The following is a 119,283-nucleotide window of genomic DNA, read 5'->3' on the forward strand; positions in this document are numbered from 1 at the left end:
AGCTGGAGCAGGGGCGCGGCCCGGTGCTGAGGGGCTGCCCCCGCCCCCCCAGCCGGGGTCCTCATCCCGCCTCGGGCCTCCTGGGGTTCCCGGGGATGCCCCTGCTCACGTCCCCAGCCCCCTGCCCCGTGACGGGCGGCGCCGGGAGGGCCCGTGGGGGCAGAGGCCGGGGAGGCCCCGCCCTTGGAGGCGCCCCGCGTTGCCGAGGCCGCCGAGTCCCGACGCCATCGCGGGCACCCCAGCCGAGCAGCGGCGGCCCGGGGCCACCAGCCCCGAGGGGCGGAACGGAGCCGGGGACGCGCCCGGCATCTCTCCCCGCCGACGACCCCGCGCCCCCAGCTCGCCTCCCAGGCCCTCCTGGGGAGGTGCGGGGCGTCGGAGGGCCTCGGCCCTGGTGCTCGGCCCGCCTGGCGGGCTGCGAGCCAGCTCCCCTCGGGCAGGCAGCTCACATGGAGCCCCGTGGCGTGCCCGCCGAGCCGCCCGCCCCCACCGCGGCCCCAGACCTGGGCCTGGGCTTCTGCTGGCAGAGCCCAGCCCCTGCAGCCTTGAGGACAGTGGCCACACTGTCACACCCCTCACCTGCAACTCACAGGGTCGGAATGGAGGCCAAATCTTGATCTTAGTGGCTTAGGGGAAGAAGCCAGAAGCCCGTGGTTAGGGATACCGGGCCCTATGATGGAGCTGGAGGCCGGGAGCCCACTGCCCTCCTTGGTATACCCTATGGGCCTCAGTTTTCTTATATTGTTCTCTTTTATAGATGAGGAAACTGAGGTACACAGGCTCCCCCCAGCAGTGTCCCCACGCTCCACAGCCCCACATCTGCCAAGATGGTACTGCTGCCTTGCACCAAGCTACCCAATGCTTGCTCTCTCCTCAGCCCTGTAGCTCTCATCCCATCTCCAGCAGGAAACTAGCAACAGAAGGAAGAAGACCAAAGGCCCCAGAACCAGGATCCGGAGTCCTCCAGCTGATTTATCTCAAGAATCCCTGGGCCACGTCTGAAGAAACAGGCCAGGCTTCCTTGCATGTCCCCACACCCACCTGAGGATGGCTTGAAGAGCAGGGACCTGAGCCTGGCGCCACCAGCTTCTCCAGGAGCCCCCAGAGCCTGGAGGGAAGACGTAGCTCCTGTGCCAGAGCAGCTGTGGGAGCATCCTTTCATCCCAGCCACAAGAAGGCCACAACCTCTTCAGAGGATGGAAGATACTTCTGGTCCTGTCAGGAGGCCCAGTTATGGTCTTCTCATCCATGCAGAAGTGGGAACCGAGGAAGGTTGTGGGACACTGGTTGTCAGGGCTTTCTAAGAGCCAAAATGAGGAGGTCTTGCAAGCCAGCCAGGGGGCCCCAACCAAGGCCCACACCAGGTGGGCAGCGAGTCCTGGACCGAGGCCCAGCCGCACAGGGCCTCGGATTCCTCAGAGCATGCCCGCACGCATAGGGAAAGAATCACCTGGACCTTGTTCAAGCATTTGCCCTGGCCCTACCACCTCGGGCCTGAGGGACAGGATTTGGGCAGTTTGGCCCAGGAGCCCACGTCTCTGAAGGCAGCTCATGTCGACATGGGTATGTGCCTCCCTTTACAAGGCTGTCTGGCTCGGAGAAGGAAAACCAATTAGGTCTCCCCACTTGTGGAGACTGGTGAGCCACTTTGAAGCCACCTCTGCCCCTCCCCACTCCAGAACACAAGGCCGGAAACAAGCCCCATGGGGTTTGCCCATCACAGGTAGAGGCAGCTAAGCACCACGGGGAGAGCAGGAACCTCTCAGGAAGGACTGGGGCCTGCCCACCGGCCCCATCCTGGGGGTCCCGCCTGCTGGGGGCCCTGCTTACCAGCTGGAAGCCACCCTGCAACACCCCACATTTGGGCCACCCGAAGGAAGGATGCAGGTTGGGGTTTGCATTAACCATGTGGAAGCTAGGGTCTCCTAACAGACATCTTGGGGACTGAGAGACACTTCTTTCCTGGTCTCAGTTTCCTCCCAGGTGGTGGGTCCCAGGGAATAGCCATCCAGCCCAGGGAAGCTTCAGCCAGCTGGAATTCTTCAGGAAATGTGAGACCAGCTCTCGGCCCTGACTCTAATTGATCTCACCTCACGAGGTGTGCGACAAGCTGCCCAATCTGGTTTCCCCTGCAAGTCCACCATCCCCTAGGACCAGCTGTCTCTCTAAACTTGGAAATTTCAGACATTAGAAAGGTAAAAAGATGCGTTAATACGTGGCAGGTATGAGCTCCAGTGTGGTTTCAAGGGTAACCTTATGGTACAAGGCTTAATACTGCTTTGCCCGGCTCTCTGGAACTGGAAGGTCCAAGGTAAGTCGAAGGGCAATCTCACCTCTCCCCACCCAGGTGGGCAACCTGCAGAAGGGGTCTCTGGGGTCAGATTAGTGCTGTGCCCTTGGGCAGGCCCCTAACCTCTCTGAGCCTTAGGAGCCATGCACCACTGCCCATCCTTCACTGGGGACACTATCAAAGTCATACCCACACGCTCTCCTGACACTTCTCGATTAGTCCTCCAAGGACCTGATTCCATCTCACTCTCCACAAGTCTGGGGAGCCTCTGGTGCTCAGATCTGATCCACAGACCACTCAGTCTCAGCAAGAAGTTCTCAGGCTCACAGGCAGCCCTCGCAGGTAATCTTGGGTGCCTGTCTCTGGCCTTTGCTGCTCCCTCAGGACCTATGTTCTCACCAAAGTCCCCACCTCTCAGGGTTGAGATCACCTCTCCATACTCCTGGAGTACAGATCTGCAAGTAATCTCTCAGCCAGGGACAGAACCTAAGGTGCCCTGTGCAAAATGAAAATGCAGCATCCTTGCTTGAAAGTTTTTAAGAATTTTAAGACAAAAAACTAGGAGCAGAGCATGAAGTCAAGGGGGCCCTTCCAAACCTGGGGCACAGGCTAAGGATAGGCTGCACACTACGGGGTACTGAACAGTCTCAAGTCCCCTTGATACCGCCCCTTCCAGTCCTCCAGTCCAGAAATTGTAGCATCCTGTTGAAAGGATGAATGAGCCAAGAAGTAAAGTGGACTCTCCCTCAGCAAGGTCCACTCCTGGCTCCTGGCACATACAGGAGCTGGTGATTGGCATCTGTCCAGCTATTCAGTTCTCCCTCCCTGAACTCACCCTCCTTGGGACTCTCAGGATCCCCCAGCAGTGCCCTGCCACACATCACGATCTCTGATCTTCATCTGGTACTAATCTAAATCCTCATTTCTTACTCAAGGGCATTATGAATTCACAAGGACAAGGATTCCGTTTTATTCTCCTGACTTCTCAACCTGTAACACCCAGCGTGGAGTGGGATGTCTGCTAAGACAGGGGTCCTCAGAAACACAGTGTGCTGGCAGCCTACCATGTGCTTGGGTCCCAGTCCTCCTCATCACAGTGGACAGCAGTGAGGGACAGAAAGGCAAAGGGGCGACCTAAGGCCTGACATGTCCTTCAGTGGAGTGATGTGTCCTTCAGTGGTGTGCTTAGGAGGTATTGTCTCAGGGGTGAGGCAGACTAGCCCTAGAGGCAGCTCTGGATCTGTCCTAACACACTTTAAAAGCAAGACCCCAAAGGATCTACCTGATTCCAAGTAACTGTATGCCAAAATGAAAACCAACACTTTTTACATGAATAAAACAATCTAGCACTCAACAGTGTAAAATGTGTCGAGCATTGCAATAAAAATCAACCTATACTCAATGAAAATATCCTTCATGAATTAAGTAAAAATACTTGTTTAGACAAGCAAAAGCTGACAGAATATATTGTCAGCAGACCTGCACGTATGAAAATTTAAAGTTCTAAAGACAGAAGGAAAATATCAAAATGTGGATCTACACAAAGAAATGAAGAGTGCTGGAAAGAATAAAGATGTAGGTAAAAGAAGACACTCTTTCCCCTTATGTTTCATCTCTTAAAAAGAAAACAATTTAAAATAAAAATATTTATGCATATGTAAAAATAGGATGTATGCCAACAATAGCACAAAGAACAGGAGGAGTAAAGTGCACATTTGTCAGGTTCTTCTACATTAGGTAGATTGCAGTTTTATACATATATACACATATGTATAATATGCTGTGCGTATATATATATATATACACATATATATCCACCCATTGATATCTATATCTATATCCATCCCTATAGCAACCACTAAAAAAGAGGCACAACAATAAGCCAATAAAAAGTGCACAAACAAAAAGAACATAGTAAAGAAGGAAAAAGAAATAAGAAACAGATGAGACAAATGGAAAACCAGAAAGATGGTAGATTTAAATTCAACCATGTTGATAATTACACTAAACATACTTGATCTAAAATACTCCAAATAAAAGGCAAAGATTTGCAGATTGGATAAAAAGCAAAACCCTACTATATGCTGTCTATAAAAAAGAAATGAAAAATCCAAAAACAAAACAACTGTCCCTTAAATATAAAGACATAGATAGGTTAAAAATAAAAAAGATGGAAAAAAAATAGTCCCACAAATCAAAGAAAGGTAGAGTGGCTATATCAAAGTAGATTTCATGACAAAAGTTTACCAGAGACCAAGAGTATTTCATAATGATAAAAAAGATCAGTTCATCAGGAGAACTTAGCAATCTTAAATGTGTACCTAACAACAAAGCTTCAAATTTCATGAAGTAAAGCTGATAGGACTAAAAGGAGAAATAGCCAATCCACAATTCTAGATCTCAGTACTCCTCTCTCACTGATATGAGACAGAAACTCAGTGAGGATACAGAAGACTTGACTAACATTACTAAGCAACTTGGACTGACCTGTGTAGAACACTTTACCAACAACTGCACTTTCCCAGCACTCACAAAAACATTCATCAAGAAAGGCCATTAGCTGAGCCATAGGAAGAGTTTTGGTAAAATTTAAACGATTTCAGTTATACAAGGTACAGTTTCTTGCCAAAACAGAACTGCAGTAGAAATTAGTAACAAACTTCTGTGGAAAGTCCCCCAAATAATTTGGAAATTAAATACCTTTTTACTGAACTTTTACTGGTTTAGCTTTTAAAAGTCTCACTCACACTGCTGAAGAAAAAGTCAAAAGAAATGGCAAGGGCAAAAGCAGCAGCACCCTCCAAGAGGCATTTACAGTTGTCCAGTTGTGATGATGGTGTTAGCAGTGAAGGCAGTAAGAAGGGATCCATTTCTGAATGGTGCCTAAGATTTGCTAATGGATTGGATATTGGGATTACAGAGGGAAGGAGGATTCCCAGATTCTTGACTTGTGTAAAAGGTTTAGAGCCACCATTTATGAGATGTGAAGCATTGGGAAGGGAAGGATTTAAGGGGGAGGTTCTAAGTTTGGGGCATGTAAAAAAGGTGCTTATTAGACACAAACGTGGAGAGAAGTCAAACAGCGTGCTAGAATCTGGCTTGTGGTAGGTGGGCTACATATACTTTAGGGTTCTATCAGCACACAAATGTTAGATTGAATGGGATAACCAAGAGACTAAGTGCAGAGAAAGATCCAGAAAGGAACCTTGGGGTACTCCAAGCACAGAAGTTGAGAGACGAGCCAGTGGGATGAAGAGCAGTGAGGCGCAAGTGGAGCCCAAAATGAGAGATTTATGAGGAAGGGGTGACCAACTTACCAAGAATTAGAAGCTGACTGCCAGGGTCAGCAGTCACCAGGGTTAAGGCCCCAGTGGGTAACTGACAGGAAGGGAGGAAGTACAAACAGGTACAGATTCCCTTTTGGGTTTATGGAATGGTTGCACAACTCTGAGAATACACGAAAAGCATGGAATTGTACAACCGGCAAGTTGTGTGCCATGTGGATTATATCTCTAAAGCTGTTTTTAAAAACTCACCATTTTTTCAGTGCATGGAATGCTGGAAAGAATAACCTTGAGCAAAGCGTTATGGGCCGGGGGTGGGGGGAGGTGGCAGCAGCAAGAGTCTGACTGGAAGGGTTCAAAGAACCAAGAGGAGAGAGAACAAAGACATCTCTTTAAGGTAGGGGAATCAAGTCTCGTTTTGTTTGCCATTAGGAATGATCTAGCAGTGAAGCAAAGATGGATGGTGCAAGAGAAAGCAGGGAATGAGCAGTCCTCATGGCTGCCTCACTCACAGCCATAAAGCCTCAAGGTGTGAGTAAAGGAACTGACCTCGGAATCACACAACCAGGAGCAAGGGCAGGGCATGCGGGTTCAGATGAAGTGGGAGGAGGAAGTGGGAGCCTGCAGCAGTTTCAATGGCTTCACTTCATTCCATTATTTGAGAGCATGATGACCAGCCAAGTGAGGGAAGCCATGAATTGGGAAATAAAGCATAATTAGCAGGCAGTCCTGGAGCCACTTGTGGTCATGAGTTTATTTATTCATTTATTTTTGCGGTCATGAGTTTAAACCAAGGACAGTCACAATTCTATTTTTTCAGTTGCATCTGGCAGTGCAGGTACACAGCATGTGCAGAGTTGCATGTCACCCAGGCTGAGTCTGTTGAGAAAGCTGCATTCAGGAGAAGAAAGAGAAACATGGGACACGGTTTATATTGCTGAACACCAATATGCCACTTTATTATTTGGATTTTTTTCCCATCTGTCACATACCTGTCAATGTTTACACAATGAGGAAATCAACCAGCAGTGGAAGCAATCGACCAATCAGCTGATAATTCTGTACCCTCTTAACACATCAATTCTTACTTGGTAGGGATAGCTTTATTCTGATTCAGTCTCACAGCTCTTCTTAAAATCGGTGTCAAGATTGTCACATCTTTAAATACAGATAGAATTGCCAGAAGTACATAATTTTATATATATATATGTATATATATATATGTGTATATATATATAATATATGTACACACACGTACAGAAAAATACAAGACTAATTGTTTTTCCACAATATTGAATTTACACACTACTATAACTCTATGCAACTTCTGAAGACAGGTTAAGGGGTACAAGAAACTTTAGAGCTAGTAAATAGTTTGGTCCAATATTATCTTAATGTAATGGTTATTTGCTCCCTCCCTTTTATGTGACGACATACTATGACATACAACACATGCACAATCATTCACTTATGAACAAATGAGTAAGACGCCACTCAGACTAACATCTGTATACCCAGAGGGCCAACCAACCACACACAACTAATAAGGCTATAATACAGCTATGCAGCATAGACGGTCAACACTGCTGATCCTAGAGTGAGCACCATATATACATCTGAATATAAAAAACCATTGGAAAACAAACACGTATGGGTTAGTTAAAAGGTGCCATTCCAAGGCTATACATTATCACAGGAAGAAGTATTTACATTACTTGGAAAACAGCTGCAACAAAGAGTTTATTGCCAATGCCCTTTATAAACTTCTCTCCTACGTTTAATACAGATGTTACGCTCACTATCTATGTGAACCACACATCTTATTTCTGGCCCTTTATAAGATCCCTGCTCAAGAATTTCAAGCAAATATGTTCTATGGCTTCACCCACACATCTTTTCTGGTAGCTTTCAATCATAAATATCACAATGAACTAGAGCTGTAGCTTAAAACATATCTAGCCTAGGTCTAGAAAGTAAAATAAGTATTTTAAGTATCATCTTAGTTTAGTAAGTATATTGTGAAATTCAGAGTTCAGAGTAAAATGTATGAACCCTAAGGAGCAGAGTCAGTGTGTACTTGGAGAAACCATGACCAATGGAATGCAGTCCTTTGGTGCTCTGCCCACTCAGAGACATGAGTGTGGGAAAGCTCCCCTCCCCTAACCCCAGCCCAGCCACATCCTATCACCAGTGTGGAAAAGCACTGCTTTGAAGACCCCCAGGGCACAGCATAAACAAGTAGCATCTGGCCCCTTCTAAAATTAGCAATCTGCCAATATACTGCGTCTTACAAGATAAAATGCCATGAAAGATGATTATCTGGTCAAAAGTAGTCTTTGTACAGGAACAGTTTAAAGCAAGAGGTCTTTATTATTTTGGCAGGACGGCAAAGTGAAAAACACTTCCAGAAAAACAAAAACAAAAACAAAAACAAAACAAAAAAGCAGGCTTTGTGCATTTCGTTTGCTGTGTGAATTTTACTCTTTTGTGTGTTTAATCAGCCAATTTTCATAGCTTATTGAGCTAAAGGATATAGAAGAATGGAAAAAAACAAGAGAGTCGATCTAATTACCAAACTCCTAAAAAATCCCAGGTTTTTTTTTTTTTTTTTTACTTCATAGGGTTTTGACTTTGCCAACCTCTGTGTGCACCTCTGCTCCCGTATCAGGCCGTACAGCTTCCTCTATCTCCATGGTTTTAAAGGAAACCCTAGGGTGTGCCCTTTAGGAAAGAATGGACACTGAGCATCTTTTCTGTCAGACAGACTATACACTCTGTAAGTAGAGTTAAGACACCATCAGTTCACTTGATCACATTACAAAGTAAGATTGTCTGCTTGTAATTTACCACTACAGGGGAAGCTGCCTTATAAATCTAAGTACTTTATCTCACCTAGTACAAAACAAGAAAATCTTTTTCAGTTAAATTTTAAGAGCCCAAACTTGTTTTCACACTATAGCTTAAGACAAACAGGTGTGGGTATGTTGAAATCGTGGTTTTAAGGTTCTCAGTGCAGACGCTCACTGTACTGGCTCCGCACAGGCCTCGGAGGGTGGGGCACGCACACGCTCACAGGCACCAGGCCTGTCGGCATCACGTTATTGCTTTGGTTCTGTCTCAGACACCACGGAGTGTGCCTCCGAGCACGGAGTTTCTGTTATCACAGAAGGTCAGGACAGGAATTTAGAGTTTTCACAAGGAAACAAAAGCATTTTTTTCTCTATGTTAAGTGCAGAACATCACACATTTCTAAGTGCTCCATTTATATTAGGTTCCAAATATACATTTTAATTTAATCCTGATCATCCACATTAAAATTATAAATGTAAAAATTACACAATAGACTTTTCGGCTGGAAAAGAAAAGTAGTATCTAGCAGCATGCACAAAGACCATGCATTGTCACATCGTCAGGCGGACCAACGAAAAGGTAATAAATAACTGCTCCTAACGCCCACTTTAAAAGAGTAAAACCAAAAGAGAGCAGTGAAGTGAGCCGGTCTTCACCACTCAGAGCAGGAAGCGCGCCAGTGGCCAGTGGGAGCCGAGGTCAGATGACATGGCAGCAGCTGGCCTGGCTGGAGGCGCACAGCAGCCCGTCCTTAGGGTTCCGCTGGATGTTCACAGAGATGGTCTTTTCGCACAGAGGTAGCTGTAGCACGTTATTTTTCAGGTTCTTGCTCTTTATCCGTTCTAACTCGGTGGAGCTGTCCGCCACGTGGTCAGAGAAGAACTTGATGCCACCCACTCCGGGGGCCTGGCCTGCGCTCCCCGTGGAGCTGATGCACATCTTCCACGTGGACTTCTCCTGGACCTTGACGCTGGAGAAGGACAGGCCACCCTGCGGATCGATAATGTACTTGGCGCCACCGTGCAGCTGGGAGCCCAGGCAGAGGCTCATGAGCTTGAGGCTCTGCACCAGCTCCCCAGGCCCGGGGCCGGCACAGCGGCGGGTGCTCCCCGACGTGCCGGTGGGCTTGCCACCGGAGCCGCCCGCGGGGCTGCCCCCGCCCGCACTCTTCTCGCCCGGGCTGGCCTGGTCCGCACTGCCGCCGCCCGCGCTCGGCTTGCCCTGGCCGCCGCCGTCACCCTCGCTGCCCGGGGGGCCCTCGCTGCTATCCCGCCGGTGCCACGAGTAAGTGAAGCCACTGTCCTTGTCCAGCCGCCGCCGGCTCTCCGAGTCGTCGTCGCTAGTCTCCGAGCTGCTGCAGCTGGAGCCGCGGCCCTGGCTTTTCCTGCGGTGATAGCGCTTGTGCACAGTGCCCGGGGAGGCGATGTTCATCTTGAGCCGGCTCAGCTTGGGAGGCAGGTTCTCATCCATGTCGAACTCGTCGTCGGACTCCCCCTCCTCGAAGATCTGGTTGAGGACTGGAGCGCTCTTCCTCGACGTCAGCCGGTTGGTCACCGAGGGCTTCCGGCGCAGGACCACTTGGGTAGAGAGGGACATGGGCTTCTTGTCCTCTTCATCTTCCTCTTCGTCCTCCTCCACCCGGAATAGGCACTTGCGCCCACTGGCCGTGGGTTTCAGGCTCGCAGGTGACACTGTAGACAGCGCCGGGCCAGCCAGCTCCGGGAGCTCATCCTTCTTAGCCGCATCACACAGGCCTTTGCTCCGGTGGCCATTGAGGACATTGTCAGCGGCCCGTGCAGGAGACTGAGGGACAGTCGCATGGGACAGAGGAGTGGCTGTGAGATCATCCTCAAGGTCCTGAGGAACATCAATTTTGGTTGGCCACGACTGCCTGTGTAACAGATTGGAAAAAGAAAACCACGTAATATGCAGACTTTACTCAAACTATATCACATAAAACTTACTGGGGCAAAATCCATGGACTAAAAAAAGAAATACATAAAAAAAGAAAAGAAAAGAGAGAAACCACAGCCTTGCAAACCCATTCACCATCCTATGAAGGACACCAGCAGGGCAAATGTGCTTCTGAAACACGGCTCGGTCTGTGGCTTACCAGCCAAAGGAGAACTTCATCAGAGCCACCAGGAAAAGGAGGCCAAGAGCTACTCCATCTTTGCCATACTAGTCTCACACCACAAGAAAAGCAGTTTAAAAAAGCACAAGGGAGATCACCAAAGCAAAAACACCAAACACCACATGTTTCATTCCTTTGGATCTTAGATCACCACCTTTGAAGGGCAATGGTTTGCTAATAAAATTCACCTGAAAGAATCAAATACAATTCACCTGAAATTCCCAGTCTTCCAAGTATGACAGGATGGTATAAAAGTTTGGTGTTTATAAAAATAAATGGAAATAATTCAGTGGATTAAACACAAGAATACTGCAAAGAAAAGTCCATGGACGCTGCCACACATACATCTCTCCTTCACCAATTATAAAACACACAACACTAAATATAAATACATGTATTTTTAAATGTCCACACAAGTATAGTAAGTAGCAAATCCACAATTATTTAAACTTTGATTTTATTCCCCAATCTAGAGTCACCCAAGTAACAAGAACACTGTCTGGCAGCCAAAGAAAAAAACTTTTGAAACAGGTCTCCAGCCTGTTTTGGAATTCTCAACTGTGCTCTGTCCGGGGAATAGCAGATGCCAGAGATCTTTAAAACAGTAACTTCTACACTACAACACTTTCGTTTCACTCCAATTATCTTATCCTAGAAATAAAACTCAATTAAATCTACAGCTTTAAAAAAAACTCATAGGAATTTACGACAGACATTTTCCCCCAACTCAGAGCCATTTCCTCTTTGTCAGTGGAGTGGGGTCCATTTGTGCTTGTCATTGCTTTGGTAGTTTATAACAACCGAGTGTTGGATAACATCTTTGAGGTCACTAAGTGCCTTTGGACTAGTCCTCTTTCCCCCACCAACGCAAATGCTCAAAACCCTGGCCAGGCCTGCAGCTCTGGGGAACTGCACACCCTGGCCCTCACGCACACAAACACCCTGGAGCCCTGGGCTGGGAGGCCACCTGCCGACCGGGTCCCACCCAGCAGAGTGGCAGCTGGCGCCATCCAGGATGAGGGATCCACACGTGGTGGAGGATCTTCTCTCCTCGCCTCCCACCCCACTTGAAAAGAAAGCCAAAAGCGTTCTCAGAACCCACTCCCCAAAACAGGATGGGTGGGTGCTGCCACTGGGGTAGTTCCACCACTGGCCACTTCTGAACCAACAGGTCTGAAGTACATCAAATGGTTCAACAGCTCACATTAACCAAGCACACATCTGAGCTCAATGCTGTGCTAAACTAAGTAAGTCATCTTTATTGCCAGAACACTGTGAGCAAACTATGGCTTATGTTAACACAAGAGAGGAGAGACTGCTAAACAAGAATTAGAAATGAGAAATGAGTCACATGGACTCACAAGGCCTGAGGGCCTACCGGAGCCAGCACCACCACGGGAACCGACAGGGATGGACGTGCTTCATCCCCCCACCCCTCCACAGGTGGGGGCCATTATTATCCCCGTCACAGATGAACAAGAATGCAGACAGGGTAAGAAACCTGCCCAAGGTGGCGCAGGCTTGCGGACAACATGTAGCCTGGGGTTCCAAGGCTACTCTACCCACCCCCCACCCCCAACCCCCGCCCCGCTGGAGCTTCTGAGTGGCTGCTGCGGTCTGGTCTCCGTGCTCCTCCTCACTTCCCGAGCTCTGAGAGGATGCTGGCACTGAGCCCTCCCTTGCTGGGGTCTACTCCTTGGAGGACCTCCAGAGGCCTCTTCTAATACTCAGACCACACCACACTTCCAGCCCACACTGGCAGGACCCGAAGGAGGCACTCTCTGTGCACTTGGGGCTCCCTGGCTCACCCTGCCTACCCCAACCTCCGGAACAGCTATGCCCGTTCAAATACCTGTCTCTTGACTCAGTCTAGGGTCCGGAGCCCCAGGCCACTCTGACCTGAAGGCATGTCCAGCGACAGAATCAAGTCAGGTCTGGGGTTTTAACCATAAAGTCACAGTGACAGTAAAAATAAGGCAAGGAAGTAGAAGCATGACCTGCCTTGGGCTGGGGAGGAGGCGAGGTCCACACAGCCCCTCCACTCCAGCATCCCCAAGAGGATGAAAGGAAAACTTGAGGGAAGGCTCTGATATTTCTTTAGAGCCTCTGTTGGCTTTGTGACTCTAAGAATAAGGTAAAAGCAACTTAACTCATTCACATATGTGATCAACTTTCCTGTGTCGCTGAAAACGGTTCAAATCCAAAGAGTCCGTTCTGTAAGGCTGGGGTGACCCCAGACGTGGTGGCCCGACGCGTGGTTAACCTGCTCTTTTCCATCAGGGAGTTCAGGTCAGGACTAGGATGACCTTACCACTCAGTCACTGTCCTGGACTGTCTCCTGCCCAAGTCCTTGGCTTCCTGGGACCCAGTCCTTTCCACACAGATAGCAGACAGTGTGCCTACGTTTCATTACAGAAGCCTCCATCCAAGATATAAACGAAGGTACTGAGTCCAGTTCTAAACTTCTAAATCTTTATTCTTTGGTCACCCAGAAATGTTTTCTTCTCTCGTCTCTGTTGCTGCATCCCAAGTAACAACATACACATAGCAAGCTGACTGCAAGTAATTTAAATCCAATGGCTTTCTGCCTATTGTAAATAATTATTATTACATATTCACACACACATATTTGTATATGGATGTATGAGTAGAGAATTATTCAGAACTGGGAGCAACCTTCTGTTTTTCAATCACTACACTTCCATGGATTATTCTATCTGGAGAGGGAAAGATAAATTCTACATAGCTTTCATAGTGGTCATGTAAAAATGTGACCTTCCTAGCCTTGATTTTAAATGGAAAGCTAGTACAGCAGAAGAAAAAGCAAAGCGGGAGGGGGGAGGGGAGAAGGGGGAAGAGGGGAAAAAACAGGGGAGAGCACAGTCACAACTTTACCAAAGACACCAGTGGTGGTGAAATACTCCTAACAGTGACCGCAAACACGTGGAGCGCAACTCAGGAGGCAGATTGTGGCATTACTCTCATTTCACAGACCAGGAAGCTGAGTCAAAAAGAGGTGACGTGACCTCCAAAGGTCAAGCAGCCAATAAATCAACTAGCTGATATGTCAAATCACTGAAATCCTGAGATAACATCACAGCACAGAAACACCCTAAGTATTCTTAAAAATTATTTGAAATAATGGAGGGAAAACTTGGCTTTGTTGCTGGAATGAAAACAAAATGAAAAGAAAATAACACATTAATACATATCAGATCTGGAACAGTTTAATGAAAGTAGTTGACAGACACTCTGCTTGAGGCTGCTTCTCCAAACGTGTTCTCCTGAGCAGGCCAACAGCCACAGCTCCTCTGCTGCGGCCCCAGGAGGGAAGGTGGCCTTGATGATGGGGGAACAAGACTCCCACATGGAGAGCCCAGGCATGGCCCCGCCAGTGAGGCTGTCACCATGGTTTATACTCGTGCCCCAAAGAGTTAGGAAGCATAGGGGTTCTCTATTTCAAAACATTAACTTACTAAAATCAGTGAAGATTTTGTTCTCACCTAAACTGGGCCTTGATATTGCTAGGACTTGCAGATCTGGTTTGTATTTCCTTCTCTTGCTTTTCCCTCAGGATCCTTTCAGCAAGCAAGAAGTAAGTGGCCGTGATGTGGTTATACCTATTGGTTTCCAGGGCTCTGAGGAAAATAAGGGAGAATAAATAAAAGCCACATTAGCACGTTTGCTTTTTCACAAGCAGAACTCAATTTTTTTTGTTGTTTGAAGTACAAGCAAATGAAATTCAATAACCTGGAATCTTTAAAATGATGAAAAAACAAGAAGAAAAAAATAAACCTAGTAGTTAGACTGCTCTTGAAATTCTAAGAAACTACATAGAAACATTCAGTTGGTAAGAAAAATCCAAATGCTGATGGCAGCTGAGCTGGATGTCAGTTTTCAATGCATAAAAAAAGGTGATGAAGCTTTCCAAGAATGTATGCATTATATAAACTCTAATCTGTGTCAAAGTGTTCATTTCCATTAAATTGGCTTACTGGCTTCCATCAGAAGTATGAAATGAGCTGCATGAATATGCACTGAAATACTAGTATCAATCAGAAAAACAAGGGTACGTTTTTATTTTTACACTTTCTGCATTTAATGAATTATTAATGTAACTGAGAGCCTGTCATTAGCCTCTTCTCTGAATAAAATCAATGTATCCATTCATCCATTTCTAAAGAGTGCTCAGGGTGCCTAGTCTGAGCAGGCACCCCGCAGGCCAGAAGCTGGCAGCATCCCGCCCACAGGGCACCCAGCCGCCTCCTCTCCTGCGGCTGGGCCCAGCCTGCCAACTGCCGAAGGGCCCAGAAATACAGAACTGCACTTTGCAAAAACCTTCCATGGTTCGTGAAAATACACAAGCAACACTCAGGAAACCAGCAATACAAGGATTGCTTTTCACAAAAGGAACAAGGGGTCACAGCTCATGGGGGCAGGGCAGACTGAGATGCAAGACTCTGAAGTCAGAGCCCAAGATGAAATTCGGGACTCAGAATGACTTCTTAGATGCTTTCCTAAGTGGAATACCAGATAAGGTCAATGGCTTATTTCAAGGGGACTAAGAAACGTGTCTTTGAGTGGAGGAATCACGCCTAGAAGGAGGAGCTGGTCACAGACACAAGCCACAGACAAGACCTGAGAGCAGCTAGGGGCAGAGTAAGCTCGGGCCTCCCAGCCCCTGCTCCCTGTGCACCTGTCCATGGTGGACAGGCAAAGCGGGTTGCCAGAACCAATGAGACTATCCCTCCCTGCGGATTCATCATTGAATTTACAAGAATCAAATAGTTCTAAAATGGTACCACTGCATATATTTATTTAAGCTAAGAACACTGAGCCAATTCAGGGAGATACAAATAGCCTTCTATACACTCAAAATGAAAAATCACTTTCTACACATTCCTAAAGTGAGTGCCCTTGGCAGGAATAGCAAGTGTCCTGCTCTTCCTGTTCATTTAGGTCATTAAGTATGAAAATTCATAATGCAGCTGGAAATCTGTAGAAATTTGTACTTCAATCAGAATTCTGAATCTGAGTTTTGGGGGTTTTTTTCCCCCCTCCCCGAGTAGATCCTCTTTCCATCATACCCGACTATTTCATTCAATAGGGTAAGTAACTTCTGACTTTTCATTTGTGGAAATACTTTGTAATTTTCTAGACAGGACAAATCATTATTAAATTAAATAAATAAATAAATCATTATTAAGACAGAAATAAATCATTATTAAAACAAAGCAACCCGGTGCATGGAGCCTGCTTCTCCCTCTGCCTGTGTCTCTGCCTCTCTCGCTCTCTCTGTGTGACTATCATAAATAAATAAAAAAAAAAAATTAAAAAACAAAAACAAAAACAAAAAAAAAACAAAGCAACAGAATCTTTATACTGTTTTAAACGACTTATTTAACAACTCTGTATCTTGTGGGTTACAGACTGCTGCACCAAGGGCTCTGAAGGGCCAGAAAGTAAACATTCTAGGCTTTGTGGGTCATGTGGTCTTATAGCTACCCTGATATTGCAGCACAATGTGGCCAATGACAATATCCAAGCCATGGAGGCATGACTGTGGCCCACTAAAATTTTCCTTACAACAATGTGTAACAGGCCCCATATGTCGCCCTCTGATTTAGAGGACTGTGCTCCTTCCCACGTTTCCAGATTGCTGTGGGAAGCAAAGAGAGACATGACAATGGAGAAGATGCCGCTATGAAAAATAAATGTACTAAGATACAAAAGAAGCTATTCCGATCCACCCCTAGAGTAAGGGACAGAGGCCACAGCATTGGCTGACGCCACCCAGCAATGGTAGAACCTACTCACTAATATGAAAATAAAAACAACCGAACAATGAAGTCTGAAACTATAAGACAGGCACTGGGCCAGGCACTCTAGAAACAAATGACATAGCCCCTGCCAATTGAGAACGCTCCCCATTACAGTGTCCACAGGCCCTAACAAGTTAAAATGAGAGATCATTCCAAGAACCCTAAACCCATGGCCCCATGCTGATAAGTGCTGACATACTCTACAATGGCGTCTCGGTCCGCTATGTCCCCCAGCACCATGCGCTGAATGATGCTGTTGTGTTCTTCCTCCGAGAGGTTTTTGTATGACACAAGGGGGATGTTATACTTTGTGGCCGGTGAAGGGTCCACTCCCTGAAGCCATGGATGATTTTCAATCTCTTCTAAGGAGGCCCTTCTTTTGGGATCTCTCTGTAGCATCCGTGTGATCAGGCTGGAAAGGAAGGCAAGTCCACCGTTAGAGCAAACTATTGGCAGGGGTTAGTAACAGTGGATTATTTTATTAATCAGAATTGTTTCCTACACTTATACCATCAATTTCATTAGGTTCACTAGTGGTGATGGTGGCAAGGCAGATGGGAATAAAGAAAATTTAGTACCATCAGATTCATAAATAGAAAATCACAACTGCTGGATATACTGATAAGCCAAACAGATTCGCATCTAGAATTAACTCTAGATATCAACATGTGCCCTTGAATTAACTGTGGCTTAGTGGCATACCAGAACCGGCTATCATGATCAGCAATGACATAAAGAATACAGTGCATGCGCCAACTTCTGCTTCAGGAAGCATAAATGACCCTGATGAAAACCATCAAAATGCCACAGGCTTTTAAACATATATTTTATTTAAATGCATTGTGCTGGCATAGTAACAAATACATACATACTTAAGGATGGAAGGAAAAAAGGCAGGAAGGCAGGCAGGAAGGCAGGCTCAACAGATAAAAATGTAGTCAAAGCAGGACTTTTAGGAGGCAAATGACAAAGCTAGCCTTTGACCTGATTGCTTCTGCTTTGGTTTTGAAAGCCACACCGAGTGCACAAAATAGAATACAATGTGTAGGGCCTACTGAGGGCAAAAAGTACAACTAGAGCCCTTGTAAAGTGCTGGAATCCCAGCTTCAGTGTAACGGTGACTGAAAAATGAGAAACAAATCTACTGCTAAGATATCAAGAAGGAAACCTGCTTGCCTCAACACTGGCTGTGGAGGTGGGGCAGGGAAATCTCTTCTACGAATTTCTAGCGACAGGTCCTCACACAAGTCTGTGGTCCAAATTAATGGACCTGTGGTCCAAATTAATCTGCATGGTATGCATAGAGAAGAGGTTAATTTAAGGTGGTTTTAAGCTGAAGGTGCTCCTGAGTAACTACAATAGAGAAGGAAATGCAAACCCTTTCCATAGGATGTAACTTAAAAGAATTCCCTACATAATATTACAAGAAATATGACCTCACAATCAAAAAATACAAAGGAAACAAGTACCTTTAACAAGAACTAAAAAAAACATGATAGCAAAATCAGAATGCAAAGTCTACAAATACCGAAATTTTCAGACACAGAATAATATAACTGTGTTGAAAAATATATATATATGTATATAACTGTGTTGAATATGTTTAAGACATAGACAAGCCTGAAATACAAAAGACTTAAAAAAAAAAGCAATGGACAATTTTTAAAAAATAGACATAAAGAGAATTAATGAATTGGAAGATAGAACCAAGGAGTAACCCTACATTGGTGGACTAAGAAAAGGCAAGGTGTGGACAGAGTGAAAATACAAGGGAATGGGCAAGAAACTGCATTTGAAAAGATAATGGCTAAGGATTTTCCCAACTCACGAAAGAACACAAATCCTGACCCAAAAAGCCTAACACATCCTAAGCAGAATGAATAGAAGCTCTTAGAGCAGCCTGAGAAGAGACAGATCACCTGTGCACAAACAGCTGACTTCCCAAAAGCAACAAGACATATCAGAGATGTGTCTTCAATAACCTGAGAGAAAACAATGGTCCACCTAGAATTCCACACTCCGTCAAACTGTCTTTCAAGGGCACATGTAACATTAAGAGATTTTCAATGAAAAATTGAGAAAGTTGATCACCAACAAATGCTCATCAAAGAAATTCTAAAGGGTATAATTTTAGCAAAAGAATTTGATCCCAAATGGAAAGATATATACCAAGTTCTTACCAAACATCTGGGTAATTCTAAATTTTTTTTTTTACTATACAGAATAATAATATTCATAATTTGTGGAGTTAAAAAACATCAAATGGTAAAGTGTTTTAAGGATTCTGTGTTGTTTAGGAAGAGATAAGGATTAATTATCGACTTTATTAAATTAAGCATACAGATATGTGTATTAAAACAGGATAATAACTAAAAACAACTGGCTGTAACTCCCAAGCTAGTGAAAAAAGAAAAACTTGCATCAACCCCAAAAAAGGAACAGACATAAAGATACAAAGAAAAAAAAGTAGGACAAATATGAAGCATACAGAAAGAGCATAAATATGTCAAAAGGTGAAGACAATAAATATGAATGGGATAAACTCTGATGAAAAGACAGAAATTCTCAGAAAGGATTAAACTCCAGCTCCCAGCTGTTAAAAAGATGTACTTAAAACCAAGACGATGAAAGGTTTAAAGTAAATGAATGGAAAACTATATAGCACATAAATGCTGACCAAAATAAGACTGATGTGGCTAACTAAAACTAGATAACACAGAATGACTTTAAGGCATAAAGTATCATTAGAGATAAATAGTAATGTACAAGTTCAATTCACCAGTAAAGTACAATTTGTACCTAACAGCACTGCCTCAAAACGCTCAAAGCAAAAACTGACAGACCTCTAAGAATAAAACAATAAATCCATCATCATAGTGGAAGAGTATCTCAGTTTTGAATCAAGTAATCAAAAAACTTAGAAAAAAAAAACTTAGAAAAGATGTAAGTGATTTAAAATAGCATAATTAACAAGCTCAACCAACCTTAAGGATGTATATAGAACTCTGACCCTGACAACTGGAATACATTCTTTTCCAAAACAAAAAGATCATTTACAAAAATCGACACCATGCTAGGCACTAAGCAAGCCTCAACAATTTGAAAAAAAAAAAAAAAACTAGTACTATAATAGACTATATTCTTGACCACAATGCAATTAAGTTAAAAATGAATAACAAAAAAGTAATTAGAAAAAATTGGAAATGTAAAACACCCCTCTAAAAATTTAGAGGTGAAATAAACCATTTGAAGCTAAAAAATAATCAGAACTAAATAATAACAGGGCTATAAATCAAAACTAGTAAGATATCACAAAAATGGTACAAGGAGGCAATTTATAACCTTAACTATGTCATTAGAAAATGAAAATTTGTGAGCTAAGTATCCAACATAAAAAAAAAAGAGAATTTACCCATGAAGGAGGTAGAAGGAAGTAATAGATGAAATTCAAAACATAAAACAAAAAATACAAGTCAATTAATAAAGATAAAAGGCAGTTCCTTGAAAAAGACTAATAAAATTAACAAACCTCAGGCAAGAACTGATCAAGACCAAAACAAGAGAAGGCAAAAACTGTTAATATTGGAATGATAAAGGGCAACATCTCCACTGATCTATATATTTTACAAATATAACCAGAGAACGTAAATACTTGAGGCCAATACATCTGAAAATTTAGATAAAATGGGCAAGCTCCTTAAAAAAAGTTCACAAAATTGACATAGGAAAAAGTAGAAAACTGAATAGTCCTACAATTATTAAAAATAATTCCTCTAGAAGAGAGAGAAGGCTTCTAAGATATTACAACTGTTCTATTTCTAATGCTGGACAACAGGTTCTACCATTCTCACATCTACAATCTCATATCATCTCACATACAGGAGAAGCCTGTATATGAATCCAGAGAGTTTGAATAGGTAGGTTCTTAATCATCTACCACATGGGCCTAAGATGGGGTTCCATTTAGAGAAAAGATTTCTCAAACCATAAGATTTCCTTCTTACAAGTTGATGAGAAAAATTCAAATCTTTGTTACAGAAAATCCTTTAATCTCAGCTGAACTTACTCAAAAAAAATCACCCATTAAAAAAAAAAAAATATATATATATATATATCACCCATAATGTCAATGAAATACTGAACTTCTAACAGTACTTTTATTCCATTACTGTACTTCTCACTATACATATCACAGAACTATAAAGTACTTTAAATTCCAAATGATCAAATTAAGTGTACTTTTGGTTGCTGGCTTCTCACAGTCACATTAACCAATTGGGGAGAGCAGTGCATGAATAAAATTAAGGAACACATTATGTAAAACTTAAAAATGGTGTGTTGGTGGTCTATCTCAGGCAAAGAAATCTCTTAACTTTTCTCTGGAATTTAAAATAATTCCAGGTGGTCTTGCTTTTTGGTAATATCTTCATTTCAAGCATCTAACTACCATTCCTAGAGGCTGAAGAGGCATATAATGGGTTTCTTGAAAACAAGCATATTTAAGAAATAGACTAATACATTTTGCACTCCAATATTAGATTTCAAATCATATTCCGGGTTAACCTCTCAAAACACAGTTAATAAAAAATTATCAGTTCAAAACTTAAACAAACCCAGCAGATGCTTATATGCTGAAGTTACCTCAAAGTTTTTTTTGATGTTATTGGAATAAAACAAAACTTCTGGGGTGCCTGCATGGCTCAATCAGTTAGGCATCTAACTCTTGATTTCGGGTCAGGTCATGATCTCAGGGACATGAGACTGAGCCCCAAGTAGGGCTCCACACTCAGGGCCGGGTCTGCTTGAAATTCCCTCTTCCTCCCTTTCCCTTTGCCTCTCCTCCTCCCCTTGCTCATGCTATCTATCAATCAATCAATCAATCAATCAATCAAAATCTTTAAAGAAATAAATAAAACTTCTGGTTTTATTATGAGTGCTTAAGTTTCCATATTCTTGTTCTGTTTTTACTTACTCTTTACACTCTTTGGACACATGGGATGGTACTGTATATTTGCAATCCATGATCATTGTCAATGTTTCACTGTCATTGGCCTCTTGAAAGGGTGGCTGTCCACACACCAACATGAAAAGGATCACTCCCAGACTCCATATATCTACAAATCAAAGACATACTGTTAAATATTGGGTAAGTCAGAAAACCAAAAGCACTAAGAGCAAAAAGAGACTAACAATATTACTTTATTAGAATAGTGAAAAGCAATTATATCTCAAAGAAAAACATCTAAGAAGAAAAGTTAAGTCTCAATAAGGCAGGGAAGGTATCTGTCTTGTTCACTGTTTTTATATTCACTTCAGCCACATAGTGAATAGTCAATAAATGTTCAGCGAAGAGACAAATCAATTCATTAATGAAAGAACATCATGTGGAAAGTGCCTATCAAGGTTCCCAAACCACTGGACAACAGATGGCTGGCTGTCTTTCTCATATTGCTATTTACCAAAGAAAAAACTAAGATATATTAATACTCTGAGACATGAAAAAGATTTTTGCTTAACATCACAATTATCTCAGGTGTTCTTTACCTCAGTCCTGGTAAGATAACCAGACAATGTAAGTCACAGTCATTTTATAGTTAAGAAAATTAAAATTCAGAGAGAAGAAATATTTCTGTGCTATCAAAGAAATAGACAGGTTATACATCACTTCAGAGGACAGAACTAGGTCTGAAGGTGTAAGTAACAAGGAGACACACTTTGGTTTAAAAACAGCAGAAGCAAAAAAAAAAAATAAATAAAAAAAAAAAAAAAAAAAAAAAAAAAAAAAAACAGCAGAAGCTCGTTAATAAAACACTGGAAGAGACAGTAGGTTTTGTATTTCAGCAAAGGCGAGGCTGTCTAATATTCTGCACAAGACATTCCTGTAGTGATTGTAAGACTGGACTAGTTGACATCTGAGGACACTCTCAACCTTCCTAACTCCTAGGAGTGAGACTAACTCCTACAAGATCAAATAACGCCCATTAGACAAAAATCTCACCAATCAGTTGGGACAATGATGCTTTTTCAAATGAAAAAAGGATGAATTCATTTAGGAAGGGTACCACAAATCATTCATTCATCCCAGAAACTAAAGTATAGGCATGATTACATAAGCATCATGATACATAAGAGATGAATTCAAGAAGCTTTCGACCACAAAAAGAAGAGAATGCAAACCACAAGGACTTTGACACATCTGTTAATACTCAGCTGCTGTTTCCATTTAAGCTTAAACACCCAAATAATGTAGGATCCATATTATTTTCCAGCAGAATTACAACCTGTCAATAAAATATCCTCTTTGGTCCAAACTAAACAAATAGAGCAAGAAGGGCAGAAACCCAACAGTTATACACACTGATTTTTTTTTGTATGTACAATAAATTTTACTAAGGATGCTTCAATGAAAATTAGTGAAGCAGATGGAAAAATCTATTAAACTTAAACACTACATATGTAAGCATGAAAGGGACTTAAAGATCATTCAGTCCAAACCCCTGGCTCTTCAGTGTCTCCAGGAGGTCTGCCTAGCATTGCTTGTTGGCTGCATACATTATGTGACCTAGAGCCCCAGGACAGCAAGCTGGCTCAGGACTCCACTCTACTCACTGACCCACGTTTCTTTACCTTGATCTTGGAATGCAGATGGCCATCCCCATACAAAGTCAAACAATCTGAGTAATGGTGGCTAGCTGCATCTACTATTTAAATATCCAGTGGGTGGGGATCCCTAGGTGGCTCAGCGGTTTAGCGCCTGCCTTCGGCCCAGGGTGTGATCCTGGAATCCCGGGATTGAGTCCCACATTGGGCTCCCTGCATGGAGCCTCTCTCTGCTCTGTGCCTCTGCCTCTGTGTGTGTGTGTGTGTGTGTGTGTGTCTGTCATGAATGAATGAATGAATGAATGAATGAATAAATAAATAATAAAAATCTTTTAAAAAAATATCCAGTGAGAAGAATTTATAACACAAATACTAGTTGTAACTTGTTGGGAATTTCAACGGAAATCTATATAGTTGTTTAACTTAAACCCTCTTTGAACAACCTGAACCTATTATTGGTCACCCGCCCCAACTTGCAAGCCACTACTATGAACAAGTGACAATTATAATCATTCTCACTGTAATACATGTGTCCCTCATTTTACAAAGCAGTTATATTTTTAGAAATTCACTATAAAGTGAACTCATCTTTTCACTAATGTTCTTTATAGAAGGAAAACACACATTTTTATTTTTGGTTGATTTATATTATTTTGTGCTATTCTGATTATTTTTAGCTATCTCATCCCCGAAGAAGGGAAGATATTTTAAGTGGCTTGCAATAAAAACACATAAACATAAAAATCAGGGTAGTTAAAATAAAAACTGCCTTCTCTCTTCCATTGTTCAAATATTGACAATGTCTAAAGCTACTACTATAACCAAGTCCAACCATTAATACACATGTATTTGAGATACAATCAGTTCATATCTTTCCATACAAATCCTACAAAAAAATTTTTTTATAAAATGAATTTGGTTACATTATTTCTTCCACCATTTCATGGTTTAACTGGATAAGTCAGCCTGGTTATTTCAGTTTTTTCTTTATACTAAATTGGAGATGATATCTGGTACTGCAATTATACAAAGCTAATGTTCTAAAAGTGTAACAGATAACATAAACATCAACTAATAATTACCTCGAATTCTTATCTGGTTAAAGAAAACTTTCATTTTCTGTTAAATCCCAACCTCAAACAGCAACAAGGAAGTTCAATTATTTGGAAATGTTCTCTTCAGGATCATTTGCCCAAGCAAACTCACACACCACTTGTTAGGAAGTGGTGCATGGTTAGAAGAGTAAAAGGAGAAAAACAACATAAATATATATACTGTTTCTAGTCAGGGTTCAAATAATTTCCAAACACAGAAACGCTTAAAATTTGAGAAATTTAGAAATATGATTCTGTGCCTGATACTTTACATTGCTATGTGACATGATATGAAGCATCTAGAATAGAGAAGAGCAGCAGTGTGACTAAGGGAGCCATTTTAGAAAGGGCAAATGACCTCTCACTGAGACAACGCGACTATTCAAGGGGCTGCTTATTCCATTTATTTATTTTCCAGACTTAATTTCTCTTCTTATTCTACTTTTTAGTATTTGAATGATTTTACGTGTCCACCCTAAAGGCCAAAGGAAAGAGAAAAAAAAAATCATCAAAGTGGTATGACTTTAACCAAGTACTTAAATGTGTCCCCCATCATTAAATGGGAATAGTAACAGTAATGCATTGCCTCTTAATGCTGCTGAGGGCATTAAAGAGATGAAAGTCAAGTCCATGCTGGGTATTCGGGCCAGAGCCCAGCACACAGAAAGCATCCTAAGGAGGCTGCACTGTCCTGCCCTCATGCATCTGTGCCGGGTGGGCACTGTTTCTGAGCACTGCAGACCCAGAGATGAATGGGGACACACCTGCCTTTCCAGGGCTCTCAATTCACTGTGAGAGACAAGCAGCAGGTAAGCTCAAGAAGGCACAAAGCCAACACAGACAAGAAAAACTAGTGGACGTGGGGGGAGAGGAACAGGAAAGGTCTCTCAGTAATGCAGCTACAAAAGATGACAATTCATGATCCGGGGTTCCCAGGACAAGACATCTGATATTACAGGACTAACAAAGGCATCAGGACAGATTATCTATCATATTCTCCTCAAACGAGGGAGGGAGTTGGTAGTTGTCTTAATAAAATTTTATTTTTGTGATTATTTTAAAATACCTTTTTCCATTAAAAAAAAAAAAAAAACTTGCTTACAAAACTAAACACTCCCAAGGTACAGATCATACACTCAGCTTGGGATCCACCAAGTCTATAACTGGGGGTAGAGGATGGACAGGGTGAAAGTGAGAGAAAGAGCACAGAATAGGGACTTTACATTATTTCTATTTTTAAAAATGTTAATGGAATTGTCTACTCAAAGGTACACATGTTAACAAATATTAACCATCTGGAAAATCAAATTTTAATGTTGATACTCCTATCTATGCATATGTTTTCATTTCAGACCCAGCTGTAGGTCCTTGGTTAATAAAACTGGAAAAAGAAAACACCACTTAATAAATGCAGTTCCTTTGGTTAAAAAAAACACTTCCAACTCATGGAATTGTGGGAAGGGGTGGAAAGATAATGAGGTCTTTGTTAGTAAAAAGACTGGAAGTTACTGGTCCCCTTCCTGGCAGCTCTCAAGTTAGCTGGAAATAAGATCACAAAAATAAGCACTGACATCTCCTTCACCAGCTAACATTCAGCAGGTCAACTTGTCATAATACAATTTAATTATGCCATTTCTAGGGTTGGAGGTGGAGTTTATACACAAAGGTCATTTTAGGCAGGCTGACAAAAGATCAAAAATGAAAACAAAACAATAAAAGAACATGCTAATGATTAATTTGAAAAAAAACTACTGCCAAATGGTGGGGCAGGGGTTAGGTGGAGGATGATATAATTGAGAGGTTTTCTTAAAAATCATTTCTGAAGTGAATTATCTAGAGAGCAAAAGTGCGAGCAGGGATTAGAAATAAAAATGGGAAGACCAGAAGAAAAGTTTCACGTGGAAACCTCTATTTCTTCCTTCTGGCTTTCTTTTATCAGTATAGCCATCAACCATAACAGAAGCTACCGAATGTTCTAAAATCACTACAGATGAAGCAGGGACCAGCACCTTTTACAACACCACTTAAAACAGGCAGGATTTATGCAATCACTTTTCAGTTCCAACTGTGGTTACTGGCCACTGACATATGACCCAAAACTAATGTAAAAGGCAATGCTTTCTTAGTGCTGTTACACAAACACATAGGTCTCAGGATATTTGTAACTCATATGGATATTCAGAAACCCTAGGTCTACTAATGTGAATTCCTCCCTACACAGTAAGAACTACTTATCTATATTCAACATCACCTAGAACTCTGATTACTGAAGATTCTTGTTCCCAACAAGATCAGTGGTTGGTTCTGAGGGACCAGACTAGAGACCATTCTCCAAGTGGTCTTCTGAACTAACAGGGTTAAGAGTGGGGCAGAAGAGGAATGAAACATTTGATTAAGTCCATGTTTTAGAGTACTTATTATTATTTCTGGTTTTACCAATACTCTGGTTAGAAGCAAAGGTTTATCAAAGTAATAACCATTTCTTCTCTTAAGAAGAAAGTTAGGGGGCAGCCCCAGTGGCTCAGCGGTTTAGCACCGCCTTCAGCCCAGGGCGTGATCCCGGAGACCCAGGATGGAGTCCCACATCGGGCTCCCTGCATGGAGCCTGCTTCTCCCTCTGCCTGTGTCTCTGCCTCTCTCTCCTTCTGTGTCTCTCATGAATAAATAAATGAAGAAGAAGAAAAGAAAGAAGAAGAAGAAAGAAGAAAGAAGAAGAGGAGGAAGAAGAAAGTTAGAATGCATGCCATCATTCATACCTACTTCAAAACACTTCTTTCCCACACCTGAATTCATCTAAATGCCCCCTGAGGGCTTCAAAAATCAATGCTGTCCACACTAAGTTTATCACCTTTTACCCAAATCTATTCATCTCATCTAGGTTCTAGTGTGGTCTTATGGCACCTCCACCTATCCAGTCAAAACCTGGGAGGCACCCAGACTCTGTACCACAGAGTCCTCTGACTTCCTTCTGGAAGTCAGGAAGATCCTGCCAACTCCTGCACATGCCCACAATCCTCCAAGGCTCCTCCTACCACTGACGCTCGACTCTCCCTGAGATCTGCCCAATTGCCCTCCAACCTGGCAACCGAGGCATCACCACAGTGAGCTGTAATTAGATGTTTTCCTCTATTACTCAGAGCTCCTGGAAAGCAGAACCCGTCCCCTACACCCTCAGAAATTTGCTGAATGTCAGAGTGAACCTGAAGCTGAAGAGAAAGGAGTACTTTGGCAAATACTGCTTGGGTCGGGCCCTGCAAAAGGCAGTTGCTCCTGCAGGAGCAGTCACTAGTTATTACTGTCTTTCAGATAAAAGCTAAGAGGGAAAGGAGCTGGAGTACCCGGGGTGGGGGGAGGTGAGGATCAGTGAAGAGAAGCTGCAGTTCGTTTCAGTTAGGGGTTTGACGCCTTGTGCAAACTTGTTTTTTCAATTCAAAAGAAAACAGGAAAAAGTTCAAGAAGTCCAGAGGTTATCAATCATACACTGTGGGATTGCACATGGTCATAAATCCAAACCAGACAAGCAGCAGATACCCTTCCAACTCAGCATTCCTTCAGAAATTGCTTTACAAATCTGATTTTAGTGAACTTTATAGATGAAGAGCAAAAAAAATAGGCCAGGCTAAAATCATGTGATTTCCTTCAGTATGGCCTAATGAAAAGAGCAGGCCTGGGCTAAAGCATCAGAGAGACCTGGGATCAAATCCTACCTCGGCCATGTAATTAGTTATGTGTTCTTAGCCAAGTGATATCTGCCTTCTGTGCCTCAGTTTTCTCTTCTACAAAAGGTGGACACCCCCAGTCATCTGGTAATTTCTGAGAGGGTGTCTGGGGCAAAGAGCCCTACATGTATCACTACAGAATGTACAAGGATGGAGAAAATCCTTACCTCTAAGTATAGGAGACAGGTAGGGAAAAGCAAAAAGAATTTAATACTTTTTATTCCACCTACTTCTGTACTATTTAAATTATCTTACAAGAGCATTCATTTATTGCTTGTTTAAAAAGTAATTAAAATTAGGTGTGCTTAACAGAACATTATGAAGTGTACGTACTTCAGTGGGATAAGCAAAAACATCTTTAGAGCAATGTAAAGGTAATTTAACAAAACAAAACTAAACAAAAAAGCCTACTCATTGAGATAGTGATTCTCAACCTGTGGCCTGGGGACACTTGGTTCTGCAAGTTTTCCTTAATGAATTCATAGACCAATCCTTCCACAGCATAAATAGTTACAGTAGGAATTATTTTAGTTTGAATTTTAGCACAATTATCTTCTTTCAAGGACCAAAAAACCTCTCAAATAATATACACTGGGTCTTGTGAGGCCAGAGAAGGGGCCACATCAGTGCTGCTGCCATTTCACCCTCTACTTCCATGTGTGCTGGAGCATAGCACTCCCAAGGGTTCACAAGGGGAAGAGGACACCAAAGCCAGAGCCACCACAGTGCAACCCACCTCAGGGGCATTCCCAAATCTCCACCTAGCCAAAACAGTTCCTCAAGGCATTTCTAAATACCTGGGTGAGGCAGGAATTCGTTACAAATTCACAGCTTCCCAAAATTATACCTTTAAAAAAAATACCTTGTGAAGACTAAATACTTCCTTTTACACTAAGCTTATGGGAAAAAAATCTTTGGCTTTTGTCTAATTTCATCATAACACTAGCCACAAAGTCTAAACTGTTCATATTTTAGAAATACTTTTAAAATGTGGAAAACAGGGCCATGAGCATGGCAACACGCACACCTTCTTCTATAATAAATTTCAACATGGATGCTCTTCAGAAAGGGGAGCTGCTGCTGTGGATACACAGTGACTGCAGACTTAGTTTTCAGAAGTGATTTCACATGTCAACTTCTTTATTAACGAGATTATGAATGATGCAAATTTCACAAGTCTAACTTTGATCTAGAAAGTAGGAATGCTTAGATCTAGAATCAAATCTAAAAATGTCCAATTCTATTTGTCTAGTCAAACAATATAAACCATGCACACTAAAGAATTGTATGATTAGCATTTTATAAATGTGAAGTCTGCTTGATGCTTTATTCTAATAGGCAGTGGAATATGCTGATGTTTTCTTAAATTTATTCTAAGAACGCTGAGCCTTTTGCGTAAGGCTGAGGTATGCTAACATAAGAAAAATATAAAAGCCATTAAAATATCAGTTAATAAAAATCACCTGCATAGGGACGCTGGGTGGCTCAGTGGTTGAGCATCTGCCTTCGGCCCAGGCATGATCCTCGGATCCGGACTGAGTCCCTCATCGGGCTCCAGTCCCACATCAGGCTCCCCTTGGGAGTCTCTGCCTATGTCTCTGCCTCTCTGTCTCCCATGAATAAATAATTTTTTTTAAAAAATCACCTGCATATACCAACTCCCACCGGTTCTCTTTCAAAAGGCACACCATATTTAATGCATGTGGGGGATACAAAATCAAATGAAGTTTATCCTTTAACAGAACACGTTACCCTAGATTGTCCAAAATGTTTAAACTTGTCAAAAGACTTTAACTTTCTCATTGAGGACAAAGAGGAGAAACACTTTAAAATAGTGTATTTGCTGTAATAAGATTCAAAATTCAAACTAATTGGTTCTTGAAATGTTTGATTTTGGTTTGTTTTCCATGCATAACACCTAAACAGGCATGTGGCTGAAAGTGTATAAAACTTATTTTCCTACCTTAAAAAAAAGTCAGCATGTTTTTTCTTCCTAGGAATTACAATAAACATACAATCCGGTTAGTTCCACATAGGATTATGACTATTCCTTCATATTAAAACTTTAGCTAGAAAGCTCTCTCAAATATAACCATGCATTTCCCAGTGTTTAACATTTATTTTTTTTCAGATTATGAAAAATACATGTTTAGGGGCAGAAGATTCTATCAGCAGCCTGTGGGAGTCCCTCGCACACTCATCAACACCACAGACATTCTTTAATATTAGCCTATTAGACAGGTAAAGATACGATAATTTGTTTTAATTTGTACTGTGTTTTCTTTTATTATCCTGATTATTTTCCCCTCATATCCAGCCATTCTGAGGATGTAGTTCTCATTTGCATTCTCCCTATGACTAATGATGTGGAGCATCTATATGTGCTTATTTGCTATATTATGTCTTCTTTGGTGAATTATGTGTTCACATCCTTCATTCATTTTAATATTGGGTTGCCTTTTACTTTATTGAGTTTTGAGAGTTTTTTATATACAATCTCTAGCAATAAAGAAAAACAGCTTTATAAAATGGTCATATTGACTGCATTTACATTATTTCCTGAAAAACAGCTTCAAAAGCTTTTTTAAAAAAATACTGAAGTACAGCTGACATAGTGTTATATTAGTTTCAAGTGTACAACATAGCGATTTGACAATTCTACACATTATTCAGTGCTCATGATAAATGTCACCTTATGTTATTACAATATTACTTGTACTTTCCACTTCCATGACTTACTTAAATCTGTACCTCTTAATCCCCTTTATCTATTTTACCCCTCCCCCCACCCCCCAAACCCTCTGGCAACCATGCATTTGTTCTCTGTACTTAAGAATCTGATTTTTTAATTTTTGTTTTTTAGATTCCTTTGTAAGTGAAAACATATGGCATTTGACTCTGACTTACTTAGCATAATACCCTCTTGGTCCATCCATGTTGTTACAAATGGCAAGATCTCATCCTTTTCTATGGCTGAAGGGTACTCCACTGTGTGTGTGTGTGTTTGTACACACTATATTGCCTTTATCCATTCATCTATCAATGGTTGCTTAGGTTGCTTCCATACCTTCGCTATTGTAAATAATGCTGCAATAAACATAAGGGTGCATAAATCTTTTCAAATTACTATTTTTGTTTTCTTTGGGTAAATATCCAGTAGTGGAATTACTAGACTATACAGTATTTCTATTTTTAATTTTTTGAGAAAATACCATACTGTTTTCCACAGCAGTTGTACCAATAGTGCACAGGGGTTCCCTTTTCTCCACATCCTCACCAACACTTATTTCTTCTCTTTTTGATCTAGCCATTTTGATTGGTATGAAGTGATCTCCTACTATGGTTTCAATATACATTTCACTGATGATTAATGATGCTAAGCATCTTTCATGTGTCTGTTGGCCATCTGTATGCCTTCTTGGAGAAAATGTCTGTTCCTCTGCCCCATTTTTTAATTGGACTATTTGTGTTTTTTGGTGCTGAGTTATAGAAGTTCTTTATATATTTTGGATTTTAATCCCTTAGTGGATTTATCATTTGCATGTATCTTCTAACCTTTGGGAATTCTTTACATATTCTCTATCAGATATGTGATTTGCAAGTATTTTCTCCCTGCCGATGGCTTTACAGCATCTTTCAAGAAGCAGGAGCTGATTTTTACACAATCCAATTTATCATATTTTTCTTTTATAGATCATGCTTTTGATATATCTAAAATAGTTTTAAAAAATAAAGTAAAATAGCTTTGCCTAAGTCAAAGCTGCAAAGACCTTCTATATTTTCTTCGTTTTACAGTTTTATATTTCACATTTAAGTCTATGATACACGTTGAGTTTAAGTCATGTAAGAAACAGATCAAGGTTCATTTTTTGCATACAGATATCTAATAGTTCCAGCAACACTGTTGAAAAAACTACTTACTCTTTCGCCACTGAATTGCTTTAGTATTTCCTCTGAAAATCAGTTGACCATATATGTATGGATTTATTTATGGACTCTCTTCTATTCCACTGATCTATATGTATGCCTTTTCATTAATATCATAGTCTTGATTATTGTAGCTTTATACTAAGTCCTGAATACTCCATTTACTTTTAATGTTAGACTTTTCCATATTTATTGGTTTTTTATGTAATTTTTTAATGAACTCTTTTTTCATTTGTCTTTAGATTTCCTCATTGATTTGTAAAAGCTCTTTCTACAGTAAGAATAGTAATCATCTATATTACAAATAATTTCCTTGGTTTCCATTATAATTTCTAAAAAATATGTGCACTATATCCATAAACTATTATCATACCTATCACCTTTTCCTTATGATTCCTGTTTAGAAAGGCCAAGATCTTATGAATATTACTGGGGGGGGGGGGCTTAATTCTTTATATACAAATCCCTAATTCACCTAGAATTTATGTTGACACATAACATAGATAGGGATATATCATGCCTTCTTCCTTAAATGTTTAATTATTTCCAGTATAATTTATTAATTCCTCCTCTGATGCTTTCTAATAATGAGGAAGTGAAAACTATTTAGAGCCTGTTTTCCCATATCACTTAAAATTACTAAAGAACCATGCTAACACAGTGCTGTCCTTGGGGGCACTGGTCCTTACTCTAAAGGGCTACAAAAGCAGACACTGAATGAATTTTCATAAATATGTGGCATCACTGTTTGCCAGGCACTGTGGTAGGCGCTGAGATGTAATCATAATGAGACCTTAGGGCTTGGCAATGAAGGGAAAACGTCCAGGAGAGATGGCACTACTAACCTTTGTGTCCCTTGCCACAATTCATCTCTGTTCCTTCATTTGCAGAGAAAGTAACAACCATCTGGCTTATAAAAAGATGGCTCCGTCTTACCCTTCATCCAAGATACCCGTTAGAGCTGCTTCCATAACAAGTATGTACTTTGCCCTGCCTCCAAGAGCCCATAACCAGTCCACATGGCCTGGACTCCATGTGGTGAACAAACATCCATATTTGGCTTTTTCTCCTCCCTCCTCCTTTTATTGAGAAATAACTGACATACACCTGTATAACTTTAAGGTATACAGAATGATAATTTGGTTTATACATATTGTGAAATGATTACAACAAATTTAGTCAACAACCATTATCTCATATAGATACAATAAAAAGAAAAATTTCTCCTTATGATGAGAATTCTTAGGATCTGTTCTCTTAACTCTCCTATATACCATACAACAGCGTTAACTACTGTCATTATGCTGTTCATTACATTTCCCGTATTTATTTATCTTGTAACTGAAAGTTTCTATTTTTTTAATAAATTTATTTTTTATTGGTGTTCAATTTGTCAACATAACACCCAGTGCTCATCCCGTCAAGTGCCCCCCTCAGTACCCGCCACCCAGTCACCCCCACCTGCCCGCCCACCTCCCCTAGTTCGTTTCCCAGAGTTAGCAGTCTCTCATGTTCTGTCTCCCTTTCTGATATTTCCCACTTATTTTTTCTCCTTTCCCCTTAATTCCCTTTCACTATTTTTTATATTCCCCAAATGAATGAGAACATATAATATTTGCCCTTCTCCGATTAACTTATTTCACTCAGCATAATACCCTCCAGTTCCATCCACGTCGAAGCAAATGGTGGGTATTCGTCGTTTCTAATGGCTGAGGAATATTCCATTGTATACATAGACCACATCTTCTTTATCCATTCATCTTTCGATGGACACCAAGTCTCCTTCCACAGTTTGGCTATTGTGGACATTGCTGCTAGAAACATCGGGGTGCAGGTGTCCCGGCATTTCATTGCATCTGTATCTTTGGGGTAAATCCCCAGCAGTGCAATTGCTGGGTCGTAGGGTAGGTCTATTTTTAACTCTTTGAGGAACCTCCACACAGTTTTCCAGAGTGGCTGCACCAGTTCACATTCCCACCAACAGTGCAAAGTTTGTATTTTTTGAACACCTTACTCCAATTCCCCCTTCCCCCATCCCTCACCTCTGATAACCACAAATCTGACCTCTTTTTCTGACTATGCTGTTTGTTTTGGTTTGGTTTTAGACTCCACATATGAATAAGATCATACAATATTTATCTTTCTGCCTTATTCCACTTAGCATAATACCTTCATGGTCCATATTGTCACAAGTGGTAGGATTCCTAATTTTTATAGGTGAATAATATCCTATTGTTTGTGTGTGTGTGTGTGTGTGTGTGTATATGTATATACACACACACACACACACACACACACACACACAACTTCTTCATTCATTTATCCACTGATGGACACTAACAGTTGTTTCAATGTTTCAATGTCTTGGCTACTGTAAATAATGCTGTTCTGAACATGGAGGTGTAGGTATCTTTTTGAATTAGTATTTTTCCTTTCATTGGATGTATTCCTAGTTTACATTCTAACTAACAGGGCACAGGGGTTCCCTTTTTCTCCATATCCACGCCAGCATTTGTGATAACAAATGTCTTTTTGATGATGGCCTTTCTAACAGGTATAAGGGGTATCTCCTTACATTGTGGTGTTAATTTGTATTTCTCAAATGATTAGTGACGCTGAACATCTTTTCATGTACATCTTCTCTGGAAAAACGTCTATTTAGGTTCTTTACCCATTTTTAATTAGATTATTTGGTTTTGCCACTACTGAGTTGTAGGAGTTCTTTATACATTTTGGATATTAATTACTTATCAGATACATGGTTTGCAAATATTTCTTCCCATTCCATAGGTTGTTTTTCACTTTGTTGATGATTTCTTTTCCTGTGCAGAAGCTTTTTTCTTTGATGTAGTCCCAGTTGTTTTTTATTTTATTGCTTGTCCTTTAGGTGTCATATCCAAAGAAATCATTACCAAGACCCATGTCAAGGTTTTTCCTGTTTTCTTCTAAGAGTTTCATGGCTTCAGGTCTTACATTAAGTTTTTAATCCATTTCAAGTTAATTTTTGTGAGTGGTGTAGGAGGGGTCAAGTTTCATTCTTCTACATGTGAACATCCAATTTTCTTCAATTTATTGAAGACAGTATCTTCTCTTCAATGAGGATTCCAGGCTCCCTTATCAAATATTAGTGAATGTAAATGCTTGAGTTTTTTTCTGGGCTCTTGATCCTGTTCCATTGGTCCATTTGTCTGTTTTTATGCCCAAACCACTCTTCTACAGGACTAGAGCTTTATAGCAGAGCTTGAAATCAGAAAGTATGCTTCCTGCTTTCTTCTTTCTCAGGATGGCTTTGGCTATTTTGGGTCTACTGTGGTTCCATATAAATTTTAGGAATGCTTTTTGCTATTTCTGTTAAAAAAAAATCTTTGGAATCTTGATAGAAATGGCAATGAATCTACAGATGGCTTTTGGTAATATTGACGTTTTAACAATATTAAATTCTTCCAATCCATGAACACAGGCTTCTTTCCATTTATTTATTTATTTGTTGTACCTTTGATATCTTTCACCAATGTCTTATAGTTTTCAAAGTAGAGCTCGCTTTCAAAATAGATAGGCTATATGTTTCTAAGACTTTTTCCATTTCTTTTAGGTTGTCTAGTTTGTCAGCATATAGCTGTTCTAGTATATTGTGTTTCCATTTTCCTATGTCTTGAGAAACTTTCACTTCCCCTTTAATTTCTTCTTTGATCCACTGATTGTTCAGGAATATCATGTTTTTGAGTTTTCAGTTATGATTTCATTGTTCTTTCTCATCTTTGCTATCAGTGGGCCAACCTCTAAAAAGTCCCTAATGTTACCTACTTATGGGAAGGCTCAAAATACTAATTTACTGAACTTGCTAGAATTTTATGTAAAATTAACTAAATAAGGATCCAAGTGAGACCCTGAATGAAAACTACAAACAAAATACATGAACTTTTACATGGGCTTAGGACAGCCCATTTCAGCATTCCAGGAGCATTTGCTTGCTTCATGGTGCTCTGCTATGGAACAACTCAAGAACTCATCTAAAGAAAGTGATCAATAAATATTTCTCTAAGAGGCACTGATAGCTAAGGATGCTGAAATTTGTTGCTCTTACATGAAGTAACTCAAGAATGAAGCCTTAGAAAACTTCGTCAACATGGAAAGCCATCCCCTTTCATCTCCTGACACCAGCCAGAAGGGTCAAAAGTCAGAAACAGAACACAACTTCTCTAACTACTTTTGCCTCGGTTTACTAATGAATTCATTTTGATACCGAAGCTGGACAGTAAATCCAAAAATTTTTTATCAAGCTTTTTATTGACAACTTGATAATATGGCTATCCTTGGACAGATAACAACATATCCTACCCACAAACTGATGACTGAGAACAAAATTAGGATTAATCTAAAACCACCAGGATGTAATATATTTAGCAGACTGAAGATCGTGCTGTCACAACCAGAAACAAAATGATAACTTGCTGAAACCTTGTTTTCAGGGCTTTGGAAGCAAAAGAAATAAATGAACTAAAATACCAGAATAGGGATGAGCCCTTTCTAAGAGCTAGGCAGAAATCCAAACAAGAATCATGTGACCTTGGGACTTTCAATGGATCACAAAAGTTCCTAAAAAGATTAAACAAAATCAACTTATACTATACCTAAAAGAAAATTTTCTGTATGTCAACTTTTTAGAAACCTGAAAAATAGGTAAATTTAGGAAAAATATCACTAATCTGAAGCAAGAATATAAACTTGTAGTGGACTGATATTTAAAATCTCATCTATCGGGGCACCTGAGTGGCTCAGTGGTTGAGCCTCTGCCTTTGGCTCAGGTAGTAATCCAGGGGTCCTGGGATCCAGTCCAGCATCAGGCTCCCCACAGGGAGCCTGCTTCTCTGCCTCTCTCTGCCTCTCTCATGAATGAATAAATAAAATCCTTAAAAATATATAAAAAATAAAAATAAATACAATTTTTGTATCAACCAATTGGTATTTTATACATTAGTTTCCTAAGAATTTGTTAAGCCAGTTTCAGTCCTCTAGAAACTACTTACCACTGAGTACAAAACTGAGAATCACACCTTGGAAGATGGGGATCACACCATCTGAGAAGCTTCCTTGCCATCTACTGAAGCTCCTAATTCATGTTAAGTCTCTTTAAACTGTAACAAGGACCTCCTAATGTCAGTGAATAGTCAATACATACAAACTGTTAATAACACAAAATGGGCTTACAAAAAAAAAAGAAAACCCACATATCAAACACACCAAATATCTACAAATTAATTCTCTCTTTTTTTTTAAGATTTTATTATTTACTTGACAGAGAAAGAGCACAATCAAGGGGAGTGGGAGAGGATGAAGCAGGCCGAATTACACTTTGCAAACACCAAACAGGGAACCCAATGCGGGGCTCAAACCCAGGATGCTGGGATCACAACCCAAGCCAAAGGCAGACACCTAATCAATTTAGCCACTTAGGCGCCCCTAATTCTCTGACTTTAAAAAACAAAAAACAAAAACATACCATATCCCCAATGACTTGATCTTCCTTTTGGAAGAAGCCCTGTCTAGAAGCTTACTTTTAATTTTCTATTACAAACTTCCAAGTTATAACTAGGAAATTTAAAACACAGTAAGGAAAATAAGAGATCTAAATAAGAGATCTAAATGTATAAAACAAAAAGTCAAGTAGCCAAAGGCACAAAAATAAGGACACTATTCTTCACCTATAATTTATGCTCCAAAACTTATTTCAAAACTGCCCATGTTCATCCTTCCTCTCAAAGTTGTGGGCACACTTTCTACTCAGCCCAGCAAGCCTGCAAGATCAGATCCAAAAAAGGGGCTTCAGAGTGGTCATATGTTATAACATGCCTGAAACTGCAGCTCTGCCTCTCCATGAAGAGAGGAACCACGGCTTCCATCAGACTCACAGTGAGTCCAGGACACATTAATATTTATCCAGAAAGCAGTGAAAAGGAGCGCCAATGTGAGCAAGGACATCAGGAGGGACCATGGGGTCAAAATTACACTTTGCAAACAAGTTTAAAAGAATGTACATTTTCATTTCTTTAGTTCATCTCTGCAATATTTACTCATTTAAACAAACATTAAGACCTTGTGGTGTTTACCAGGTGATAGGGATGGGACTTAGATAAATACATAAACACACAGTTCTTTCCCTCAAAGACCTTACTATTGAGCAAGGGGCACAAGTGAGCCAACTGAAATGAGCAAGATCTGGTGTCATCCCATCCAATTCCAAAGGGAAAAGGCCATCAGGGCATGTGTCCCTTACATCATCCTGTTTTCAGCCATCTACAACCCCTCCCTTATTTCTATCTAGTATACCTACTCTGTGCCTGGCTGAATCCTAGGTGCAATTTAGATGTATCTACAAAGAGCATCTCACTCCACAAAGTCTTGTTCTCCTATTCACTGGACAGTGCCACAGATGCTGAGTCCTACAATGTTTTCCCTAGGTTCCAAGGTTTAAGATAATTAAATTAAAATTTTATAATATTAAATTAGGCACTGCTCTACACTATACTAGATATGATTTTAAAGACATCACTGTAATGCTAATCAATAAAAACTAGGTAAGATAAGTCAATGCTTTTCAAAGAAAAAGTAGGTTAGATAGAAAATGGGTTATAAAGAATGACTGGAAGAAGACATTTAAAAACAGCAAAGACATGTATTTGGAACCACAGTTGGAAGGAAGTACCAGTTCCATAGTACATCTCTGCTAATTAGCTTGGCTTAGCTCTATGGTGCCCTGTTCTATGTCTGCTCTCCATCTTTCTCCACCAAAGTCTGTATCAACATGTGAGGATCTGACTGAGAGAAGCCACAGCCCTTGAAAGAAAAAAAACACACTACTATGTATGTTAATGTGCCCGTGAAAGCATTTCCCAGGCAGCTGCTCCGGGAGTCATGACAACTCCAGGACCACACAGGCAACTTCCCGACGTGGAGGGACAGTTTCCCCAGAAACGGAGACATGTCACTAACAAGTCCCAAAAGGCCATCTCAGGGCAAGAACAAGAGCGCAATTGAGAACAGCACCTGTATATCAATACAGTTTTCATCAGTTCTTAAAAACACTACAGTGACTTTGCTCAACATTTGAGTTGTTTGTCCAGCAATGTATATTGTGACTAACAAGATTCCAAGTTTATTGTGTTGAAAGTTTGTGCTAACTACTGATTTTTTGTTTTGCAAACTAGTCTTTCTTCAACAGGTTTACGCTTCTGCACACACACACACACACACACACACACACACCCCCAAACAGATCTGATGTTTTCAACTCCCTAAAGGTTTCCTGTGCTATAACCTGAATAGAAGTAGATTCAGTTTCTGTATTTCTGTGTTAAGACGGCTATTTTAAGTGTTTTATAAAGTTCTTCTAAAGTTCCAAGAAACCAACCAGTTACCAAATAAATATTTTCATTTGTTTTTATCTAACTTTAATTTTAAAAAAAAGAAATCGCTACTTTAGAAGCTAACCTATTTCCTACATTCTGAAAGTTAAATACAACAACAAACATGTGTGAGAAAAACACAAGAGCAAAGTTCTTGGGCCTGCCCCACCCTCCTGGTTCTTTCACAGCAGCCAACATTTCAGAAACTCCCCTGAGGACAAATTTCCAAACACAAAGCAAGCACCTTGAAAGGAAAATGAGACCATGATCTTTAAATACCCTTTGGCACCGCAGAAACCTGATATAGTGTGACCACCCCCAAAAGGGTCACTGACAGTTGTATCTGATTGAAGACTGACTTTGTGTCTGGTGTTGAGCTAAGTACTTCCATGTTGTCATTCATCGAACTCCTTCAACAATCCTAAAGGCAGGAACTATTACTATCCTCATTTCAGATGGAGGTAACAGAGACCACAGAAGTGAGTCACGTGGGGAAGATGCGGCGCTGAGGCCCTCCACCTCTGGAGGAGAGGGCTGGGCCTGGCCAAGAGGGTCGCAGTGGGCAAGAGTGGCCTAAGCAGAGGGAAGGGGACAGAAGAGCCCAGAGACATGACTGGACATGGAATGTGACTAACATCAAGAAGGTAGTGCTGTTAGAGCTGAGCAAGCAACTGAAAAAAGACTGGGAGGAAAAAGTGAGCGAGGAAATAAGGAAGCCAATCTTGAGGGCCATGCTGGCCTCTGTGAGGACTCGGGTGTTGACAGGTGAAGGAAATGTAAGTCTTTAAAGTGTTCTGAGCAGTGGAGAGATATGCATATAAATTTTAAAAGGAACTGATAAGCGTATTTTTCTCTTAAGAGTGGTGACTATCTAAAATTGCCACCTCCTAAGGAATTCCCCCTCTCTTCCAGCTGTTCCACAGGATAATTCCTTACCTACTCTTGCCCAAAGCCCCAGGACTTCCTGTCATCTGCAACTGTCAATATCTGAAAACAAGCAGCATGGTACAAATGACAGGAAACCTGCCTCTAAACTCACTTCCTTATCTTCTTTCAAAAATGCACAGTTATGTCAGTCAGCCCAATTTCCACTTCCTCACATGAAGTACCAAAGACTCAGAGCTTGGGCGCTAATCTGAAAGTATATGAATAGTAACTTCCAGTTTTTATTCTAGTGGAACCTAGGTAAATCAGTCCTGTACATCTTTGTCTTTCCACACAGGCTTTGAGAGGACAAACCCAAGTCTAGTGAGCGGCAGCAAAACCCCTTAGAAAAGTGTGAAGGTGCTATAAATCTTCTGAAGAAAATGGTTTTGGGGGCACCTGGGTGGCTCAGTTAGGCACCTGCCTTCAGCTCAGGTCATGATCTCAGGGTCCTGTGATCGAGACCCACACTGGGGTCCCTGTTCAGCAGAAAGTCTGCTTCTCCTTCTCACTACCACCAACCCCACTTGTAATCATCCTCCCTCTCTAATAAAGAAAAAAAGAAAGAGAGAGAGAGAGAGAGAGAGAGAAAGAAAATAAATTATTTTGAATGAGGCGGTAAGGCAACCTTCTGACCTGCACAAGGCCACGGGACACCCTGACAAACAGCTCCAGGCATGGCAGTGGAAAGCAAATAAGCAGGATAGTCTCCAGGCTCCTAACAGGAAAAGCAAGGAGTGTCTGTCTAGAGTGAAGTTCCAGGTGTTGGAATAACATCAGAAAAAATTTCCTAAGGATCTAAAATTTGGTTTTCACTTACTTATCCCTAAATAAACACAGGGTGTGATTAAAATAGGGGAGAGGAAGTGGAGAGAAATTTAAGCTCAATTATTAACATCAAAAAAGGGTCTATGTTCTTTTTCAATTTTTGAAACTAAAGAGGTTTAACCATTTTCATCTGAACATTTATTCTTTAAAGAATATTATAAAATGTAAGGAATCTATTTTTCACTAAATAACCAAAATCATTTGATTCTAGGATTTTAAATCACAGGTAGGCAAGGCTGAATGCACATCAGAATCTCACAGAAGCTTTTGGACGAGGGCCTTGCCCAAGACTATCTAAATCACAATATCTTGGGTAAGGCCCAGGCCAGGTTTGCTTTTTTTTTTTTTTTTTTAATCTGCTCCAGATGAAACTTACAGGTGGTAAGTAACCATCAATTTAGATCTTTTTTTTTTTTTAATTTTTATTTATGATAGTCACAGAGAGAGAGAGGCAGAGACACAGGCAGAGGGAGGAGTAGGCTCCATGCACCGGGAGCCCGACATGGGATTCGATCCCAGGTCTCCAGGATCGCGCCCTGGGCCAAAGGCAGGCGCCAAACCGCTGCGCCACCCAGGGATCCCCTTTTTTTTTTTTTTTAATATTTTATTTATTTATTCATGAGAGGCACAGAGAGAGAGAGGCAAAGACACAGGCAGAGAGAGAGAAGCAGGCTCCATGCAGGTAGCCCGACACGGGACTCAATCCCTGGTCTCCAGGATCACACCCTGGGCCAAAGGCAGGCGCCAAACAGCTGAGCCACCCAGGCATCCCCATCAATTTAGATCTTTACCATACCACCAGTAGAGTAAATTATACTTTTCAAAGTAGTGTCAACATATATTTCATTTGATCTGAATCTTAAAACACAGTGAGAACCATAAGCATCAGAGCTAAAAATGTAGGAGGGAAAACATTAAAAGCACATAAGGCATTTTTATCTCATTTTTCAGGTCTCTCACTTAAAAAAATCAATGGTTGAGTTAGCCTAAGAAACCCATTTGTATGGCACCTATAGCTTACCCATAACATTTCATGGTCAAGAATCTTTATTACAAATATTAATTCTATAGTAGTTTATTTATAAAACTCAAAAGATTTTACTCAAAGCACAGAACTTTTGCTGTTTCCTAAATATATAATTACACAACATTCACACTGTAAAGCCAGTACATTGTGCATACAGAGCTAATACCATGAAATGCTTCTGTTTACACAGGGTTCAGGCCAGATCAATTTTTAACTGATTTCTGAAATAACTGGCATTTCTCACAATGTGAGATTCTTCCTTTTGGTTTTATATGACAAGTGATGATGTCACACTCTGTAAAAGGTATCTTTCAGAGTATGTGACCATGCACTTGGCAGCTAGATTGTGGAAGGTCCGTGCCACATGTTTATGGACACGTTTTTCAGTTCTGTACACTTGGATGCCACATGTGTTTGCCTGGGCTACGGATGCAGTGCAGCTCATGTTAGACACGTACCATGCAGGCAGGTGTTATGTTTACCTTTTTAAATAAAGCAAACAAGATAATACTTTAAGCAGACCAAACTTCCTTATGCACAAAAAAAAGGCTTAAAAATATATAATCCCAACCCCCAACTTGGACCTAAAACTATGACACAAGCCAAGGTCTTTTAATCTAGAACCCATCAGGACCCACAGTCTGAATGGCAAACTGTGGAAGAGTAAATAATATAAAATTAACCAGAACCTGACTCTGGGAAGAGAAGGTTCAAGTCAGAAAACACAGTAACATTACTAAGACATCTGCCTCTAATAAATGGTAACTTTGAGCAGGGAAATAAAGCTGTACCCACAGAGATTTGGAGAAAACTGCAGAAACAAGCACATTAATAGATTTTCTGGGAAAAATTGGAAACAAAAGCAAGGAGTTATCAATTCATAAGAAACTGTAATAGCAAATTTAGATAAACCAAAGAGAATTTCTGATTTATGTCCTTTTGGACTATTTTACAAATGTATTATGGCCGAGGTTGCACAATCTGTACAAGAAGGAGTAATCCTTTTAAAAGTTTTCAAAGAGAAAATATTTAAACATATTATACACATAATACTACAATCACAGTTCTGGTGGCTGCCTATTTCCTACATTCCCTAAGAGACTCCTTTGTAAGAGGAAGCATGCCGAGATATTTCTTCATCATGCTAAAGCAGAGCAAGGAACAGACTGCCTTAAGGAATTCAATGTGGCTTCTAGTTAAACCACAACTCTTGGGTTGAATATGCCAAGATTTCCAAAAACTGGCAAATTACACAAACTATAAGTTACACACAAATTAACAATAAAAAATGTCTCAATTTATGTTTTACCAATCTACTTTTTCACAAGACAAGGCAATGCCTTTCAGATAGACCAGCTAGTCATTTTTAAATTCATACTGTATTTTGAGATGCTCTTCACATGTAGTAGTTAGGTCAAATAATGGAATAAAGATGCTTAAGAACACAATTTTAAGATATGTCCACATTCTTCAACAGCTCTTAAAGCATTACTGAACCAGAAAAAAGTATTTAAGTAATAAAAGCAAATTATAAATCTATAACTAAAAGGAAAATAAAAGCAAACTACATTTAGTTCTTGTTTGGAGGGCAGAAGGAATGATATGGATATTAACTCTGAGTATTAAGGGAAGACACTAGTGCATCCTATAACAAAATGACAAAATAGAATCCACGGCAACAATGCACAGTCTCATATTGATAAAAGGTATAGCACATCATGTTAAATAAAAGTGTATATACCTCAGCTTAAAATAACATATAATAAGCAAAAGTTGATTAAAATACAAAATTCATATTAGAGTAGAAAATTAACATAATTCCCTTAGAAAATAACATCAGAATGAAAACATGACACAAAGGAACAAAATACATAATTAACAACCTTAATTATGTATATGTATAAAAACTTTGTACATGCTTTAAATACAAATATTTTAAGGGAATAGTCACCAAAAATCACTACATATTAAACCACCCAGAAAATCTAAAAACACTTTCCAAAACAAAAACCAGATTATAGTGTACATTACTGACTGAAATGTACTAAAATTAGAAGTTAAAAACCAAATAGGAAAAATCAATCTATCCAGTTTTAATTTAAAAAGAAAAAAAGAACCTTGGAGTTAAACAAGAAACAAAACAGTAAAGATAAATTTCAGCAATGACAGCAGAGTGAAATCCCCAGGATGTTACCAGAGATTGCAGGAGAGGGCAACATACAGCTTTAAATACTGGAAATCATAACAATAAAGAAAAAAGCTTTCAATTCAAGACGGTAAAAAAAAAGAAAAGGGAAACTGAAGGATCCTGGAAAAAATTAGTAACAATGAAAGAAAAAATAATGACATAGAGAATAGAAGTGCAGTTAATCCATAAAATCAAAGTCTGATTCTTTGAAAATAATAGACAATCCTGAACCAAGTGTCAATGTTAGGGATTAGTGCACTCTAAGACACATAAAATTGAACCAAAGTTCCCTAATTCAGCAACATCTGATAATTTAGTAATAGATCAGTATTAATCCTTGTCCCTACTAATGCTACTACATATTTGTGAAAAATCACTGACTGATTCTGGCATAATAAATTAACACTACATTAGCACAAAGACTACTGTCCACTTGTTTTTTAAAGGAATTCTGTATTTATCTCAACTACACAATTACACAAAATTGAAAGAAATACAGAGTTACCCATAAACTCCACCCAATTCATACTTTACCAACCATTTATCGAACTGGTAAGCATCCTTCCAGACACTTTCCTTTTCCCTTTTTAAAAGTGTTATTAGGCAATATTTGTAAGGGAAAAAAAGAACATTAGAGTGCATACCTATGTACCTACCACCCAAGTCAGGAAATAAATAACACTAATACAAATGAAACCCTCCCTCTAGATATGCCTGCCCTTCTGAAGTAACTATTTTGACCTCATGCATTCTTCAGTACTTTACTACATGTCCATTTACCCCTAAACAATATAACACTGTTTATTTGTTTCAAACTTTTATATAAGTGTTTAATACTATAAGTACTCTCTTACCAATTTCCTTTTCTTAAACATTCTGTTTGTGAACTCCAGCCATGATGACATACAAAGTTCATTAATTTTCACCAATTTCATTGTATGAATATCAAACAAGTATTCCCCTACTGATGAATACACAATAATGCTGTTAAAAACATTCTTTTGAGTGACGCCTGGGTGGCTCAGCAGTTGGGCATCTGCTTTCGGCGCCGGGGGGAATCCTGGAGACCCAGGATTGAGTCCCACATTGGGCTCCTTGCATGGAGCCTGCTTCTCCCTCTGCCTGTGTCTCTACCCCCGCCCCCCCGTGTGTCTCATGAGTAAATAAATAAAATCTTAAAAAAAAAAATTCTTTGAGGGAAGCCTGGGTGGCTCAGTGGTTGAGCATCCACCTTTGGCTCAGGTCATGATCCCAGTGTCCTGTGATCAAGTCCTGCATCGGGTTCCCCACAGGGGGCCTGCTTCTCCCTCTGCCTCTCTCTCTCTCTCATGAATAAACAAAATCTTAAAAAAAAATTATTTGAAAATCTGTGTACATGAGTGAGAGCATCTCTAGGGTGTGTACACAGGAAGAGAACTGCTGGGTCTCAGGGTTGTGTAAATCTTTAACTTTAGTAGACACTGACAAACTGTCTTCTGTATACTACAAGAGTTCCCGATGATCTATAGTCTTTTTTTTTTTAATTTTTATTTATTTATGATAGTCACACAGAGAGAGAGAGAGAGAGGCAGAGACATAGGCAGAGGGAGAAGCGGGCTCCATGCACCGGGAGCCCGATGTGGGATTCGATCCCTGGTCTCCAGGATCGCACCCTGGGCCAAAGGCAGGCGCCAAACCGCTGCACCACCCAGGGATTCCCCCGATGATCTATATAGTCTTACCTACACTTGGATTTGTCTGACTTTAGTTCTTCCCAACGTGAAAAGTATGAAACAGTATCTGATCTTGGTTTTATCTACCCTGATTATTAGTGAAGTCGAACATCATTTTCACCTTCAGACATTTGTTTCCTCTTCTGTTAATTCTTGGCTTCCTTTTCTGATTAGACCTGCTCCACTCATCAAAAATCTCTGACTCAAATATTCTAATGAAATGTTTTAGTGAAGCCTTGTTATTTATAGTAGGCAGGAACCATTCAATAACTCTTTCTTTTCCAGAACAGTCTAACATGAAAAGCAGTGTCTTGGTTTACAGAATATTCAATATAAAAATCATCACTCTTCAATGTGCTCTTCAACGTGTGTCTTTCATCTTCTGTAACATGCACTTCAAATGATGAGAAGCCAAATGGAAGAGTGCTATCTATGAAGATATCACATACATGTAGTATTAAGACACACTGTTCCAAGATTAAACTAAAAGTTATAGAAGCTGACCACACCTTCAACTTAACAAATCCTTAAAAATTATTAATAAATTCCTATATGACCTTCAAAACAGATACAATCCCAAGGGACAAAGCTGACACAAGCTGAAAAGCAGTAAACACTTCCACCCCAAGTAGATAATTCATGACAAGACAGAACACAATCATGTGTTGGACTGAAGATGGGGTAGTTGGGAATGCCAGGGGCTACCAAGATTCTGGAATCCACCATTCAGCAGGTGTCTGTATGTCTTGTACAATGAGATAGACAGTAAACATGATAACCTGGGATGTGATACCTCTATCTGATCCAATTCTATTCCATGGATGAGGAAATAAAGCAGAAATCAAGTGTACTCTTCAAGGTCACAATTAATAAATGATTCCCATGACCAAATTCTTCATAATGAACTGTAATATTCATAGTACCCTTCCAATATGAGTCTCAATGACTGTTAAAGGATATGCATAGGAAAAAGCTGATGAGGGGTGCTACCAGAAGAATCTAAGAAAATAGGAAATGTTCTCAGACCTGCAAAAGAATTATAATAAGTACATGATGGTTACCTTAAATGATAACTTACTCACTTTTCTCTGTGCTGACAAATATATTTTAGACATTTGCCATCTAAAGAGTAAAACAAACTGAGTGCCAGCTGTAGGCATATATGGTATTCATGAAACCCAATCTGTTAATTAAGATGCATTTAAGAAAGTCCCTTAAAAAATTATTTTCAGATAAACAACAACCAATTTGACCAACTATGCTCTAGCTGGTGGAATTCAAGTGGGCAAATACTGGAAGAAGGTTACCTACCTACTGCAGGTGCATCATACTCATCACCAAGCAGAATTTCTGGAGCAGAATATGCAAGAGATCCACAGCTTGTGGTGAGCTTCTTCCCTGGTTGAAATTTGTTGCTGAAACCAAAGTCTGTCAATTTTACAAGACCTTGTTTTTCAAAGAAGACCACATTCTCTGGTTTTAAGTCTCTGTGAACTACATGGAGTTTATGGCAATAAGATATAGCATGAACAATCTGAGCAAAGTACTTCTTAGCCAAATCTTCATTAAGTCCCTCTTCGTGTTTCATTATGTAATCGAACATATCTCCTCCATCCCCAAGTTCTAGAATAAGATATAGTTTGGTCTGAGTGTCAATAACTTCATAAAGGCGTACAATGTTGGGATGCTGCACTAGTTTCATGCATCTCACTTCTTGGAAAAGATGGCCAGTAGCTAAAGTGTCCAATTTTGTCTTGTCAATAACTTTTACTGCTACTTTTTCACCTGTAAAGACATGCCTGGCAAGTTTAACCACTGCAAAATGACCTCGACCCAAGGTTTTATCCAGATCATATAATCCAGCAATCTTTCCATCATATCCTCGCTTGAATCCTGCCATGCTGGTCCAACAGAAGGAAACAGATCTAGACTGTTTGAAATAGATCTTCTCATATAAGAGTATCTGGTGAAAATAAGGAATTCATTTTCAATGTCGTCATGAACATCTACAAAACAAGAGGAGAAATAAAATTAAGGTTCTGTAGCTTTTTCTTTTATAGCTTTCTCTTTTTTAAGAGAAGCCTGCAGTAAACAGAGACATAAAATGAGTAAGGGCCATTATAAGAACCTATTTATATATTTTGGGTTTATGTTACAAAGGTTGAGAATTTAAATGCCATATTAAATTTTGCAAGCTGAAAAAAATTAGTTGAAACAAGTTTTTGGTGATGTCAAATAAAAAAGCTGGCAAGTCTGATAAACTACGTTTAAAAAAATTTTTTCCAAAAGTAATTTCAATTAGTGTCTTAAAAAGTAAGTCAAGAATTGGCAAAAAGGGAAAAACAGAATAAACATTTGGACAGAAACCCAACAACTTTTTCCTGTTATTCCAAAGCTAGCACTATTTCCTTTAAGTACAAAGTCCTTTAATGAAGCCTCCTCTAACTCTCCCAGCTGAAATTACCTTCCCTACTCCACATCTCCCCAGCAGTTCAGGACATCCGTGTGGTCTTATTCCATAGGTTTTTGTATATACCATCCCCATCTTAAGACTGCGAGGGTCCTGAGGACTCTAAAATTCTATTTTTTTTCCTTCTACCCTCCCCTGAAGAGTGTTTTAGATATAACAAGTAATCAACAGTTTATTAAATTTTGAAATTCAACCTCTTTTTATTTTTATTTATTTTTATTTTTTTTTTATTTTATTTATTTATGATAGTCACAGAGAGAGAGAGAGAGGCAGAGACACAGGCAGAGGGAGAAGCAGGCTCCATGCACCGGGAGCCTGATGTGGGATTCGATCCCGGGTCTCCAGAATCGTGCCCTGGGCCAAAGGCAGGCGCCAAACCACTGCGCCACCCAGGGATCCCTTCAACCTCTTTTTAAAATGCTTACAGGGGAATTTTTTGCTCTTGTGTCACTAGTGCCTAGAACAATATCTGACACACAGTAGTTGCTTAATAAATGTTTGCAGACTGGTACTCAATCTTTGTACTTATCAGTTATGCTTATCTGTATTACAGTTTTCCAACTCTCAAACATAACCCACCATGATCTGACTAAATTTCAAACACAAGCATGCATGCATTCTTAAACCACTTTAAAGACCATTTGGTTTTAAAGACCATATCTCATATAGCATTTAAAATTCTAAACCTTTATAAACTCTAAATACAGAAACAGACTTTTATAAATGACCCTCAGAAAAACAAATGTAGGGATCCCTGGGTGGCGCAGTGGTTTGGCGCCTGCCTTTGGCCCAGGGCGCGATCCTGGAGACCCGTGATCGAATCCCACATCCGGCTCCCAGTGCATGGAGCCTGCTTCTCCCTCTGCCTGTGTCTCTGCCTCTCTCTCTCTCTCTGTGTGTGTGACTATCATAAATAAATAAAAATTAAAAAAAAAAAAAAAGAAAAACAAATGTATAAAATTATACAAATTTTAAATTTAAGACATCACTTTAAATTTCACAAATTCAACTCTCGCTATTACTTTTTCTGACCCAAATTTAGTAGAATTATAGCAAAATTCAAAGAGGAATACAGCCACTTCCCAAGACTAGCTTTGTCCTATGAGTGTATACCCTCCCCTCCATGAAACATTTTCTAATATATTTTTCCAGTTGTTTTATTAAGTACTTTTTATCTACTGCCACTTAGATGAAAAATACCCCCCAAAAGTAAATTGTACATAAAATGAGGAGTGTTTTAAATTTTAAAGCACATGCATTACATTTCGTTAGATCTCATTTTTGCTTAAAGGAACAGAAGAAAAACTGACATTTATTAAAAGCCTACTATATGTATTTGTGCAAAATGAATCAAAGTGCTACAACTAAGATTCAAACTGAATTTTTATTTCAAAGCCCATCTTCTTTATAAATATTTAACCACTCTAAATGATGTTACATTTAGGATAATATCTGGAGAGTTAAAGTACCAACAATAAAAGAGGCATAAAGTTATTCTCACATGCAAATTAAAATGATCTCAAACACATATCTGGGGTCACCTCAAAATACATACATATATATATATATATACACACACACACACACACACAGAGCACGTGCACACATGTGTGCGCGTGCTTAAAGAGCCAACGTTAGTATGTTTATTAATTTTTTTACATTTTAGTAATTACTGTAAATATAAACTACCATTCACTAAGTATAATATGCCATTTATATACCAAGTGCTTTATATTATCCTCATTTAATCCTTACAATTGCCCTCAGAGATAAGGATTATTAGCCCCATTTTAGGGCAAAGAAATGGTTAAGTCACTTGGCGCTGGCTAACAGGGCAGAGTGTAAAAGATATAGGATTTAAACCTAGGGCTACCTAACCTCAAAATCTGTGCTTTTAACAACTATGCTATACTGTTTCTGCAAACCAATTTCAAAACCAAACTAAATTAATCCTGTTTCTCAAAGATTTTTAAAACAAGAAACCAGTACTATGTACAGGTATTGGAGAAAAAGCAAATTTCTTCCATACTGTGTATTATCTATCTTGTCATCTGAGCTAATAATTTTTAATGGGATTAACAGGAAAATCAGAGTGGCAAGATATTGCTTTATTTGAAGAATAGTTCCCCAAAAGAAAATTTAATTCAGGCATATTTTATTTTCAAAAATAGAAACTCTAAGCTAATTCCAGGGAGCAGAAAACTATCTTTAAATCTTAATTTTGATTAATTATAAGGGCAGTGATTAGTTTCAAAATTCTACCTGAGTCTATGTTTCTGTTGTACAAGCTTGCAAACGCAACTTAAGCTTTCAGAACAATTTCAAGCCACCCCCAAGTATTAAAATATTTTGTTTTTTTCATCTATCGCTTTAGTTTAGACAGATTTTTATAAAGTGGCATATAAATCAGATTTTAGAAATAAATCTCAATTTAATTAAATTAATTAGGTTTTGAATCCACTAGCAAGTTGATGGGAAAGAATCAAAGGAGGTCTCTTCACAATGAGACTACCCTAGAGTCAAATAATAATCACTTTCACTATCAAGAAATTTACTCTTTTTGTACTTTGTTTTGTACACATATCCCTTTCCAGGGTCTATGAAACTATAATTATACACTAAAAACAGGACATTATGATTAACTGAAGGTGAGAAGGAAAAAGATCCTTGTTACTGAACATCTTTTCAAGTAAGAGTCCACTAAGCAATCCTACCATCAAGTGCATTTTGTGTTAGCATATGAAATAACTAAATTTTTTTATCTTTGAGGATCTTCAGTCACTTTAAACAACAATGTCAAATTCTAAGATGTGGCTTACATAAAGTACAGGTGACTCTGCAATGGCTCCAGCACATACCCTGCAAACCACATACTGAATAATCCTTGTTACCACTGTGTTTTGTTAGTTGCTTCTTTTTCCTAAAAGAAAATACAGGAGGAGATTTTAGTTTAGTTCTATTCAACTGCTTAAAGTCAAAATATACACCCTAAGGCTGGATCCAGACAAACATATAAAAATGGTAAATTTGTCCTTAATGACCCAGTCTCCTCTCCCATCATCTTTCTTCCTCTGTGAATTACAACCCACTCAAACAATCGTGAGTGAACAGGAATTTCACAGTGAACAGATACACAGAGATTGTTCCAGGTGGCCCAGTCAGACCATTCCACTAGGTGGAGGAGGAAACAATAATCATGAACAACAGTGAATTGACCGTTTTCTAAATGCTTTCTGGGTAATAGACACCAAATCCACATTTTGTGGACCATCACTAGGAGCCTGCAAGCTAGGCACAATGGGGCTCGACTTGCCAGATCAGCAGCAGTGGGCAACTCCAATCCTGCCTAGCCTAGTTTCCAAGCCTAGCGTGCCTGTAGGAACCCTTGACAGCTCGTGAAACACTCACTCCCACAGCCAAGGAGGGCAACCTTTACAACACACAACCTTCTAGCAAGTCAGCAGAAATCAATCATAAGGGCCAGCATCTGAGAACACATAAAGCAGAAGATTCCAATTCAATAGTAAAAAAAGAAACTATCACTACAAACAGAGAATGTGAACAGATCACTGATATATAAGTCTGGCATGGTGAGAATACTGTGAGAATAAAGGCTTTATGGTCCTTTCCACAACACTGAAATGTCCCACAAATACTGAAAGGCCTAAACATTCACACTAGGCCGAGGCAATTTACACAACACACTAAAGGTGAGCATCCAGGTAATCATTAAGCTCACAAACAGGGCCAGGTCATGGGCACAGGCCCACATCTAGAGACAGGTGAACCCTGGACGCTTACCTACTCGTTCAGTAGCAAGTGGGATATGGTAGCTCCTGACATTAGCCTTGCTTGCTTCTCTCCTTCTACCACTCAGTCTCTAGGCAAGGCAGTGTGGTAGTCCGGTGCGGGTGAGCACTGGCTCTGAGCACCAGTGACTGGATATGAATCCCACTCCACCTATCACTAGCCACGGGACCTCAGCAAAACTCGACTCTACGATCCGTTTCCTCATTAGAAAATGTTAGTAGTAAGGATACAACTTCATAGGTCGTGGTGAAAATTAAATGAGCTAGTATAAGTGTTTAGAATTAAGCCGGGCAGAGAATAAACAGTAAACACTGGTTACCACCATCATTGTTAAAATGATGGCATTCTCTCTCATGCAGGTAGAAACTCTTCCACCCTACTTCAAGAGAATGAATTTACTGATCTGTTCAGTTTCCTAAAATGTATTAAATTGAAAATGACTGAGGTATGACTGTTACATAAAGAAAATACTATCTCTAGTTGGGCATCAAAGCATGATGATTTTTCTTTCCTTTTTTTTTTTTTTTTTTTTTAAGATTTTATTTATTCATGAGAGACACAGAGAGAGAGAGGCAGAGACACAGGCAGAGGGAGAAGCAGGCTCCATGCAGGGAGCCCCATGTGGGACTCGATTCTCCCTGGACTCCAGGATCACGCCCTGAGCCGAAGGCAGGGACCAAACCGCTGAGCCACCCAGGAATCCCCCTGATGATTTTTCAATAAAACATCCCACAAAAGCTAAGTATTTGCCTTTTAAAATTATATCAAGATGACCTTCTTTCAAATCTACCTTTTTAAAAAGAACTAAATGTTCCTTCACATTTTTTCCTTCTAAAAGTAATACATTCTTACAGAAAATCCGGAAAATACAGACTAGAAGTAGAAAGAATAAAAAGGCATCCATAGCCCTACCACTGATGATAAAAACTATCAGTATTTTGGCGATCTTTCTGCAAATATTTACATACAGCTTCTTCTTTATTCTGTTTTACAAAGATGTGATCATTCTATTTATAACTTTATCTACATTCTATAGATAACTTTAACTTTTTGACATAAAAGTTATGTCATAAAAGTCATAAAAGTGACATAAAAAGTCACTTCTAGTCTTTTTTTGCCTGATGTATTACTTTCATTCGTTTTAGTATTTTATTTCTATGATGGAGTTATGAAAGAAATACCTGTACAATATAGGAAAATATACAATTAGAACATATAAACTGGCAAAAAGAGAGAAATTTTTTTCAAAACATCAATTTTTCTACTCTCTGGGACAATCTCTGTTAACAGTTTGGTACACAGCCTTTCCAATTATTTTCTACATGTAATATATGCTCAGACACAACTTTTTAAATAAAATGTAATATATGCAAACATAGGAACAGAAAGAGAAACAGGTCTATAACATTTTAAAAGTAATTCTCTCTACAAAACAAGTCGATACGAATTCACTTTAGAAAATTTGGAAAATGTAGAAAAGCACAATCTGGGGGTAGGGATAGAGAAATCACCTGTAATTTCATCTAAGCTAACCTCTCTTCAGCTATGAATACATATCCTTTATACCTACATTTCTTTACAAAGCTAAGATACTGAATATGAAGTTTGATACTACTTTTTCCTCTACTTTATATAATGAACATTTTCCCATGCACTTGCTTGCATATCAGTATTTTTAATGGCTACATAACAAATATGACATCTTTTAAAACAGCAAAACCACTAAATTAGGCTATTCTAAAGTAGTCACACAAGCACATAACTAGGCTGGACCTAAATGAAACCAGCCAACTAGTCAAAAGTGTTTATAATATGGAAATTCATGTTTGAGAAACAACTCCCAGTATATGTTGCAAGAATATACTGATATCCTCCCAACTAAAGAGAAGCAAACTGAAGTGTACGGGTGTGGCTGGAGAAGAGGAAGGAAGAGTGGGTGGCCCTACACACATTTTGCAAGCTGCTGAAAACATTTGTAGAACCAGCCTCTGTTAAATCTACTGTCAATTTGAAATTCACCCTGTTATTCTTCTCGAAATTCACTTTCAGATTTTCACTGACATCACCACCACTGCAGTGTAGTCTGTGTATCAAACAAATGTCTCCTACTCACATCTTTGGGGAGGACAAAACAGAATACTGAACAAAGGTAGCTCTGCATGCCCAATCCACAGCATGAGAAAGTAGAGGAATGGAACAAAAAGGGCCATGTGTTTTCCTACATTTTATTTGGGATATTATAAATTTCCTCCTAAAATCAGACCACCAATATTTAAAATATGTAAAACCTCTCCCAAAATTAAGTGCTTTTAAAAAAAAATCTGTGCTAATGAATGCTCTCGAGGACTTTTTGCAAAGACACACTAAAACTGCATTTAAGCTTCTTACATATGGAAATATTCTGGTTATCTTTTACAAATACCAAAAATGCAAACTGTAATTTTTACTCATGGAAAATGCTAAACTGCATGCTGATAGAAAAACTAAGTGGAGGAATTAACACTGTCTCAGTGAATACTACCACCCCGATCTTACTGCTGAAATTTCAGATACCATAACAAAAATGGCATAGGATGAAAGGAAGACAGTAGACTAAATCCTCTGAGAATATCAACAACCTCCTGGTCAAGCAAAATAAACACAATCCTACATGCAGTTGCCACTGCTGTTCCCTTTATCCAAAATAAACAATATTCTACATTTCTAGAATAGCACTCCTCTTCCTGGGAGTTACCAATATAAGCCATAAATCAAAGATGAAGAAACCACAAATAGGCCAAGAGGTCCTAAGTTATGGAAGGATCAGAGTTTTTCACTGGATTGGCTGGATATTACAGTGTAGTTATCATATACTATTATGTGGTTATCAGGCTGCACTCACTGGATGGATTCAAGATTGGAAATTACAAATTAAAAGGTTAAATTCTTAAAAAAAAAAAAAGATTTATCTACTCATGAGAGACAGAGAGAGAGAGAGAGAGAGAGAGAGGCAGAGACACAAGCAGAGGGAAAAGCAGGTTCCATGCAGGGAGCCCGAGGCGGGACTCGATCCAGATTCTAGGATCATGCCCTGAGCTGAATGAAGGCAGACGCTCAACAATGAGCCACTCAGGCATCCTGGTTAAATGATTTCTTATGAGAAATGTCCAAATAGGCAAAATTGTACCTCCAAATGTCTAGGAAAGTATTTTCCAAGGGAAGGTAACTTCCTACTCAAGTATATTCTGCAAGTACTCTTCCAAGCACTCAATTTTAATGGACGGGGAGCAACCAAAGTGACCAGGAATGGCAGGCTGAAAGGACTGTTCGGCTCTTCAGACAGCGACTGGGTCACAGATGTAGATCAATCTCATGAAGCGTTGGTTTACATAATCCTTATTTTCTCTAAGTGAAACTAGCAATGGTCCAGGATATATCAAGGAATTTTAATGTATCCAGGAGTCAGGCGATTTATTAACTGATGTAGAGTAGTACTAATTATTTGTAAAGAGAAAGAGGTTAACATCCAAACCACACAATCAGGACCAGCAGTGCAGATGATAAGTTTAAATTCCTAAACAGAATCTGCCTCTTGTTAAAATGATAAAAAATGCTAAATGTGTCACCATTTCTGATGACAGCCTGGTATAACACACGCATGTAATAATGACTTGAGCAAAAGCAGGTATGTAAAAGTTACTCCAAAATAAATAAAGCTAATCCACAATTACTCTTTGTTGCCAGGAAGACAAGAGAAATTGGAAGTTTGGAGAATTCAAAAACTTAATAATCTAAATCTTTTTTATTTATTTATTTATTTATTTATTTATTTATTTATTTATTTATTTATTTATTTAATAAATTTATTTTTTATTGGTGTTCAATTTACCAACATACGGAATAACACCCAGTGCTCATCCCGTCAAGTGCCCCCCAATAATCTAAATCTTTCTTCCAAACTTTTATTAAAATGCTATCAGTACTCATTTTCACTCCCCGTCTTTTCTTTCCCTGCTGATTTGTGATGAAGATGGTCATTTAAAAATGGTCAAAAAAGAATACTGGAACAGAAGAAAAATAATAAATCTATAAACAAAAATACGATACTTAACATTACATTGACTTTGACTTAAAAGGCTACATCATTTGAGATTCTCATATTGTTAAGACTAAAATTATCTGATTTCTAAAAATTTCTGAAATTTCTGAAAAGCAATGTGGCAATATATACATCAAGAGCCTTAAAATACTCACCTTGATTTAATAATCTCATTACTAGATTTGTATCTTGAAGAAATAAAGTTGTTGAAAATTTTTACACTCAACAATGTTCAGTGATATCTATATGTACAAAAAAATAGAAATAATCTAAAGGTCTGCAAAAGAAAACAATTAAATCACAGTACACCTAACATTAACACTATGCAGTCATATTTTGAGGCTATTTAATCTCCTGGGGAAATTCTCACAATAAAATGTTAAGTTAAAAAATTCATATACCAAATTTCATGGCATGATCTCAATTTTTAAAAAAGCATTTAATTTGTCTGCATATATATTTTAAAAATACCAAAATGTTAAGTTGGTAAGATTATAGATTTTTTTTTTTCTCTTTATGCTTTCCTGTTCTTTTCAAATTTTTTGGCAGTGAATGTGTGCTGCTTTTACAATCTAAAACAGTTTATTAAAATTTTGACTCTTTTGTGTGTAATTTTCAATTTTCTGAGATCTATGAAAAGACTAATTTCCCTAAAAATATATTATCTAAAACCTATTTATGTCATCTTAATAAACAAGACACATTCAAGGAAATATTTTGCTTCCCATGAGGGACAAGGTATGCAATATTCCTTCAGACTGAGGAAGGAACAGGATCACCAAGTCTATTTTCATTAGCAAATATGTGAGCCTTAATTGTGTAGAAACACAACAGTCTCTGTCCTTTATAACCTTACAAATGTTATCTACATATAAAAAAAATAAACAACTACACAGGTTAGCCTGGGTGAGGAGTGCCAAAGGAAGAGCAGAGGACACTAACAAGGCAGGATCCCCAAGAACAGGACAGCCCACAGACCAGAGCTTAGCCTTCAAGAGGGAGCAGTGGAACACCATACCTGAAAGTGGGGAGACAGAGGCAGCAGAGCATGCACATGGCTGGCTGGCTTTGGAAAGGAGAATATCAGTTTGGGTGAATTTATGATTTGGGGTAGACATGAGATAAGTTAGTACGGTTAAGAAGTTTGATCCTGAAAAATACCTAATGGCTTACCATCTAGGCAACTATGATGAACTCTTACTTTCTCAAAACTAATGGAAAACTTGCCATACTCAATAATTCACCACGAATCTATCCTTGAATTATACTTAAGTTCAATTAAGTGTCATTAGAGAGTTAAAAATGCACAGAAGCAGCTTCTAATCACAGAGCTGATAAGAGGTCTCAAAGAAAAAAAACTTTTTAGGTAGTAACATAAATGCAACATAGAAATAAAGTCATTAGAGAATTTAAACCAATTTTAAAAAGTTCACTGTCCACTTTAAAGTTCCATAAAACACCAATTTTGTTTTGACTTAGATTAGACCTTTCTCATTATCACCCATGCTACTTTCCTAAAAACCTACTACAGACGTAAATAGGTTTATATAGAAATTAAGTCCAGTCTCCTAACAAAACTAGGTGACTGTCTCATTTCAAATTTTAAAAATGTCTTTCACTGCCACAACTGTTTACTTTAGAATTTCAGTTTTGTTTTAATGCAGGTCTCAAAAAGAGTGAACAAAGTAACAACTGGGAATCCATGTCCATACTGAACTCTATATTTGTTTAATCATTTATTCCCCCCAACCAGCAATACAATGGAAATATACCCACTTCACAGATGAGAAAGCAGGGACAAAGAGGACTTTGTCCCAGTCCTACACCCAGCTAAGAGCTGCCTGGTTTGGACTCCAGGTCCCACCGACTCCTGGGCCCTCCATTATTTCCTGCAACAATACACCTCCCTTTACCTAGGCCTGTCTTCTTTCCCAGGGAAAGAACAGCAATAAAATAAATCAATTTGGACATTTCTCACGTTCTTCCAGTGATGATATGCTATGCTAGTCACCTAGTCCAGCAATCGATTAAATGGAGGAAATTCCCTGGCACCACCACTCACTTAATAAACATTATTAACAAACAACTCAATTAAAGACTTTTTGAAACTACTTTTTAAAAAAAGAAATTACAGGCAAATAACTATTCAAAAGACAGATATTTACTGATCATGTAAAAATGGAATGGCACCTTAAAAATAACTTCACCTTAGTGTTTACATACAATTTTGTGATGACAAAAACAGCCAGTAGCACAGAACAGCCAACGCCAAGCAAGTAATTCAGATAAATTTAGGGAGGTTCTATTTTCTGCATAAAAACTGTACCCTTTCCCCAACTGCAATTCTAATACACTTTGCAAATTACATTCTCTCCATTTGTTTCTGAAAAAGCCTTTTCCTTTACAGGAAGATTAGCAAATACACATAAAATAGGAGCACAAAGGACAAAATCAAGCCCTGAAACTAAGACTGTATGAATATTCTCATTCCAAATTTCTTTAGTAGCACTCATAATACTCTACACCAATAAAAAGAGAATTGTTTCACTTGCAGAAAATGAGGTAAAACAGAAAGCTAAACTTTACTTTTAAATTTAATCGCTCTGCTTTTGTCCACTAAATAGAAGGCTATTGAGGATTATGACTATTTTTAAAAAAGATCCATGAATACAGTACGTTCTAGCTTCATACTGTCTCCATGAATATTTGTTAGTACACGGTCCTAAATCTGAAATGAACTTTACATAAATAATTATACTATAAAACTTACATTATCTAAAATACAATTTCTCTAATAAAGAAAAAACAACATGGGTGAATATGTATTAAATCCAGTTCAATTTATGATTTGAACATTTTCCCCTAGCTACGCCATATAAAGACAATATAATGCCCTAAGAGGTGTGTACATAGAGGAGAGGAAATATTGGAGAAGAGCTGGGAGAGCGTGCTAAGATTCAGCATTTCATTTCAAACTACCACATGGTCAACCTTTCTTATTACCCTCACCATAGAGGTGCACTTTAAAAATGATCAAAGTTCATTTATTCAGCAGACATGAACAGCAGCATCAGAGTGCAGTAGAAAGAGTACCACAGGGCCTGGAGCCCAGCAAGTTACTCAACTTCTACAAAGAGGCACATCTTAATCTATAAAACAAAGATAATCACCACCTTAGATAGTTATTATGAAGGCAAGTGGGATAATACATATTAGCAAGATGTGAGTAGGCTCAAAATCATCTACCGTTTTCCCCCGAAATTTTCAGAACTGGCCTTCCTTCCAGGAGAGTCTGATATTTGAGAGGAGTTATATACTTAGTTTTCTACCTTATTTTGATATCTGCTAATAGGCCCATCAAGCTGCCCCTAAATGCCTCTACAAGACATACTAGGAAGATTCCTGCCACAAGATCTGTACAATCTCTTACAGAGACAGATATGCTAAAGGAGTTGCTCTTTCTCCAAAACCTACCTTAGGGGAGTTCATAGGAGGTTATCTCGAAGAAATTCATTTTGTTTGAGCTAAGAATTGAAATTGACAATGATGGGGAAGACGCTTTTCAGCACACAGACCTGAGAGAGCTTAGTATGACTGGGATGATAATACAGAGCACAGGAGACGAGATCAAACAGGTAGGCAGGGACCACATACCCAAGGGGCCTTGTATTCCAAACAAACCAGCTGCGGTTCCTTAGGTCTGGTGAGCCCTTACCAGAGGGCTTCAGGGCCCAGCTAAAAGTTCACCTCCAGGAGGTGTCCTTCCCCACCCACACACATCCCTGCACACCAGCTCCCATACCTTCTCACAGCACCATTCCTTTCCCATCAGGGCCCTTATCACAACTGCAGTTAATATAATTACATGAGTAATAATCTGTGTCCCCACTCAAATAAATGATAACTTCAGTCTGTGTAAAGCCCATGTCCATTTTATTCTGCTCTGTATCCCAGGACCTGCCATATATCTATATATTTTGAGTATAGTATCTACTCAAAATATATAGATACACATTATTAAATAAACAAACAAAAGCTGGCACTAAGAAGCCGAAGAAGGGCACGCCTGGGTAGCTCAGTCGGGTTACGCGGGTTAAGCATCTACCTTCAGCTCAGGTCAGGAGCCCAGGGTCCTGGGATCGAGCCCCACATCAGGCTCCCTGCCTCCCTGCTTGGCAGGGAGTCTGCTTCTCCCTCTCCGGGAGTCTGCTTCTCCCTCTCCGTCTCCCCACCCCTCACCTCCCTCATGCTCTCGCACTCTCTCTCTCTCTCTCTCTCTCTCTCTCAAATAAATAAACAAATAAAATCTAAAAAAAAGAAAAAAAATAAAAAAAAAAAAGGCAGCAGCAGCCAAGGAAGAATCCTGAGCAGACAAATGGCAAGCAGAGATGACAGTTACACAAACCACTCTAACAGCAAAGTGAAGACCAGCCTGGCAGGGTAAGACTAGAGCTGGGGTACAGATAAAGAGACTACTGAAAATATCCCACTTAATGACCTAAATCACTTAGGCAGCCAGTATGTGGACAGTGATGATGAGAGGTAACGGACCAGACATGTTTAGGAAGTAGAATCTCAGACCTCAATGCCTGGGGGGCAAAGCAAAGAGGGAAATCCAGAATGATTCTAGCAGAGAGTGGTAGCAAGTGGTGCCATTCACTCAGACCAGAAATACAAAGGACAGGGACAAACATTATTGAGCATCTACTACATGCTAGGATCAAGTGAAAGATTGGCTTCTAGTTCCAAAATTCTATGATTGATAAACAGTTTAAATTTAGCCCACCTGTATTAAAATGGGCACAGTTTCTATTAATAGGCTGGTTAAATCAACAAAATAAGTTTAGATTTTTGAAGTTTCTTCATGAAGACACCACTTGGGTATACTAACTATGCATGAGGCCATCACACTGGTCGGGGGATGTTTAAATCAAGGAATTGGTCTCTGCCTTCAAAGAGCTGACAGTCTTTAAAGTTTGAGAAAAATAACTGCATTTCAACAAATGAGCAACTAATGCCCAGTGGGGTTATGATCTGACCATTTATAAGACCTGTAACCCACACTACTGGAGCACAGACTTCATAACCTACATTACATTTCCAGGCCAATATATGCACTTGAGGGGGTATGTATTTAAATAGACAGACCCAATCCTGCTTTGAGCCTGGAAGATACTGCAGAACTTAAAACATCACAGCACATAGCCTGTGACTGACTTTGAAGTAATTACTGAGTGCTACATCGCAGCACTTTGGAAGGTATCATAAAACAAGTAAGGAGAGAGAAAGACGCCTGATTTGTCATGGAAGAGGCTACCTGAGCAGAAGCCAAATGCTGGAGGTGCCAAAGCAGAGTCTCAGGAGGCTCTGGAAGCAGCAGAGAAATAAACGTTCAGGAAAGGTACAGCAGGGATCCTCTTTAGACAGGCTCCTCCCCTGCCACCAGCAAGAAATGGCTTCCCATGGGATATAAGGCCTCAACCCAAAGCAGACTTACAGAAAAAGGTATGAGGAAACCATCCAGTGTGAATAATCTAGCTCCAGATCATCCAGAGCAGCCAATATATGAAAAGAGCTCTTGTGAGGCTATTAAGTCTGAGAAATTTTACACTAGCTCTTTGCAAACAAAAACAAGATACCAAAACACTTCCCTCTCCATGCCCAGAGCTCCTGCCACTCCTCTCTCTTCCTGTTCATATTCTTTAAAAAAAAGAACAGCTGCACTGTCTTTACCTCCTCAACTCCCTTTCACCCACTTGGATCTAAGTTCTTCCTCCACTACTTAACCTTGTCTTCTCATCTTCCCTGAACTCTCTGAGCACTTTCCCCTTCTCTCTGCCTGGGAACCCTATCTGTATTAAGACCAGTCCATTGTCACCTCCTCCGTGAAGCATTCGCAAGTCAGATTGCTCCTTGCCACCATCTTTGTACTTCTGCGGGGTTTTGCCTATGCCTTACCACAGCATTCACTGGATCCTATCATCACTGCTTACTTCAGTGCCCCAATAGCCTGTGAGCTCCTAAAGGCAGTAATTGGTTTTTATTCATTTTTCTATTGCTACTCTTGAATCCAGGGTCCCAAAAACGGACACACAAAGGTACCATGAATAAAGGATAACAGGCTAAGTTTATCTTCAAAACTGCTAGAATCTACTCAAGTAACTTCACTGACATTGCTCTAAGAATTTACCTGCACACACATACACTGAGAAGTACCTAAATTATGAATAATAGTTTTATTGGCTAACAATTCTATCTTCTGATTGTTAAGCAAACAGCGTGCATGCCGTTAAAAGAGGTCTTTAGAGTACCTCAACTATGTTTTTAAAATTCTGGCTGTGTAGAAAGTTCACTTGTGCTCTTTTCTTCCTGGGCCTAGTGGGGGAAGACATCACAGGGAAGACATCACACCTTCTTTATACCAGTACTTAGAACGATGACTGCTCAATTATCTCCAAAAATAAATAACTTTTTTCCATTTAGTTTCACTTTCTATATGACAGAAACACCCATGGTAAGGTTTAGATGAACATTATTTCCTGTGGCCAGTAAAAATGTCATGAGAGCCCTTCAACTTCAATAAAGACATATAAAAGCCTTCATTTGAGGATTATGGGATTAAATTTGAACATAAAGTCCCAATTTATATTTCTGTTCTAGAAAAATAAAAATTAGGATAACTTCTGAATTCTTGTATGTTTACTGCAGCAATACTGAAAACTTTAAGTAGTAAAGTATTAATGGGGCGAGAGCCATTTCTGTGCATAAAACGAAAACTGATTGTACAGATTTAAAAAATAGAAAGGTCACACTCAAAATTCCCTGCCTGGAAAATCTTGAAGATGTAAGAAAAGTTAGTCCTGGGCACTTAATTTTTCAGCTACTACACTGCTTCAATATGTGCCCTTGGGAATGTCATGTAATTTCTCTCATTTCTAGTTCTGTAAAATGGGAATGTCATCTGTTTTCCTAGTAGGGACAATAAGATAGTTGGAGAAAAGAATCAATACGTATTTTTTTTTTAAGGAAACTTGTCTAATTAGTATGCTTAAATCACCACTTGTACAATACATTCTTCCTCAGGAATCCAATTCCAAAAGAAATATTTAAGCAGACATAGAAGACAGATTTCCTTAGGGGAATGATTTGATAAATATGGAAAGTCTTGTAATTATAAATTTAAAAACTGATTACATAAAACTTGACAGCTCCTAGCTTTAAAGTACACTAATAAACATTCTGATAAATTAGGTTGAGACACAGTGTCCCAACCCTGAACAAGGAACCCAAACTGAGGCAACTGATAGTTGACAGAAATTTGGTGAAAATTCAGCAGGACAGTCAACATTTGCAGTTCCATCAGTGGTAAACCACGCTTCCCCTTCAAAACTGATAAAATGTGAAACGCAATAAATCAGCTTTATCACCCATTCCTAAGGCTTTGAGAATGCACTCAATTTTTAAAAACATAAAAAAGTTAACCTGACAGTTTGAAAGGTCCTCTATCCTCAGACCTCTGTAGATTTAAGAATCCTCCTGCCAAATTCTCCCAAACACTGAGATGGAACCAATCCTCCCAAGAAGCAGTGGATCATCCCCGATTCAAGCGTCAGGAAGAGCACAGCTCCAGGACCCCCCCGCCCCCCCAGGTTGAGACTGTCACTTTCCTAGATCCCGAGTCCAAGTTAACGACAGGCTTTTGCAAAATGGTTCAGAAAGCAATCAACAGGCGATGACTCTGTAAAAGAACGGAGGTTTCCTGACGTGCAGGGAAAAACAACAACAAAACGGCAGGTCTCCCCCGGGAACGGCAGCGCTCCTCCTTCCCAGCCCGGTGCCCTTTCTCTACAGACAAGAGCCCCATTCTATTGTAAGGCTGCGGCTTCCCCGAGAAAGCCTGGCTGCGGCCAGATCTCCAGGTTGCTCTGGAGAAGGAAACACATCCCGGCGCACACCCCACGAGGGCACCGGGCGCGGGGAGCCGCGGGGAGCCGCGGGGGGCCCGGCCGGGCGCGGGGCCCGCTCGGGGCGGGGCGGGGCGCGGGGCGCGGGGCGCGGGGTGCGGGGCGCGGGCGCCTCCCGAGGTGCCGCAATCCGGCCGCGGCCGCAAGGGCAGGGCCTCCGGGAGCCCGCGGCCGCCGCAGTGCCAGTGCCAGTGCCAGTGCCAGTGCCGGCCCCGCGCCCCGCCGCCGCCCCGCCGCCAGGCCGCACGCCGCCGCCGCCCCAGCCCGCGTCCTCCGGGCCCAAGGCGCTGCGGCCGGCACGGGCAGCGGGGCGCGGGGCGCGGGGCGCGGGGAGCGCGGAGCGGCGAGCGCGCAACTTACTTTCCGCCCGCGGCGGGCGCCCGGGCCCGCACCCCCAGCCCGCAACGCCGCAGGCTACCCGGCGGCGGAGGCCGGCCCGCACCCGGCCCGCGGCCGCCGCGCCCCGCCGCGCCCCGCGCTCGCCCCTACCTCCGCCAGCAGGCGGGCGTCCGTCCGCAGCAGCCGCGGCGCCGACGACTCCCTCCCGGCCGCCGAACCCCCGCACCCAGCGCTAATCATAATACCGAACGGGCGGCCGGCCGCGGGCGGGGGGGGCGAGGTGCGCCTGCGCGGGGCTCGCGTCACTGTGACGCAGAGCGGGGCGGGCCCGCGGGGGGGGCGGGGCCGGGAGCACCTGCGGGCGCGGGCGCGGGCGCGGGCGCGGGCGCGGGCGCGGGCGCGGGCGCGGGCGCGGGCGCGGGCGCGGGCGCGGGCGCGGGCGCGGGCGCGAGCGCGGGCTGCGGAGGGCGTCGTGGCGGCGTCGGGGCAGGCGGGCTCCGCGGCGGTGGGCTGGCGGCGGGAAGCGGCCGAGGCGCCCGAGGAGAGGGCCCGCGGAAGGAGGAAGCGCAAGGGACACGGGGCAGTGGCCGGGAAGAGTGGCGCGAGCTACCGGGTAACCGGAGAGCTGGGACGGCCTGCACCTGACCTGCCTGCGTCCTGGGGGCTGGCGGGGAGGGCAGCTCGCGCTTTGCCCTTCCGGGGGTGCCCGCGTCTCCCGCCGAGTTTAAGCAAGGAGAGGGAAAAGAGTGAATATACGTTCATGTATACACATACATATATAAATATATGCATATGCTCTTTTTCTCTACAGTTTTATTTCTTGGGAACCCAATTTGAAGGAATTTCATTGATTTTGTTGCTATTTAAACAAAAGGAGAAAAGCCCACCATCTGAATGCGGCGCTGGCCTTAAAGGTCACCGGGAGACACTAGCCCGGCCCCATCAGTTAGCGGCCTCTCCTGGAAACCACCTGGAAAGGCAAAAGGTCATGGAAAGTGTTAAAACAGACCAAGTCCAGGATTCAAACAGCAGACGTTAATCGTGGTTTAGCTAGAGAGTTCAGCGGCATGGTCACCAGGCCAAGTGGCTCAGGAAGGGAGCTTAGCCAAGGCCAGAAGAGGGGTGCTGGGCTCCTGACTCCCACCCTCGAAAGCTTGTCTTTCAGTAGGTGGAAGATGGGCTCTCTGAGGCTTCCTGAAAGGGAGAGCCAACAAGCCAGATGCCAGGTTTCTCCGACCTGCTTTTCCCTTTCTGTTTCTCCTTTCTTTCCACCCTTCAAATAAAAAATGCCTAGTGAAGAAGGACACAAGAAAAAAAATAAATATACAAATAAAAGCTGCTCAGATGCTCCAAATTTGATTAAGTTGACTTGGTGCAGAAGAGAAATCTAGGTGGCTTTAGCAAGTGTGTCTTTGCTGACCTGCAAATGTCAGGGGTTTTGTTTTGTTTTGTTTTGTTTTGTTTTCAGACCATCTCCACAGCATCAATTTTGCATGTCTGAAGATGATTGAAAAGTAAGTGGATTGTGGGGAGATGCAAGCCCTTAGGGTGAGAACAAGGTTTTCTATTAAAGGGGGACTCCCAGTCAGCCTAATGCTCTAGGATGGGGTGATGATGGATCATTGGCCGGGAAAACCCTGGGACTCTAGGCCTCAGGCTAGGCCTCTGTCCCTTAAGGATGAGTCAAAGCCCCAACTCTGGGATCACTCTGATTGAGAAAGACCATAAAGGAAAAATCTCACTTTGACACTGACATTCTAACTCTAGGCGTATGTTACGCAGTAGCTCCTTTGTGGAATTCAGTCAGTCCTTCACTACTGGAAAGTTGGAAGACCATGCACTTTTCCCCTCAGGGAGATATCACTATTTAGGGAACCCTGTAAAAGAAAAACAAACAAACAAAAAAAGACCCACTCTAATGGTCTCCCAAGGGAATCCAGTGGTTGACGACCTCTGCCACCAGACCTGTAGCCCTGAGAGTAACAGTAACCACAAAGCAATGGCCATAATAAATAAGCCCTTGGAAAACAGTATTTATATTGTTGCTGTGTGTGACTCAGGTTTCAACTAAAATCTATAAGGTAACAAGGACATAAGAATAGCAAAACAATAAATGAAAAGGAACAGAATAATAGATTGATTCAAATAAAGTCAGGGATACAGCCGGATAGTAAATCATTCATTCATCCCCAGTGTTTCTTGGGAAGCTATAGTGCTGCTGGCAAGAACATGACCCATTTTCAGTTCCACACCATAGATGTAGTAACATGATCTTATTATGCTTAGGCAATATTTAAGAATATTCAAGTGCAAATTAATATATTATTACTTAACTTTGAATATAAGCAAATATGTTTATTGTTAATGAAGAACCCTCCTCCAATCTGCCTGGAGGCTTTCTCCAACACAGACTGCTTTTTTTAATGTTAGGTCTTTTTATGGACCTGTAAGAAGCTTTAATTAGATATACAGCACTCTACAAAACGACAAGATGGAGCATGCAGGTTTGTATTACAGTTTCTGTGATTCAAATCTCAAATATAACATAATGCCACCAATTTAAGGAAGAAGTTGTTTATCAGAAGGCAACCAGGGCAATGCTACAAATTAGATCAAGATGTGAAAAGCAAGCAGATTCTTGAAAGAATTGCAATTTTCATCTTGGGACCCCCCATCACCACACACACACACACACACATACACACAAGCATCATATTATCTTCTCTAGATATTGTTCATTTTCATAATTTGAAAAAATTAAACTATATTTAAAACAATAGGTATTGAGTAACCATGTACAGTTCAATTTTGAGTTATAACATGTATTTAAGTAAGATTTTGCTTTACATATTTAATTAGTCATTTTGTACATTGATAGTTGTGCATTTCTAAATCCTGGCTTCATCCCAGTAGGACCAAAAAATAATGATACTTCATTGGAAAGGCCTACAGAGTTCCTCAAAGACTTTCTCATACTACCCCATTGGCATCAGTTAGCATGTTTCTCTTATCTCAGATATCAGTGAAGGCCACCGTATGTGTGTGTGTGTGTGTGTGTGTGTGTGTAATGTATTTTTGATAGTTGCAAACAAAGATTGAAAATGCCAGCCCTTGACTCTGTTCATTTGCAACATGTGAGCTAAGAGACATGACAGTCATTGCCTGGCATCAAATCCTGCCCCATCACTTAATTCTCTATGGCTTTGGGCAGGTTCCTTAACCTTCTGTTTGTTTTCTTCTCTGTAACATGAGGATGGTAGTGATAATGATATCTTTCTTATAAAGATGGTATAAAGAAATGGTTCTCAAAGTGTGCTCTCTTGACCAACAATATCAGCTTCTTCTGGGAACTGAATCAAAATTCAAATTCTCAGTCTCCATTCCAGATGTACTAAATTGAAAACTGTAGTTTCTGTTTCAAGAACACTTTTGGGTGATTCTGATGCAAGTTAGAGTTTGAGAACCACTGTTGATGGGATTAAATGAGTTTATTTTAAGTATTAAAACAGTGCCTGGTACACAGTAAGTGGTATATTAATGGATATGTTTAAATGAATACAATATGATGTTGCCAAGATTTGCAAAGTTTAATTCAGGCCAAAAGAAGCATGTGCATGTTCTCCAACAAGTAAATCCCATCTTAATCCCATGTCCAAAACTTTAACATGGCCTGCCAAACCATTCCTGATACGGCCCCATCGCCCCTTCTTGCTCTTTCCATTCTCCGTGTGTGCCACATCTCCAACCTCCCCAGTTCTCAAAGGGAACTGCTTTTTCACACCTTTAAGACTTTGCCGATTCTATTCCCTCTGCCTGGAAATGTCTCCCACCCCTTTTCTCCACTTCCCACACTTGCAATCTCCTGAATTCCTGCTTGTGCTTCAAAACCTAACTGCAGTGTCCAACCTCGTCTGTGGTACCCCAACCCAAACCCAGTCAGAGTCAAGGATTCTCTGGACCCATACCTCTCTGCACATCCCACTTAGAGCATTTATCATTAGGTGTTATAATTGTTTACTTCCCATTCTCTGCCTTTGGATCTTTAACTCCTGGAAAATAAGGATTTTATTTCATTTAAAATTCTATTCATGCCACTGGGCTCTGACGTTTTAAGAGAGCAGCCCAAGGGTTTACACCACAGACTTGGGGTATTTTTCCCCCCACAAAGGTCTTTTAAGAATTTTAATTAGTTGTGAACATTTTAAAATTGGGAGATTTAATTTTTATGTTTAACCTTTTAATGAGGTCTAATATGTATATTGTAAGGTTCACCCAGAATACATGATAATTCAGTGATTTTTAGTAAGCTTATAAAGTCGTGCAATCATCCCCTTAATCCACTTTTAGAGTATTTCCATCTCTCCCTAAAAGTCTTCTCATGTGCATATACAATCACTCTCCAATTTCAAGTCCTCCATGACCAATAATTTGTTTTCCATCTCTGTAGGTTTGCCTTTCTAGAAATGTTATATAAATAGAATCATACAATATGTAGTCTTTGGTGTCTGGCTTCTTTCATTTAGCATAAGATTTATCCATGCTGTAGTTCATGTAGTTGTATCTGTTCATTCCTTTGTATTGCTGAATAGTATTCCATTATATACATAAACTACATTTTATTTATTTCCAGATGTTTGCTATTGTGGATAATGCTGCTATGAATAATTATATAAACTCTAAATGGCAATGTTTTCATTTTGGGGGGTATATTGCTGGGTAGAATTATTGGGTCATGTCATGACTCTTTAACATTTTAAGGAACTGAAAAATTACTTTCTAAAGCGACTTACTATTTTATATTCCCATCATCAATATATGAGGGCTCTAGTTTCACCATACCCTTAGCAACACTTGGCATTATTTGACTTTTAGGTTATCAATATTCTAATAAAAGTATAGAGGTATTTCACTGTGATTTTAATTTGCATTTCTCTGATCAACAGTGTTGATCATCTTTTCATGTGCTAAATTTTTAGTTTTCATATATCTTCTTTGGTGAAAGATCTATTCAAATCTTTTGCCCATTTTTAATTGGGTTATTTGTCTTAATGAGTTTTAAGACTTTTTTATATATTTCAGATACAAGTCCTTAATTAGATATATGACTTGCAAATATTTTCTCCCAGGCTGTGGTTTGTCTTCTCATATTTTTAATGATATCTTTAGATGTGCCAAAGTTTTAGATTTTGATGAATCCCAATTTATCAAATTTTTCTTTTATAAATCATATTTTGGATGTCATATCTAAGAAATTTTTGCCTAAGCCAAAGTCAAAAGATTTTTTTGAGTTTTTTTTCAAGTTTATAGTTTTCAATTTAACATTTTAGTCTATAATACAATTTGAGTTAATTGTTATATGTGATATAAAGTGTCTACATGTTTTATCAATTAATTCATTTTTTGCATATGGATAGTCAATTACCCCTGAACCATTTGTCAAAGAGTATCATTTCCCAATTGAATTGCCTTGTCACCGTCACTGAAAATCTATTTACCATAAATGTAAGGGTTTTCTGGACTTCCTATTCATTTCTATTGATTCTACATATCTATCCTTAAACCACTGTGACATAATCTTGACTACTGTTGTTTTATAGTAAGTTTTGAAAATGGGACAGAATAAGTCCTCCAACTATGTTGTTATTTTTCAAAATTGTTTTGCTATTCTAGGTATGTTGCAATGCCATGTAAACTCTAGGATCAGCTTGTCAATTTCTACCAAAACAGTGTTTTTGAAGAATGGTATTTTTTTTTTTTTGGAGTTGCATGTATAGGCCAATTTGGGGAGAATTGCCACCTTAACAATAAAGAGTCTTCACAGTTCATGAACATGATATAGCTCCCCATTTATTTAGATCTTTTAAAATTTCTGTCAGCAATGTTTTGTAGTTTTTAGTTGTACACATCTTTTGTTACCCTTATTTCTAAGTACTTTTCTTTTTAGTGCTATTGTGAATTGCATTATTTTCTTTATTTCTAGGTTGTTCATTATCAGAATATAAAAATACTGATTTTTATATCCTTTGACATTCTCATTTTTTAGTTCTTCTTGGTGTTTTCAGATTAAATAGTATTTAATCATATTATCTGCAAAATCATATTTTCTGCAAATGAAGACATTTTGTTTCTTCTTTTTCCAGTCTGAATGCCTTTAATTTCTTTTTCTTGTCTTCTTGACAGCCTATAACTTATAGTATGATATAGAATAGAAGTGGTTAGTTCTTTGGGGTGTCTGCCTAGCTCCATCACTGGAGCATGCAACTTTGATCTCAGGTTTGTAAGTTTCAATCCCATATTGTATAGAAATTACATAAAAATATTTTTTTTAAAGTGGTAAGGATCCCTGGGTGGCTCAGCAGTTTAGCTCCTGCCTTTAGCCAGGGCATGAACCTGGAGTCCTGGGATTGAGTCCCACATCAGGCTCCCTGCATGGAGCCTTATTCTCCCTCTGCCTGTGTCTCTGCCTCTCTCTCTCTCTCTCTCTCTCTCTCTCCATCTCTCATGAATAAATAAAATCCAACACTCTTTAAAAAAATAAAAAAGTGGTAAAAGTAGATATTCTTCCTTTGTTCTCAAAAAACGCATTTAGTCTTCCACTATTAAGTAAGATATTTGCTATAGGTTTTTCTTAGGTGCTTTTTATATATTAGAATAAATTCCCTGTTATTCAGAGTTTGTTGAGAGTTTCATCATGAATGAGTGTTGGATTTTGTCAAATGCTTTTTCTGCATGTATTGACATGATCATGTAGGTTTTGTCTATTACATTAATATGACACATTGTATTAATTAATTCTCTTTTTTTTAAAGATTATTTACTTATTCATAGAGACACAGAGAGAATGAGAGGCAGAGACACAGGCAGAGGGAGAAGCAGGCTCCATGCAGAGAGCCCGACGCGGGACTTGATCCAAGGGTTTCCAGGATCATGCCCTGAGCTGCAGGCGGTGCTAAACTGCTGTGCCACTGGGGCTGCCCGCATTAATTAATTTTCATATGCCAAATCAACCTTGCATCCCCAAAATAAATTCCACTTTGGTCATTGTAACATGCTGCTGGATTTGATTTCCTTATTTATATTCATGTGGCTCCAATAAAAAATTTTAAAAAATATTCATGTGGCATAGTATGAGGACTTTGGCCTCAATGAGCTTGGAAGTGGATTCTTTTCCAAAGCCTCTAGTTAAGAGCCTGGTCCAGCTAACACCTTCATTTGAGGTTTGTAAGACCCTGAGCAGAGGGTATGTTGCATCTGCCTGGACTTTGGATCTACAAGAACTGTGAGTTAGCAAACATATGTTGATTGAGCTGATAAGTTTGTGATAATTTGTTACAAAGCAATAGAAAACTAATATGCCAACTTTTTCCAGTTTTACTCTGCCATAGCTAGAAGTCCAGCCCCAAGCAGAGTTAATTTTGAAAAATAAAATCAAGATTTCTGGCCCCTCTTGAAAAATAGGAAGATCTTGCAACTTGGGGTTTGAATCCATCAAATGTCAAACCAGCTGCTACACCTGAGCAATGGCTCACCCCACCCTCTTTGTTAGCCAGGGCCTAGGTCTTCCTTCATCTGCTGTGGTCCTTCAGCCCTGGCCTACATCTCTAATTATAGGCCTGGCCCTGGGACATATGAACCTATAACACCTGATCAGCACATGCTCAACTTATTGAGCCCAAGTGCTCAATAAGTATTTGTCAAATAAGTGAACCAAGCAACAGAACCAGTGATACGAGGGAATATTACATAAGAGTGCACAAATGGACATTTGGGATGACCGAGGTTGATGGCAGTATACCTTTCAGTTCATTCCAGGAGGAGTTCTGACTGTGGCCCACAGAGCCTGTCTGCCTGAAAGATATTTCTTGGAAGTTCTATGGATTTTCATATGCATCTCAGTGGTCCTAAGTGTGTCATATGACCAGCCCTAGTTCCAAAGGAGGCTAGGAATGTGGTTTTTAGCTCCTCACATACTACCCCCACCCCCACCCCCACAAGGAAATCAGGTTCTGACAGAAAAGAGAAAGGAGAGGATAGATATTGAGTTCGTGACCAGCAGTTTCAATACCTAGATCATGAAAAAGGAAAAAAATAAAACTACTATCGGAACAACTCAGGTTTTCTAATATGAGACTTATTAGCCTTGAGGAAATCAAAATTGTCAGTGATAGAATTATCTACTTCCATTCCTTGAATTAGTTATCATTTGCCCTTCAGCTATGGACAGTCCAGAAAAATGACCAGTAAGAATAGAAACAATGTGCTTTCTCATGGAGGATAGTATTTTTTTTTTTATTACCTCTGTGTACAGACACAGAATGGATGGCCCTAGTCCTGGTAGGTAGTAAGGCCTTAGGACCCCTACTAGACCAGGCCCTAACTTTCAATTGCTGGATGCTAAGGAGGTCATGGGCAGGTGGGGTGGGTCCTCAGAGAGGAGCCGAGATGGCCAAGGCAACAGAACTGTGAGGCTCCAGGCAGTGGCTGCCTATCAGTCAATTCAGAATAAGCTCAGTGTTTCAGTGTCTGGAGTGCTGGCTGTGTGTTAGTGCTTCTCTTTATCATAACCCTGTGAAGGTTGAGTGGTTTCTGTGAAACTGTAGCCACAAGGTATCCTGGCATCATATGGATCACTACAGCTTGAATGAGGTCTGTCTTGATGAAGGTGAGACTGCTTTGGCCCCATGCAGACAGGAGATGGGGCATTTGGCAGCATGGACACTTGGCAGCAGAGATCCTGCAGCTGGAGATGGCATCTGATAACTGAACGGAGCTGAGCCATCAGGGTATGGATGCCAAAACAGCTGATACTCATTTCCTTAGAGCAGCTATACTCATTTCCAATTCACAGTTCAACTATCCCACCCTGCTTCAGAATCAAGGAATAGTAGACATTATGTAAAAATTAAAAAGTAGGGGTGCCTGAGTGGCTCAATCAGTTAAGCATCTGACTCTTGATTTTGGCTTAGGTCATGATCTCATAGTTCATGAGATTGGGCCCCTGAGTTGGGTTCCACGCTCAGTGGGGAGTCCGCTTGAAGATCCTCTCTCTGTCCCCCACCCATGCATGTGTTCTCTCTCTCTCTCTCTCTCTCTCTCTCTCCCTCTCCCTCTCCTCTCTCTCTCTCTCTCTCTCGAAATAAGTAAGTAGATCTTTAAAACAATAATAAAAATAAAAACACAAAAAATCAAGATAGAGAATATTGATTCAGGCCTCAAGACTACTCTCCCAGACCTAGTAACCCTATATTCACCCTCAGCCCCCACTCCTGCCTGCTTGAACTATGGAACCTAGCAAAACTAAGTGCTCACTTTCCTGGCCACCCTTGCAAGTAGGGATGTCCATCTAATTCAGTCTGGCCAATGAGATCTTTTAGAATTCAGCTGAGTGGGAGGAGGGTATGGTGGTTTGGGGAAAGCTTTTGCTTCTCTGATACAAAGGGACAGCTGCAGCTGGCTCTGGCCTTCCCCTTTCTTCCTGCCCCAGTTGGGCATGATGCCTGGAGTAGGAGCTGCCATTTTGCAACCAGGAAGGAGAGGCCAAGAGAATCACAGCAATGCTGGCTCTGGATCTCATGAGCTGCTGAACAAATGCTAACAGCTGCCTGCTCCAGACTTTGTGTTCTGTGAAAAAATTGAAAATGCTATTTGTTCATTATGCTTACTTAGAGCTGAAAGCCTTCCTGACTGATACAACTAGTATAAACCATTATTTGTCATAAGTGATAAAATGGTAGTGGAGATGAGGGTATAAAGATTTCGAATTCATCAGAAAGAAGCTGTAGAGGGGCACCTGGGTGGTTCAGTCAGTTAGGCATCTGTCTTCAGCTCATGTCATGATCCCAGATCCTGGGATCAAGCCCCATGTCAGGCTCCCTGCTCAGCAGCTTTTCCCTCTCCCTTTGGCCTTCCCCCAACTCACACATACACTCTCTCTGTGTTTCTCTTACTCTCAAATGAATAAATAAAATCTAAAAAATAAATAAAGAAAAGAAAAAAGAAAAGCAAGGAAGGTATCCAGTCCTGCTAGGGTCAGGTCATGACAACACAGAAGTTGACTTGAGGTGATTTCACTGGCCAAGGAGGAGACAATTTGAGCATTGGAAAACAATGTCTACAATGGACTAAATTAAATTAAGAGTGCATAATGGGAGATAAAGAAGTATTTCTTCTGCCTTTCTGGTATGAACTGTGTTTCAGAGCAACCAAAGAGATAATAAGGAGTTTTTTATAGAAGAATTCTAGCTAATAAAGACAGAAGGAATGATAGAAAACCACGACTCTGGAACACCTAATAAAATGAAGAATCCAGAAAACTACCATCAATGACTATTAGGCGAAAGGTTGACAGGGAACCTTTGGGTGGACCATGCTGATAACATCTGAACCCACTGATTAATTTTTACGTTTCTGAAAGTGGGACTTTCAGACACTTTTCAGACACTGTGCACCTCATGATGTAATACATTAGAAAACACAGCATCTGCAAAGTTTTCTAGCCAAAAAAACATTTTAACAAGAATCTAATCCAGCTTGTAAATACAAGAAGAAGTTGAATAACACTATGGGGAAACAATCAGCCAAATCCAGAATGTAGGATATTATACAGGACAATGACTCATATCTCTCCTTCCTCAAGTAAATGGCATAAAAACCAAGAAGAGAGAAGAATTTACAGAGTAAAAGAGACCTAAGAGTTCTTTCAATTAAATATGATGTATTGATCTTATTTGGATCCTGATTTGAATGAAACAACTATAAAAATATTACTGGAGCTAGTTAGGAAAATTTGGTATGTTTTGGGTATTGCATCACATAAAAATGGCATTGTGGTTATGTTTTTTAAAAAGTTATTCTTCAATAGAGATACCTACTATAATATTTAGGAATGAAATTAAATGATGCCTAGAATTTGCTTTAAACTATTTGTGCAAAGCCAAACCAAGATTGTGTTGTGTGTGGTGGGAGAGGTTATAGAGGAGAAAGATCAGGTGGCCTATAAAGGGGTTCATTGTAATTTGTTCTCCACGTTTCTATATGATTGAACCTTTTGTATACATTTTTAGTATTACTATTTTAATTAGGTTTTCCTGCATTCTAGATGCTAATCATAACAAAAATGAGAAAGCAATATAAAAAAAAAAGAGCAATCCTGTCAAAGTCCCTAAATTCTGTTTTCTTCCTTCATGGTGTTATTTTCATAAAAGCTAAATATATGCTACAATTAAAAAGCTAGGATAAAACAGTGTCATGTGATTGTACTTGAAAGCATGAGGCACGTTAGAGACCCTAATCCTGCTTAGGACACTTTCTATGCTCTTGTCCACATGTGGGACACCCAGGTTGGTTCTCCACTCTGTTCCTGCATGTTGCCAAGAGCACCTCGCTCTTTCCATTGACTTGTAATGACTTGTCCATCCTCTTCCACCAGACTGTGAGCCATCCCCTACCTAACTCTCATTTGAGGACCAAAAAATCAGTGCCAAATATGCCATTTCCAATGCTCTCTCAACCCCCAACCCCTCACAACAAATTCATAGCATCTCTGCCATGACACTCTTATATTTTCCAAGAAGACATAACTTGGATTTGTTTTAGGCAGGGGAGACTGTAAGTAATTATATGACATAGACAACATGGTGCTGTTTTTAAAGCTAGTAACAACAATACATGAGATCCTTAGCACTTGTAACTGTAGTTACTTAGAGCTAGTAACTCTTCCTTTATTTCTCCTCTAGCCTCCAATTTGCTGAGTCAAGGAAAAGAAACCTGGAGATACCCTCAATGTCTCTTGAATTTTGGTCCCAAAGTCATGGACACCATGGTATACATGGCAATTCACTCCTAACTTAAAATAACCTCGTTTTCCCTGAGCTTTGATGAGCACTCTGAGCCAACCTTTAGACAGCGGTAGGTCATACTGAGGTAGTACATTCAGGTGACCTTCAAGAAAGATCTATCTTTATCCTTTACCCCCAAAGTCACAAATGACAATGATGGAAAGGCAAACTGGATAATCTGTCTCCTATCTTCATTGTTGACTTCTATGTCTCTTAGGTCTTAGCCTCCAACCACCATAGCTTCCAACCTACCTCGTCCCCAGTCTGCACTGGGCAGCCTCTTTGTGTTCCCATAACACGTCATGGACCATGTGGCATGGCTCTTCCAATACACGATTACAATCTCTCTGACTTTCACTCTATATTACAAGTTACTCTGAGATGAAGACTGAACGTGTTCACCATTATATTCCCCGTGCTTGGCATATGGTAGCTACCCAATGAGCACTTGCTTAGTAAACATACAAGCAATCAAATGAGTGGCTTACAAGATTCAAAATTTCAGAATTGAGACTAAATTTAGGCCATCCTACTTCTTAAAGTGTTAAATACCTTTTGTCCTCAAAGTTTAATTTAAAAGAATAATGTTGAAAGGGGAAGAACCACCTAGTCCTCAGAAAACAATTGAAAGGTTGGGTAGGAGAAGTGGTATGGGTCATGCAGATGCTCACCATCCCACCACCCCATCCTCTCTTTCTCTTCTCTCTCTCTAGCCACTCCTGGAATGGCCAGCATGAGGGTTTGCTGATCTGTATCCAGTCCTCTGTCTGCTCCTTGGAGTGGAGGAGAGTTGGGAGTATGGGTAATGGTGAAAGGAACAAAGACTGCCGGCAAGAGCTGAGCCCTCTTTTAATGACACTTAACACACTACCTTATAGCACATGGGGGCCTGACTCACAGGAGATGACTGGACTCTGGTTCCCAGTCAGCACTCAGGCCCTCCCAACAAGGCGCCCTTTGCCTGGACCTGATGCTAGTTAGTAGATCTCAATCTGCATTGTGGATGGCTGTGGCTTATTCATGATAATCTCCATACTTCCTAATAATAAATTTGCAGTTAGTCAAGGTAATGGAGCATACATGTGAGCTCAGAGCCAAGGGAAGGGCCAGAAACTGAGAACTCAGGATGGTTTCTTTCATAATCAGTGAACTAAATCTAACTCTGCACCAAATGAAATCAACCAAAATGGCCTAATTCAGATTTCAGGGGCTAATCGTGGGGGGGGGGGGGAATCACTAGTCTAAACAAATTGAAGTTGATTAATGAACATGAACATGAAATGCAGTGTCCCTGAATATCTACAAACTCAGGACTAAATTGTTCAAATCATTAATATTCACAAAGGTATCTTGGCACAGCTTTACCCATCATTAATTCTAGTAGGAAAATACCAGTTTTATTATCATTGTGATCATATATTCAACATCTACAGTGGCCTGCCCCAGATAAAAGGCCATTTAGGAAAGGAAAAAGGCTAGCGACTCTTGGCCTTGAGGCCATGTTCAGGGCTCAGAGCCAGCTACCCCATCATCCTGAGCACTGGGAATATGAAAACTCTAAGCCATGCATTTGTCCTTGACGAGACTACAGTTCGTTGTTGTTAAGGTGTCATCGAGTAAATGCCAGTAAGCAGTATAGACAGGTGAGAACATTGGTTTTAGAAATAGAGGGGGCAAGGATGTTTTCATAAGCCAATATATATATATATATATATATATATATATATATATATATATTACTTCTGACCGATACAGAGGGGTTTTTTTGTCCCTGCAAGGCTTTAATATCCACTGATAACTAAATTTCATGAAGGCAGAGACCTTAAGTATTTTGTTTACCACTGTAGCTCCAGCACCCTGTACTGGTGCAAGGCACAGACTCAGAGCTCAATAAATATTTGTCAAATGAATTAACCAATGGGTATATTGTGTCATGTTTATTTAGGGAAAGAAAACTGAGAGGTAGAGAGGAAACTAATTTATTTGAGTCGGTGGTCACCAGCTCAGCGTTTGCCCATATGACTCATTATAGTTAGTTGCTCATAAAACACAGCCAAACTTCTGTCCTGGTATTCCTTTCATATTTTTCTAAAAGGGAGGAAAATATAGAAACAGGAATAAATGACAAATACATGTAGAACTGAGGACAAGTCTTGACTTGTACCTAAAAAGTGGCATCTATGATCTACTATTCATAAAAATATAGACATGAAGAAAAATCCTTAGGAAGAGAGGAAGCAGGGGCCAGAGCATGGGTTTTGATGTTTTCAACAGTGGAATGACAGCCTCCAAGCCCCTTTTTGCTATACTATGCTGCTGCTTTGCTCTGTAGCCACAGTGCATGCCAGTTAATCTTCTTGTATTCGTAGAGGACATAACAAGGAATTTATATAGGTCAGAGAATATTTTGAAATTCCAAACAGAAGAGCTGCTAATGAATTTAGTTTAGGGTGTCTTGCCACCAGAAAAAAATGATAGACCTTCCCAAACACCTTCGGCTGTTTGCTCATCAAGAAAAGTCACACATTTTCTCTCCGTAAAAAGTGTCAGAGAGAAAACCAGGCAGAGTGCAATTGTGCTCCTAAGGACCAGAGCCTGGGGCTGCTGTTAAATTCAGCATCTAGCATGATGCCCCTGGAAAACTGTATGGACACTCCACTCAGAAGGTGCATGAGGTCAGTGGCTTCTGATTCCAGGGTGGGGAAATGGCCCAAGTTACACTCCAAAGTGCTGAGGCCTGGGCACATTCTCACCCATGGACAAAAACAAAGTTGGATTACATTTCTTTTGGTTTTAATAGTGCTTGCGGTGACTTCCCTCTAAACTTCTGTCTCTGCAGCAGCAATTCCAAGGGAGCCTTTCATCCACATCCAGATGAAGCTCTGGGTGAATACTTTTATACACTATAGCGTCACCTGCATTGCAAATCCTACTGGCTTTTCTATGTGGCAATTTCTTAACAATTTCCTGAGATAAGTCAACTCTGAATATGTCTTTGAAGTCTCAGTCTGAATATGTGAACTTAGACCCTGCCAGTCCTTTGCTCACCCAGAATCTGAATAGCCAACGAAGGAGTGCCTCCCTGGGAATCTTACACGGGCTTTGGATACCTGCCAGGCGTGGTCGGGGCCTTGATCTGGCATTGGTATTCTGGGAGTACCCGCCTCAAAGGATCAGTGATACGAGGATGAAATAAGTGAGCCCAGAGTTGGAACAAATAATCTTAAGATTTGTGTGGAAGCAAAAAAGACCCCAAATAACCAGGGGAATATTGAAAAAGAAAACCAGAGCTGGGGGCAAAACAATGCCGGATTTCAAGTTGTACTACAAAGCTGTGGTCATCAAGATAGTGTGGTACTGGCACAAAAACAGACACATAGATCAATGGAACAGAATAGAGAATTCAGAAATGGACCTTCAACTCTATATTCAACTAATATTTGACAAAGCAGGAAAGAATATCCACTGGAAAAAGGACAGTCTATTCAATAAATGGTGCTGGGAAAATTGGACAGCCACGTGCAGAAGAATGAAACTGGACGATTCTCTTGCACCATACACAAAGATACACTCAAAATGGTTGAAAGATCTAAATGTGAGACAAGAATCCATCAAAATCCTAGAGGAAAACACAGGCAACATCTTTTTTGAACTTGGCCACAGCAACTTCTTGCAAGATATATCTATGCAGGCAAGGGAAACAAAAGCAAAAATGAACTATTGGGATTTAAGCAAGATAAAAAGCTTCTCACAGCAAAAGAAACAGTCAACAAAACTAAAAGACAACCTACAGAATGGGAGAAGCTATTTGTAAATGACATATCTGATCAAGGGCTAGTTTCCAAGATCTATAAAGAACTTATTAAACCCAACACCCAAGAAACAAACAATCCGATAATGAAATGGGCAGAAGACATGAACAGAAATTTCACCAAAGAAGACATAGACATGGCCAACAAGCACATGAGAAAATGCTCCACATCACTTGCCATCAGGGAAATACAAACCAAAACCATCAATGAGACACCACCTCACATCAGGGAGAATGGTGAAAATTAACAGGACAGGAAACAACAAATATTGGAGAGGATGTAGAGAAAAGGGAACCCTCTTGCACTTTTGGTGGGAATATGGGCTGGTACAGCCACTCTGGAAAACTGTCTGGAGGTTCCTCAAAGAGTTAAAAATAGAGCTACCCTAGGACCCAGCAATTGCACTGCTGGGGATTTACCCCAAAGATTCAGATGCAGTGAAACACTGGGACACCTGCACCCCGATGTTCATAGCAGCAATGTCCATAATAGCCAAACTGTGGAAGGAGCCTCAGTGTCCATCAACAGATGATGGATAAAGAAGATGTGGTCTAAGGGGGGAGGGGCAAGATGGCGGAAGAGTAGGGTCTCCAAATCACCTGTCCCCACCAAATTACCTAGATAACCTTCAAATTATCCTGAAAATCTATGAATTCGGCCTGAGATTTAAAGAGAGAACAGCTGGAATGCTACAGTGAGAAGAGTTCATGCTTCTATCAAGGTAGGAAGATGGGGAAAAAAGAAATAAAGAAACAAAAGGCATCCAAGGAAGAGGGGCCCTGCGAGGAGCCAGGCTAAGGCCGAGTCGAGTGTCCCCAGGACAGGAAAGCACCATCCCGGAGAAGCAGGAGCTTCACCAATCTTCCTGGGCGGAAAGGCGCTCGCAGGGAGTTGAAGCATCCATTCAAAACTGGAAAGAACTCAAATACAAAAGCTAACCTTACACATAAAGGAGCTAGAGAAAAAACAGCTAATAGATCCTACACCCAGCAGAAGAAGAGAGTTAATAAGGATTCGAGCAGAACTCAACGAAATCGAGACCAGAAGAACTGTGGAACAGATCAACAGAATCAAGAGTTTGTTCTTTGAAAGAATTAATAAGATAGGTAAACCATTAGCCAGCCTTATTAAAAAGAAGAGAGAGAAGACTCAAACTAATAAAATCATGAATGAGAAAGGAGAGATCACTACCAACACCAAGGAAATACAAACGATTTTAAAACATATTATGAACAGCTATACGCCAATAAATTAGGCAATCTAGAAGAAATGTACGCATTCCTGGAAAACCAGAAACTACCAAAACTGGAACAGGAAGAAATACAAAACCTGAACAGGCCAATAACCAGGGAGGAAATCGAAGCAGTCATCAAAAACCTCCCAAGACACAAAAGTCCAGGGCCAGATGGCTTCCCAGGGGAATTCTATCAAACGTTTAAAGAAGAAACCGTACCTATTCTACTAAAGCTGTTTGGAAAGATAGAAAGAGATGGAGTACTTCCAAATTCATTCTTTGAGGCCAGCATCACCTTAATTCCAAACCAGACAAAGACCCCACCAAAAAGGAGAATTCCAGACCAATATCCCTGATGAACATGGATGCAAAAATTCTCAACAAGATACTAGGCAATAGGATCCAACAGTACATTAAGAAAATTATTCACCATGACCAAGTAGGATTTATTCCCGGGACACAAGGCTGGTTTAACACTTGTAAACAATCAATGTGATTCATCACATCAGCAAGAGAAAAACCAAGAACCATACGATCCTCTCATTAGATGCAGAGAAAGCATTTGACAAAATACAGCATCCATTCCTGATCAAAACTCTTCAGAGCATAGGGATAGAGGGAACATTCCTCAACATCTTAAAAGCCATCTACGAAAAGCCCACAGCAAATATCATTCTCAATGGCGAAGCACTGGGAGCCTTTCCCCTAAGATCAGGAACAAGACACGGATGTCCACTCTCACCACTGCTATTCAACATAGTACTGGAAGTCCTGCCTCAGCAGTCAGACAACAAAAAGCCATTAAAGGCATTCAAATTGGCAAAGAAGAAGTCACTCTCCCTCTTCACCAATGACATGATACTGTCCATAGAAAACCCAAAGCCTCCACCCCAAGATTGCTAGAACTCATACAGCAATTAGGCAGTGTGGCAGGATACAAAATCAATGCCCAGAAGTCAGTGGCATTTCTATACACTAACAATGAGACTGAAGAAAGAGAAATTAAGGAGTCAATCCCATTTACAATTGCACCCAAAAGCATAAGATACCTAGGAATAAACCTAACCAAAGAGGTAAAGGATCTATACCCTAAAAACTATAGAACACTTCTGAAAGAAATTGAGGAAGACACAAAGAGATGGAAAAATATTCCATGCTCATGGATTGGCACAATTAATATTGTGAAAATGTCAATGTTACCCAAGGCAATGTACATGTTTAATGCAATCCCTATCAAAATACCATGGACTTTCTTCAGAGAGTGAGAACAAATTATTTAAGATTTGTGTGGAATCAGAAAAGACCCCGAAGCCAGGGGAATTTTAAAAAAGAAAACCATATCTGGGGGCATCACAATGCCAGATTTCAGGCTGTACTACAAAGCTGTGGTCATCAAGACAGTGTGGTACTGGCACAAAAACAGACACATAGATCAATGGAACAGAAGAGAGAACCCAGAAGTGGACCCTGAACTTTATGGTCAACTAATATTCAATAAAGGAGGAAAGACTATCCATTGGAAGAAAGACAGTCTCTTCAATAAATGGTGCTGGGAAAATTAGACATCCACATGCAGAAGAATGAAACTAGACCACTCTCTTGCACCATACACAAAGATAAACTCAAAATGGATGAAAGATCTAAATGTGAGACAAGATTCTATCAAAATCCTAGAGGAGAACACAGGCAACACCCTTTTTGAACTCGGCCACAGTAACTTCTTGCAAGATACATCCACGAAGGCAAAAGAAACAAAAGCAAAAATGAACTATTGGGACTTCATCAAGATAAGAAGCTTTTGCACAGCAAAGTATACAGTCAACAAAACTAAAAGACAACCTACAGAATGGGAGAAGATATTTGCAAATGAAGTATCAGATAAAGGGCTAGTTTCCAAGATCTATAAAGAACTTCTTAAACTCAACACCAAAGAAACAAACAATCCAATCATGAAATGGGCAAAAGACATAAGAGAAATCTCACAGAGGAAGACATAGACATGGCCAACATGCACATGAGAAAATGCTCCACATCACTTGCCATCAAGGAAATACAAATCCAAACCACAATGAGATACCACCTCACACCAGTGAGAATGGGGAAAATTAACAAAGCAGGAAACCACAAATGTTGGAGAGGATGCGGAGAAAGGGGAACCCTCTTGCACTGTTGGTGGGAATGTGAACTGGTGCAGCCACTCTGGAAAACTGTGTGGAGGTTCCTCAAAGAGTTAAAAATAGACCTGCCCTACGACCCAGCAATTGCACTGTTGGGGATTTACCCCAAAGATTCAGATGCAATGAAACGCCGGGACACCTGCACCCCAATGTTTATAGCAGCAATGTCCACAATAGCCAAACTGGAAGGAGCCTCGGTGTCCATCGAAAGATGAATGGATAAAGAAGATGTGGTCTATGTATACAATGGAATATTCCTCAGCCATTAGAAACCACAAATACCCACCATTTGCTTCAACGTGGATGGAACTGGAGGGTATATGCTGAGTGAAGTAAGTCAATCGGTGAAGGACAAACATTATATGTTCTCATTCATTTGGGGAATATAAATAATAGTGAAAGGGAATATAAAGGAAGGGAGAAGAAATGTGTGGGAAATATCAGAAAGGGAGACAGAACATAAAGACTCCTAATTCTGGGAAACGAACTAGGTGGAAGGGGAGGAGGGCGGGGGGTGGCGGTGAATGGGTGATGGGCACTGAGGGGGGCACTTGACGGGATGAGCACTGGGTGTTATTCTGTATGTTGGCAAATTGAATCACCAATAAAAAATAAATTTATTTATTTATAAATAAATAAATAAATAAATAAATAAATAAATAAATAAAATGAAGATGTGCTCTATGTATACAATGGAATATTACTCAGCCGTTAGAAAGGACGAATACCCACCATTTGCTTCGACATGGATGGAACTGGAGGGTATTATGCTGAGTAAATCAGAGAAGGACAATCATTAAATGGTTTCGCTCATACAGGGAATATAAAAATAGTGAAAGGGAATAAAGGGGAAAGGAGAGAAAAGGAGTGGGAAATATCAGAGAGGGTAACAAATCATGAGAGACTCCTAACTTGGGAAACGAACAAGGGGTTGTGTAAAGGGAGGCGGGTGGGGGGGGGATGGGGTGACTGGGTGACAGGCACTGAAGGGGGCACTTGACGAGATGAGCACTGGGTGTTATACTGTATGTTGGCAAATCGAACTCCAATAAAAAATATATATAATAATTAAAAGAAATAAGTGAGCCCATGAAGAGTCCTGAGAAGGTTCAGTGCATGTCAGTTGTACTGGTCCTAGGAAGTGAGTTCAAGCTCCTTTGGAACATCATCTGTTCTGATGCTATAACATAATGTCCAATTCCTGACTTCGTGTGAAATCAACCGCAAAACAAAGAGATTAAACTTGAAGGTGCAAAGCACTAAAGGGCTATAGCCATTTTGGCAATAGCATTCAAACATTTAAAATGCTCATCCATCCATGACCAACAATTCTATTTTCCAATGTTTTGTGATTCATACCCTAAAGAAACCCACACACCCTGGTGCAGGAGGTATGTTCAAGAGTGTTCACTGTAGCATTGCAGAAGAACTGTAAATAACCCAACTTTCCACTAACAGCTTAAAAAATGTATACATGGAAATAGTTGGCAGTCCTTGTAAAGGTAGCCCTCTGCTTTCTAACATAGAAAGTTATTGCTGAGTGTGAAAAAGAAAGTTGCAGAATGACATGAAAGGTACCATATGTATAAAATCCCAAACAAAATGATCATACGTGATTTCTCTAGGAATATATATGCATGTGTAAATGCAGTGAAGTTCTGGGAATGGGACAGCCACAGGAGATAGTGGCCGAATGAAATGTCAGTCTTCTCCCTGATGTTCTGATTTGTTATAACGTTTTTCATGTATCAAGTAAAAATCATCATATACAATAATGAATGACAAATGTGTATAGCAATGTATACTAATTTAAAATTAATACAATTAAAATCATTACTGAATATATTAAAATTATAGTGATTTGTGATTTTTTTATTTATACAATACACAATTTATAAAGAAAATATAAGAGAATCACACCAGGGTGTCAAACATGCAGATTCCTGGGTCTTACTCCCAGAAGTTCCAACTCCTGTATCTTTGGGATATGACCCAGGAATCTGCATTTCTGGCATGATTCTGCTGCTGTTGATGGCCTCAGGCCCACGCCTGGAGATTATCTCATTTCAAAGTTCCTTCTCCCATTGTAAGGCATGCAAATCACTCAACAGTCTGAGGATGCACAGCTCTGCCGTGGAGGATCTGGGGTGGTCCTACCATTCTGTGTCGTTAACATGCTGATGATGCCTGTCCTCGGGCCCCACTGCAAAGCTTGACTTGAGTCAGGCGTGGAAATGGGTAGAAATTGGATGGGAGCAGGAAGGACCTCAGAAAAAGAGGGGCAGATGTCTAGGGGCAGAAGCAAGGAAGCATGGGAGACTGGTCTGACCAAAGGGATGGCAAGAGAGCCTGAAGGAAGCCTTAATGCCAGGCTGAGGACTGGCACTTGGTCCATCACAACTGCTGGTGGCTCTAGGGAGGGGCTCAGTGTCCCACTAGCAAGGAGAGGGGACAATAAACATGGAGTGAGAGATGGGTGTTGGGGGGGTTGCCGTCCCACGTGTCTGAGGAGCCAGTCACCCAGGGCTGGGATTGGATCCAAGATCAGAGCTGCCTAGCAACCCATTCCCCAGTGCCTCAAGCAGAAGAACCAGTCATTCTGCTGCCAAATTATAGGGGGCTCCTGAGCTACTGAGCTCTGCAGTGGACAAAGGACCACTTTCCACATTTATGAAACCAGGGGAATATATTCAGAGAAACAACCCCAGTGCTACTTCACACTTTTCTTCATGTGAAGTGTCACCTCTTCCAATATGGTAAAAGAAAGCCTTAATTTATCAAGATTCAGCCTAGCTCATACAACTTTAGAGAGATCCTGAAGAGAAAGTTGATGATTACAGTCAAGATGAGAATATCGGATGGGGTAAGGCAGGGGCAGAGTACTGCAAAACCCCAGCATTCCTGGGTAATGTTCAACTCTTACTATGGTTATTTGACAATGAATAGTTAATTCTCTGCTTCACTTTGCAGAAGGGGATGGAGCCACTTTTTTCCAGACTCACATCTAGAATGACTTCCAAACAGCAGGCTCCCATTACCGCCCATTTTGCATCTCCAGCTTCAGAAGCAGCTTCTCCCACTCTCCCAGCAGGCAGCTAGGTTGGGTGGTGTCCCAAAGGTATACTCTGGGACCCAGAGGAACATGACCTTCCCAGTCCTGCCTGACCACACCACCCACACACACTATGACAATGATGACAGGTCTTGGAGGGGCTGAGGGGACATAGCACTACACCATCAGAACCTCTATGATCTAGATTGGCAGCTACACATTTTGAGGACTTGTCACTTGAAGATTACCACACAGTCTGCTGCAAATTCATCTGCAGGAAATACAAGCAGTTACCTGAATTAAAACTTGACAGCCCACCTCTAATTGCAACTTCATAGCATTGCTTTTACATGTAAAACTGAGAATCCAGTTTTGTTGCAGTAGTAAGGTTATGGATTATTATTATCTTTTGCACTTTTTAAAAAGATTTTATTTATTTACTTATTTATTTATTTATTTATTTATTCATTCATTCATTCATTCATTCATTCATGAGAGACACACACACACAGAGAGAGAGAGAGAGAGAGAAGCAGAGGCATAGGCAGAGGGAGAAGCAGGCTCTATGCAGGGAGCCCGATATGGGACTGGATCCCGGGCCGAAAGCAGGTGCTCAACTGCTGAGCCACCCAAGTGTCCCTATCTTCTGCACTTTGACCTTAACGGTGTCACTGTGTTTTTAAACAAAAACAAAAGTTTTATACACTTGAATATTTTCCAAACCAAGCTATTTAATTATTTTTTCTAAAAACATTTTGTTTTCTAATTAGAAAAGCAATTCATGCTATTGTAGAACACAGAGAAGTTGTTAATAAAGACATAAGTCACCCATCATATCTCTGTGCAGAGATTTATATTTTGTAACAGTTTAAGAAATTGGATGAACCTTTTAGAATAAACCTTTTAGGGGCAGCCTTGGTGGTGCAGCGGTTTAGCGCCGCCTGCAGCCCGAGGCGTGGTCCTGGAGACCTGGGATCGAGTCCCACGTCGGGCTCCCTGCATGGTGCCTGCTTCTCCCTCTGCCTGTGTCTCTGCCTCTCTCTCTCTCTCTAGCTGTATCTCTATGAATAAGTAAATAAAATCTTAAAAATAAATAAAATAAAGCTTTTATTTTTGAATAATTTTAGATTTATATAAAAATTGCAAGAATAGAGGTGCCTGGGTGGCTCAGGTGGTTAAGCATTCAACTCTTGATTTCAGTTTGGGTCATGATCTCAGGGTCATGGGGATCAAGCCGAGCATCAGGCTCTATGCTGTGCCTGAAGCCTACTTAAGATTCTCTCTCTCCCTCTCCTTTCCCCTCCATGCATGCTTTCTCTCTTCCTCTCTCTCTCTCTCTCTCTCACTCTCTAAAAAAAAAGAAAAGAAAAGAAAGAAAGAAAGAAAGAAAGAAAGAAAGAAAGAAAGAAAGAAAGAAAGAAAGAAAGAAAGAAAAAGTTGCAAGGCTAATACAGAGTTTACCTTCATCCAGCTTCCACAGTGTTAACATCTTGCATAACTTTGGAATATTCATCAAAACCAAGAAAAGAACACCAGTACAATGCTATTAGCTAAATTACAAAGTCTATTCAGATTTTCTGTTTTTTTCCACTAAATGCCTTTTTTTCTGGTCTAGGATCCCACGTGAGGTACAACGTTGTGTAGACTTAGTGCTCAGTTTTTGTGAGTCTCCTTTCTTCCCAAGTCTTATGTGCAAAATACTAATAAGAAAATACTATATTTATATTATTTGGGTTTTTTGAGCTGCAGAATCCAGCATCAAATATCAATAGCCTTCATGTCTGACATGAAGTGTAGTAAGTGTCTTAGTCCTTTCGAGCTGCTACAAAATACCACAAGCTGGGTAGTGTATAACAGCAGAAATGTATTGCATGTATCACTGTATTTCCTTTTTTAAGGGCAAAAAACATAAGTAGAGGAGATATCATACAATGATCCCCCAGAGGGCCAGGAGGGAGTGCTACAACCCTTGTCCTCCCTCCCTTCCTTCTTTCCTCAACTCCCCTGCTTTGTTCATTCATCCAACAAATACTTTTTGCATGTCACACATGGTGGTGTACAGGGCTGAGGATGCATCTGTGAACAGGGGCACTGTCCCAGCTTTCACAGAGCCAGCCACTGTAACAAGGAAAAGGGCCTTTCTTCAAATAACCCTGCCAATAATTGGCTCCACGATTATAACTCTGATGTGTGCTATCTGGTGAGGTACCAAGGTCCAGAAGATGTTATCTGGACATGAAGGAGGATTTTTGCAGAGAAGTGACATTTAGACTAGGTATGAATGATGGGTGGGAGCTGTTCAGACAAGGCAAAAAGAAATCCAAAGGCTCGTAGGTGGGAAAGAGTGCTGGCATGGTACCTTGTGCAAAGGAAAAGGCCCTTGATAACCTTTTTGCTGAAGGAATGAATACATTTTTTCATTCACAGTGTATTTGAAGGAATGCTTACTTAAACCCTTGCCTATACCAAAGCCTCACCACAGTCCTCCATTTCCCAATCTGTCAAAACCATTCTTTCACACCACCTGGAGTCTCTAGGGAGCATCCCCTCCTGTCCCTCAGTGTCTGGGGTGGCCCACTATGTGGTTAAACAGCCATCACGGGGATCCCTGAGTGGCTCCGCGGTTTGGCGCCTGCCTTTGGCCCGGGGCATGGTCCTGGAGACCCAGGATCGAGTCCCATGTCGGGCTCCCTGCATGGAGCCTGCTTCTCCTTGCTTCTCTGCCTATTTCTCTGACTCTCTCTCTGTGTCTCTCATGAATAAATAAAATCTTTAAAAAAAAAAAAAAAACGGCCATCTCACTCATTCTTGTTGGAGTGGATGGAGCTGTGCTCTCCTGATGTGGGCCACTCTTGGCATTGTCTGTTACACTTCCCTCTGGGTGGCAGTTGGGTCCTCCTCTGCTGCCCAAAGCCTTCTGCTCAGGTTTTGTGCATTTTGACAGCTCAGTCCTGTCACCCATTGAGTCTAATCACGGAAGAACACATCGTTTCTTCCTGCAGGGCTCTGTAGCCCTGGAAGTTAGCTTCATGATTGCAGGTGAGTGTCACTTGGTAGCTGACAACCAAAAGATATCCCTCTCTCAGCAGATCAGGGGCTTGCACATTTGACTGGAGACTGGAGAGCCAATGTTGGAGCTTTGGAAGTCCAGAAAGCAGAAATGACAAGTGTGACCTTTATCTGCCCTGGTATCACTGCATTCCTTATGCTCCCTGGAAAGATGGCCCAGGCAGTGAGAGAGGGATCTTTTCTTTTGACTCCTCTAACTCCCAAGGCCACACACAAAGAGAAGTCCCAAAGAGTGATCAGGACAGAAGAGGAAAGGAAGCTGGACACAGGACAACCTGAACTATGGTGTATGTCCACTACAATGATTTTATTTCTTCAGCCATCATCTGGTAACTGCTTGATATGAGCCAACCGCTGAGCCAGACATTGGGAGTCCAAAGGTAAATTCAACATGGAACCTTCTCTCTAGGAGTCTGCCTTTATTGCAGAGGGAAGCAGATGGGAAACACGTGAGTACTCTGAGTGTTGGAAGGGCCTGCAGCCTATCTGTACTGACACATAAAGGGAGGTGTGGTTAATTCTGCCTGGGAGGGCAGGGGGTGGTTGATGAAGCTTGATAGTAGAGGTAACACTGAAACTGTGTTTGGCTGGCAGGCAGTTTGCAGGCGTGTTTGGGCAAGGGATGATAACATTCCAGGAAGAGAGAACAGCAGATGCCAATGCATAGAGGTGTAAAGTGGGCACAAGGTTTTAGGGAGTTGTAAGTCATTTGCTATGGCTGGAATTCCCAGTTTGAATGAATTCTGGCAAAAAAATTAAAGTTGCTCAAATAGGACTAGGACATGCCTAGCACTTGGGATTTCATTATCTAGACTTGCACTGTCTAATATGGAGCCCCCAGCCATATGTGGCAATTTCAATTTCAATTAATTGAAATAAAATGCAACTAAAAATTCAGTTCACCAGACATACTATCCACATTTCAAGTACTAAATAGATACATGTGGTTAGGTTCACTGTATTGGACAGCACAGATGTAGAACATTCCCATTATCACAGAAAGTCCTGTTAAACAGTGCTGCTCTAGGCTACAGGAACTGCAGGAGGATTTTAGGCAAGCAAATGGCAGTATTATATTTCACAGAACCTTCCCTGTGGCCAGTAAGGATGGATCAGAAGCAGGCATGACAGAAGGCTAGAGACCAGTTAGAAGTCTATTGCACCAGTTCAGCAACAACCTGCTGTTACATGATGAGAGCTATCCCCTTTTGCCTAGAACTTGTCCTTATCTACAGTGGAGAATTCTTAAGGGTGACTAGTGTTTCACCTAAGTCGTGATGTCCCCCCATCCCAGCCTGAGAGACAAGAGTCCCCAAAGGATCATAGCAAATCTGGGCAATCAAGGCAGTAGAAATGGATCTCATTTCATCTGCAGTAAGTCCTTGGGCTTATTATGTAAGGTGAGGGTGTGTCTGCAGACATAAGAACCCACAATCTAGGAGTCCCATACCTAAGACCCTTTTCACTCACACCAAATGTATGAAGATGACTCAAATTTTGCTACCATGAAAGTCAAGTCAGATGCTCAACTGAATGCTTAGTTGCCCATTGTCCTTAACACTGAGCGCCACAAGTTGGGAGGCTTGAGAAAGCAGGAATATCCTATGAACCCTGATAAATACCCAGTGAGCTCCAGTCAGTTTCCCTGGCTGTTTGCAGTTGCAGACATAGAATATGGGAATATTGGCACATCCTTGCTTTGAGTATAATTAGTGACAATGTACCCAATATGCCATCAGTGGAATACCTGACAGAGATTCTGCTTGCGGCTGCACTCTGGGGGTGTGGATGTGCCCTCATGAACCACTCCGAAGTGTATGAACATCACTCTTGTGTTTCTGGCTGAGTCAGAAGAAGATCTGGGGGTCAGAAGGCCTGGTCCAAAGCCTAGCCTTGTCAGTCAGCTAAAAGTCTGTTAAGAATGCTTCTCTCACCGGCCTGCAGCCCCCACTATAAGCCAGGTCCAGTCCTGGAGATACTAGTTCACTTAATCCTCATAACAACTCATGAAGCTGGTGCTGTTGTTATCCATATTTGATAGATGAGGGAACTGAGGCATGAAAGTTAAGCCACTGGCCCATGCTTACATAGCTACCAGTATCCAACCCTAGCCCCCCAGGCTCCAATGCCCACACATTGTGTGCTACTGAGAAACACATACCCAGTGTGGGCCAAAGCCCTGCGGAAGCCTTCACTGCTGGTCAAGTGTGAATGCTTCTGTTGTTAGTGCTCTGATCCCCCTGGTGATGGTGATCCCACAGACGGGTATGAGTTCCTTTGGAGAGGGACTGGCTCAAGCACCCCAAGAATACACCAAGTCCTCATCCCTTAGTTCTACACCAAGCAAGGAGATCTTGTCACCCTCAAGACTGGATGTCACCAGGATGAGACTCCTATCCTGGTTCCTCCCATTTCCACCATGGCAATGCCACAAGCCTCCACCGTACCTCCTTTGGAGAAACACCTCTTTGAAAGGCAATCATAGCACATGGCATGTTGGCACAGAGATGGCAGTGCACACCTGCAGGCATTCTTGGTGCTGGGCCAAGCAAAGCCTGCCTCCCACACAGCTCCAGCTGCAGTGAGCTGGGCCTCCTCATTTCCTCACTTCCAGCTTCAGTGGGCCAGCATGGGTGTGTCTAAGGATAGTTTTGATTACTGAACACACTGCCCAGAGGGGCTATTGCTGAAAAAGACCAAGTCTATTGGTGAAAGGCATCACCAACCAAACTCTGGCCCTGAGGTCAAGGTAGCGATTTGAGAGCTCAGAATCTGTGGAGTTTGTCTATTTCCATTGTTCTATTGGCTGAAACCAGAAAACTATATAAGAATTTAAATGTAATGGGAAAATCCAGAGATATATCTCTGGCTTTAAGTATAGCTTGATCCAGGGGTTAAAACGATGTCATTAGGACTTGGTCTAGCTTGCCTTGGTCTCATAGCTCTGCCATCTGTTGTGGCTCCATTTTTTAGTTCCATATCATGACTGTCTCCATATTAAAGGCAAGTTGGCTGTAGGATGACTAAGCTCCAGGTTTCATTCAGTGGGAAAGAATTGAAAAACTCTTCCAGCGACTCCCACAAAAATTCCCAAGATTCACTCTGATTGGACTGTCTTAGGATGGTGTTTCTCTCCTTGAACCAATCATTGTTGCCAGGGGTATGAGTTCCACTACTGAAGAATTAAGATAGGACAGATCCTCAAGCAGAAATCAGAGGTCTTACTAAACAAAAGGGAACAGATGCTTAGTAGTCAAACCACAGATGTCCAAAACAGGTAAGGAAATTCTCCTCAATGAGACCTGGACAAATGACATGATATTTGCAGGGTGACAGGGCAAGAGAATAGCAGATGGGGTAGTACTCAAACCCATCTTTAAGATCTACTCTATACATGTGACCTGACATAACCTTGGATGTCCCAATTGTAGCTAAAATGTCAATGGGAAACCCAGATAGAGGCTTTGCAATGTCGTGTACATGCAGAAACTGTCCTCATGGATCCTTTTTTACTTCATGGCAAGGCCTGCTGTTACCTATACATTCGCTACCCTCAATTCCCTCCCTCCTCAGGATTTGTCTTGCCTCTACTAAATTATAGCAACAGTCCTCTGGCTTTTACCCTGCTCTACCTCTATAACCCTTCCTGTGCATTGAAGGGAACAACCTTTCACCACTGCAGCTCTTCAACACAGAGCACCCTTTAAGAATAACCCTGTTGGTGTGATATGTTCAAAATGCTGAAAGGGAAAACTCTATAGCCAAGAATACTGTACCCAGTAAGGCTATCACTCAGAATAGAAAGTCAGATAAAGAGTTTCTCAGACAAGTAAAAACTAAAGGAGTTCATGACCACTAAACCAGCCCTACAAGAAACATTAAAGGGGACTCTTTGAAGTGAAAAGGAGAGACAATAAGGGAGAGTATGAAAAGTAGGAAACACAAAAGCAGTAAACATAAATATTTCTCTTTTTTTAAAGATTTTATTTATTTATTCTTGAGAGAGGCAGAGACATAGGCAGAGGGAGAAGCAGGATCCTTGCAGGGAGCCCGATGTGAGAGACTCAATCCCCGGACCCAGGATCACAGACCTGAGCCCAAGGCAGACGCTCAATCACTGAGCCACCCAGGAGTCCCAAAATAAATATTTCTGTAAAAAATCAGTCAAAGGATTCACAAAATAGAAGGATGTAAAGTATGACATGATACGTAAAATGTGGGAGGGAGAGGAGTAAAGAATGGGTTCGAATTCAAGTGACTATCAACTTAATATAAACTGCTATATGCAGAAGATGTTATATACAAACCTAATGGTAACCACAGATCAAAAACCGATAATAGATATGCAAAGAATAAAAGAGAAAAATACCACTAAAGAAAACCAGCAAGCCATTAAAAAGAGAAAGAAAACAAAAAGACCAGAGAAAAAAACAATTACAAATAAGTAACAAATGGTAATACATACCTAGCTATCAATAATTACTTTGAATGTAAATGAACTAAGCACTTCAAACAAAAGACAGGGCATCAGAATGAATGGAAAAACAAGACCCATCTATATGCTGCCTACAAGAGACTCATTTCATTTTTTTATAATAAATTTATTTTTTATTGGTGCTCAATTTGCCAACATACAGAATAACACCCAGTGCTCATCCCGTCAAGTGCCCCCCTCAGTGCCCATCACCCATTCACCCTCAACCCCCGCCCTCCTCCCCTTCCACCACCCCTAGGTCGTTTCCCAGAGTTAGGAGTCTTTACGTTCTGCCTCCCTTTCTGATATTTCCCACACATTTCTTCTCCCTTCCCTTCCATTCCCTTTCACTATTTATATTCCCCAAATGAATGAGAACATACACTGTTTGTCCTTCTCTGATTGACTTACTTCACTCAGCATAATACCCTCCAGTTCCATCCACGTTGAGGCAAATGGTGGGTATTTGTCGTTTCTAATGGCTGAGGAATATTCCATTGTATACATAGACCACATCTTCTTTATCCATTCATCTTTCAATGGGAACTGAGGCTCCTTCTACAGTTTGGCTATTGTGGACATTGCTGCTAGAAACATCAAGGTAGGGGATCCCTGGGTGGAGCAGCGGTTTAGAACCTGCCTTTGACCCAGGGCGCGATCCTGGAGACCCGGGATCGAATCCACGTCAGGCTCCCGGTGCATGGAGCCTGCTTCTCCCTCTGCCTATGTCTCTGCCATTCTCTCTCTCTCTCTCTCTCTCTGTGTGTGTGACTATCATAAATAAATTTAAAAAAAATTAAAAAAAAAAAAACATCTGGGTGCAGGTGTCCCGGCGTTTCACTGCATCTGAATCTTTGGGGTAAATCCCCAACAGTGCAATTGCTGGGTCATAGGGCAGGTCTATTTTTAACTCTTTGAGGAACCTCCACACAGTTTTCCAGAGTGGCTGCACCAGTTCACATTCCCACCAACAGTGTAAGAGGGTTCCCTTTTCTCCACATCCTCTCCAACATTTGTGGTTTCCTGCCTTGTTAATCTTCCCCATTCTCACTGGGGTGAGGTGGTATCTCATTGTGGTTTGGATTTGTATTTCCCTGATGGCAAGTGATGCAGAGCATTTTCTCATGTGCGTGTTGGCCATGTCTATGTCTTCCTCTGTGAGATTTCTGTTCATGTCTTTTGCCCATTTCATGATTGATTGTTTGTTTCTTTGGTGTTGAGTTTAATAAGTTCTTTATAGATCTTGGAAACTAGCCCTTTATCTGATACGTCATTTGCAAATAGCTTCTCCCATTCTGTAGGTTGTCTTTTCATTTTGTTGACTGTATCCTTTGCTGTGCAGAAGCTTCTTATCTTGATGAAGTCCCAATAGTTCATTTTTGCTTTTGTTTCTTTTGCCTTCGTGGATGTATCTTGCAAGAAGTTACTGTGGCCGAGTTCAAAAAGGGTGTTGCCTTTGTTCTCCTCTAGGATTTTGATAGAATCTTGTCTCACATTTAGATCTTTCATCCATTTTGAGTTTATCCTTGTGTATGGTGAAAGAGAGTGGTCGAGTTTCATTCTTCTACTCGTGGATGTCCAATTTTCCCAGCACCATCTATTGAAGGGACTGTCTTTCTTCCAGTGGATAGTCTTTCCTCCTTTGTCGAATATTAGTTGACCATAAAGTTCAGGGTCCACTTCTGGGTTCTCTATTCTGTTCCATTGATCTATGTGTCTGTTTTTGTGCCAGTACCACACTGTCTTGATGACCACAGCTGTGTAGTACAACCTGAAATCTGGCATTGTGATGCCCCCAGATATGGTTTTCTTTTTTGAAATTCCCCTGGCTATTCGGGGTCTTTCCTGATTCCACACAAATCTTAAAATAATTTGTTCTAACTCTCTGAAGAAAGTCCATGGTATTTTGATAGAGATTGCATTAAACATGTACATTGCCCTGGGTAACATTCACATTTTCACAATATTAATTGTGCCAATCCATGAGCATGGAATATTTTTCCATCTCTTTGTGTCTGCCTCAATTTCTTTCAGAAGTGTTCTATAGTTTTTAGGGTATAGATCCTTTACCTCTTTGGTTAGGTTTATGCCTAGGTATCTTATGCTTTTGGGTGCAATTGTAAATGGGATTGACTCCTTAATTTCTCTTTCTTCAGTCTCATTGTTAGTGTATAGAAATGCCACTGATTTCTGGGCATTGATTTTGTATCCTGCCATGCTACCTAATTGCTGTATGAGTTCTAGCAATCTTGGGGTGGAGGCTTTTGGGTTTTCTATGTAGAGTATCATGAAGAGACTCATTTCAGACCTAAAGACACCTGCAGATTGAAAGTGAGGGGATGGAGAACCATGTATCATGTAAATGGATGTCAAAAGAAACCAGAGTAACAATACTTGTATCAGACAAAATAGATTTTAAAATGAAGACTGTAAAAAGAGACATAGAAAGACACTATATAATGATAAAGGGGACAATCCAACAGGAAGATGTAACAATTGTAAATATTTATGCACCCAACATGGGAGCACCCAAATACATAAACCAGTTAATAACAAACATAAAGGAACTAATTGATAATAATACAATAATAGTAGGAAACTTTAACACTCCACTTACATGAATGGACAGATCATTCAAACAGAAAATCAACAAGGAAAGAGTGGCTTTGAATGACACTGGAACAGATGGATCTAACAGATATATTCAGAACATTCCATCCTAAAAGAACAGAATACACTTTCTTTTCAAGTGCACATGGAATATTCTTCAGAATAGATCATATATCAGGCCACAAAACAGGCCTTAACAAATTCAAGATCAAAGTCATCGCATGCATCTTTTCTGAACACAATGCTATTAAACTAGAGATGAACCACAAGAAAATACCTGGAAGGAACACAAGTACATGGAGGTTAAACAACATGCTTCTAAACCGTGAATGGGTCAACCAGGAAATTAAAGAAGCAATTAAAATTGGTGGAAACAAACCAAAATGAAAACACAAGGGTCCAAAACCTTTAAGATGCAGCAAAAGTGGTTCTAAAAGAGAAGTTTATAGCAATACAGGCCTAGTTCAAGAAGCAAGAACAATCTCAAAATCACAATCTAGCCATCCACCCCAATGAGCTAGAAAAATAACAACAAACAAAACTCAAAACTAGCAGAAAGAAAGAAGTAATAAAATTTATAGCAGAAATAAATGACATAGAAATTAAAAGAACAATAGAACAGATCAATGAAACTAGGAGCTGGTTCTTTGAAAAATCAACAAAATTGATAAGCGTCTAGCCGGAATCGAGAGAGAGAGAGAGAGAGAGAGAGAGAGAGAAAGGACTCAAGACGCAAATAAACAAAATCACAAAAGAAAGAGGAAATATAACAACCTAACACCACAGAAACACGAACAATTATAAGAGAATATTATGAAACATTATATGCCAACATATTAGACAACCTAGAAGAAGTGAGTAAGTTCCTAGAAACATACAAACTCCCAAAACTGAAGCAGGGAGAAACTGAAAATTTGAACAAGTCAATTACCAGCAAGGATATTGAATCAACCATCAAAAAACTCCCAACAAACCAAAGTCCAGGGCCAGATGGCTTCATAGGCAAATTCTACCAAACATTTAAAAAGGAGTTAAGGGACACCTGGGTGGCTCAGCGGTTGAGCATCTGCCTTCGGCTCAGGGCGTGATCCCAGGATCCGGGATCGAGGGGATCTAGTCCCATATCAGGGCTCCTTGCAGGGGGCCTGCTTCTCCCTCTGCCTGTGTCTCTGCCTTTCTCTCTCTCTTTCTCTCTCTCTCTCTCTCGAATAAATAAGTAAGATCTTTAAAAATAAAAAAGTAAAAAATAAATAAAAAGGAGTTAATATCTATTCTTCTCAAACTATTCCAAAAAATAGAAGAAGAAAAAGAAAAACTACCAAACTCATTCTATGAGGACATTACTATGATGCCAAAACCAGATAAATATACCACTAAAATTCTGAAAACTTCAAAACTCTGATGAAAGAAATTGAAGGTGACACAAAGAAATGGAAAGATATTCTGTGCTCATGGATTGGAAGAATAAATATTGTTAAAGTGTCTATACCACCCAAAACAATCTATACATTTAATGCAGCCTTATCAAAATACCAGTAGCATTTTTCACAGAACTAGAACAAACAATTCGAAAATTTGTATAGAACCACAAAAGACCCCAAATAGCCAACGCAATTTTGAAAAAAAAGAAAAAGCGAAGCCAGAAGTATCACAATTCCAGACTTTAAGTTATATTACAAATCTATTGTAATGAAAGCAGTATGTTACTGACACAGAAACAGACACATAGGTCAATAGAACAGAATAGAAAACCCAGAAATACGACAAATACCCACTATTTGCTTCAGGTGTTTTTTGTTTGTTTGTTTGTTTGTTTGTTTTTATTCATAGACAGAGAGGCAGAGACACAGACAGAGGGAGAAGCAGGCTCCATGCAGGGAGCCCTGATATGGGACTCGATACCGATCCCGGGTCTCCAGGATCACACCCCAGGCTGCAGGCAGCGCCAAACCGCTGCGCCACCAGGACTGCCCTCACTATTTGCTTCAAAAATAGCAATGGATCTAGTGGATGGAACTGGAGGGTATTATGCTGAGTGAAGTAAGTCAATCGTAGAAGGACAAACATTATATGGTCTCATTCATTTGGGGAATATAAAAAATAGTGAAAGGGAATAAAGGGGAAATGAGAGAAAATGAGTGGGAAATACAGAGAGGGAGACAGAACATGAGAGACTCCTAACTCTGGGAAACGAACAAGGGGTGGTGGAAAGGGAGGTGGGCAGGGGGTGGGGGTGACTGGGTGATGGGCACTGAGGGGGGCACTTGGCGGGATGAGCAGTGGGTGTTATGCTATATGTTGGCAAATTGAACTCCAATTAAAAAATAAAAAGAAGGAAAACCCACAATTATATGGTCAATTAACTTCAACAAAGCCCAAAAAAATATCCAATGGGAAAAAGACAGCCTCTTCAACAAATGGTGTTAGGAAAACTGGGCAACTTCATGCAAAAGTATGAAACTAGACCATTTTTTTTTACACCGTACACAAAAATAAACTCAAAATGAATTAAGGGCCTACATGTGAGACCTGAAACCATAAAAATCGTAGAGAGATCATAGGCAGTAATGTCTCTGAAATTGACAATAGCAACATTTTCCTAGATTTGTCAAAAATAAACTATTGGGACTACATGTAGAGCAAAGGAAACAATCAAAAAAACTAAAAGGCAGCCTATGGAATGGGAGAAGATCTTTGTAAATGGATACCCAATAAAGGGTTAGTATCTAAAATATATAAAGAACTTACACAACTCAGCACCCAAAAAACAAGCTATCCAATTTAAAAATAGGCAGAAGACATATACAGACATTCTCCAAAGACATTCAGATGGCCAACAGACACATGAAAAGATGTTCAATATCATCAGAGAAATGCAGATCAAAACCACAATGAGATATCACCTCACACCTATCAGAATGGCTAAAATCAAAAACATGGGAAATAGCAAGTATTGACGAGGATGTGGTGAGAAAGGAACACTCATGCACTATTGGTGGCAATGCAAATGGTGCAGCCACTGTGGAAAACAATACAGATTCCTCAAAAAGCTAAGCATAGAAGTACACTATGATGTAATAATCACACTACTGGGCATTTGCCCCAAAAATACAAAAACACTAATTCAAAGAGACACATGCACTCTTATGTTTATAGCAGCGTTACTTATACAATAGGGCAAGTGCCCATCAATAGATGAATGGATAAAGAAGAGATAGTATATACACAGTGGAATATTATTTGGCCATAAAAAAGAAGGAAATCTTGTCATTTGCAACAACATGGGTGATAGAGAGCTAAAGTATAATGCTAAGTGAAATAGGTCAGAGAAAGACAAATACCATAGGATCTCACTCATATGTGGAATTTAAGAGACAAGCAAGCAAAGGGAAAAAGAGAGGTAAACCAAGAAACAGACTCTTAACTATAGAGAACACACTGATGGTCACCAGAGGGAGGTGGGTGGGGGGATGGATGAAATAAGAAGTGATGGGGATTAAGGAGGGCACTTGTGGTGAGCACTGGGTGATGCATGGAATTGTTGAATCACTCTGTCATACTCCTGAAATTAATATAACACTGTATGTTAACAATACTGGAATTTAAAAATATACACTTAAAAAGACCCCAAAACAATTGCCCTGCTGGCCTCCACAGTCCTTATCTCTGCCCAGGTCCTGCTCATGCTCAGCATCAAGCTCAAAGAGAAGCCAATTCCCCCCATTCCAAGACATCATGACCTGAGGCTACACCCTTCAACTGAATTACTCCTTTAAGAATAAGGAACCATGTAAATTGTAAATAAGAACCATGTACAGTTCTTACTGTTTCTAAAACTGCTTGAGGCTCTATAGCACCCAGCCATGGGTGCTCTGTAATGCTTTCTCCTGGAACAAACCACATTCTTCTACTATTAAACCATTCCTATAGTTTCTCCTTTTAGCCCCTCCAACCTAAGCTGCCTTAGGTGCCTATTTCCAAGGCACTTCTGTAAACTTCTTGAAATTCTGTGGTTCATTATCTTTTCAACAAATTCAGTTTTGTTGATTTTATTTACTTATTTATTTTTTAAAGATTTTACTTATTAATTCACGAGAGACACACAAAGAGAGGCAGAGACATAGGCAGAGGGAGAAGCAGGCTCCCCAACGGGAGCCCGATGTGGGACTCGTTCCCAGGACCCCAGGATCATGCCCTGAGTGGAAGGCAGACGCGCAAGCACTGAGCCACCCCAGGTGTCCCAGTTTTGCTGCTTTCAGACAAAATCGGTTTCTGTTGCCTACAATCAAGTTCCTTGATTGACACACTTTATTTCTATTTCTCTCCTCTGTGTCCCAGTGTCCCTCATGGTCCCCAGCACACAGGAGGCACCAAATAGCTGTTGCATTAATGCCTTATGAACTGGCTCCTGGGAGCCACATCCCTTGCTCCAGGCCTCCACCAGCTGGCATCACTGTCTCAGACCACTCAGTCACATGGCAGAGCTTGGGCCCCCTACCTCCTTGTCCCCCATTCACTGCATAGTGAGGACCTTACCTTCCTTCCATCCAAACAGTGCTATCCTCCCCCCCCCGCCCCCCAGTCCAGAGGCAGAAGCTGTCTTCCTTTTGGATCAGTTACCTATAAGACCAGTACCTTTCAGAGCTTCTGGTCAGCCAACTATCCTGTTCTTCAAATTCTCCTTCCTCATCATTTGATTGAAATATACGTTGGGTGCTATTGACACCTAATATCCTATAGTTTAGTAACAAATAGGGCTGCATTTTTAAATTTTTCATTCTATTCTGATTTAGGATTTGGTTACTTTCAGTATATCATCAAACTGCAGCAGAAAATGATATGAGCCTTCTATCTACCTACAGATAAAGAGATAAATTCACCTGAAGTCTAGATTTCAATCCAGGCCTGGCAAAACTTTTGACATTTTCTGGACCAACTTTCTAAAAAATTTTTAAAATAAAATAAAATAAATTTTTAAAAATCCAGATGACCATTGAGTGCAGGCCCATCATTTCATTTGAAGGTGTTATGGATGTATATTTTCTGTTTTTAGATTTAATATACTTGAATCAGTAATGCAAATTTGTAATTTGAATTAAAGAGAACAGAAAGGCTGATGGTGAAAAACAAATTACCTACCCCAGTTCCAATCCCTCATGGTGATCTCTCCTATTGGCATCTGCTTAGCTTTTCTCCATCTCTATGACTCTGTGGTCATCCTTTTGCCTGAGTGTAATTTTCCCATGTCTTAGATCAAGTTCCCCAGAAACAGAGCCTGATGTAGGTTTCGAGTGCATGCGATTTCTTGAGCACAGGCCTGAGGAGGACAAGGGTGAGGGGAATAGGCAAGGAGCTGAGCAGAGATGGGATCTTGGCTGGAGTTGGCCTGTGGCTGATCCCATGGGAAACTCAGGAGTATGAACTGCATCACAGAGCTGATCCCCTCTGAGGCAAAGTAATTTGAGTCAGTCATGGGCTGAGAGCTGCCCTGGTGGTAGAAGAGCCTTCCCCAATGGGTCAGTTTGCAGAGGGGTCAGCTGTTTGCTATCAAAATCCCGCCAGAGAATGGTGTTCTGGCATTGTAAAGGGGGTCTGGATGGGGCATCTGCAGTACCCATTCACCCCCTTTAGGTGATTTCTTTGGAATATATTCCAAGAAGTGAGATCATTAGATAAAATGGGGTAGAACAGGTTTGTAACTCTCAATACCATTTCATGGTGCACAAAATATAGGTGTTAGCCTAGGCTAAAGAAGACTTTGCCATGAGGCCATCTATCAAATGCAACAGTGAGAGGGGCAGGCCCCTCAGCTGGTGGAATGGAATATGCTACAAGTAGATTAGGGTAGGATAGGAGAGCTATCTCCCAGGTCCAGCAAGCCCAGGGTTTCTTGCAGAGAACTGCAGAGAGGGGAGGGGAGGCGGCAGTGGGCAGCAAGGGGAGAAGCTGCTCAGGGGATAAAGGCATTGGGTGCGTGGTCCAGATGGGTCCCAGACCACCACCCTCAGGTCCACTGAGTGGGGGTAGGGGTGGAGAGAGTCAAGAGGAATGGCTTCATGCTTGCTAAGAAACTAGTAGTATATCTTTACTTTGTTCCTATGTTTTCTTTATCAGATTTTCTCATTGTTATAAAAGATTTCAAACAATTCAGAAAGGTGCAGTACAGAGAGACACCCCCTGCCATTCTCCACCGTAAACTCATCTGCCAATAGCAACCACTGTTAATATGTTGCTTGATAATAATAACTATTCTTTGGTTTTGCTCATCTTTTTGAGGGAGGTAAACTCTTCCTCCTTCTCTTAGCTTACAGGTGTTTTCAGGTTCCAGATTCCATGAAGTATAAACAATATGAGGCAAAGGACTCAGATCCCAGGCAGAGTTTCCCTACGAGGCAACAGGGACCCTGGAGGATGCTGCTCCAGTTGTAGGCAAGAGACTCTGTCCTCAGGGCTACTGCTGTGGGACCTGGTGCTATGGGCTCCTGTTCGGCTTCCACATCTCTCACATTCCCCCTCCATACACATGTCCCTTTCCTGGCACAGAGGACAGGTTTCCTAAGGTGTCTCAAATACCTCTTTCTCCACCTTTAGCCATCAAAGTCACACCAACATGGTCTCTCCAGTTTGCATTTCTCAAAATTTCAGCATCAGGGATGGAGATCTGTTTTCATTCAAACTGAAATGATATTCCAACTGGTTTAATCCTGGAAAGCCAGAAAGGAAACTCCTGTTTATACAAAATCTAAATAATAAGGAAGCTCAAAGAGCCAGATGCTATTCTACACATCACTTCTCTAAGAAACAGATACAATGGAAACAGTGCAGATGGGGAATTCAGTCCCCAGAGCAACCCCAGAGCAAGGGGCAATCTTGCTTCTAGTTGCTGACATTCCTATATCCACAGGACCATGTAAGACAATCAAACGATAAGGAGAAAAACTTCCAGGCTCTGCCAAACTCTGGCCCAGTGGAGTCCATGTCGTTTCTGCTTCATGCAGGCAGAGTTTGGTAGATCCACCCATTTATTGAATTCATGGAGCATCTACCATGTCTCTGGCTGAGTGCTAAGCGCTCTGTGGGATCCCAAATCAATAAAACAGCCCAGGTGTCTGGTTTTGAGAACACACTACACACAGTGTAATCTCAGGATAAGGAACCATTGTGCAGAGCAAGGTAGGCCAAAGAGCTGGCAGACTGAGTTCAAGATGTTGGAGTCACGTGCAAGTGTTGCAGCTTCCATACAGAGCTGTAGGGAGGGCTTCCTGGAGGAGGAAGGGGCATTTGTTGGATTCTGAGAGTAGGTGATAAGTTGACAGGTGCATGTGGGAACTGGCTGGGATAGAGAGGGACAGACCTTCTAGGTAGGAGTCAGGAGCAAAGAGGCATAGGCCTCAATTACAGTGTTCTGCAGTGAGGCAAAATTCCATGCAGCCAACACTGAGTGAAGGAAGCTGCTGGAGAAGACTTACGCTGGGGCCACATTCCAGAAAGTTTAAAAAGGCAAACTGAACAGTAGTGATTAGAGACTCACATTTAGTGGTAAAAGGATAAAGAAAAGCAAGGGAGTCTTTACTACAAAAAACAGCAGTGTTGTTCTTCTTAGGAGGCAAGGGGACATTGTGACCTATTACCTTGGGGGGCGCTTATACAGATATTTTCTCTCCAATAATTCATGAAGCTCTACAGGTCTGTTTTATTTTTCTATTTTTGTGTTTCATAGTGGCCCACAATAACCTCACCTTCTGCCAAAGGTGAAACAGTTCATATGTCCCTTATCTCCCTGAAGGGCTTTGTCATCTTTGGAATTTAGTTCACCTGGCTTCCTTATGACCTTAGTTCACTGATGAGCTCTTGCAGATTATCTGCCTTTTCATATTGTGGAAGGTGGGTGGGTGAGAGTGAAGTTCTCTTGTTGCTGTCTACATTCTAAGTTGGGACTTTTAATGTTGTAGCTCATGATGAAAAATGTGTTGGTATTTTTAAGGAGGAAAGAGGCAGTGTCAGCCAGAACATGTAAGGCTGGACAAGAGGGTACCTACAGGGTTGTCAGGGAAGTGAGGTTGGGGACTAGGTGGGAAAAAGAGGGCTTGGGGAGTCAGGCTGGGGGATGTGGTCAAGTCTGGAAGGCAGGTGGCTGCAGGAGAGGACAGAAACTGGAGCACACAGCCACCAGCTCAGGGGGCAAGGCAAGAGTCCAGCTGAGCTGCAGAGGCCTGAGTAGTGGAGGGCAGGAGAAATGGGAAAGGAGGGGATGCATGTGAGCAGCATGTGTAGCTGCTGGGTCAGAGGGGTTTGGGGCCTCAATGGTATGGATCTAAGAACATTCTGGGCAGAGGTGGTATGGGAGCGTGCCAAGATACTGTCAGTCAAGAGGTGACGATTAAGGTGATCTTAATTCCACATTTGGTGGTAGGTAAGGACATCTGCAGTTTTTTTTTTTAAGATTTATTTATTTATTTATGATAGACATAGAGAGAGAAAGAGAGGCAGAGACACAGGAGGAGGGAGAAGCAGGCTCCTATGCCGAGAGCCCGACGTGGGACTCGATCCCAGGATTCCAGGAATCATGCCCTGGGCCAAAAGCAGGTGCTAAACCACTGAGCCACCCAGGGATTCCTGACATCCACAGTTTTAAATGAGGGAAATATTAGAACTTCTCCAAGAGCTACTGGGGATTCATTAAGAAAGTAAGGAAGGGCTTGGTGACACCCAACATGTAATGTTCCTCCTGGAAGGTGAGAAGCTTGTGTTTCAACAGTGGACTTGTGGGTAGTTAGTTTGCTCCCAGAATTCGTGTTTAATGTCCTGTCTTCTACTTTGCAATCCCATTAACATTATTGAGTTGAGTCTCATACCCACCGTCTGTAGTAGCCAGCTTTCCCTCCTTCCATCATCCCTGTGTGGCCATGGTGGTAGGTGTGAGTTCACGTCCTTGGAGGCCGGCCCTCCCATCCCTGGAATCCTTCACTGGGTGTCAAGTCATCCATACATGTATTGCCCTGGTAGAACTGGAGTACAAACAGAAGAGCTTATCCTCCACATTTGCAACTCAGGTCTGGAATCTGGAAGAACAGCCCGGTGTTCCTGTTACAAAAATACTGTTGATTCTTCAACTTTCAATGATGCCTCAATCCTAATCCTAAACCTCATTCTCACTCTTTATATCTGATTTCTTTGAATATTTTATGTCTCACAACTTATGTCAAAAAGTCAGCCAAAACACTGGGGGAAGTTTCATTTTGTTCCTAGAAACTACCCTGAATTAAATTCTTCAAAATATAGAACAAGCAACATCAGTTTTATTGGTAAGGGAGTCTTTTGTTTTCTAATTGTCTGGGTTTAATTTGCATCATGGGCTCCACTGCCCCATAGGAGAGAAAGGAGGAACTTTCCTTGTGGTATTCTGAGAGCTTCTGGGGACCAGGATGGAAGATGATCCTATCAACCTTTAGTGGCTTTCTGGGGGGCATTGGCTGGGACATATTATACCCTAAGATGAAATAGACCATTACAGAGAGGAGTTTCACTAGAAGAGAGGCATGGAGAAAACAATATGGTACATGTATGGATATGTTAGTAATGTAAACCATAGGGCCAATGGTGCCTTGGTCTTGTTTTTTCTGACCTCCCAGCACACTCTAGGGAGTGGAGAGGGCCCCAGAAACTGAGTGTGCAACTTCTTGTCTTTCAATCTCCCTTCTCAGCACAGTGATTATGGTCTTTTCATAAAAAGTAGGAGCTATTCCTAAATCTGTCTTTGGCATTTCAAATGAATTGGCAACGATAAGTTCTTGGTTCTCATAATGCTCAGTGAAAGCGACAGTGCTTACTTTATTTTACCACGTTCTTTGTTTTTCCTTTACTTCTCCTAAAGTCCATCTTTACTTTATTCAGAAGGTCAAGCAAAGTAAATGTTTAAAAATTTGGGGTGGGTAAGATATATAGAGTAAACAGCACAAAGAGCACTGGTCTTAAATGTTCAGCTCAGTGGGTTTTTTGCAAATGTGAAAATAAATGAATAAAATGAACAAACGGGAGCAAGTAGAGGCTATTTATTCAGATCTTGCCATAGTAAGGGAGTTAGTACTTGTCTTTGGTAGGAACTCCAAGGCAGGTAGAAGGGTGGGAAAGCTTTATAGGGGCAGAAAGGATGGCTTCAGGAGTCCCCTGATTAGAGGCTGGAGGCAAGAGAGACACAGGTGAGTCAGAGGCCCATAGACTAGAAGCAGAGAATCCTATGTGATTGGTTAATGTAGCATATCTGATATTTGGTTTCACTGGTTGGCCTTGAATTAGAAGCAGGCTGTAGGGGCATTGGTGGCAAATACATACATACAGACAGACAGACATAGAGACATAAAATAGGGAAGCTGGCAGCTACTGACCAAGCCCTGACTCTGTTCTGGGCCAATTGCTGCAGAGATTGTGGTTTGGCTCTTGGGGCTTCTTATGTGAGTCAGAGTCCTATTGTTATACATGGTCTAGCCATTGTCCGTTTGCTCTTCTGCTTCTCACATGTGTCCATCCATGTCACCACCAGCCAGAACAAAGAGAGAAGTGTGTTTGAAATTTATTTAGTGTTTTTGAGCACATGTAGTACAAACAACGTTAGAGTCACTTCCTATTTATGGAAGGCCTCCACTGTATTTAGGGAGGTAATTGTTTAACGCAATCAACATAATACATGGAGTTATATCCAGAAAAAAATGCTTACCAGATGTTCATGAAAGATGTAACTTTGTCTTTCCTTATTTTTAAAAATATTTTATTTATTTATTCATGAGAGATACAGAGAGATGCAGGGACATAGGCAGAGGGAGAAGCAGTCTCCCTGCAGGGAGCCTGATGCAGGGCTGAATCCCAGGACCCTGGGATCACGATCCGAGCTGAAGGCAGACACTCAACCACTGAGCCACCCAGGTGCCCTGTCTTTCCTTATTTTTAAGCTTCTCTAGTCTGTGTGAAGAAGAAAATATGAAAAAGGAGGACAAGAAGAGAGTTCTCAGCGGGACCATGGAGCTCAGGAGGAAGAGGATGTGACAAAGAGGAAGTTGAGGTGCTGTGTGGGGCACAGGAAAAGAAGTGCTGGAGGTAAAGGGGGAAGGGGAGGAGCAACTGATGAAGGAGCATGGAGTGGGAGACTTCTAACAGGGAGCCAAAGGTTTGACTGCCATCACACCCTGCTTCCAAATAAATACAATTCTTGGCTGGGTGCATAGCTACCCAGAAAAAAAGAAATTACATTTTCCAATCTCCCTTGCAGGTAAGTGTGGCCACATGACTGTCTCCGGACCAAGGAGAAGGGATGTGCAGAACACCCATGCTGTTCTCCCATCGAGTAGAGGAGTGCCCTGCTCTTCTCCTTTGCTGCTGGAATGTATACATGGTGGTGATAAGTCATCTTGAACCGTTCAGATGAGGGGAGAACAAGGTTGAAGGAGACTTGTCCCTCCATCATAAGCCATCAGACCCTGCCCCAGACTGCTAATGTCTAGGTTGTTACAAGAGAGACAAGCAACCTCCATCTTGTTCAAGCCACTGTTATTTAGGTGTCTCTTACATTATGTTACCTCTGTGAGGCTTACCTTTTCTATCTACCCATTTATGTGCGCTGCTGTATATAATAGAATTGGATACTTTGCTTACCAACTCCCCTTGGAATCTGCCCAGAGACAAGCCCACTGCTCTTATCCCTAAGGCATCTACTCGGAGTAGCCTAAGGGGGAAGTGAAGCAATCACAATGATGCCAGGGGTGCCTTTTGGTTCTGACTTCATAGCATCCACCAGCACGCCAAGATGTTACCACACTTTGAACCCCAGAAGTCCACACACTGCCAGCCGGGCTCAGTGGACACTTAGAGCTGAAGAATGCCACGAGGCTGTTCTGGGGATCTTGTTGCCATCCTTTCTTGCACACAGCTGACAGCTTTAAGGCTCAGGACAACTTTTTTGGGTCCTGAATAGAAGCATCTGTGTTGAGCATCATGGTTCTGTTCCAAATTTAATTTCTGCCCATTAGCTGTGTTGTTAATAACATAGGTTTACTCTTTTTCTTCTTCTTTTTCCATCAATTAGCATCAGGATCTAGAGTCAACTCCCTCTAAGACACTTGGGCCTCAAGGAGGCCCAGCTCCCAGCAACACTAGTGTTTATAAAATAGGGACCTCTTACCTTCCTGGAATATTGCCCAACTAAGTTAACATTCATAAAACTTCCTGAGATGTTCCGGGCACAAGCCATTACTCACAACATGTTGCTGTGTTCCAGTGTGCCCCTTATACTGCTAATTGCTGGAGTTCCATAATTCTTTGCCCTGGTCTGTGCAGAGGGTGGCCAAACAGTGGTCTCTCTACTATTTCCTCTTGCCTGGTTAATTGTTGCCAGACTTGCTGTTCTCTAGGCTAGAAATCATGCCAGCTGAATTGGCTTTGTGTTTGGGGCATTTGGTTCCAATGATGCAAAATCCATTCTTGACCCTAATTATATGAAATATGCTTCAGTAATTTTCCACTAGGTGAATTAAAATAATGCCAGGACTGCTACTTGAACCTCTCCCCCCTCACTGTAACTTGATTAAGAAGAATTCAAGGATCTTGAAACATATCATGTATTTCTTCCAATGCTATTATACTCAGGATCCCTCAAGGAGCTGCCACAACCGGAGTCCAGTGCCAGGACTCCACTGAAAGGGACTGAGATGAATTGTGGGCTGAATTTTAATTGTGGATTTCCAACAACTGAATCTGGGCTTCTCTACCTTTCTCTCTCTCTCTCTCTCTCTCTCCTTCTTTCTTTCTACCCCTCTCTGTCTCTCATGCACAAACACAATTTGGCTGCTAAAAAATCTTTGCTCCCAATTTTTTCCTATACAACTCCTTACCACACACCCATCCTTTTATATCTGTTATTCAGCAAAGTTTTGCTAAGGAGGCACTCCATTTTGAGAACACGGGTACCCCAGCATTTCAGCAGGCAGTTGTTTTGACTGCATTCCAGATAGATGCTTCCGGCCTCATTGTTTACCATGGGACACACACGTAGGCTCTTGTTTCCCCTCATTCTTCTTCGGGCACCAAGCTTCTCTGTGTTTCAGTGGTCACGGAAATCTCTCCTCGAAACACATCCTGTGAAACACAAAGACCAAAACAGCCCAAACTGGAAGGCTAACTTAGGGTTCTTATGCTTATTTCTTACTCCCTAAGTTCATCAGATTTTACACATCTTAACAGCATGTATCCTGTTAGCCAAAAGGGGGGTATAATATTCTGTTGTGAGGTAAAAAATGTCCTTACTTTACTTCAGGTCTCTAAATGAACGCCAAACTATCGTACATGTCTAGTTCTTTAAGATACCCAAATGAGTATAGTTAAAGCTGGTCCCATTGCCAGGATGACAACTGGATTGACAGTGAAGCTCCTTGATCTCTATCTTTGCTTTAGCTCTTTGCCAAAGCCTCATATTCATTTATCTTTTCAGTGTGAGGTTGAGAAGCTCAACCCTGCCTTTGTTTCACTCTGTAATGAGCCTTGGGCCAGCTGATGGCAGGAATCCCCTTGGGCAGGTTTCATATCTTTGCTCTTAGGGAAGTCCTAGAAGACTCAAGAACCCCTAAACTGGCCACCACAGTCCAAGCCCAGGAGAGAAATTGGTAATTTCTCTCTCTTTCTTTTTTTTTTTAATTTTTTTTTCAATTTTTTATTTATTTATGATAGTCACAGAGAGAGAGAGAGAGAGGCAGAGACACAGGCCGAGGGAGAAGCAGGCTCCATGCACCGGGAGCCCGACGTGGGACTCGATCCCGGGTCTCCAGGATCGCACCCTGGGCCAAAGGCAGGTGCCAAACCACTGCGCCACCCAGGGATCCCTTTCTCTCTCTTTCAACAGTGTTCTCACTATAAACTTCTTAGGAATATGTCCTCTCCAGGTGAGCTGGGTTGCTCCTGGGTCCTGGGCTATATATCCATCAGGAAATTGTCCTGGCCTGCTCCCCAACTTCTGCATGTTTTCTCTGAATTACCATGACAAGAAACTCAACTGTGGCAGCTCGTGGATCCTTCCCTCTAAGGTACTCTTCTGGAGAACCAGAATGCTACCCCTCTGAGACCCATCTCCCCAACCCCAGTTATCCTCAGTTCAATTCAGTATGCAAATGTCAAACACCTTCTCTATCCCAAACAAAATAGTCAGCATGTTCTTAATAATTTTTTAGTTTTGCATCTCTTTGGAAATCTCATGACAGCTATAGACCCTCTTTCTAGAAAAATGTATGTACATATAAATTTTTCTGGGCAGTCTCTTGAAGACAGACAAAAGGCTCTAGATTAAGAAGCTGCTGAATGAAAAGAAAACACATGAGACTTAGTAGCTCTGTCATTACCAACTTTAGGACTATGGAGGAACCCCTTCAAACTCTCCAACCCTTAGTTTGTTCAACCATAAGATGAGACTGGTAATACTTGCCCCATTCTTATGGGATTGTAGTGAGGCTTTACCAGAGAATGGACACAAATAGAAAATGTTGTACCTGAGCACTCCCCACACATGAGAGTTGATAAGGATTTCAAAATCTCACCTTTTGGAAAGGGGGGAGGTAAGGATTTGTGATTGGTAGTGTTTTACAAATGGAAATTCCAAGGTGGACCAGAAGGCAGGCCAAATAGAATCTAATCTCATAATTACACAGGGACAAGAAGATGATTAAATATTGGGGGTTATGGAGTTTTTCCAATCAGTTTCGGCTTTGATTGCCTTAGGGAGCCCCCTCACTTGCCAACAGGGTAAAGAGTGACCTTGGCCCTCATCCCTGGAATCATTCCTGTTGGTCAATGTCTCTCTGAGGACTGCAATACTCAAGTGGGGAAACTGATTCAGCTAGAAATCCAATATGGCCATGATTCATTTGGCTCAGAACTAATCCAGGGGGAGGTCTGTTGGGGTATTAAAATGTATCCCCTTCACTTTCAGTGCTTTAATAGTAATCTCCAGCAGTTTTGCCCTTACTTCAGCTTTCCCAAGACAATTGTAGGTAGAGAGTTTTGATAGTACTGCCAGAAATGTGATTCATTCTGAATATCTGAGCCTTATATTCTGTGTGAAGAAAGTTAAGGGTCCAAGGCTTTGCTTCCATTTGACCATTTTGTCGATCCTCGGACCTGGAGCAGATATTCCACTAACAGGTGGGGAAGTTGGAAGCACTGGAAATATCTTGTTCAAAATATGTCAAAACTGGACAGAATCTCTTCCCCCAGAGGTTTCCAGAAGCTCCTTAAAACAACATGTGATTGTGTTTACTTCTAAAAGTAGAGCACAACAGGGCAGCCTGGGTGGTTCAGCGGTTTAGCACCTGCCTCTGGCCCAGGGTCTGATCCTGGAGTCCCGGGATCGAGTCCCACATCGGGCTCCCTGCATGGAGCCTGCTTCTCCCTCTGCCTGCGTCTCTGCCTCTTTCTCTCTCTCTCTCTCTGTGTCTCTCATGAATAAATAAATAAAATTAAAATAAATAAATAAATAAATAAATAAATAAATAAATGTAGAGCACAACAGCTTGGTGTACAAAGGTATGTCAGCAGCCCTGTGTGCCAAAGGTTTCAACATCCCAAAAGCTTGGGAAGCCAGGGAGGGAGGGAGGAAGTAACGAAGGCCAACAGAAAATTGAAGCCAGTGAAAATTCAGTGTCAGCAGTTCCCAAATGAACAGGAACTGGATCTGTAGCTAATGACTGGAGCAGGAACAAGGTCTAGGAGGCACCAGTCTGTGCAGGCCTAAGCAGCCTCTTCACAGGTGTGTTTCCTGGTCTGAGGACACTGGTCCCCTCCTTCTGTATTAAAGATTTTTCTGAGTAGAAAAATATTCTAACAAACCTTCTGTTTTCTTAGTTGAGAAAACAGATTAATAACACTGGCTGCTTGGAGAGTCACTAAAGATACTGTGTAACAACAAAAATTATAAAAAATAGATAATAACAAGGAACATTTGTATTGGGCTTTCCAGTGAACCTCAGACTTAGGAAGACTTATTCCTTTGATCTCTTAACAGCCCTGCAAGGCAGACAAAACAAGTAGCTTTTATTAATGTCATTATGGAATGATACTAAGGCTCCATGGGATGTCCAAGGCTACAGAATGTCTGGTTTCAGCCTGATGGTTCAATTGAAGTCATCAGGCCAGGGGAGAGGGAAAAAGCCCTAAATCAATAGCTGACCAAAGGGAAGAGGAGGGAAGTTGCGACAGGGGCTCTAATGAGGTCCCAGAAACACCAGGTACAATCCAGGACTACTTAGATCTAAGTCTGAGGCACAAAAACAGGGAGGGCTAAGATGGCAAGGAGGCCATGGGAGTGATATGCAGGGATTTCCAAGGAATTTGAGAAGCCCACATCCTGTTCTGGGAGGTTTTCGGTGAAGGATCCGAGTCTGCTTCCATTTGCCTTTGATGGTTTTGTTGACACTTGAACCGGGGCTGGTGTACACTAGTGCATGGGCAAAGCTTCAAACTCAGCTTTTTCTACATTCCTCGCTTAGTCCAGTGTCCTTTCTACTTCAGTCAATGGTTTGTGTAGGAAAACCAAAAATAAGCTTTTGCATGTTAACGACTTATCTCTGACAGCAAAATAAAAACCATGAATCAATTCACTAGAGTCAAGTCTCACATGCAGGATATACCTAACCCTAATCACACAAATGTGCCTGTCGACAAGGGGCTGGAAATGCTGGAAAGTGTCTGCATCATGTGCCTGAGCCACCTGCGAACTGAGAGCACCCACTTGGAGTATGCTTCATTTCTTCTGCAAGGAGGTAAAAGAGAATAAACTTCCTTGTCCGTTGAGGCCTAATGTGGTTTCCCATAGGTGAGCCCAGGAAACTTTCTTTTCCATATGAATAAGGTTCCAGCGTGTTCATGGGAACACATGTACTTGGGGATATTAATGGAGGGTATCCAAAGGAAGGAGTGGAGGCCAAGCAAGGTGCCGAGATAAAGATTCAACAGGCTTTTCACTGCAAAACAATTGGAATCTTCAATATGTCCAAGTGCATCATACAGTTCCAGGAGGGGCATTCAGGATAGAGGGGTTCCCAGATTTATTGGGTCACGGGATTCTTGTCGTGAGCATCTTGGGAGAAGGATATGCCACAGAACACACTCTGGCTGTAGCATGATTTGGATCTTCTCACATTGCATTCAGATGATCAAAAGAAAAATGGTTCCTTCATTTTTTGTCAGGTTAGCCCACCCTGTTGGATAGCAGGAGGAAGGGGCAGGAACAGCCATGTTTACGTGGGTCCAGTGCTCTTGGTTAAATGCAGTTATTTACACAGTCTTTCTAGATCTTTGGGGGAAAGTGCTTCACTTTATGTTCCTCTGAGGTGAAATGTAATTAAGGCAGAGGGCTGTATTTTACATGACCTTGGGGCATCAGAGGGAGGGTGGGATGGTTGGATAGATCCAGTCTCAGCCATGGAACAGCAGGCTGGGATTGCTGTGTAGATGATGACCACTGGGTCTGGGTGTCCTATTGGTGTCTCTGCAGGGCTCTGCTGCTGCTGTCCCTCACAGACTGGTCTCTCTCAACTTGACTTGGCCCACTGTTGCTTCTGTTGGCACCACAGAGTCTCCTGAGTTTCTGTCCCATCCTTCTCTGCTCTGGGGCCACCTCATCTTCACCAGGGGCTCCTGAAAGGCCCAGTGCCTCTCAATTCAGCTTTGTTGTCCCCTGAGAGGGTACCTGGGGATTGTGGGGGTATCCTCCAAATCACACAAGAGCCAAATTCCTTCTACTAGATCACCCTGTGCTTCTGAGTGTTCTCTGATGTGACTCCCCATGGAAGATTGGTGTGGGGAGCTATAGGGTCATCACCTCTCTGGGTCCCAAATGAGACATAGGCAAAAGTGGTGCCCCTGGTTTCTGTCCATTCATCTGATATGCTCTGTGAGCTGAGGAAATATTTAGGACACATAACCAATATTGGTTTCTCTCTCCCTGGCCCCCTTCCTCTTTCTGATTGAATAGGATTCTGTGACCTAAAAGGTCAGGTCCACCAGGACCTCTATTCTCCCTAAAGGTGGGGATAGAAAGACTTACAAAACCCTTTCCCTAGAGACACTTCTTGTTTTAAAATCCAAGTTTCAGGGCACCTGGGTGACTCAGTCAATTTCAGCTCAGGTCATGATCTCCAGGTCGTGGGATTGAGCCCCGCATGGGGCTCATTCAACACAGTCTGCTTGTCTGTCTCCCTCCCTCTTTCCTTCCCCCTCTGCTCTTACCTACCCCCGCTGGTGCCGCATGCTCTCTCATGCTCTGTCTCACTCTAACACAAATAATTAAATAAAATCTTTACCAAAAAAATTAAATCCTAGTTTGGATGCTAGCAGCTAAATGTTAACTCTTTTTGTTTGCATTTATAAGATCCCTAAAATTCTCCAAGGCCAAAGGACTCCCCTGGAAGGAAAGGGGGGGGCATCAGTACAAGAAAATGTGTATTTTAAAATATTTCGATTAAACAGTATTTGCTGCTCAGAGAATCATAGAGCCATGCCAAATGCAGTTAGTGGAAACTAACACATTTAATTGAACAAAATGCGGGGCATCGTTCTTACGAGGGTTAGTAAAGTACAGTTGTTTTTAGTCATTCCATACAATCACAAAAGTTAAATAGTGAAATGTATACTGCACTCAACTGCCTCCGCCTGAGAAAGCCCACGATGCCTGCTAGTGAGTAATTTCCTCATTCTGCCCTCTAGCACATGCTTTTACTGGGATGTTAACAACAACAAGTAATACAGGCCCAGATTTACGGGGCAGATATGAGCAGTTCTATTTGAGATTGCCCAAACTCATAGCTTTCATGGCTGGAAGTTCTTTTAAAATTATTATTATGAGAAATGTCAAAACTACAGACAGAAAAGGAGGATAGTAGCATGACCCTGCATACATGTATACTTGAGATTGAACAATTGTTAGAATTTTTCCATATTTGCTTCATTAATTCTTCTGAAGTGTTTTCAAAGTAAATTACAGACATTATGGCATTTAATCCCTCAATACTTCCTTAAGCTACAGAAACAACTCCCTACATAACCATAATTCCATTTCTTTAAAAATGGGCTTTATATTTTTTAGAGAAGTTTTAGATTTCCAGCAAAATTGAGTGGGAAGTACAGATTCCCCATATATACCCTGCCCCCACACATGTATAGACTTCTGCATTATGAACATCTGTCACTAGAGTGGTATATTTGCGATAACTGATGATCCTACATGATGCATCATGATCACCCAAAATCTGTAGTTTACATCTGTAGTTTACAAAATCTGTAGCTCACTTTTGGCTTTGTGCATTCTATTGTTTTGAAAAACATATAACAACAGCTATCCACCATTATACCATTAGGCAGAATAGTTTCACGGCCCTAAAAATCCTCTGTGCTCAGCCGGTTTGTCTAACCCCCTAACCTTTGGCAACCATTGATATTTTTACTGTCTCCATAGTTTTGCCTTTTCCAGAGTATCATATAGTTGCAATTATATAGTATGTAGCCTTTTTAGATTAGATTCTTTCACTTGGTTATATGCATTAAGTTCTCTCCACATATTCCCATGGTTTGGTAGCTCACTTCTTTTTAGTGCAAAATAATATTCCATTGACTGGATGCACCTCAATTTATTTATCCGTTTGCCTACTAAAGGATAGTAGTTCTTGATTGTTTCCAGGATAAGGCAATTATAAATAAAACTACTATAAATGTCCATGTGCATGTTTTTGTGTGGACATAATTTTTCACCCAACTTGGGTAAATACCAAAAAGTACAGCTGCTGGATTGTATGGTGAGAATATGTTTAGTTTTGTAAGACACTGCCAAAATCTCTTCCAAAGTAGCTGTACCATTTTGTATTCTCACCAGCGATGAGTGAGAATTCCTGTTGCTCCACATCCTTGACAGCATTTGGTGTTGTCATTGTTTGGGGTTTTGGCCATTCTTATATGTATGTGTGTAGTGGTATCTCGTTGTTTTAACTTATAATTACCTAACGACTGATTATATGATGTTGAACATCTTTTCATATGCTTACTTGCCATCTGTAGATCTTCTTTAGGGAGGTGTCTGTTAAAATCTCTTCCTTGTTTTAAAAATCAGATTGTTCATTTTCTTTTTTTTAAAAAAAGATTTTATTTATTTATTCATGAGAGACACACAGAGAAAGAGGCAGAGACACAGGCAGAGAGAGAAGCAGGCTCCATGCAGGGAACCCAAAGTGGGACTCGATCCTGGGACTCCAGGATCATGCCCTGAGCCAAAGGCAGATGCTTAACTGCTGAGCCACCCAAGAGTCCCAGATGGTTCATTTTCTTATTGCTGAATCTTAAGGATTCCTTATTTTGGATAGCAGTCCATCATCAGATATGTCTTTTGCAAAAGTTTTGTCCCCTGTCTGTGGCTTGTCTTCTTACTCTCCTTACAGAGTCTTTTGCAGAGTAAAAGTTTTTTACTTTAAGAGGATCAGCTTCTCAATTATAAGGCATGGATTGTGCTTTTGGTGCTGTATCTAAAAAGCCATTGCCATACTCAAGGTCATTTAGGATTTTCTCCTCTGTGATCTTCCAGGAATTTTATAGTTTTTCATTTTGCATGCTGAGTTAATTTATGAAAGACATAGGGTCTGTGTTTTGATACATTTTTCTTTAATATGGATTTCTGATTGTTCCAGCACCATTCATAGAAATGACTATTTTCCCTGCATTGTATTGCTTTTGCCACTTTGTCAAAGATCAGTTGACTATATTTAGGTGGATCCGTTTCTGGACTATTTATTCTGTTCCATTGAACTACTTGTATATTCTTTTGTCTATTTTTGTCTAATTACACAATCTTAATTACTGTGTCTTTATAGTAAGCCTTGAAGTCAGATGGTTTCAGTTCTCTGAGTTTGTTCTCCTGCAATAGTGTGTTGTTATTCTGGATTTTTGCCATTCCAAATACACTTTAAAATCAGTATGTTGATATCTACAAAATAACTTGCTGGGACTTTGATTGGGATTGCAATGAATCTATAGATAAAGTTGAGAAAAGTGGGCATCTTGAGTATTTGTGTCCATGGACATGCAATATCTCTATTTATTTAGTTCTTTGATTTATTTCATCAGAGTCTTGTAGTTTTCCTCATACATAGATCTTGGACATATTTTTTAGACTTATACCTAAGTATTTTATTTGGGAGTGCTAACATAAATGATAATGTGGTTTTTAAGATATTTTTATTTAAATATAGTTGACATAGGTAATGTGTTTTAAATTTCAAATTCCATTTGTTCATTGCTGATGTACAAAAAAGTGATAGACTTTTGTACATTAATCTTATATCCTACAACACTGCTATAATAGGTTATTAGTTCCAGGAAGGGTTTTTTGTTGTTGATTCTTTTGGATTTCCTACATAGACAATCATGCTGTCTATGAACAAAGACAGCTTTATTTCTTCCATACTAATCTGTATCCTTTGTGTTTCATTTTCTTGTCTTATTGCATTAGCTTGGGCTTCTTGTACAATGCTGAAAAGAAGAGGGAACATCTTTGCCTCATTTATTATCTTAGTGGGAAAACTTAGTTTCTCTCAAGTTATGTTGTTAGCTATAGGTTTTTCGTAGATGTTCTTTATCAGGTTGAGGAAGTTTCCATCTATTCCTCCCTAATATCATTTTCATACCTAAAAAAATTGACATGAGTTCTTTAGTATTATCTATACTTGGTTTCAAATTTTTCCAAGTATCTTTTTACATTTAGTTGATTTAAACCAGAACACAACTAAGGTTGGCCTAAAATTCTTTATTTTTAATTATTTTTAATGTAGTGTATCATTTACCTTTACTATGATAAATGGACATATATTTACCCCTTTATTTTATTTTTTTATTTATGATAGTCACAGAGAGAGAGAGAGAGAGAGAGAGAGAGAGAGAGAGAGGCAGAGACACAGGCAGAGGGAGAAGCAGGCTCCATGCCTGGGAGCCTGACGTGGGACTCGATCCTGGGTCTCCAGGATCGCGCCCTGGGCCAAAGGCAGGCACCAAACCACTGCGCCACCCAGGGATCCCCTTACCCCTTTATTTCAAAGGGGATAGATCCAGTATGTGGTGCTAAACTTTAAACTGGCCTTCTGGGTCAGGGTAGGGGGAGTTCTTACAGATTTTGCTGATTTCTGTGGCATAATTACCCTTACCATGCCTGATTTCAAGCTACCATTGTGATGCTATTGAACATGACATTATGAAGAGCTATGTACAATTGGCTTTCTTAAGCCAATGGGAACTGGCTCCAGCACACCATTGGTTGAAGTGAGAGAGATTAAACTAGGAGATAGAACCAGGGTGAGGCAGTTCATGTGAAGCTGGAACTGGCTAGACTAAGGAATATGAGAAAAGTAGGTATAAAAGTAGGCCAGTTGCAGATGAGAAGAGTAACTACATAGAAAGGTGGATGTACACAGGGTTGGTCACTCACATGTTTTGGTAGGTTGAATCTTGGTGCAGCTCAGAGTTACTCTTTTATGATGCAAACAGC

General features: G+C 40.9%; 1 protein-coding gene and 2 long non-coding RNA genes across 7 annotated transcripts; 2 read left to right on the forward strand and 1 right to left on the reverse strand.

Annotated features, from left to right (window-relative positions):
* The first annotated feature begins 479 nt into the window (after positions 1-479).
* LOC106557594 lies at positions 480-3,644 on the forward strand. Its single transcript, XR_005376796.1, has 2 exons — positions 480-2,195; positions 3,226-3,644. It is a non-coding gene; the product is annotated as an uncharacterized LOC106557594 (long non-coding RNA).
* A 2,858-nt stretch (positions 3,645-6,502) lies between these two features.
* On the reverse strand, positions 6,503-64,752 carry SNRK (SNF related kinase). 5 transcript variants are annotated; one of them, XM_038570271.1, is made up of 7 exons: positions 64,614-64,752; positions 51,131-51,192; positions 47,114-47,808; positions 21,353-21,494; positions 16,580-16,792; positions 14,062-14,196; positions 6,503-10,315 (listed from the first exon to the last, which is right to left on the reverse strand). In XM_038570271.1, the coding sequence occupies exons 3-7, from the start codon at positions 47,700-47,702 to the stop codon at positions 9,124-9,126; spliced, it is 2,271 nt and encodes a 756-aa protein (XP_038426199.1). In that variant the 5' UTR covers positions 47,703-47,808; positions 51,131-51,192; positions 64,614-64,752; the 3' UTR covers positions 6,503-9,123. The 5 variants fall into 5 exon arrangements, with proteins under 5 accessions (XP_038426199.1, XP_038426196.1, XP_038426197.1 ...); XM_038570268.1 differs by having other exon boundaries at positions 51,092-51,192; XM_038570269.1 differs by having other exon boundaries at positions 51,092-51,192; positions 64,709-64,732.
* A 183-nt stretch (positions 64,753-64,935) lies between these two features.
* Positions 64,936-71,330, forward strand: LOC111091943. Its single transcript, XR_005376675.1, has 4 exons — positions 64,936-65,076; positions 65,932-65,977; positions 66,894-66,967; positions 71,273-71,330. It is a non-coding gene; the product is annotated as an uncharacterized LOC111091943 (long non-coding RNA).
* The last annotated feature ends 47,953 nt before the right edge of the window (positions 71,331-119,283 follow it).

Source organism: Canis lupus, chromosome 23 (assembly GCF_011100685.1).
Source record: "Canis lupus familiaris isolate Mischka breed German Shepherd chromosome 23, alternate assembly UU_Cfam_GSD_1.0, whole genome shotgun sequence".
NCBI lineage: Eukaryota > Metazoa > Chordata > Mammalia > Carnivora > Canidae > Canis > Canis lupus.

What these genes read in the sequence shown, in the direction of transcription:
- SNRK (XM_038570270.1), bottom strand. Translation starts at nt 47,702, where the DNA reads ATGGCAGGATTCAAGCGAGGATATGATGGAAAGATTGCTGGATTATAT. An exon ending in GACCGAGACGCCATTGTAGA is followed by an intron (nt 14,197 to 16,579) that starts GTATGTCAGCAC and finishes TATTTTCCTCAG; the next exon opens with AGCCCTGGAAACCAATAGGT. An exon ending in AATATCAAGGCCCAGTTTAG is followed by an intron (nt 10,316 to 14,061) that starts GTGAGAACAAAA and finishes TCTGTTACACAG; the next exon opens with GCAGTCGTGGCCAACCAAAA.